The sequence below is a fragment of the Micromys minutus genome (genome assembly GCF_963924665.1).
Source record: "Micromys minutus genome assembly, chromosome: 14".
NCBI lineage: Eukaryota > Metazoa > Chordata > Mammalia > Rodentia > Muridae > Micromys > Micromys minutus.
The window spans coordinates 38,270,145-38,413,985 of NC_137983.1; the positions used below are offsets into that span (position 1 = coordinate 38,270,145).

A 143,841-nucleotide genomic window follows, 5' to 3' on the forward strand; every position below is an offset into this window, starting at 1 on the left:
AAGAATCTCACTGGGTACGCGGACCACACTTAACTGGCAGGCCCGTGTCCACAGTAGACAGCCAAAACAAACTGAACTCGAGCAAGGCCTTTGTATCACTGCATTAAGTGGTGGGCACTGACAAATAAGACACAGTTTATTTCTGAACTGGCGAGGCTAAATTTTAAGCCATTTTTTATGGTGATGAAGCATAGAAGCTTATCACTTTTCCCAGTTAAAATGTACAGGGCAGTGTCATTAAATAAATACACATTAGTGAACAGCACCACCGTCTGTCCACCTCCAGAATCTCTTCCCATGTTTCCATGCCCCGGGGCTTTCTGCCTTCCTCCTTAATGCTGTGCCAGGAAGGTTCTAGCACCTGAACATCTGGACTCAACTTATTGCAGATCATTATTTTGCCAATGTCTAGGGAAGCCATGCTGGTAATAGACTCTTCCAGTAATCTTGCCAGGACATCAGGTTTAAATAAGGACTCAGTGCTCCGGTGTCTACACGGTGTGTTATACACGTTTTCTATTTCTACTCTTTCCCAACAGCCTCAGAACCTAGTGTCATAAGCCTGTCCAGGGGCCTGCCCGTGCACATTAAGCAACTCCTTCCAGTCTCAGTAAATCGTTTCCTACTAGAGAAGAGCCTCGCCTCACCATCTACTAAGCCAACCTGTGTCTGTGACTGTGTTTCTAGAACCGGTGAGGATAAAGACCTGGAAAATAAACAAGCATCACTCTGCCAGGCAAGACCCAGAAGTGGTCAGGGTCTCCTAGCAGGCTTAGCCCGATGTCCTGGAACAGGAAAAACATGCCAGGTGACTCCACACTTTCAATTCTTCCCCCAGCTTGTTGGGCCTTGAAGTTTTCCTAGCAGGACCCTAGCTTAGGAAAAGGACACCTTGCTTTGGCTTTTCTGCCCGTCTCCTTCACGACTGTTACAGGATGGCTTGATTTTCTTGCACCTGCAAGAGATATGTTCCTTTCAGCATTGCCATGGAAACCTTTCAAGTCCCACAAGGTTGGGTTGTTAGTTAATGCACCTGACCGGCTCCTTTGCTTTTCTTGAGGACTCCCAGAGCAATTCACAAAACCAAGGAGTCCTCCATGGCTTAGGCTGTAGTAATCAGCACCACCATCTTATTTAACTACCATGCACCCTGGGGCTTCTTCCACTTTCACTTCATCCCTGTCCTCCACGGAGCCATCCTCATCAGAGAAGCTTCCTCTTGGAGGAGATGAGAACGAGCAGAAAGACCCACAACCTGATACTACTCAGAGAGTGAGCGACCTCGGCGCAGTCACTCAACCCTAAATGGGATGCCTTGCTTAAACCCCTCTTCTCAGAGCACAGATCTGTGTGGAAGAGGAGGCAGAGGTGATGAATGATGCCAAGGAAACCATCTTCTACACACAACTGAGCTTTCAAAATTCAGATACATTTAAGAAATGCAACCTTTTTTCACTGAATCAGACATTGCAGAACATGAATAAAATAATGCATGTATAATGCTGTAATAACATAGAAAATCATGCATTATGAAAATATGCTCAGAGGCAGGTTTGTATATGACTAGCACTATTTGGAGTTGTGGCCCGTGTTGGAGGAAGTGTGTCACTGTGGGCATGGGCTTTAAGACCCTCATCTCAGCTGCCTAGAAGTCAGTCTTCTAGCTGCCTTTGGAACAAGAGGTGGAACTCTCAGCTAGCCCCTGGCTGTTGCCATGCTCCTGACTTGATAATATTGGACTGAACCTCTGAATCTGTAAGCCAGCCCCAATAAATGTTGTCTTCTAAGAGTTGCTTTGGTCATGGTGTCTCTTCACAGCAGTAAACCCTAAGATGCAGAGGCGAGTGGACTTCTGTAAGTTTGCAGCCAGCCAAGGACAAAGAAACCCTGTCTTGAAAACAAGAGTTCAATCACATTTGAAACGAATTTGGCAGTTTCTCAGAAAACTTGGAATAATTCTACCTCAAGACCAGGTAACACACCAAGAAAACGTTGACTAATTCCGGGTTACATCCTGTTTTACATGTACTTTTTGCTCATTGTAACTAGTAAGACCTTAATGCAGAGTATCAAACCTTAAAAAAAAAAAAGTGAAAATCTGGTACCATAGAAGTGCTAATGTACACGTGATGTTGTAAATAATTGCATACTAACCAATAACATGATCTTTAAAGGTCAAAAAAAAAAAAGACCAGCTAAACCACTCCTGGGCATATACCCAAAAGGTGCTCCATCATCCCACAAAGAAACTTGCTTAGCTATGTTCATAGCAGCTTTATTTGTAATAGCCAGAAATGGGAAACAACTCAGATGCCCCTCAAGTGAAGAATGGGGGGGGGAATGTGGTACATCTACACCATGGAATACTATTCAGCCATTAAAAACAAATACATCATGAATTTTGCAAGCAAATGGATGGAACTTGAGAATATCATCTTGAGTGAAGTAGCCCAGTCCCAAAAGGACATGCATGGTATGTACTCACTTATAAGTGGATATTAGTCATAAAGTAAAGGATACCCATGCTACACACCACAGAGCCAAAGAAGCTAAACAAGAAGGAAAACACAAGCAAAGAAGACTGAATCTCATTTAGAAGGCATGGGGCAGAGAGAGGGAGGAAACGGGGTGTGTAAGAAGATGGGGACGGGAATGAGGGATTCAGGGACAGGTGTGGAGAGGGACAGGACAGGAGAGATGGCCAGATGGCCATGAGAATTAATGAAAATCTATAACTGATGGGGGTGGGGATGTGGGGGCATCTCCAGGAAGTGACTGATACCTGGGATAAAGTAGACACCCAAGAATCAACAAGGGTCACCGTAACTGTGACTCACAGCACTGGGGACAATGGAACCTGAAGAGGCCACCTCCTGTAGCCAGGCAGGAACCCCAGTGGAGCAATAGTGACACCAACCCGCCTATAAAACTTTCAACCCAATATTTATCCTGTCTTAAAAAAATGCAGGGACAGGGGATGGAGCAGAGACTGAGGGAATGGGCCAACCAATAACTGGCCCAATTGGAGACCCATCCCATGGGCAAGCACCAATCCCTGACATTATTAATGATACTCTGCTATGCTTTCAGACAGGAGTCTAACATCACTGTCCTTCATGAGGCTCCATCCAGATAACTCATACACATGCAGAGACCCACAGCCAAACAATGAATAGAGTTTAGGGACTCTTACGGAAGAATAGGGGGAAGAATTTCAGTCCCCAAAAGGAACAGGAACTCCATAGGAAGACCAACAGGATCAACTAACCTGCACCCTTGGGCCTCTCAGAGACTGATCTACCAACCAAAGAGCACACATGGGCTAGACTTAGGCCTCCCTGCACATATGTAGCAGATGTGATTGTTGGTCTTCATTTGGAGCAGGAGCTATCCCAAAAGCGGCTTGTCTGTGGGATATGTTCTTATAGCTGGGCTGCCTTTTCTGGCCTCGGTGGGAGAGGATACACCTAGCCTTGCAGAGACTTGATGTGCCAAGATAGGGAGATACCCAGGGGGACCTCCAGCTGCTTAGAGGGAAAGGGGAGGGGAGAGTGGGAAAGATTGTGGGAGGCAGTAACCGGGAGTGGGGTAATGAGAGGGATGAAAAGTGAAGAAGTAATAAAAAAAGAAAAGAAAAGAAAAGGGGAAAAAGAAAGAAAGAAGAAATACTAAAAAAAAAAAATAATAATAACAAAATAAACCGACACACTTTTTCTTGGAATTTTAGAGTCTCTATTCTTGCAGAGTAGAATTACAAAAACATACTTTTCTTTATTTCTGTACCATTAAGCTAATAAGTTCTCGAAGAATGCATTGAAAAGACTCTGTTGGAGAATGAGTTCAAAGCAAGAGATCAAGGATGGACAATCAAACTGCCAATTGAAGAGGACTCTTAGCCCTCTTATTTCAAAACCACTCCACAGCTGGGTGAAGGCTGACAGGCAGGCTTTGAAGTACTCTAAGGGAATTCAAGGCCTCTTAGCTAAGATCTCCCTGTGCTAAACCTAGAAAAGTATCCGTGAGAAATCCTCAGGGTCACTTGACTGAAAAGTGAAGCTCTTGGTAGCATCGTCCCCATCCCCCACTGTCTTCCATTTACCTTCAAGTAGTATCATCAGTCCCAAAGCAAATCTTTCTCTGGTGTTATCACTGGGATCCTTCCACTTCTCCGATCCAGAAGGACAGTCTAAGGTCCTTCTTAAAGACAAGGAAAAAAATAATGTATTGTTCTTTTCATTTCAAATAATAACATTCTAACAAGTCTTTTTGAAATATTCATTCAGCATTAATCAGAGTCACTAATACAAAAGCCAAAAACCAAACAAAACATGTATTCAACAAGACCCCTTTTGCCAGAATAGTTGCTATTTCTCCTTGGAAAGAATGTGCCCACTGATTCTGACTGACCAACAGATGTGACTTCCACTGCTCAGAGCAGGTGGCCCACTGGGACTGAGGCAGTTCCAGGTCTCATACACGGTGCCCAACCCTTCAGAAAACACACCCAAATTCAGTCAGCAGGATCTAGAAGCCTGTTAAAAGGCCAAGTGCTGCGTACTTAGGTACAGAAACCACACTGGGACTTGTGAATTAAATTAGACTAAACTGGATTTGGGGGATTGTGTTTTTTTGGTTGACAGGGTTTTACAGTTGTGGGAAACAAGGCTTAAAGAGAACAAGTTAATTATTTCAAAATACTTTAGCAGCCGAGCCTTGCTTTAGTGGTAAAGATCTATAACCCCAGTTATTCAGGAAGCCAAGGCAACAGGAATGGATGTTCAAGACCAGTCTGAACTACACGGCAAGTTACAAGTCAGCACTCAGTGCAACATGGTGAGACAATTTTCTGAGTGCTTGCATGTGCAGGCTGGGAACATAGCTTTGTCTTAGAGAACTGGCCTATCACACCTGAGGTCTCCCTCAATTCAATCTTCAGGAAACCCCCATCTGCTCCAAACTACTTCAAACACAACATTTTGGTCTACATGGACACTGTTGTAGGTGTTTTGGACAGCAAGAAAAGTGACATGGTAATCCTTTTCCATGTGACCAGGATTCCCATTTGGCTCTCCATTCTAAGTAATAGTATCAATCCCAGGCATGCTCCAATGTTTATGTGTCAGGCAATTCTGTTGAGCGTTTCATGAGGATCCTAGCATTGAGTGTTCACCTCTACTCTTAGAAGAAAGTTTTCTTACTGTCCCCATTTGACAGATGAGAAAAGTAAATGATAAAGAGGCTTAAAAAGGTTCCCTGGTCACTGTCTTTTTTACTTTTCCATTGCTATTACTATTCCATTCCACAGAACTGTAGTGTAGGATGGTTGAGAGAGACGGCAGGCTGGGAAGCGGCTGGAGCCGAGCTGAAGGCTGAGAGCCCCAGGCAGGAAATAGACAGAATGAACTGGGAATGGTATGTGGCTTTTGAAACCTCAAAAATCCACTCAAACTGTCAAAACCCGCTTCCCAGTTAGATCCCATTTCTCTTCTTAGCACCTATGTCTTACTGCCCCCCCCTCTACAGCGCTCTCTCCTCTCCCTGTCTCCATCCCTTTGACTTCTCTAGTTTCTGCTGTGACTTGGGGTTATGTACACACATCTAAAGATCCAGAGCTAGGATCCACAAATAAGAAGGAAGATGCAGTGTTTGTCCTTCTGTGTCTGGGTTACCTCACTCAATAGAATATATTCTAGTTCATTTACCTGCACAGTTTATGATTTCATTTTCTTTACAATGGAATATGATTCCATTGTACATATGAATAGGCCAAATATATCTATTATTCATCAGCTGAAGGACATTTAGGTTGCTTCTATGTCCTAGCTATTGTAAACACAGCAGTACCGACCATGGCTGAACAAGTATCTGTGGAGTAGAATGTTGAGTCCTCTGGGCACTGGCCAAGAAGTGGCACAGCTGGGACAGATGGTAAGATCTAGATTCAGCTTTTTGAGAACTCTCTACATTGATTTCCAGGGTGGCTATGCAAGTTTATACTTCCATCAGCAGTAAATTAGGGCTCCTCTCTCCCTGGCTTTAAAAGGCCATGTCCAGTGTCGATTTACAGAACGATTCTATCGGATCTTTGAGAAAGAACTATAACTGATGCTTTGCCACTTGTCCCACAAAATAGATATACAAAAAACACTTCCAAACTCTATCTATGAATCCAACACCAAAACCAGACAAAGATACAACAAAAGAGAAGTGTGTGCCAATATCCCTGATGTACAAAGATGTGAAAACTCTCAACAAAGTACTTACAAGCCAAATACAGACATACGAGGTAAAGATATTTCACATGATCAACTTGGCTTTATATCAGAGATGCAGGGATTGGTTAACATATACTAATTGACAAGGGTAATAAATCATATAAATGAACCCAAAGACATAAACCAAATAATCATATCAATGGAAGCAGTAAAGGCATTTGAGAAAACAGCAACATGCCTTCATGATAAAAATTTTTAGAGAGAATAGGACAGGAAGGGACATACCTCAACATCATAAAGGCTATATATGACAATTCTATAATCAACATCATCCAAAGTGTGGAAAGATTCAAAGCAATCATATTGAAATAAGAAACAAGACAGAGCTGTCCACTGTCCCCACCCCTATCCAGTATAGACTCAACATCATAGCCAGATCATAAGGCAAATAAAAGAAATATTCAGAACACAAGTAGGAAAACAAGTGAAAATACTGCTATATGCAGATGATATGCACTACATGAAGAAACAAAAGATCCAAAAGTCTACACAAGAACCCCTTGAGCAAGATAACACGTACAACAAATTAGAAGAATAAAAAAAAAATCAACGTGCAAAACCAATGACAAATACACTGAGAAGGAAATTATGGAAAAATTCCATTCACAATAGCACCCAAAATAAAATAAAATACCTCATTGTAAACCTGACCATGGAGGTGAAGACTCTCTATGACAAAAACTTCAAAGCTCTGAGGAAAGAAGTCCAGGAAGACAGTGAATGATGAGAAATCCTCCCATGCTCATGGACAAGTAGACTATTGGGAAAATGACCATCCTGCTGAAAGCAATCTAACACAAGCTTAAAATTCCCATGCCAGGAGTAGAAAAACAATCATAAAACTCAAATGGAAACACAAAATTCCTGAGATAGCCCAGGCAGTCCTAAGCTAAAAGAATAATGCTGTGGGTGTTTTCATACCTTTTAAAAATATAGATCACATCCGTGTATTTACTGTGGTGGGAGATGGAACACAGGCATGCCAAAGTGTATGTGTATGGACTTGGGGACGGGTGACAACGAACTGTGGGAGTCCGTACTTTCGTTCCATTGGTCCTGGGGATCAAACTCAGGTCATTAAAGTCTATGGCAATCATGTTTACCCACTGAGCCCTGGAATGGGATTCTCACCACTGGGTGAGTCAAGGAAGGAGCCATGTTAAGAAAAATCTGTGCATCAGGGAGCTGCAGTCAGGTTCTCAGGCCTGAAGGCTGTGGCTCACAAAAAGCTGGGATGACCACCTGCACTAAGACAATAATAAAAGGATCTCATAAAACTCAAAATTTTCTGTATGGCAAAGGATATGACGATTTAGGGAAAGTGGTAGGTCACAGAATGGCAAAAACTCTTTACCAATTACACATCTGATAGTGGGTTGATAAAATTTAAGAACCTGAAATCAAGAAAACTAACACAATTAAAAATGGGGTACAGAACTAAATAGAGAGCTTTCAATGGATAAAGAACACAAATGGCGGAGAAGCACTTAAATGTTCAATGTTTTTAGTCACCAGGGAAATGCAAATCAAAACTACTTCAAGATTTTATCTTACACTAGTCAGAATGGCCAAGAACAATAAAACAAATGGCAGCTCGTACTGTCAAAAATGTAGAATGAGGGGGTTGGAAAGATGGCTCAGTGGATAAGAGCACTGACTGCTCTTCCAAAGGTCCTGAGTTTAATTCCCAGCAACCACATGGTGGCTCACAATCATCTGTAATGTAATCAAATGCCCTCTTCTGGTCTCTCTGAAAACAGCCACAGTGTACTCATATTAAATAAATAAATCTTTGGGGGGAAAATGTAGAAATGCAAATTTGTTCAGCCACTATGGAAGTTGATGTGTCAGTTCCTCAGGTAGCTAGGATTAGATCTACCTCAAGATCCAGCTATGACAGTCTAAGGAATATACAGAAAGACTATATACCCTACTATAAAGACCCTTGCTCATCCATTTTCACTGCTGATCTATTCATAATAGAACTTGGAAACAGCCCAGATGTCCATCAAGAGATGAATAGATTTAAAAAATGTGGTACATTTACACAATGGAATACTGTTCATCTGGGTTTTTTATGTTTTTATTTTCTTTGTTATCAGCTATTTTATTAATTTACATTTCAAATGTTATCTCGATTTCCAGTTTCTGATCCACAAACTCCTAACCCTTCCCCCTTCTCGTTCCTTTATGAGGGTGTTCCCCCACCCATTCACTCACACCTACCTCAGTGCCCTAGCACTCCCCTACCCAGGGTCATTGATCTGCCACAGGACCATGGGGCACCCCTCCTACTGATGCCCAATAAGGCCATCCTCTGCTAAATATCCAGCTGGAGCCATGCGTTGTCCCATGTGTACTCTTTTGGTTGGTGATTTAGTCCCTGGGAGCTTTGTGGGGGTAGGAGTCTGGGTTGATATTGTTGTTCTTCCTATAGGGTTGCAAACCCCTTCTGCTCCTTCAGTCCTTGCCCTAACTTCTCCATTGGGGTCCATGTGCTATGCCCCAAATGCAAGTACACCCATTGAACCTCACACAATAATAGTAGGAGACTATAACACCCCACTCTCACCAATGGACAGATCATGGAAACAGAAACTAAACAGAGACACAGTGAACCTAACAGAGGTTATGAACCAGAGGAATTTAACTGATATCTACAGAACATTTCACCTTAAAACAAAAGAGTATACCCTTTTCTCAGCATCTCACAGTACTTTCTCTAAAACTGACTATATAATTGAACACAAAAACAAGCCTCAACCAATACAATAAGATTGAAATAATCCCATGCATCCTATCAGATCACCACGGACTATAACTGGTCTTCAACAACAACAAAAACGACAGAAATGTGTGTGTGTGTGTGTGTTGTGAATAAATATACCTACACTCTCTCTTTTTATAAACTCAAGGTTGATGGGTATTTATATCTTAAATTATTAAGGATATTCCTACTTATTATCAAGCAAAAACCTACAGAGTATCCTTAAGGAAAAAAAAATGTGACATTTTGAACTTTAGACTGTATCTATCAGTAGAGGCTCCTACCCTGACTTTATTGTGTGGATCTGCCTGCTTTTGTCTCTTTTACCTGCTGTGAGTTAGCTCAGATGCTATGCTGCTCCAGACCATGCTCCACACCTCTTTATCTACAGGGAGAGGTGTTTCCACCTTCCGCAGCAGCAGCCAAACTAAGGCTGCATTTTTTTTTTTTTTTCATACTATGGATGCAGAGCGTTAAATAATTAATCCAATGACAGGATTGGGCCTGTACCAAACTTGGGAGAACCTGAAGTGGCTTGCAGGTTGGTGTCAAGAAGATATATGATTGGACAGTAGAGAGTGGGGCGGGGACAAAGTTTTTGTAAGGTGGGAGAGGAGGAAGGAGGAGGAATCAAGATGGAGATGGCAGAGGAGAATGGTGAACTAGATCGATTTTATCTTGTCAAGGTGGGCGGTTTATATCTTTATTAATTGGCAGTGAATTTATTGTTTGGAGGTATTGTGGTTTGAGAATTTAACATATAATGTTGGGTGGCCCGCGGCTCTGAGGTAATACACTCGGAGTGATACTCGGGAACTGGCAGCAGCAGTAAAAATAAAAAATGGTGCTTTATAGAAGTATACTTTTCTCCTTAAAGGAGGTGGATGCCACCACCTTTTAAAATTATTCACAGCTCAATATTAGGGCTCACATTTGTAGTAGAGAAGGTGGGGAGGCCGGAGGATTGCTCACAGGTTGGGCTGCTATACAGCCTGTGTCATAGTGACATTCTGTCTCAAAAAGCAATTAGACCATCAGATATAACTCAAGACAGGGCTACAGGTGTCGCTCAACAGTAGAACTTCATCTAGCATGATTAAGGCACTGAGTTTCCTAAACCACACACACAAGGCCAACCACACTCTTGGTTGCACCTACACTCAGTTTGAAAGCTCTGAGGGAAGCAATACCATGCTGCCATATTCTACTACTGTTTGATCAGACATGCAATCTAGCCACTAGGATTTTTTAAAAGACGCCCCCCCCCCCGACACATTTACAGCAAAAATCAAGTACAAGGCTGCATATACTTTGGGTCCGGGTTCCTCCTGGTTTTATTTCCTAACTGATCTTTCCTCTTGCTCTCCGTTCTCTAGCCCACGCTTTCCCCCTTGCTCGTCTTCACTCCAAGCATCTCCTTAACTGTAGGACTCTACATTATTTGCCTTTTATCCTTCCTTCAAAGGCACACACGCCCTGATGCTCTGACTTACTGCATCACCTCATTGAGATTCTCTGTCTAGTTATCACTTCTACAGAACTCTCCCAAGAAACCTCGCTTAAAAAGCCGGCTTTGCTTTATCATCATTCCTATCGCCGTCATCAGCATCGAGACGTGGCCTCCCTATAATACTCAAGCTGGTCTCAAGCTCCTGAACAAACCTCCCCAACAGCTGACAGTGGTATGTAGGGTTCACAGCTGCCTCGTTGTTTTTACAACATTTGGCAGTACTTAAACATTACATTATACGGCATATGGTACAATTTTCTAAATCCCATTACTAAGTAAGGACCTTGAGGGTGTAGAACATTTTCCCTCTTTATTGTCCTATCTCTAGACACACTGGAACAGCGTCAAAATCACTTGAACTACTTAATGGCTTTCAGGCGGGAGAACCGGTGAAACAAAACCTCATTATTACTCCTGATGACCTTTTAAAAGCACTTTTCTCAGGCCTGGATAATGGCTCGGGAAGATCTGTAGCCTGGTAACCTGAATTTGATCCCTAGCACTCCTATAGAAGAAGCAAGGCAGGGACAGGAGAATCTGCCCGTTTTAGGGTCACACGCATACACGGTTTTTTCCTTTGCTTTTGTTGTTGTTTTATTTTAATGATAATACAGTGTGTATTTCAAAGTGAGAATGGAGAAGTTACCGCGGGCTGGTAAGAGCTGACAGCTTCTGGCCTTACAGGCTCGCAGCCACAGCACAGAAATGGGACGGCAATTAGCATTAAGTCCCCGCGCGTGCACAGTGGGGCCTCGGGAGCGCGCCTTCAGTTAGAGAGGAAACCCCACTTTTTAGAGGTTTGGAGCGAGTCCACATAAGTAGCCAGAGACATACCAAGCAGAACAAGGCACTATCTGAGCCTCTAGGGCAAATGATACAGGAGGGGAACTAGCCGCGAACCAGGCGAACGCGAAAGTGCGCACGCTCATTGGCGCCCTGAGACGTCACGGGCTTGTGGGAAAATTGCGACTTTCTCGCGATAGGTTAGCGGCTCTCCGGAAGTGGTTCCCCGGAAGAAGCGTGGTTGCTTTTCTGGGTCCTACCTAAGGCGGCGAGCAGACCGGCCGGCACCATGCAGTCGGATGACGTGAGTTCCCTCTCTTGCTCTGGCGCCCCGGGGTTTGTGCGGCTTTTCACTCAGTCCCGCACACTCAGCTGGCCCGTTTGTCTCCTGGTTTCTCGGCTTTACGAGACTTCCGGAGCCACAAAGTGGGTTCCCACGCGAGTTTAAAAAAACCAGGGCAGCCCACCGGATCGGCTTCCATGGTCCCTGGTGCTTAGCAGGAAAGCCCCTTGTGCCAGTTGCCATCTGAACGGCAGTTGTCTCGGGACTTGCAAGGCGGGAGAAATGGGATGTTTTAAATTCCATGTTTAAGGAACTCCTCCATGAGCGTTATTACTTTTCCTATGTTAGGCATTCTTTCCCTTGCTCTACTGTGCCCGAATAGTAATTTCCGAAGTAAAACCACCTTCTGTTTACAGGAGTTGTAAGAACATAGCAGGTATCTGACTGGTGTAGGCACCGTGTAATTGCTTGTTAACAGTTGGGCAAAAGACGGGAGGAAAAAACTTTCTGCTCTCAAGAGCCCCCTGGGAATGGAGAATAAATAGGCGAAGCATTTGCGTGGTAAACGGTACTATGAAAGAGGAGTAATGGAAAAAAGAGAGACCATTGCAGATAGACCAGTCACATTGGACTAAAGACCCAAAGATTGGGAATGGGAGATAAGAGAAGAGGGATATAGAGGGCACCAATGGGACTTGTTACAGGAATCAAAAGAATGAGAGAAATTTGTCATACTTGCCCGGGCAAGGTCACGTGGACTCTTGAAGGAAATGATTTCAGGTCGTTTTTAAGGGGAACCGGGGAGAATGTTATATTTTTTAGACGAGCGAAGAACTGTTGCAGTTGGGTGTGTTCACCCCTAGGATCCTTTTAGAGATGCTAAGTGGGATGCACAGATACATCTGGTGCTCAGTAAAAAAGGACCAAATGAGGTGTGAAAGCCATGAACCCGAACAATATCCCCACTTCGCTTCTTGTTTCCTACCCCCACGATCCCGCTGTTTAATCCCCACCGTGTGTGTTATTCTTTGGCCCTTCGTTTTTTGCCATTGACTGTCCTAGAGTCTTTCTCAGCTCTTCAGTGCAATTCCTCTAGAGACCTTTATGCTCTCACACACCCATATATGGCTCTCGGTGACTACAAAGTAATGCACTACTTACATATACTTTCCACCTCACTCGGTATCAAGTTTTAAGCACTACTTGCATCCAGAAAACACCCGAGTGTTTGTGATGTCAGGGCTTGGAGAGGGTAGTGCCATTACTTTAGAATACAGAACACATAAGTAGTTAAAGGTAATAAAGTTATGGTGGTTGTAGTAGTATATATAAGTATCTAGTACTGAGCTGATTTGGACAATGGATAATGAACACCTGCGAGAACAGTTACAATGTCAATGTGATGGGACTCATTTTGTTAACACTATATAAAAGGGCATGCTGCAGATGCTAGGATTGTACTATTGAAAAGAATTCTGGGAAAATAGTTACCAACTATTAATGAACTTCTGTTGTTGAGTAATAGGGTGTGGTTATCATATCTGCATTTAGGTTTTTCTCTTTGGTTTTGTTTACAAGAAAATATGAATACATCTTATGGCATAAAGGGAACAACTGAGACCTATTAAAAGATAGCTACTTCTTTTCATTCCCTAAAGACCCTCTCCTCACTGAGGCATGGCTGCAGTGTGCTCTGTCATGGTCCTCATCATCTTTCGTGTTTGTATTTTGGTGGTGGTGCTGGAGACGAAATTGAGGGCTTTGCACGTGCTGAGCAAGGATTCAGACTAAAGGGTGCCTTTGGGGCCAGAGCAAAAGGGCTTTCATTCTGTCTTGCAGGTTATCTGGAATACACTAGGAAACAAACAATTTTGTTCTTTCAAAATAAGGTGAGTATATTGCAGCCTAGCCCAAAATGTATTTAGTTGCCCTGTTGGTTGTAAACATTTCTTTCCTTTCATCCTAGAACCAAGACTCAGGGCTTTTGCAGAAATGAATATAGTCTGACTGGTCTGTGTAATCGGTCGTCCTGTCCCCTGGCAAATAGTCAGTATGCTACCATTAAAGAAGAGAAAGGTACGGAAATTACACAGTAGTTTATACAGGATGTTCCTGGTCTCTGTAAATACTAATGAAGCTGTTTACCTTCTCAGGACAGTGCTACCTGTACATGAAGGTTATAGAGCGAGCGGCTTTCCCTCGGCGTCTCTGGGAACGGGTAAGATTCAGTGAAGAAACTGAAGTGACCATTGGGCAAAAGCAAAAATGCCACGTAGGCCATCTCTGCACTTCAAAGCCACCCTCGTTAATCAGGGTGGACAGGGAAGACCTAATTTGGTTTGCCCTTCCCCATCATGTCCTTGTTTCTGTTCCACAGGTACGGCTTAGTAAAAACTATGAGAAAGCCTTAGAACAAATAGATGAAAATTTGATTTACTGGCCCCGCTTTATCCGACACAAATGTAAACAGAGGTTTACCAAGATCACCCAGTACCTGATTCGAATTAGAAAACTTACACTGAAGCGAAGGTAAGGCCGCCCGTGCCTTTGTTCAGTCTGTCTGTTACTTTTTCTGCACATGTCACAAGCCATGTTTCCTCCTAAATTCAGCTATGACTAATCTTTGATGATATGCCTAGAAAAGCTTTGGCGTGTCCAGTGGTCCTGCAGGATTTTAAAACAGAATATGTGATAACCAGCCTACCTGGAAATTCTGTGTGGTTCCCTAAGAAAAGCTAAAATTAAAAGATTTACAATGTGATTAACAGTATAAACTGCACTCAGTAATTGAAAAGAATTAATGATATGAAACCCACAGGGCTAATAGAACACTTTTTTTAAGGAGTGTAAGGATGAAGGCTTTTTTATTGAGACTAAATAAAAGAGATTGTTAAAGATGATGTGAATCCTTTTTTTGAAAATTCATTTTTTCTTTGTTCATTGAAGCATTGGTTTTACTATAGTGAACCTAAAGAAAACAAAAATGGCCACATTAAAATAATGTGTCAAAGGGCTAGAGAGATGGCTCAGTGGTTAAGGCCTGTAGCTGCTCTTCCAGAGGTCATGAGTTCAGTTCTTAGCAATTGATACAGATGATGGCTCATAACCATCTGGAACTGGGACCTGATACCCTACATAAAATAAGTAAGTCTTAAAAATATATATGTATTCAAATATCTGACTTTTGGTACAGGGTTAAGACAACATTTCACCCTGCAGTCAAGCTGGCCCGGAAATTACTATGTGGCTTTCAACTCAGTGATCCCTCTGCCTCACCCTCCATGCTGAATTACTGATGTGAGCTGCTACCCGGGTTGTAGAAAACTGTGTGGCCATCATGCAAATGCACATCTGAGACCAAACCTAGAGCCTGGCATGTGCGGGGCAAGGGTTCAGTCCCTGAGCTGTACAAGCAGCCTGAGGATCTAGGAACTTACATACAGTGTGGATCTGAGCTGAAATCAGTTCTGATTATCTTTAAAATGAACTTGAATTTTCTAATTTATTATTCTGCTAGGAAGAAGCTTGTTCCTTTGAGTAAGAAGGTTGAACGAAGGGAAAAACGAAGAGAGGTAACATGCTGTTCTGATATTTACATGGCTTCAATATTGTCATGTGAGAAAGTTGTTTCTTCCATGGATTCATAATAATGAGTCCCTAATGGGACAGTTGGTCTCTTTGTGTCTTCAGATGTTTAAGATTTTCACTGAAGGGTGAAAATTGGTACTCTGGGGTGTTTGTATATAATAAAAAGAGTGTCTTAGACAACTCTACCTAAAAGTCTTCAAATCAAAACATCTCATAATTTAGGTTTTTGACATTGCCTGTCTCATACTTACATTACCTTCAGCAGAGTTTAGACAATATCTAGCCTTATAGCTGTTTTGGTTATATTATTTAGAAAATTGAGGGGTTTGATTGTGAGATTGTTTTTGTTTGCTTTTAACAAAACAAAAAACTGGATACACTGATCGCAGATTAAGCTGCTCTGCAGTAGACTGGGTGGTTTGGTTTCTAGAGGACGGTGATGGTGCATGGTTACTAAAGGCGGTGGTATGCGGGAAGAGGATGCCCCCCACTTGTCCTTTTAAGGAGCACCTCTCAATCTCTGGCACTTTTATTTTCACTAATTACATGGAGCTTTGTCTCAAATTTACTATTTCATTGGTGTCCAGGACAGCCTCTTGCTGTGTGACCTAAGCTGCCCGGGGATTACAGGTGTGCGTCACCACACACAGCTCATGTGACTGGAGACTCCAGTGACTGTGAATTTTTTATTCTTTGATAATTATACACCCATTTTTATTCAAGTCCAGCTAGTAAGTTCCCGTATTCCCTAACTCTAAAACATTCTTGCAGACAATTTAGAGACCTTCTCCTCTCATATCTTTTTGAAATTCTTTTTTATTCACCTAATGTATTTCTTTTCTTTTTTTTTCACTTAATGTATTTCTTAGTGTGTATGCAATGCACAAAAGCTTGGATAGAGTACATATGAAAATCAGAAGACAGCTTTGGGTGAAAGTCTTCAGGTTCCTTCTTTCTGTTTGAGAGGAGATCTTTTACTGGCTGGAATCCTGTAGGCCAGGATCTCTTCTACAAGCCTCTAGGGATCCACCTACCTCTGCCTCCTCTCTGGCCATTGGCACAATTTCAGGTGTATGCCATCATGCCTGGTTTTCTACGTGTGTTCTGGGAGTTAAGACTCAGGTCCTCATATTTGCAAGTCAAGCATTTTACCCACTGAGCCATCTCCTTCTGTGCATCTGACATTCTTAAATGTGTCTGAGCAGATGTGTGTAGTATATCTACCAAGGGTTTGTTACAAATTCAGAGTGTTATTGTTAAAGTTGTAAGAATTATTTTTGTTTTATTTACTTGATACATTTTTGCAAATGATAGAAGAGAACTTGTAATTGGAAAGCTCCCAAGGGGCTTTGAAAGAGAAAGTAGAAGTAAATCTGCTAGAAAGGCTAGTCTTACTAGGAGCATAATCACATCATACCATTATTAAAAATAGGTAATTATATGTATACAGGTTGGAAAATGAATCCTAATGGAGTATCGGTTTGGTCTTTTTTTACAGGAAAAAGCATTAATAGCTGCCCAGCTGGACAATGCTATTGAGAAGGAATTACTGGAGAGACTGAAACAAGATACGGTGAGAAAGCAAGTAGTGTTAGGACAAGTGTTTTCTTGTAACCTAACCTGCTAGGAAATATGAAAAATGTATTATTTTTAAACACATCACAAATAGCCAGCCTTCCCACCCTAATCTGTCCACAGAATAAAGCAAGTCAATGTAGATCTATCTTCCTGATGAGACTTTTCCCTTGGCCTTTGTCTCTAGTTGGTGTTTCCAAGCTTAACAGTTCTGTATACAAGCATCATGACAGTCATAGGTTGTGGTTTTCTGGGGTTTTTTGTTTTGTTTTCCCCTGTCCATGCATAACCTCCAGGGACAGACCTGACTCAGGGCAGCAAGGGAATGAAAAGACAGGTAGATAGCTGAGTCTCTTGGAAGGTCGGCATTTTATTATACAGAGCTGACAACTCAGGGAAGCAGGTTATTGCATACAGCTGAGCAAGGGAGTGGTTTACTGTAGGTAACTAAGGAGGCAGGTTTAGTTAATTTCAGTGGCAGTATCTCTAGTGGGGATACTTCAGACTTCAGGGAATACTAGGGGAGGCTGAACTATGGCACATTTTCTGTACACCTTGTCAACATTTGCACACAGACCAGATGTTGGCTTTGCCATCCCTGGGAAGGAGGCTTTGCTGTTTGGAGTCTGGCTCTGGGGTCCTTGGCATAGACAGCCACTCAGCATCTCACTCATTTTGGAACCTCTCCCACTCCCTATGTTGTTGTTTTGAGACCATAACTAATGATATCCTAGACTGGCCTCAGATTCCAAAGATGTAGCAGAAGATGAGCTTGAATTCTTGATTGTCCTACCTCCAGCTATGCTGGATTTTAAGTGTCTGTCCCTGGGTCAGGTGTATATGCTGTTGGGGTTGGACCTGAGAATTCATATGTGTTGAGCTCCACCCCAATCTCAATACCTAGAGCTTTTGCTTCTGTGTATTTCTCTTTAAAATAAACAAGTCTCTTTTAAAAAAATGTTATAGTTGCTTCTCAGCTTAGATTGTTAATGTCAAAAACATTCTGTACCTAGGCTGGAAAACTGTATAGTAATATAGCTCATCACTGTTTTCTTACTTGGCTCCTGGTGATAAATAATGTTGTAGACCAGAGCAACTTGGGAAAGTGTGATACTCAAGCATAGTTAAAGGTGGTCTGTGTTTGTTCTTCAGTATGGCGACATCTACAACTTCCCCATCCATGCCTTCGACAAGGCCCTAGAGAAACAGGAAGCAGAAAGTGACTCTGAAGATGAAGAAGAGGAGGAGGAAGAGGAAGAAGAGGTGAGTATGAGTTGCCTTGTTTTGAAATGTAGTGACCTGCAGAACAGCACATTTTCTTGTAATTCAGGGGCAACATTATTTCTTCACCTTTTGTAGCTGTGTTGACTTTTACATACATCCCTAATTTTTCTTTTTAATTTATAAGTGTTCACCTTGAGAGTTCACCTTGAGGTTTTGGTCACTGTGTGTGTATTTTTTTCTAACCCAGTAACTGTTTCCTTCTAGGATATGGGGAAAAGAGAGTTTGTAGAGGATGATGAGGTAGAGGAGAGTGACCTGAGTGACTTTGAGGTGAGCCCTGTGGGACAAAGAATGGCTTGTGGCCTCAGCAGGGAGGGGAGGGATCTGAACATAGGAGCGGATGAACAGATGCGTGGTTATGAAGCAGCTGCGGAGTGATGGGTGCCGGAGAGGTTTGGCATTTTCCTGGTCTGACTTTCTGTTTCTACATACTAGGATATGGATAAACTGAATACTGACAGTGAGGAAGACCAGGATGATGGATCCTCCAATGAAGAAGAGGCTCATAAGGCTAAACACAAAGGCAAAGCACCCTTGAAAGGACCTTTGCGGAAAAAACGGGCCTATGTGGAAATAGAGTATGAACGGGAGACAGAGCCCATGGCCAAAGCCAAAACCACATGAGTTCCCACCGTACCTTTATCCTGAAACAGTCGACACGTGCAGCTGTGCTCTTTTTCTGTTTCCTAAAGTATTTATATTTATGTCACTTCAGTGGAGCAGCACTCTGGAGTGCATAGGAAGGAGTATTTTTATAACATGTGCTGTGACAGCCAGAGCTTAAGGATCCTAACAGATGAGTTCCTGGACTTGAATGGCACTGGCTGGAGATAGTTCTAAATTACAAATGCTGAATCCTCTCCTCCCAAGTTTTACTTAGAAATGTATTTTGATTGTTTTTTTTTTTATGTGAACAAACTGGAGGAGATAAAAATTTCAACTTACAATATTTTAATACAAAAATAGAATTTCCCCCCCATAACTCCATCCATACGATGGGACAAGAGCAGCTGGTTAGTTATGGCCAGTGCCATCGACAGGAGCATCTGCAGAGCCCTGCAGCACCTTCCTGACGCAGCTCACCACTGTGCTGTCTTCACAGGATAGGGCGACTTTAGCCAGAAGACTCTGAAACATGAGAGCAAACAGGCATTGTCTGTAAGACCCGTTTCCCCACAGCCTTTTTTATTCCATACTCAAAAGATGAGAGAATGCATGGCCTAGGGGAGAATGCCTCCACCAGAACAGATGTTACTTACAACTGTCCCATGCTTGTAGCCGGCTGGCTTGGAAGAACCTCCTCCATTCTAGCCAAAACAATTTCCATTGGATCTTTTGGCTAGAAAAGTGCCCGATACAGGAGCTGCGGTACAGTGGACAGATAGCGGGGAAGCAGCAGGCCATGCTCTGACTGCATATGTTGGGGTGTGGATTTCTTAAGAGACTTATAATTGTGGTAAAAATGAGAAATTAGTCTTTAAAATAAATGTAAATATACTCAGATACCACAGAACTATGGTCTTGAGAATTCTGTGGACTATGAAAGGAAAATCTCCTAGTACATGGAAAGTGGGAGATGGAGGTAGCTCAGTGGAATGAGCTTGAAGACCTGGGTTCAATCCAATGCTTTGTGTAATCGTGGAAAACCACGGGTAATCCCAGTTCAGGGGAGGGATGAACAAGCAGATCCTTAGGGTTTGCTGGGCCGGCCAGCCAAGCCTGCTTGCAGAGTTACATGTCCGTGAGAGATCCTGTCTCACGGAAAGGGAAAGTGGGGCTGTGCTTGAGGAATGACACCCTACATTGGCTTCACCTGTACAGCACTCATAATAAAAATGTGAACAAACTTGTAACAAGTGCCCCTCTCACCAGGGGGACGTTATGGTATCTCAATTACAATATTACTCCTTGGTAGGTGATAGCCTCATCATTTCTTTAGGCTTTGTTAGTAGTGGTTTTAACTCCGTCTAGAACAGAATTTGTCAGTCTCAGAACTTAATTTTATAAAATCTTTGTGGCTTTGGCTTGTTCTGATGCCCGTAACATCTGATCCTCTTTTTGCTGTAAATGGTTAAATAGCATTAAGAGCTCAGCACCAGACCTGGAGAACACTAAGGTAAGGACCTAACACCCTCTAAGCTCATGTCCAATTTAGGAGGGCATACAAGCAGTAAATTCCAATCACCAGCATTCCCTAGGACAATTAAGCCAATTGAAACTGGGTTGCAGGTGCTGCCTTACCTTCACCTGCCCCTGAGAACAGTGGTCCAGGAGAATCAGGCAGTCTGTAGCTTCCTGGAGCACCGCACTCTTAGCAGCCTCAGTTGTGGGGATCCTATCTCTCGATACATCACATATCAGTTTCAGGAGAGCCTTTAGTAAGACCACAACTCTGCAGGTAATTCTGGAATTTAGAAGAAAAACTTCATATTCCAAACTGAATGTTAAAATCTGGAAAACTTAAGTCAAATGTTTGCTATCACATTGCTGAAAACAAGACCAAACCACAGACTGCAGATTGTTTGCCTCAGAGTTCCTATTATTTCTACAACACTGCCTGTATACACATGTTGGGATGTTCAAAAATATTTGAACAGTCAATCTCTGCCAGTTTCAGAGCAGCCAGGGCTACAGTGAGACCCTGTCAACAACCAACAGTAACAGGAAACCTGATTCCTCCCAGCGTTTGATGTCACCAGCCTACAATCATGGACTTAGTGAGTCTGCAGGGAGTGAGTGGCATGTGCTTATGATCCCAGCAGTTAGCACACAGGCAGGAGGATCCAGAACTTGAACTTTGCTACAGAGCAAAACCTTGCCTTAAAAGAGAATGAGGATGACTTAAGTGTCAGTATTAGCTCATTCTTGGCTCTTTGCTTGTTTATTCTCTTAAGTTAATCCTTTTGATGAAATGGACAAGGTACACATTACATGACATTCTGACTACATCCTGCCATTAAGTCATAGGATTTAACTTGGTCCATTTTATAAACTAAATTTTAATGAAAGGTGGAAATAACATGTACTGTGGAAAATAAAAACAAACCATATTTCTGGCTAGAAATGACTATCAAAAACATTTCCATCATTTATCTCAAAACTGTTAAGTGGGGAGTGGAGAGATGATTTAGTGGTTAAGAACACTGGCTGCTCTTCCAGAGGTCCTGAGTTCAAATCCCAGCAACCACATGGTGGCTCACAACCATCTGTAATGGGATCCGATGTCCTCTTCTGGTGTGTCTGAAGACAGCTACAGTGGATTTAGTATATATATAAGTATACTAAATACGTAAATCTTTAATCCAGTTCAGTGTTTCCCTATTCCCATTCATTACAGTCTGCTGCATCTACCACTTCCTTTGCTTTGCCTTAACTTCCCTATATCCTTCCTTAGCATCTTTACCCAACATAAGATTAGCTTCACTCTGTCACTTATACATCTGTTCATCTCTGAATGCTAATGTGCCTAATAAGAGGTACTGAGTGCCTGTCAATCCTGTAGTGTAGTGGATGACAAAAGTAACAGGTGAGGAAATGCAATATAGTTACAAGTAGTTTGTCATTGGGGCAAATTTCTTGATGGCTGGTATATTTGCAAGAAAAAATACACTCCAAAACAGATTGTTAGGGCTCTGGCTTTTCTGGCTAACCTTTCCACTTCATGCAAGACAGCTGTTAGGTGACTAGACAATTGAGGCTCTAGTTTACTCCTGACACCTTCAGGCCACATACAGGATGTCTTCTCAACAAGCATATCCTAAGTTAGCAAGCTAATCACTGCTCTGGCAAATGTTGAATGGCTGCCTTGAAGCAGTTCATTCCCAATTAGACTGAAGACCTGTAAGATGAACATACACAAGCTTATTGAAGCACCTCGAAGTTGCCTTTCTAGGGAGGAGCAGTAATAATGTTCAAACCTGTACCGCGGTACATACTAGGCAAATGCTCTCACATACTACACCAGCCCTAATTTGCCTTTAGTATTTTGGTAGAGCTTATAATTACACTCTGCAAATACAGACCATCTGTGTAGCATGTTGAGCAAGAATGGACCCCATAGGCTCATCTTTGAGTACCTGGTCCTCAGATGATGGAACTGTTTGGAAAAGGTGTGACACTAGTGGTGAGTGTTAAGGTTTAACTGCCATTCCCAGTTAATTTTCTGTTCCTTCATTCTTTGTCTCAAGATGTGAGCTCTCAGCTACTGCCCCATGGCCACACCTGCTTATCTGCTGGCATGATAGTCATGGACTCAAAACTCTAAATCTGTAAGCCCAAAACAAACTTTCTGCTGTCAATTGCCTTCATTATAATATCTTACCACAGCAATAGAAAATTTGTAATGTTTTCCTACACATGACCATAAATTTGTTATTTTGTGATTTTCTTCCTCCCCTACCGTGTGCCTATCTCTGTCTATCTGTCTGTATGTATGTATCTATATCATACATCGGGATGACCTGAAACTCATTATATAGATTAAAGTTGATCTCAAACCTACTGAGATCTGCCTCCGTGATTTGTTTACAAACCCTAAAACTACTAGGGATAAAAAGGGTTCAAATGTAAACATCTCAAGTAGCTGTATATGCTAGAAATAAAGTGAAAAGGGTTCAGATACATTGTCCTTAATATTTATATCTCGGCAAATTCTGAATACAGAATTAGCTGAGGCATGCCCTTTCAGCACATCTGTCAGCTTGGATGCTGTACCTGGGCCAAGTATACTGCATGACAAGTTTCAGGGTTTCCAGTATCTTCAACCTAGTTTCATCTTCTGGTTCATCATAAACTTCCAAATAACCAAGGATAACCTGTTCCAGCCTCTTCAAGTGCCGGACAGTTAGGATCCCCAACCTACAAATAAAGAGAAAACGCCATGCTAAGAAGCTGAGTATGAGGAATATGACCAGAGCAGAAGCCCAGTGACTCACTTCTTCACAAAGGCTGGCAGGTTTCTGGCATAAGTCCTCCGGAGGACAAGGCGATGCTCTGGCTCCATGTGGGTGAGGATCAGGTGTAGCACCTCATGGCAGTGTGTAGTGGCTCGAGCTGTATCTCCCTTCCAGTGCACACCTTTCTCCAGGACAGGGAATAAGTCCAAGAGGCACAGGAGCACAGCCTGTGAGAAAAGGGTGAAACGAAGCCATGGCTCACTTAGTTGCATTCACAAAGCCCTGATTTTGCTAAGACCTTCACTAATGTACTGTCCCCAGGGCATGTCACAGAACTCTGAAAGATAGCCACAACTAAGTTCCCGTACACTGAGTGACACATACGAGTTATGGGCACTTTGCAGGAAACTGTTCCACAGAACCTAAGCTGGTCCAAACTGCTTTATCTGAAGTCACAGTGTCCAAACATCCCCTCTTAGCACTCTGGGAATCTCAGGCTTTTCTAGGTGTTTTGAGGATCTTAAAAATCTCCTTTTTCCAACATGTTAATAAAATTTCTATCGGAGAATAACTAGATTCTCAGTACCCAAAATATTAAGGGTACTAAAAGCACAAAAAGAAAAGAAGAAAGGGAGAACTGCTGGTTGTGGCGTTGTGCATCCACTATCCCAATACTGACTGTCCAGGATCAATAAGTTCCAGGGCAACCTGGGCTAGAATCAGACCCTGTCACAAAAACCAGACCAATGGGTAGGAGAGGCTCAGTATGCATTTGCCTTGCATATATCAACTGCAAAGAAAACCTATTGCTTAAAACTTTCAATAGCTTGTTTCTTCTCTTTCCACTGTTCTTCTCCCTCCTAAGAAAGTGCATTTTACACTTCATAAACGTGTCTCTCACCACTCCCACAGCTCCTAAAGCCACAATCAGCCTTTGTGTGTTGTACATACACAGATATATATGTACAGATATATATTCACATTAATGTCTTCCACGGAGTTTCAAGCCAGAAACACTTTCTCAGTCACTTATGCTTGGGGACCTACCACTGACACCTATTAGACATCAGTTAATGTCTGTTGGGAGAATGATACTAGGTATCGACATAGAAGGGATTTCAAATACTGTGTTCACATGGAGCAACACAGAGGAAGAACATTTAATAAAAATATGTCTACCCTCAAGTGGCATGTAGTTTACACGCATTCAGATAAAACCCAGGCTGTTCTGTGGCTGTACGGGAGGGTGGATGTCTGCCTGACACTCAGGTAGCACCTTTTCAGGTGCCCTAACTTTCCAAGAGGAAAAACAGCTCTAACCTGTTCCTGCTTACATAATACCTGTACTGACAGCAGAGCCCAGTCAGGACTCCATCTTCCCATACCTGAATGAGACGGTGCTCTGGCGTGTACAAGTGATTGAAAAGGGCGTGGTACAGGACCTGGGCTCTGCTATACTGCAGCAAGTCAGCAGCTGGCTGCAAACACAAACTAGGCAGTTAAAAGTTTCCCCAAAGGGACAAAATGTCAATCATCTTTAATTAGATATGAGATTCAGTAAACCACTCTTTACTTCTGCAAGGATTTTACAAGTTTCCAATTTAAAAAGTATCTTCAGTAACATTTTGTACATTTGCTATAAACTCTTTTGAATTGTTTTTTTTTTTTCCCTTGAAAGTTACTTGCTAATTTCTAAAGGTGCTTTTGTTTTTTTTTTATACATTTTTAAAAATAATGAAGCATGATCTTATTTCTTCATTAATTACCCTTTTATTTAGTATATTACTGGCACAATACTATTTCTACCAGGTTCAGGAAGAAAAAGATATATTTGGAAACAATATATAAATAAGCAAATTACATGACCTAACATGAAAAGAAAGCTACTTATAAAGACAAAAGTGTAAAGAAAAAAACAGATCGGAAATGAAGAGCAGCCACAGGTGAGTCAGCTGCCCATCGGTGCAGGCCGGAGCTGAGGCACTTACCACATTAATCACAATGTGATGGAGACACTGGACACCCAGCACTTTATTCTCAGTTTGATAATCATCTGAGATGAGCAAAGACGGGGGAAGAATCTTTTCTAGATGATGGCTCAGCCAGGGCTGAGGGACTTGTTGGAGAGTCCATGAGAAAACATGTTTGATGGCAGGATTCTTCTTCCAGGTTTCCCTGAAAGGACATATGAAAACCACACCAAGTCAATGACACAGCGTTAGCAAAAATAGTCAGTTGAAGCTTAACAAGAAGTTCTTCTCTTCCTCCTCCTCTTGTCTTTAACAGGTTTTATACATATACATGAAACCAATGTATGTTTATCTCCTATACAACTCTTGGTTTTTTCAAATACATTTTATGATTTGAATTCAAATAATCTACATATCTTATATACACTTGGCAGTTGCCCAAACTTTGGGTGACATAAGCTTATCCAATGAATAGTAGCCATTCTACGTTATGTAAAAGACCCGTGGGGTCAGTGGTGGTCATGTTGGTGGGAGACATGAAATGTGCTGAGAAGGGAGAGAGAAGAGTAAAGGTGTCTTACCACTACAATGTCAAATAGAGTTCATAAAAGGAGTTTGTACATCTGACTCGACCTTCTCCAAACAGTAACTGTATAACAGGTGTATCACCTTCAATTACAAATAATAATACAAGATTCATGGATGCTATCTGACCTGGTCCTATTCACAATACAAAGAGAACTAAACTGGGCATGGTGGTGCACCCTTGTAATCTCCGGTATATGTATCTGAGGAAGCTGAAGCAGGGGGATCTCTCACAGTTGAGGCCAACACAGATTACATAGGAAATACAAAGCCAGCCTATAAAGTAAGCATGTCTGAATAATAATTTAAAAAGAGGCACTAGTTTAAAAGCCCTTTAAGTCCAAGTTTATTTCACTTCATCATTCCGTAGCCAGAGGACTGGGGCTCTAGCTCAGTTGGTAAGGTGCTTCTCTTACGTGCACAAAACCCTGGGCTCAATCCATGGCAGTGCATGCACCAGGCATGTTGGGGCACTTGCCTGTAAGCCCAGCACTTGAAGCAGGATCAGAAATTCAGGGCCAACATCCTTGACTACATGAAAACCTGCCTCAAAACAGGGGCAGGTGTGGTGGCACATGCAGAAATCAGAGGCACAACAACCTCTGTTAGATCCATACCAGCCTGGTCTACATAAAAGTTTCAGGGCAGCCAAGGGTACTCAGTGAGACCCTATCTCAAAAATAAGTGAATAAAATATATAGATAAAATTAAGACCTGGCTGGGGGGGGCACACTGAAAGTAACAAATCAAAACTTACAGCAAGTACATTAACTGATAGCAATCTAATTCAATCCACTTACTACAAATCGTTTTCACTATTTTATCTCAAGTATCATTCCTTATAGAATAACCACCTTGTCCAATAATTATGAGCAAGTTTTAAGTCCCTGTATTTAAATTCACACTGAAAGACTGGGTCCTCTCTAAATACCCCTGAGTACTTAGCATAAGACACTTGATTCCATATAAATGGAACAGAATTTTCAATTTCCATGGCTATTGTCAGAATTTCCAGTTTCCCAAGGTGGAGAAAATGGAATCTGAAGACTTTAGTTCTAATCTTGAATTCTCTCCTGACTGCTTCATCTCTAGTGAGCCACAACTGCTCTGGTCCTTAAGAAATCTATATGTCAACACTCGGTCTGCCCGATAAAAGTGAAAAGTGCAATACTCACTTATTCAAATGGGATTTAAGAAGCCCCAAGACCAAAGCAAATCTCCCTCGATCGTCTTCAGTTTCTCCACACAGGAATCTCGCCACAGAACTGCACTCAGAAACTCTAAGCAGTAAAGACAGCACCTCATCAGCAACATGCTGAGATTTTGGACTGGTCCACGGCTGCTTTAATCTGTGTGTGACGGCAAAAATATACATGGGTCCCGACAAGTGGCGGAGGCCTGTTTTCCATGCAGGGCAGACGGGAGAACTCTTGGCGGTTTCAACCTTCCCCAACAGTTTAAGAAATAGTAAGCCAACTTCAGTTGCCCTCTCGGGCACTTCGGGATGCTCTTCGCCTCCATCCGCCTTCTCCTTGGGTGCTGCGAACTTCTCCAGGGCTTTCGCCACCTGTCCCAGGACCTCCGGCATCTCTCGGGGGGATCCACCACTCCCACTCCCCTCAAATAATTTGTCACATTCGGCGGCTTCTATTAAAACACTGAGGTCTTTAAGAGCGGCATTTCTTGCGCTGCCTTGTCCTGATGTCTCCTGGCGGCTGAGACAGTGCAGAGTCTTGGAGAAGGCTTGTTCGAGGGCGAGGGGAGACACCTCTGTAGGCAGGGAGCAGCCGACCCCCGACTTCTCTTCGGGGCTGTCAAGCTTCATTCCTAGTCACACCGGGTGGGCTGGGCTCCCCACGGGGACAGAGACCAAATCCAGGTGTCTGGAGTGTCAGAGGGAAGGTTGTCCGGGGCTGGGAGTCCCCCAACGAACAGATTTAACCTAAAACCATGCACAGTGACGCAAGGATCGAGTGTCAATCCACTCAGTTAAGTGGGTGTATAGAAGGGGCCTCGTAATGGTGAAAGCCTCAAGCTCCTAACCTGTGGCGAAATTTGTCTTTCTTAAGACTCAAAAACAAGTTAATTTTAAAGAAAAACCACTGAACCGTAACGCCCTAAAAGCTCCCGACATCTACAGCTTTTGCCCGTATATCATCCGTACCCAGCAACTTCCCGGCCCTGGATTACATTGTTGCCGTAAAGCAAAACTAACTTCCGGCGGTGGAGCCGCAACGCTCCTTTTTACGGCCAAAAAGCAACAGTCCGGCAGAGAAAGAGTAAAAAGGTGGAGCTATAAAGGATATATTTGCATAATTAAGCGTCCGCTCACTAAATTTGTTTCTGACATCATTTGCTAGGGTAGAAACAAGAGAATTCACGCAAAATCTCTGTAGAAGTTTCTAATTATACTAGATTTTGTATGCAGAAACTAAATAGATCTGTAGCATCTTAGTCACCCTCCCTGTAAAACTAGTCCAACTTATTTGATAGCTCTCAAGGTAAGAAGTAGGGCTGATCCTTTCTGGTTCATAAAGTATGATGATTGGGTGTTCACGCTACTGCGTGACATGTGCCACCCATCAAACCTTGTTACGACCTGGGCACATTACCCGTCTGACCTGAACTTAAAAGGATCCAAATATTATGTGTTATTCAAACCAGGATTGTGTTGTGCCTGGCATACTGCAGGTATACATTTTAAGTATCGCTAAGGGTTTGGCAGCTATACTGGAAGTAGAGTTGTGCTTCTTACATATGGCTTTGGTACATGCATCTTTTCCTAAGAAAGGTGTTTATTACTCCATTGTGTATAAATTCTTTGTCCACATGCATATCCGTGTAGTATGCTCTTAACTACTGAGTCACCCTTCAGCTCTGTGGCATGCGCTTCTTACTGTATTTGCAATTAAACTGCTAGCGATGCCTGTGTGACTTTCTTCTTTTCTCTGTGTAACCTCTTGCAAATGGCAATAGCTTGGATCTCTCTGTCTTAATTTCTGTATTGGCAAAAATGTAGATAGTAATAGTCCCCATCTCTTAGGACTGTGGGGACAATTTTTGATGCGCATAAATGCTGAGAACAGCATCTGATCAGCATAAAAGTCCCGCAGGTGTTAGCTCCAGCACCAGCGTTAATTTACATTTCTTCTTCCAAGGAAATCTGGAGATTTGAATTCTAACTCGGGACCTCTTTCTTTTGGCTTTCCCCACTCTGACCAACGGGTGGCACTCTGATCAATCACTGTTAACCACTTCCAAAGGAAACCTTCCCTTACAAAAGCAGCTCAATAAGAGGTTATTGTGTCTGTACTGTGTGGGACGTTTCTTCTCTATAACATGTGCCCTTTGTATCCAGTGGATCCAGACGTCCTTTTAGACTTGAGAAATGCTCTGTATTATTGAGATCTCTTGCTGAGTCTCCCAAAGCCAGAGACTGCTGGGCCTTTACTTCTAGTGCCTGGCACAATTTGGTCAAGGCAACAAATGTGTCCTGAATGCCCATGTCCACACACAGAGGACAGGCTGAACTGACCACGGTCCATCCACACAATGCAGCTCCTTGGAGCTGCGTTCACACAATGTAGCTGCATCGAGGAAAAAAAAGAGCAATCTCTGTTTAACACCGTGGAACTCTGGGATATATGTAGATCGCTGGAAAGAGCAGAGGAAAGGCAAGGCAGGGTAGATAGATGCTCTCTTTCTTGTAAGAAAGAAGGGCAAATAGAGAGCAAGATGTATGCATTTCTCTGTGTGTTAACAAAGTAGAAATGAAGGGTAAATAACAAATGAATAAAAAATTACGTGTCAGGAAATACAGAATGAAGGGCTGGAAGCAAGACCTCTCTATATGTACTTTCATAGTTTTGACTTTTGGATCATGTGAAGCCCTCACATAATTATTTCTTTAAAGATTTATTCATTTATTACATATAAGTACACTGTAGCTGTCTTCAGACACACCAGAAGAGGGCATCAGGTATCATTACAGATGGTTGTTGGGATTTGAACTCGAGACCTGTGGAAGAGTAGTCAGTGATCTTAACCATTGAACCATCTCTCCAGCCCACATAATTATTTTTAAGAGAAAATAAATCAGGTGTAATGGCAGTAATACTAACTTGAGAGAGGCTAAGGCAGGAAGATTCAGGCCAGCCTGGGCTAAATAGTAATCTCTCAGTTTTCCCAGCATGCACAAGGCAATGGACTAGAACCCCCAACAGCACAGGAGACTGGGGATGGTGCAGGATCAGAAGTTCAAGGCTAGTCTGGACCACATGAGACTCAGAACAAAAGAAAGAATGAATAAATGAATGAAATATGAAGCCGCCGCATTCACTAGGATGGCCAGAAAGAAAGGACACTGAAGAATTTTGGCGAGGATTTGGGAAAACAATACGAAATGCCCATATAGTGCCACATGAGGTGATGCAGAACAGTTCGACAGTTTCTCTGAGAATTAAACAGGGTCAACAGAGACTTGTCCAGGATCCAACAACCCTCTTTGTAGATGTATAGCCAAGAGAACTAAATTCTTACTGACACAAAAACTTCAACATGGGCGCTCACAGCCACAGTCTTCTTGGGCAGTAGAATCAGTTCAACAGGAAAAGAGACAAACGCTGTAGCTTACAGATTAAACATTATCCTAGGAGCCATCACAAAGGCTGGGTCCCTGGAGTCCCTGTTGGGAGATAGCCAAAACTGTGAGCCATGCAGGTTTTGCTCTCAGTCATGTATTGCCAAGACAAATACTTGAGACTATCCTTAAAAAGAGGGAAAGGTTATTTTAGCTCATGAGATGTTGGTGAGTGATGGTCTGAAGTTCAAGGCCAAGCTTATTCAAGACTGCATTCCTTTATCAAACCCATCTCCAAAAAATAAAAATCTAAAACAAACACTGAACTCATTTCAGCTGAGAACATCTTCATAAGGAAATGAAAACTGAAAGAAACTAAAAAATAACGATTCAGCTTCTTTGTTTTACTGAGAACAACCTCCCTTAAGGACTGTAATGGTTTGCATAGGCTTGGCCTAGGGAGTGGCACTATTAGAAGGTGTGGCCTTGTTGGAAGAAGTGTGTCACTCTGGTGCTGGGCTTGGAGACACTCCTTCTAGCTGCCTGAGGATGCTCAGTCTGATCCTGGCTTCCTTGGGATAAAGGTGTAGAACTCAGCTCCTCCTGCACCATGCCTGCCTGGATGCTGCCATGTTCTCACCTTGATGATAATGGACGGAACCTCTGAACCTGTAAGCCAGCCCCAATTAAATGTTGTCCTTATAAGACTTGCCTTGGTCATGGTGTCTGTTCACAGCAATAAAACCCTAACAAAGACAGGGACTGAAGAATAAAATTGTTCCTGCTTTGGCTGTTGAGGTCTCTGTCTTGGTCTGTAACAGATTTCAAAACACCATAAAACAACGACTGCAGGATAAATCCTCTGGCTTCACTTGCTCTGAGTTATTTGTCACTATCCCCAATTTTAGGTTCCTGATTTTGTACTGTTTGTGCAAAAGTATAATCCATTAGCTTTGCTGTGGGCATCAGCTGACATGCGAGTTATGATATTGGCAATTGCTTTTTTAGGAAATCAGAGGAAATTTACGTAGGCTGACAACAGGCAGCCTTCGCTTGTGCCAAAACTTCAACCTGAGAGAATTCATGCTACCAGGTTCCCAGCATGCATTCTGTGAAGAGCATACAGTGTAAGCATCCAGAGGCTGTGTTTTCTTCACTCCTTCCCATCACCTTGTAATGAGTTTCTTGGGCAGGGAAACAGAATTCATAGGCTTTCTGTCAGGCCCCAGCTTTTTTTTTTTTTTTTTTTTCCCTTTTTTTTTTCTTTTTAAATCAGAGATGGCACTAGACAAATAGTGAAAACTGCAAGTGAGGCCAATTCGGGACAAAAGGTCCCCACTTCTATGTCAACCGTACATATTAGATCCCATTCTCCTTCCTCTGCTCGCTTAATCTCTGGGCTATAAACCCACCTTTAAAAATAGTTTTTACTTATGTATGTGTGAGTGTTCTCTGTGCATATATGATGCACATCAGAAGAGGGCATCAGATCCCATTATAGGTGGTTGTGAGCCACCATGTCGTTGCTGGGAATTGAACTCGGGTTCTCTGGAAAAGCAGCAGTCCCTTTCTGGAAGAAATTCTTAACCATAGCTTGTTCTACTCATCAGATCACCCCATCTGTCTTTAAGTACCCCTAAATCTTATCACCAGGGAGGGGTATTTGAGTTTGGGGGTTCCTGTCTACTTGTTTGGGGCTGCCCATGGGTCATACTAGTTTCATGGACTGCTATGTGGTGTTGCTGGTGAAAAAAAGAACCTGGTCTGGTAACAGGACAAAACAACCCCTGTATCATTTTGCATATGGGACTGTAAACTCTTTAATGTTCTTAGTTAGGGTTTCTATTGCTGTGAAGAGATACCATGACCACAGCAACTCTTAAAAGGGAAAAATGTCTAATTACGGCTGGCTTACAGTTCAGAGGTTTAGCCCATCAACATCATGGAGGGCAGCACAGTAGTACAGAGGCAGACATAGTTCTGGAGAGGTAGCGGAAAGTTTTTTGTCTGGATGGGCAGGAGGGAGAAAGAGAGAGTGACCCTGAAACCGGATTGAGTATTTGAAACCTCAAAGCCCATCCCCACAGTGACACACTCCAACAAGGCCACACTTAATAATGGCACTCCCTGAGTCTATGGGGGCCAGTTTCATCCAAACCATCACAACCATTAATATTGTAAAATCTGCTTTGGGCTCAGTAGTTTTGAAGATCATACTAGTAGTCAGGAGATATGCTCTGTATATAATGTGTGGGGGTGGAATCCATAGCAAAAATAGCAAATTGGAAGTAAACTTGTATCCATGTGGCCCTCTGTCGGTCTCTATGGTGCATTTAAATAGGTAAGATGTTGCAGGACAAAGGTCAGAGTTCAAAGGAAAGCTAAGAATTGAAGTGGCAAGGTCTGGAGCCCCAAGGAAGATGTGGGTAAGAGGGCTAATACCCCAAAATGATAAGCAGGTAAGAGGGACAGAGCTTTGAGCTAGTGAAGGTTGGCCCACAAGACCACTTGAAGCCACTGAGGTAGATGTACAAGGTAGAAATCCTAGTTCATTTTTGAGACAGACTTTCACTATGTGATAGCCATGGTTGTACTAGAACTCCCTTTAAAGACCCGGCTATCCTCAAACTCACGGAGATTCATAGACTTCTGCCTCCCAGAGCTGGGATTAAAGGCACTCAACAGACCATACTCAGACCATCTGCCTTCTAATGCAGTTGATTGTAGCAAAGTGAAGACAGCTGTCAAAAACAAACAAACAAACAAACAAACAAACAAAAACAAAAAACAAAAAAAAAAAACCACTGCAGAGCATCCTATAAATAAATGGTTAACTAAGAATAACCGTAGTCACCTTTTGGTCACCATAAGGAACAAAGAGAGCTTAAAACAATTCACAGCACTTGACGCACTGGCAACATGGGGCAATACAGCAAGTGATGAGCAGAGAGCCGAGGCCAATAACTAACAGGGTTGGAGTCAAAGTGGAACAGGAGGAGACTTCCTCCCCTACCTTGGCGGACAGTGCATAAGCACTATATGAGTATCTCTCTAGCTGGGCCAGGATGTCATGCCTAGACTCCACCCAGGACATCCAGAGCTAATAAACCCTTATAGCCATGACCTCACTGCTGTGACTCCATACGAATTCTAGGCAAGGCATGACTTCTTCCTTTGTTTGGAGTTTCCCTGATTGTCCCTTACTGTCTCACTCTCCCTCAATGCTTCATTTTTTTTTTCTGGAATTCTCTTTAATACGTTTTCATTTTGCACACACTCACGGCAGCCCACAGGTTTCCTCTTCATCGGTGGAAAAGCAAAAACGAGAAACAGAACTCCGAGTCATGATCCCCGGCTGTTACTGGGTGACTATGTGTGTCGTGTCTGCCCGCTACATCCTCGGGGTGATACAGAACCAGAGTTGTGCTCTACTCGAAATCCCTTTATCACTAACCCCCTGTAGTTTGTGTTTGTCAAGTGTGTAGAAGAAGCGCATTAGAATCGGTGAAACAGAACCTGAGAAAGAATGCTGCTAACACGAAATGTCGTCCATCAAACTAAGCAAGGAGCCTCCGTGTTGGAATCCGGCTAACTCGGCTTTCTTCGTTTCAATGGAAGCAAGCTCATTCCAACTCCCATGTACCTCTCATCCTCGAGGCTGCAGGCTTTCCTGGATTCCTTTTAGCCCCGGGCGCCATATTTTGTTTTCTGCGTTAACATTTTTTTAGGGTAGGGCCTGATCTACCCAAAGCTTGTCCTTCCAAGGGCGCAGCTTCTGCCATCTGCTTCTATTGAGTAGCCTACTTGGGCTGTCTTCTCTTCGCCTCCCGATGACCAGCCATCTCCTTTATTGTACGTGGACATGATCTCCCTGGTGCCCTGTGCCCCCACCCCCAGCAATTTCGTTATTTATCTTCTCTACAAAATATCTTAAAAACCAGAACAAACTTTCCCACGGTGTACGCAGCTGGTTTTCCACCACCCATTCCCTATGACCAGGGTTCTCTTTAATTAGAGAAAGTTCAAAGTGGGTTATGTGTCACAAATATTTAAAACTTTACAATGGGGGCTGGAGAGGTAGCTCAGTAGTTAAGAGCACTGACTTCCAGAGGTCCTGAGTTCAGTTCCTCGCCACTACATGGTGGCTCACAACCATCTGCAATAAGATCTGATGCCCTCTTCTGGTGTGTCTGAAGACAGCTACAGTACAGTGCGCTCACATACATAAAATAAATAAATAAAGCTTTTTAAAAAAAAAAACTTTACAATGAATTATTTTGTCTTATTTTTGTAGCCTTATCTTCATGCTAGTGGAGTGATTTTTTTTTTTCACTTAGCTGTGCCTTCAACCATAATAATAGTTTTAAAATGCCATTTTGAGAGGTATACCTTAGTGATAGAGAGCTCAAGGTTAGCAAGCACAAAGAAAATAACCAGGACCATTTGTCCTCTAAAATGTCCAAGAGCTGCACTTAGCAGCTTGTTCGTATCTGTGTAAGCTCTGGGGATGCCAGGCCTCGCCCATGCACCCAATGACCTATGTCCTCTACCCATTTCTCTCATTTCGTATCATTTAATTTACTCCTCTACGTCCCCTTTCTCTGGGTTAGGGTGTAGCTTCTGAAAGGTCAATTTGTTATCAATCTCCCTATTTTCTTTACCCTGGTGACTTTAACAGAACCATCCAGTGATCATTGCTTAATTCCATCATTTTATTAAGATTATGAAATGACAATTCTCTAATTTTCTGTTCTTTGGCGTTCTTCTACTGGGAACTAACTACTCTTGAAGTAGGACTTTGCCTCTGCAGCTAGTTAGTTGAGCACCCTGAATACAGTGTGCATGGGGAAGGCAGGAAAAACGCTTGATTCTTTCCCTTCTGTTTACCGATGTCCACAGTAATGCACATACTAGTGCAACGGTGGCCTTCAACCAACACCCAGCATTTGCTCAGGACTCCCCCGTCAGTCTCAGCTGGTCTCAAGGAACTCTGTAGCTGTCACAGGTTTTCCCCAAAAGTTACACTCGGATTACCCAGACCATTGCCAATGGGAGTCTTTTCATTTTGGCCACTGTATCCCTACCACGTAATCTTGGAATGATTCCTGGATTTCCAGCAACGGCGAGATTACATCAGCTATTTCTCCAAAGAGTCCTAGTACTTTCTAAGAGGAATGTTATTTAAAAGCTACAGCTGAATATTGGAATGCCGTTTCTATGATTTCTTTCCTTGGCTTCACTAGCCAGTCTGTGGACACGTCTAGAAAATACACTCTTCTTATAAAGTAAAATATATGTATGTTTCCATATTGACATTTTCACTGTGTATGTGTGCATGTGTGTGCGCATGTGTGTGCTTGTATATGCATGTGTGTATGTATGTGTCTGTGTATATGTGTGTATTTTGTGTATATATGTGTATGTATGTGTGATATGTGTTTATGTGTATGTATGTGATGTGCTAGAAATTATCAGGACCTTGCTAATGATAGGCAACCATTGTGGTACTGAATTATCTCCTTAACTCTTCCAAAGTAATTTAGGTTTCCAAGCTTATGAATCTTTATCATGAGATTAATCTTTCTCTTTAGACAAGGTGCCTCATATCCTAGACTGACTTTGAACTTACTATGGTGTGGAAGGTAACCTCGAACTCTTGATCCTCCTGTCTCTACCTCCCAAGTCCTGGAACTGCAGGCATGTACCACCCACAACTGGTCTTTTCAAAGTTACTCTTGTAAGGTATGGTAAGAACAACAGAAACGGAACAGACTGCTTCTAGTTGACACCAGGTTACATTACTATAGCCTGTGTGTAAGGATTAAGGTGGCAAGACTTATTATCTTGTGTGTTTAGATTTACCTGCCGGGAATTTTTTTTACCTGATTTCTCCAATCCCAATCTTTCAGAAGATTAATACACATTTTGGTTTTGTCTGGGTGAGGTACAACTTTAGCATCAGTGACTCCATTTTGATATATGTCTTGGAGTTGGGGAACCCGTAGAAGCTTAGGGTCCCCCGCAAAGCCCCTATGACTTGCTCTGCACTTCACAGCTCTCTGGAGAACCCTGAAGATTATAACCCCTCTGGATTGAATTTACGGCTTCATCACATCCTAGGCAAGTGTTCTACCATGGAGCTATGACTGTTTTCCCCAAACTACTGAAGATTCAATCTGGGGTCTGATGAATGCCAGCTTGGGCTTTTCCACTCAGTCAGCAAAGAACATTTGACCTCTGACCTTGCTCCTTAGACTGTCCCCTGTGCTTGTGAGAACATTCTCCTCGCCTTCATCATGACTGCTCTTATGGCCCTCCGCTTCCGTATGGTGCCGATGGGACAGTTCATTGCCACTTGGCCTTGCTCTCTTCCCTCACCACCCAGTCTTCCCCTCTGAAGTGACTCTATGCTTCTGGGTTTTCAGAGCTATGGTCAGTGACTACTGCAGACTTCTAGCCCATCCGAATCGCCAGCCTCCACCCACTTTGCAGCCAAGTTCGACTGGTACTTCTGTACACCTCGGAAGTGAACTCAGTATCTCTGCACTGAAATCTTTCCTTTACCAGTCTTCCCATGCCTGCCAAATACTCCTTCTATGTGTCAGAAACCAACCTGAGTTTAATTCCTTCCCTTCACACATGCAACCTATCATGAAACTCTATTCATTTTTACCTCTAAAATAATATAACTTAAAATCTCTACATCTCCTCTTCCTCCACCACTCCATCCTGCACTTCCTCCTTCCCCACTCCTTCTCCTCCCTCTTCTCCTTTTCTTCTTCCAGTGCTATAGACTGAGTCCAGGACTTCTTCATACCGAATGACGCTTCTGCCATTAAGGCACAATTCAGTCCCCTCTCCCATTTGCTGCCATCCCTCTCTCATGACCAGCCCACACACCTGAACCACTTCAATAGCTTTCAAATAGATTTTCCCCCCACTCATGTTCACAATTTCACTTCTGCTATAAATCCAGACAGTACCACCTCTCTGTTTAGTCTCATTGCCATAACGGAAACTAACTCTTGAATATGGCCGCTCAGCCTTGCATGGCCTTTTCCATGACCCTTGGGTCTCGAATTGTACCTTCCTTCTCCCTGTCTTGCTCTGCTGCAGATTCGTGGAATTTGTACTCCTTCCCTCTAATCCCTGCTTGGCCTCCAAGTTCTTATAGCTCTGCTGCCTGGTCTCTTGTCTTCTTTCATCCCTCCCTCTGTTGTTAGAAACATCTCCTGCCTGGAAAGGCATTATGCCATCCCGAGCTCAGTTTAGCAGAGTCACTGCAGAGCTGACTGTGGTCATATACATGTGAATATGCGTGTTTGTTTAATACCCGTGTCTTTCAGGACCAAGTACTTTGGGGGTGGGATGGGGTTAAGAATCATGAAGATCTTGGTCAGTAGAACAACATTTGTGTCTAGAAGGCACACAGTTAATATGTGCTAGCTGGCGAATGCATTTGAAAATTTTGACAGAGTAAGCTTACCCATGTCAGCCTTCCCTACAAACGGCATATTCAGTGGATGCCAGCTACGTCCACCGAAGTCAGGAAAATCCTGACTGGAGCCCTTTGACACAGCCAGGGTCAGTGAGGAAAACAACGGCTGCTTTCATTCACTTAGCTATCTTGTTTATTTGATTGCTTTGTCTTTTCAGCCTGGGTCTCGCTGTATAGTCCTGGCTGGCCTGGAACTCACTATACAGACCAAGTTAGCCTCAAAGGTGCAGCAATCCTCCTGTCCCCGCCTCCTGACTGCTGGGAGTATCTACCCAGCTATGCTTTATGCTTTCCTTTCCCCCTCCTGTGTGGGTGAATGTATGTCAATGGGTGTACGCACGCGGAGGCCGGAGGTTGTCGTCAGGGCCTTTGTCAATCTCTCATTTTATAGATGGAGGCAGGGTCTCTTACTTGTACCTGGAGCTCATGAATTTTGCTAGTTCCCTAACTTCCCTCCTAAGTACTGGGATTACCCAGCAGGGTGGAACATCACACACATACACCCTGGCATTTACTTGGGTGTTGGGGATTGAAATTCTGGTCTTCACTTGTGTGTGACAAGCACTTTCCCCACAGTGCCACTACCCAGTCCATTTTAATCTATCTTATTCAGTCTCCTTGTTGGCTTCATATCTCGATATGACCTGAGATTAAAAAAAAATAGCTCATAACCGATAGGGCTTTGAGACTCTCATGTACGTGTTTGCACATGCTTAGCCCCATTCTGGGGCATTTCCTATTACCGCCATTTATAGATAAGGAAATACATGTCCAGCACAGCTTAGGACTTGACCTGACTGGGGTGAGGAGGAAGTCAAGGAAGGACAGACACATGTCTAGAAGAGCGGGGACCAGGCGAGCCTTGCTCACACCGATTCGATTCTACAGGTCTGCTCGGGACTTCACTCTCTCCTTACACACTCACTTGGGCATCCCTGACTCCCCACAAGGGAAAATTGAACTTAGAAAGATGGAGAAGCTAGCTGGCATGAGGACACACTTTTAAGGTCGTCACTGGATACATGATGAGCTAAGGGCTGGACTTGGGGCACATAAGACTGTTTCACACATCCACCCTTGAAAATAAATTCTTTGTAGAGAGAGAAAAAAAATGAGGAGTTAGACCAGGAGCTCCCAGTTCGTTCAAGGAAAGGCTGGCTTTAACCTCATGCTCTGGATTTCAGTTTGCGTTTTGTTTACTCCACTGCATCTCATAAAGAGGAGAGAAGAGTATCTGCATTTTCCTCAAACACAGCCACACAGCATCACTGATTCTTGGCAGTGAACTCTTTGTTTATAGACGATTGGGAACTCTCGGGTTGGAGAGATGGCTCAGCAGTTAAGAGAACTTGCTGTTCTTCTAGAAGGACCCAAGTTCAGTTCCTAGCCCCCCCCCCACACCCATAATAAAATACTTTTTATTTTAAAATTTTATTATTAAAAATAAAATGTTATAAATTAAAGAAAATTCACATATGGATATAAGGCAGACCCAGGGACTATATAACCCAATTAACTTCAGTACAATTGAAATAAAATATAAATAAAATACTGAGAACTTGTGTTTGCAAGTGAGGCAGGAGGGCCACCAATTCAAGGTTAGTGTGGACTACATGTAGTGTGATCCTGTCTCTAACAAGCAAACAAAGCTCATTTCTGCCTTCAGATCCCAGGAAATCAAGAAGAGCCCATGCACCCTAGGTAGTTTTGGGTTTCTGACAACCCCTTGCCTTCAGTGACAGGGAGGGAGGGCTGAGCTACTCGTGGGTGGAGTAAAGTCATCACCCACCTACAGGTGGTCAGCAGAGGGCCTTCTGTGGGAAAGGTGCATCTGAGATGACAGGCCCATGTAGTACACCAGGGGTCATGGTGCTTAGTGCCTAAGTTCAAAGACTCAGCCTTGCTGGGAAGAAATGGGGAGAGGGCTTTAAGAAGGTTTCACCATGCTGGAGAAATGGCTCAGGGCTTAAGAGCACTGACTGCTCTTCCAGAGGTCCTGAGTTCAATTCCCAGCAACCACATGGTGGGTGGCTCACAACCATCTATAATGGGGATCCATTTATACACTCTTCTGGTCTTTCTGAAGGTAGTGACGGTGTACTAACATACATGAAATAAATAGATAAACTAAAAAATAAAACCAAGAAGGTTTCACCATTACTGGGTATCTCTCCTTCCACAGTGACAGCTGAGCAAAAGATGGAACCGTGTGATCACTCCCTGGTTCTCTTCATAAGTAACACTTTAAGGAAAGTACTTGTAATTGTTCCACATGTGTGCCCCATGTCTTTTGTATGTAGATCTTAAACTTTCAATGTATGTAAATCCAAGAAGTCTTTGAACCCCACTTTAAGGTGTGCTTTAGGGTTAGGATGGAATTCAGGGGTACAATGCTCGCCCAGCATGGCGTAGGCTTTGACTCCCCAGCATGGTGTTGCTTTAGCTATCATGTAAGATCACTTTAAAGAATCAGTAAAACTCCCTGGCCCATAGACAGCATTATTCAACTCTCTTCCCAACTTGCAAAGTATGGAATCCACCGTCTGATGGGTCAGCCTGTTTCTCATGTGTTTCGATCTGAATGTGTATCTCTTTTGACTCTTATGAACCAGGAATAAGTTTTCTGGGTTTCTGCCTTTGTTGCGTTGTCAGCATATAAAAAGACTCTGCTCCTTGGCTGGATGGTCAAGTTAGGGATTGGCTTTTAAGCATGAGGAAACGCAGATATTTCCCCTCTTGTCGGCATTATTTTCAAAAGCTTGCTCAAAGTGGTGCTTAAAAGATAATTCCAGCTTGCTAAATTTAGGGTGTGGATCAAGTCCAAAGTGAGAATACTCCATTGGTAATTGTGCAAAAATGTTAATGTGTGCAGCAAGGGAGGTTGTCTCAAACTCCTAATGATCTCTCCCTCCCTGACACACAACATATAATTTAACAAGATTCAAAGTTAACTGAGTTGGTGACACACTCTCTAACACCCTGACTGAATTTTTAATATAAAATGAGGGGAGTCTTTTATATAAAATATGAATAAAGTATATGCTTAGTATGTGCAAAGTCTTGGCTTCAATTCCTAGCACTGTCAACAAAATAAATGATTTCATATTTGAGTTGTTCTTTTAAAAGCACCTTTAAGTCAGAGATATGTTCCAAATCAGCAAGTTATTGAGCTATTTTTGTGGTACCAGGGGGTCAGGTGCAGGGCATTGGGTATTCTATGGAGCCACCTAGAGCTCATCCTGATTCTCAGCCTCTGAGGTTTTGGTCCAGGATTTCATGATGTGGATCAGACTGGCCTTGAAATCAATCCTGATCCTCCTGCATGAGCCTCTCAGAATGCTGGCTCTACAAATGTACTTTACCATGCCTGGCTTGCTCGCCTTTGTCTTTAAGGTACAACAAGAAGTGTATCATTATCTGCAGCTTGCTTTGAAATTCATTAAAATCATAGCGATGATGGAAAGATGACGTGATAAAGTAGATGTAGCAAAGCCTTCCCGGAATAATTCGAGTGCTTCACTCTGCATTTCTTTTTTTCTGCCATAAAAGGAGGAAGGTGGCAGGTACCACACATATTTGAGCCAGCCTTTACTTCCCAGGAGAACTACAGAGCTGGTGCCAGACAGGGCAGCTATGGACCTAGAGATGCTCAGTTTTGGACATGGTATTCAACTCCACACCTTCCAACCTGGCCTCAGATGACAGGTTGGTGGTAGTAGCAAGGTATTTGGAGACTGCCCCACACTCACCCCCAAAATCATCCATGATGGTTAACAAGCACAGGAAGATGGAGCAGAGGATACTGACCAATGGTCCCCGCTACAGGTTTATGTGCTGGACACTTATTCCCCAGCTGGTACTGCTGTCTGTACAGGTTCTGGGACCTTTAGGTGGGGGCAGGGGACTCACTGGGTACATGGCTGAACTGGTAGGTGCTGAGCTTTTACAGTGTGGACCTGTCTCATCTCTGCTTCCGGACTGCAGCCTTAAGGTAGCCAGTTGACACCCACTCCCATGACCAAGCAGCCTTACAGCACCACATCTTCCCTATCAGGATGGACCGCATCTCCCCAAACCATGAGGCATGTGGTCATGTCTTGTCAGGCATCTGGTCACAATGAAAAAGTGGTAGCAATGCACAGAATGTGTACCCACTATCTCAGAAAGGAAATGGCATGACTTAAACAAAAGCAGCCGGCTAAAGGCCACCAATGTCTTGCTCTGTTCTTTGGCCTTTATTTCTCCTTTTACAATCAATCCTTTAGTTTCTTGCTCTCCCCATTTTGTTTGTTTGTTTAGGAGACAAACACTGGGGCCTTGTTCGAATAAGTCCACCTACCATAGGAGTTTTAAAGCTATCTCTGGCTTTCTGTTGACATAAAACGTGAGTCAAAAATAACCCAGCAGAGATTTAAATGTTTAAAGTAGCAAGAAAAAGATCCCCTGGCATGCTATAACTACTGAATTTTGGACTTGAGTTCCAATAGAGATTTTTTTTCTGGTCTTATATTGACTTTTTTTTTTTTTGCTACATTTCCTTAATGTTCCAGTCATCACAAATGATATCTTTGATATCAGTACCCTCTTGAAACTCAATAATTATTTGCTGAACATTTAGAACTCAGAGCCCTCATTCATGGTAACTGCAGCCTATCTGAAGAATTCTACAATACTATTGTATCTTAGTAATGTTCGAGAATAGGCATAGATGAAAAAAAATGGAGAAAAAGAGCAAAAATGTGCTTTGTAGGGAGTTATGACTGAGAACAACACTCAGTAGCCATCAAAAAAAAAAAAAAAAATGTCTTCCAGTATATCTCCTGGTGCTGATGTCCTCCTAGCCATTCCTCTACGGAGCACATAATGGTTTCTTGATGAGTGGTCACATAAGGAATGGATCAAAGCACAAAGGTGACATTTGATGTCTTCTCATCAGAAGGGAAATAAATGGGGCACGCTTTCTATTTTCTTGAAATGGATCAGTTAGAATGCTTATTAAGTGGGATAATAAATGGCTTAATATGTCCCATGAATTTGTAAAACAAAGGCTTTTGTCTCCAACTGGATCACATTTGCCCCTCTGAACCTGTGTGCGAGGCTTCAACTGAAGACTGAGCTTCCAGTGACAAGGGAGGGGTTAAGTCCGATGCTCAGTGAGATGGGTGATGTGATACAATGGAGCACAGACACAACTAAGGGACAATGACAACACGGAGGAATAAAGACTCTAGTAGAAATATGGGAAGTGCTGGTTGAGTAGAATATCAGGAAGAAAGGTGACCCTTCCCCAGAACTCATTCCCCCATAACTCTGGCTATCCTCACATTCAGAGATCCACCTGCCTCTGCCTCCCAGGTGTCAGGATTGAAGGTGTGCATGGCCCAATGTGGCTCGTTTTCAAATTCACCTACCATTATCCCAGTCTACCACTGAATTTCAAATTCTGCCTTAGAGGCTCTCCGAACTTCTCACTTCATTTACCCATTTTTAAATGGTGGCTCTATTTAAAACTTAAGCCATTTATTGTGGAGTTAAACACATACGACCCCAAATTAAACAAGTAATCAAGCAACAAAGATCATAAACTCCAAGATCCTGCCTTGTTCCGAACAATGGCTAGGGTGCAGATCACAGGACTATGAGGTTTTTGTCTTCCTGAGCTGCACCAGGCACTACCTACAGTACCTGGTACTTCAGCATCATCTACTTTCAAAACTGTGGAACAAGGAAGGTGACATTAAATTTGGATTCACAGTCCCCGGGGTTATGTGTTAGTTAGCTGACACTTAAGTGTTTAATTATGCAAGCACTGGTTGTTTTTAAAACTAATCCTAAATTCAGTGTATTCAGAGAAGAAAAATGTCTTTTGGGCAGGGGAGATCAAAACAAAAACCTTTTTTGCTGAAGCTTGCATGTACTGGTTACAACACAACTTCCTTTGATCTTTTGTCCCTCTCAGATACATTTAGGATATGCATTCTTTGTTGATTTGAATAGTTGTAGGTCTGTTGTAGCTGCCTATGGCTATGTAGGACCCAGGAGAGAATAATTATTTACATAAAAGTAAAAAAAAAAAAAAAAAAGAGCTAATTATTCAGGGTGCCTACTCTATCCAGTGCCGTCCCTGGCTTCCACAGTGTTTCCACCCCCATATCCCAACCTATTGTCTTTCTCCCGCCTTAGTCCATGCAGAATGGTTTGCACTCTGGTCCCCAACAGTCTGCTTAATCACAGCAAGTGTTCACATCACTATTCTCAAGATTGCACATCCTGTCCTGGCACAGTCAGACAGCCTGCTGCAGACAGCCAGTAAAGAAAGGTCTCTATTATATGTTTGCCTCTCCAAGCATAGCACTCACATCATTTCCACAAGGCAAGGACTTTGTCAAGTGGCTAAACCAGGTAGGTCTTCTAAAATGGCTAGTGACACAAGTGACTGAATTGGGGACAAAGTATCTAATCGTGCTTAGCTGCTGCCAATTGAGCTAAGCAGCATCATTCTCCGGTCTGTGTACGCTGCTGTAATATATACTGCTGTAGGCCAACATAACTGAATGGAAGCATTGGGAATAAAAGGTTGTTTCCTGCCCCATCGTTTTGACCTGGTGATACTGACTTGAATGCTGTGAAACTGGCACTTTTGTGCTAACATTTTTATCAGGATGCTGACACTGATAAACCCTGAGAAACAGCAAGGAGAGATGGTGAGGCAGGGGGTACAAAGCCTACCTGATTACTTTCTTCACCAGTGCACCCACTAGCAGCAGGACCTGGGGGTTGGGGGAATGGGCTAAAATAGCCCGAGAAAATACCTTAATTTCTCAATGCTCACAGACTAGCAGTGATGGAAGAGGATACAGTGACCCGGTGGAGAGATCTGTTCCTCTAAAGCTAGCAACAGCAAGCAGGGGTTACTTAATATGAAAGGTAAGGGCACCTTCCTGTGGAGGAATCCATAGTTGGGTACCAAAGTACACCTTGGTATTTGTCCAAGATGCGCATGACAATGGTTGGGCAAGACTATACCTACTCTTAGGCATCTGAGTGGCTAGCTTCATGCTCAGCACCCGAGGAATGCCGCCTGGGTCTGGTTACTTTATGCTTAAGAAAGGTGTTCCCAGCACCATCCCAAACTGGCCAAGCTAAGCTGGAGGTTATAGGTGGAAGATCTGGATGCACACAGGGTCACAGGGTACAGACACCTGGAATTCTAGATGTGTGTAGGAGGCTGGGATTGTCACGCATCAGTAAAGACAGGGATGCCAGGGCAGCTACGTGGGCCTCTGAGGTTGGCAAGTCACTGATGATCCACCTCCAGGTCAAGTCCGCTGAGTGAATGAAGTGCTTGAAATCACCAACTTTACATTTCTAAAACTTGATTGATTGATTGATCCCGGCTTCAGTCTTATTTCACACTGGTGTTCAACAAGTTATCCTCCCTGCCCCGCCTCCCATTTTTTTCCCCTCATTGTCAGAAATGGAGCCCAGGTCCTTCGGCATGTCAATCAAACACTCCATTGTTGACATACATGCCCAGGCCTCGGGTTTTATTAAGGGTCAGAAAGTTCAAGCCTATGTGTGTGGTCTGACTTGAGAAGGCAGGTGAAAAACTCTCTTCCCGCACCCGGCACAGGTCACAACCACAAGCCAAAATTTGATTAGAGAAACATGTTATTAAATTTAATTTTCTTTAAATACATAACCTTTTCCCACTCTCAGCCGCCCTGCTCAGAAGAGGAAGGGAACACTCCACCCCCTCCATCCTGGGGGGGCTGCATGTGTAAAGCCTGAGATGGTGAAGATGTAGTATAAAAATACTATTTACAGAGGGGGAAACAGACATCTGCACTACTGTTCCCTCCAGACCATCCCATCCCAAGGCCCGTTTTCCTTCTATAAAGGCCCCTGAAAACGGGCTTGAGGTTTAGAGCCCTTCCTATGGAGAAGGGTCTCTTCCAAACCAACTAGATGACTAGAAGGCTGAGACTAACCAGGGCCAGGGAGAGAATGAATAGCACCTCAGATCCTAACAGGGGAGGGTTGGTCCCATCACCCTGTGTTCGGCCAGAATGAGACTGGCCTTTGTTTCCGACAATCCCATGTAAACATTGACTTTTCCCTTTTTTAGGTCCCTGCTTTCCTTTTCTTCATGCAGAGCCTTTCATCTTGGTTTCTTAATCTTCCCTTTCCCATGGAAACCATACCATGGAAGGCTCTGGCAGGAGTGAGGGACTCGGGTGGGGCAGCAGGGTGAGCCTTTCAAGGCCAGAGTTGCTTGTTCTCCAAAGGGAAGCGCCCATGTTCATAGTCCTGGAGTTGACTCCTTCCCAGGGCAAAGATGAGGTGGGTGGATGAATAGTCAGTCCAGTACCAGGATAGAGTAGTCTACCTGGATGAGGCCATTGGAAATGGATAACGGAGAGAAGCCCTGGGAGGCAGAGACAAGTCTAGTATTGGTCCAGCTGATAGAAGCATAGTTCTGTCATCCTTGCCTTTAGGTGAGTGTAAATCTTGTTCATTGTGTAGAGGAACCCAGATGCCCAAAGTAAGCAGTCTTCTCCAGTGTCCATGTGCAAGGAGCGCTTACACCAGTTCGTCCAGCAGGATCCCAATGCTCTGCAAGGTCTCCGTGGGGCCAGCAATGGGCTTGTTGCACATGGGGCAGACACAACGCACTTCCAGCCACTTCACCAGACACCTGTGAACAAGAGGACTGTTATGTCCGAGGGGACACTCCAGATGGTGCCAGCTGTCTCTGAGCCCAGCTGCTTCTGAGAACAACGTGCCCCTGTGTCTGCCCCAAGCTAACCCCTCTGGTGTGCTGACCCTAGGGCTTCATTGTTGAACATCAAGGATGAGAAGATGCTCCGTAATCATTCCTCTTCTACAGGACCATCCATTCCACCCCATCCCACCCCACACCATTCTACCCCATTCCCCACGTACTTTCTGTGAAAGGCATGCTGGCATGGAAGCACGCCTAGTCCATCCTTCCCCTTGAAGTCTTCCAGACAAACTGCACAGGTCTGCTATGGGTTGAGGGGGAGAGGGACATCTGTGAGCTAGGAGTCAGGCTCCTCTTCACACACACCACCACGAATATCCATCCACCACCTCTTTCTCAGACAAGGAAAACAAGCCCTGTCTCCTGTCTCAGTCAGACCAACTTCAGCCATATTTCTAACACTGAGCTGACAAGATAGCAGCCAACGTGGCTGCTAAAACTGAAATCAACCACATGGAGAAATCGTACACATAGCCTCCCCCGTCTCAGAAGCACTAGCCACAAGTCTTCAAATGTTTATCCCAAATATGAAATGTGGACTGGGACTCGGGTCAGTGGTAGAGCACGTGTCTATCATCCATGAGACTCTGCATTGGATCTCAAAAGTGTTAGAGTATCTTGATGTTTGCTGTCTGGTGATACAGGACCGCCTGCCCGCTGAAAAGATTCAACAAGCTTTTTAACTGCAGCAACTTTAATACACGCTATTGGAGCTGAAATTAGCTCGACTGCTGGCACCAGACTTGCCCTCCAATGGAACCTTGTCAAAGGATTTAAAGTGGACTCATTCCAATTACAGGGCCGTATTGTTGTTTTTTGTTCCTACCTCCCTTCCCAGGTCAGGAGTGGGAATGTGACCTCTCTGCTCAACCTCCTGGTTTTACTTTTTGAGGACAAACTCTCACATAGTCCAAACAGGACTCAAACTCACTCTATAACCAAGGTTGGCCCCTTGAATTTCTCATTTTCCAGCCTCCTCCTCCCTAAGGTTTGGACAACAAACATGTGCTACCACGCCATTGTTGATAAGCATGCCGACTCTCCCATGATGCACTGCTTCTTCATGCTACCACCATCTCAGGCTGTCAGTTGCTGCCATCTTCTCCCAAGCACATATCTAACAACTCACAACATGATCAAAACCCCACATTCCTCCCTAGACATAAATGCGTTTCATGTCACTGATAACTCAAATTATAATGCTTTTTTGGCTCAGCAGCCTGCTCATGGCACCTACTTAGTGGGTGTAGGCTGCATTCATATAAATTTTTCATGCAATGTTTCACAGTTACCTATGGCTGATGGTTATTAGGTAGGAGAGAAGATTCCTACTGACACACAAGTTACTTGACACTGTTGGTCTCAAAAAGCATCCTCCTTTCTAGCCTACAGCATAGGCTAAGGAGGGACACAGTAATAAAAATTAAGGCAGTAGGGTAGATGTGATGTCCAATCTTGGTTTGCCAAGTTGTCTAGATCTGGAATTTACCAAAAACCCAAATGACAGGGCTCATTTTTTCTTCTTTCGTTGTTTGTTTGGGTCTTTTGTGGTTGTTCTATTTTTGAGACAGGTTTCTCTGTGTATCCTTGGCTGTCTTGAAACTCATTTTCTAGACAAGGCTGGGCTCAAACTCAAGGGTACACCCACCTGTGCCCTCTGAGTGCTGGGATTAAAAGCACACACCACTAGCACCCTGCTACAATCAGTTTTTTTCTAGACATCTGAAGTGGGAAGAACTACTTCTACTCTGGATCTTTGAGGTGAAAAACTATACCTTTAATCCAGGTTTCCTGAGGTGGGAAGAGCCACGGTTAATCTGGGCCATGGCTTCTGCTGGCCGCCTATGCAAAGGACACAGAAGGAGGCTTGGCCTCACTCTGACAAGTCTACTCTTTCATTGGTTTAGAGAGGACGTCTCTAGGGTTTCAGTATATATTGAAGACCAGCAGAGTCATTCAGCCTTGTGAACTGAACAACTACTGGGTTTCTTGAACCTTCTTTTGGTAGACAGTCATTGTTAGACTAGCTGGACCACAGCCTGGAAGCAATTCTAATAAAACACACACACACACACACACACACAATCTCTTTTTAGGTTCTATTCCTCTAAAGAACCCCTGGCTAATACAGATAGATATATGTGTTCAGTTAGTCACTGAATCCAGACTTGCACTTGTGAAACTCCAAGGTCTCAGCTGAACCATGCAGAAGGCACAGGAGTCTCTTGAGCTTATTTTTTTAAGAACCTGAGGTATAGCAGCAACATGAAAGAGTAAAATGAGGCCATGTCTACAAGTCTCCTGTTTGGTGATGCTGGAATCCTATTCATTTTCAGACAGCCACAAATAGCTCAGTCTCTGGTTAGGAGTGTCTGTGGTTATGGATGAAAGCCTTAGGAGATGAGTTAGGTAATCTCAAAGGCTGGAAGCACTGGTCAGGAAATGGCCATGTACTGGCTGGTTTTGTGTCAACTAAATACAAGAGTCAGAGAGGAGGAGCTTCAATTGAAGAAATACCTCCATGAGAGATGAAGCTGTAAAGCATTTTTTTTCAATTAGTGATTAACTGGGGAGGGCCCAGCCCATTATGAGTGGAGCCATCATAATGAACAAGCCAAGGGGAGCAAGCCAGTAAGTAGCACCCCTCCATGGCCTCTGTGTCAGCTCCTGCCTTATTTGAGTTCCTGTCCTGACTTCCTTCAGTGATGAACTATGAGCAATATGGAGGCATAAGGTCAACACCCCCTCCCCCCAGCTTGCTTTTTGATCATGGTGTTTTATCGCAGCCATAACCCTAAGACAAGGCCCATTAAAAGAGGAAGTGGAGGGAAAAAAGGGAAGGAGGAGTGACATAATTATATTTTAGTTCAAATGAAAAGAACAGAGTTGAGATCCCATGGAACTGGAAGGAGGAGGAGATACAAGCTGGAACCGCTAAAAGGGATACAAGTCACTGATCTCTTAGGACAATGTAATGTACATGAGTAAATGACCTCCTTTCCCTTAGTCACAGACCAGAGCATAGGTACCAAAGAGGGGAAGTTAACAGCACACTGCCTATGGCATAAAACCTGTGGCCACCAAAGTAAGATTCAATATAGCACACTGCCTATGGCAGAGTCTGTGACACTCATCTAGATTATATATAGCATACTTTTGGTGGCTTAGAGCCTGTGACCACGCTTACAGATAGATTCTGCACAGCACACTGCCTACGGCACGGAGCCATTCACACCTATAACAGATTCTGCATGATTCCTGTTCCCACTTCCCTTGGCCCTTCCGTGGCTCCTTTGTTTTCTGCCTGATCTGACTCTATAGACAAAAACGCACTACTATTTGGGATGAATTCCTTCTGCTTGCACATAGGTTCTCAGAAAGCGGGGACTAGAGTTTGGAAAAGGTCCAAGTGAAGAGTTGAAGATGCTCTAAAGCAGCATCCTTCCAAACACTTACCCCATAGAGCTGTAACTTCTTAGCATCACCTTTAAGCACCACCTGAGGAGCAAAGAGGCAGTTGACGTGTAAACGTACCAACCAGAGGCCAGGGGGGAATCACCCAATGATGCGTGCCTCTCCCTATCATCCCCCCAACCTCCACCCTGAAGGTGAACCGGCCAACCCAACATAAAGGCATTAACTGACGGGAGTGAAAGGCCTCTGGGATTCCCAGGAGCCTAGGGAATGCAGACTGTGGGAGCTTGGGCTGGCTCTCCCTATCAGGGCAAATAGTGGAGGCGGAGGCTCAACACAGGGAAATGGTTCTTTACCTCCTTGTAGCCATATCGCTCACTCTGTGCCTGGTTCCGGAGTTTGCTAGGTGGAGAAAGTAAAGAGGGCAGATTACCACGGTGTCAGGCAAACAAGGCAGTGACAGTATGCAGAGTTCACTGGCTGCTTGGATATTCTTCTGGAGGTGAGAATGATACTTGTTTCATAGATCCCAATGGGGCATGGCTCAGACGTATGCAGGCCAGCCAGAGTTGATGTCAGCAGTATTCTGGGTTGTTCTCTGGTGAGGTACCCTATTATCTGCTTTCTTTGGCCGTTCCCAATAGGTAAATCCCTCCAGATATTTAAACAACATAAATCAACAGTATGCTGACTATGTACAGAGGGAGTTTGGTTGTTGCCTGCACAAAGTCAGTCACAACAGTGGCAAAATATAAATCTAGTCTATGTTATGTGTCCCCTGGAGACTGACATTGTCTTGCTGAACCCAGACAACTCCAGGAGGGAGAAGATTTCCATGTTACAGATGAGAAAAAAAAAAAAAAGAACCCCAACAACAAGTTAAGCAATTTGCTCAAACTTTACAGAACTGACGGGTGGCAGTTCTTGGGTTAAAAGTCTGTGGTTATGGGTAGACTTGCCCTCTTTACCACAGAACCCAATCTATCCACCACCACCACCAGCAACGCCCCCAATAATTAGATGGATTTCATCGGAGTCCTGAGATCTTATTTGATCTTGAGATGCACTGCACACTTTATTAAGCTTTTGACTTTGAGTGACCTACTGTGCAGGTGGCTAGAACCATAATTATACGCTGACTCTGTGTTGTCTTACATCTGTGAGGGAAATCTTTACTATGAATTCTATGCATAGCTTTTTGATCTGTGGAGCCCACCCTGACTTCAAATCCATGATCTTCATGAAGGACTGTGGGATCATAGGCCTGTGCCCAGCTATAGGCACATATTGATGCCTCCAATATATGGACATAGAAAAACATCTACCTCTCTTGCTGAATTAACCCCTGTGCCCGAAAGCATGCTATAATGATCAAGTCAATTTGCTCAAGAAATTCTAGGTAAGTAAAGAATATCCCAGGGTATGTCTGTGATGTTCCCAGATAGTGTCATCATGAGAGTTTTGACCTGGTCTCTCAATGATCCATGGTACAATGGCATTATGGAAGGTTGTAGAAAGAGCTCTTGCCCTGTCCCCAACTTTTTCTCTCCTGTCTCTTGTCCAATTAGAAAGTGATGAATAGCTGATGTCACAAGCTCCCAGCCACCATGACTTTCGGTTTGAGATGGGAGTGGCCATGGAGGAAACCCTCCAAAACCACATTTCAAAACAAATGATAAAAGGAACTAATACACTTCTTCCTGCACACATGCCTCAGCCACTGAGCTGCACGCCCTACACTTCCTAACATAGGTCTGAGCGTCCACTACCTTTACTTACAGGGTAGACAAAGAACTGTTTTTATTCTTCACTGAGTAAAAAGAGGAGTAAAAAAAATAACATAATACAAAAACTATTTCGTGACCTTTAGGTCTGGGGTGTTCGTTAGCTTTAGGGCTGGGTGTATCTCAGTGGTAGAATATTTACTTCCCATGTATGAAGCCCTGGGTTTTATCCCCATCACCACAAAAGAAAAAGAAATGGAAGACGTCATCAACGTATCAATCTTTGTCAATAACTATCTTTGGCACAATTTGTTAGGTGGCTGTGGTGAGAAGGGCCTCAGTCCCTATCGTGGTGGAGAAGCAGGGGACACAAACACGCCTCAGGTGGGTCAGGACACAGAAGATCTGGCTACCCCCCTCCATCCTTCCTGACAGGAAGTCACATGGTCTGGCAAGGTTGATTGTTCCTGGAGCCTCTGGGAAAGTCCCAGCCAGGTGGACGCCTGCCAGAGTCTTACTGCCAGTCTCCCTCCGCCCCCCTTCTCTCTCAACATATGCTCTTTCTGTTCTCACATTCAGGGCCCAGTTCCCCAACTGCCCCATCCTTAATGTGCAGAACTCACTAGTCCTGAAAAGGGCTTTATATAAATGTCTTTTTCTCAGATTCCAACAGATGGGCAGGGGAAGATATACCATTTACCTGTGTTGTTTTCCTTTAGCATGAAACTTTTCTCCCCTATTTATGAGAGGCTAGCCTCAAACTGGCTCTGTAGCCAAGGATGACCTTGACCTGCTCTTCTTTCCCAGCCTCTGAGATGCCAGGATTCTGAGAACCCAGTACATGCTAGGCACTCAGCTATAACCCCAGCCCATCTGTACTTCTGAGCTCATTCTGGTCCAGTCCTGTAGGTCTAGACAAGCTCCTCAGTCACTGAGCTACGTTCCAACATATCTGGGAGTAGAAGCTTAAATGGGGGAATGCCACACATTTTTTAAAGGTTCAGTTGCCTACACCAATATTGATACACTTGTGCTGTGTGCGTTTGGCTTTATGACCACTGTCCCGATGTCCTCACTTATGGCAGGTTCCCTTTAATAGAGAGATCCAGAACCCTCACGGCTCCTTTAGCCTGCCTGAGTGGTTCAGCTCAGGAAGGATTAGGTCCTGAGATGGGGCTGGAAGGCTAGCAAAGAAAAGGGCAAAAAGCAAGACTCTGGGCTATCCCAGCTGGGGATGGGAGAGCCAGGAACTCTGGACAGGTGGCTTTCTCAGCTGTTGGCTGAGCAAAGCAACTAAAAATATCACAACGATGTCAATGAGACCATTCGCAAGCTACCGCCAGCAGGCTCTCCCTTCCCTCTTCTCCCTTTTAGAACAAACAATGCAGCCAGCTCCTGAAAATAATTGTTCCTTTCCTGTCTATTTGTAGTCCACTAGCCCCTCCATCCTGTGTAAGAAGTGGTCAGCTCTGAAGGGAAAGAGGAGAAACAAGGGGCGGCTGGCAGTAGAGATGTCCTTGGCTCATGAGCTCACCAGGTCAGGAGTAGCAGTCATGGCCCTATTTTGGCTGAGGTGGAAACTGAGAAGCAAGGAGAGGAAGTGGCTTATGTTTTTCTATATATAGACACATACACCACATACCACTGAACCTTTAGAAGCATGAGACTTAGGGGGGCAGCCTGCTCTGGACAGGCTAAGAGACACAGGGTAGGATGAAGGAACAGAATTCTGCGGACGAGACAGATGGCTGTTACTCCACAGTGGGGACACTTTTTAGCATCACATGATTGCTACTCTTCCTGTTCTTTTGCTACAATCAAAACAAAGCCACAGCCTTCTGTCCTTCAGCTCACTGTGGGTGGCCATGGAGGTCACATGTAAGGCGGAGCTGTCAGATTAACCCACCTCAGCATCTCCCTGGAGGTATGACCTTGAACAAATCCTTTACGGTCAAGACGTGTGTCTTTTATGGAGTTTGATAACCCTTACATAGGAAGGTTGGTCACTGAATTAAGTGAGCTAAATAGTTTACCAGAATGGGTGGAACAAGAAAGCCCTTAGCAAAGGCTAGCCCCAAACCTAAAGTCATGCCTACTAGTGACAAATTAGGCAACGAACCTCGATCATCTACTTGTTGGTCAGCATGTTAGCATCCGGGCTTTCTTTTGCTAATTGTCTTTGGTGACTGTGTGTGTGTGTGTGTGTGTGTGTGTGTGTGTGTGTGTAGAAACCAAATAGAGGTAGTTTTATAAATTTCCAACCATACCAAAATTAAATCTGTGATATTTGAACCTTCATCTTTACCCTTCAGGAGGATCAATTAATTGTTTAACAAAGGGTATGGGCGAAAAGATCAATGAATAGGAATAGTTTAGGGGAAGGAAATTACAGGGATCAGAAAACGGAAAAGGAAAATCTACCATCCAACCCCACATAGACCTGTCTGGGAAGGTTCTGAAGAGCCCTGCGGGAGCCATTGGCTGTGGGAGCCATGACTATCCCATGTATATCCAAGTATCTGCCTCCCATCAGAAGGCATCCCCCAGCAGGCAGTTCAAATAAGATAAAGATTCTTTTCTCTTAATTTTCCAAAATGATTTGATTAGACCCCAGCCCCTGCCTCTTCAGGAATTTAGTAATGTGTGTGGCAGGGTAGGGACAGACAGGTTGTGCTGACACATGCCCCTTAATCCCAGCACCTGAAGGCAGAGGCAGGTGTATCTCTGTAAGGTCAAGGCCAGCCTGGTCTACAGAGTAAGTTCCCGTAAAAGCAGGACTACCTAGAGAGACTCTTGACTTATAAACAAAACAAAAAAAAAAAAGACCCAAAACAAAGACTCCAATGTATTAACTTGTTCTACTGGCCAGATGTCATTCTTCCTATGTGCAGGGCAGACCCATGGGACAGAGAGCCATCAGCACCAACAGAAGACCCATTAGAACTCTGCTTTAAGTATCAAGCATGTCCAATACTTTGTCCCCCATGTGTGCATATGATGGGTGTGCATTCATGTTCCTATGTGCGTTTGTATCTAGGGGATTGCTACTGACTTCCTTCCTCGGTGCCTCCAGAGAGCTTCAGAGGCAGATTCTTTCTCTTGAACTCAGCTCACTGATCTGCTAATCTAGACAGCCAGCTCATCTCAGAAGATATCAGCCGATAGCTTGGCCTTGCAGGGCTGGAATTCCCTCGGGCTGCCGTTACTCTGCCTCACTCTGCATTAGCTGGTTCTGGGATGGAAATCCCACCCCTGAGATAAGCACTGATAGTCATCGAACCATCCCCAGCTTTTTAGCAGAAAACAGCCAGAAGCCCCGATGCCCTTCACCATAAGGAGCCATAGTTCCCAGAGCCTAGTTACCCCTGCCAAGCTCAAGTCCTTTCCTTTGGATCCCTAAGCAACTAAGAACTAAGTGCCATCTTTTCCACTCTTAAAATCTTAGAAGGCAGAACAAGGAATTTTCTAGCACAAGCTTGTTAACATCAGCAATGGGAGAATGGGGCAATTTCACACATGAGGTTTTGTTTATACCACTTATCCCTAACTGGATTGGCAAGTGGGAAGCCTCGTTCTAGACAACTTTAGAATAACTGGCTAAGAGGTAGGATGCAGGCCAACCACTGGTGACCTTAAGTGCTCTGGGGATAACTTGACAAGTTGATATAAATAGAAACACCAGTCCTCAGAGGTCCAGAAGTGGGGGCTAAGGTATATTCTCCCATCAGAGGCTCCAGCACAAGGCTCTGATGTATGTGGGGGTGTTGAGGCTGATGGGGGCAGGGTTGCCTTGCTCAATATCCTCTATGCCTTAGTCTCCTTGATCCCCACACACCCAAACCAGGCAGCAAGCAACCAACCTGATGAAGTAGCAGCAGAAGATGAGGCTGAGCATGAAGACAAAGATGCCTGTGCCGAAGATGACCATGTAGATGTTGAGGGGAAGGTCTTGGAAGCTGATTGGTGGCATTGAGCAGGACTTGTTGGTACTAACCAGTCCTAGGCCACAGAAACACCCTGCAAAGCAAGAGGTAAGTAATACTAAAGTTAGACAATTAACCACTGGGGCCAATGGCACATTAGCAGGACTGTCATGTTCTAGCTTAAGCTTGTATCTGGGCAAACTACAAGCTACATGATTCTGAGTAAACCTATCAAATGGACTGTTAGGCAAACTACTTAAATGGATTAGGATAGAAACCAGGTGGTAGCTGGTCCAGGCCTTTAATCCCATCACTCCAGAGGCAGAGGCAGGTGGTTCTCTTGAGAGTTTAACAGCCAGGGCTACACAGAGAAACTCGGTTTTGAAAAACAATTTTAGGGGAAGGGCAGAAAATAGAAGAAGGAAACAATAACAAAACTGTCTCTCCAAGTAGGAGACATTCTTGAACATAGTAGCAAAGAGAGTCTTCCGTGCTAAAATATATTGTTTGAGGCCGGACCCACCTCTCCTAAGCTATGTGATCCACCTTCAGGATGCTATTGCTCTAGAACCTATACTGTCCTAGCAAAACTAGTAAAAGAGGAATAGAAAGGGTTTAAGGAATAGGCTCCACAAACTGCAAAGAGCAGTTGCAAAGGTCATCTGTCACTACTAACCACCTGTTCCAGAAGACAAGCTGTGCCAAAACCAGAATAGATGTTATTCACTACAAGTCCTGGCCAGCATTCCAGAAGGTAGTGATGAAGACCGGAGTCAGGGAATCTCTTCCTGGAGTCACCTTCTTACCCACAACCTCAAGGTCCCTGTCCTTGAGTAAGTCCCTAAGAGCTTGTTAGAAACTTGCAGTCTTGGGTTTATACCACTACCAAATGAACTAGACTCATTGTTTAAGATGATGCTTGGAGATCCTCATGCATTGTGCTTATAGGCACTAGCTGGCCACTAGCTGCTTCCCTTCTCATTGGCCCTCCCGTGTGGCAATCATCTTCCCTTGCTAAAGCTTGGTGTCAAGGTGGGTGTGCATGCTCAGACTCTGGGCAGTAAACCAAAGAAAGTCTTCAGAAAGGGGAATGGATTTCCTTAGCTGGGCACAATGACACAACATTATAATCCCAGATGTCTATCTAAGACTGTCTACTCGGGAGACTTAGCACTAGACAATCATGAATTCCAGGCTAGCCTGAGTTATGCTGTGATAGGCCTGTACCACCCCCCTCCCCAAACAAACCCAAACAAAGAATCAAATTCCTTTAAGGAATTTTTTCTTATAGCACCCCAGACAGTTAGGAATGTATAACTAAGACACAGTTGGGAAGAGAATTTATTAAACAGTGATTCCTTGACCATGCTCTTGTGTTCTAACCACATTCTGTACTCCCAGCCAGTTTACTCTCCCAAGACCTGCCAGAATGCATCAGGGGCTCTTTCCTGGCTTGGTTAGGAGCCAGGAGTCTACCTGCTAATTACCACAATTGAGTGCTACCACAACTCTGAAGTAGACCAGCTACGAAGAAGCTGCATTCTGGTTTGAACTTGAAGCCTCTCTGCAGCAGGCTTAGATGTTGACCCCTCTTTCTCTGCTTCTCGGACCCCCATAGAGTAAAGTTCCATTTTCTCCTGCCCGAGAGATGGAAACCTTATATAAGCTAAATTTTTCTAAGTTACGTATGACTCTGATTCTGTTATGCTGAGGACAAAACTACTAAGTGTCCCACATGGTACATGTGTCATTCCACTGTGTCCCTTGTATCAGTTGATGACATAAGCCTTCATCTAAAAACCTAAGACCACGCCCATCCTACAGCCACATCCCTGTCTTACACACATTACCTACACCAGTCATTACTGATGTCACTGTTTCTAGTTTCTCTAATTATCCTACATGTCTGGCACATCTCCAACTCCACTTACCATGTAATTTCCAAACTGTCTGGTTTCAAGTCTACATGAACATGCACCCTGCCTTCCTGAAACATCCTATGAGTGTTATCCAGCTGGGCAAGTCTTAGTTCATCTCGCCCAACTATGTCCTTGTCTGTCTCCACACTCTTTGTCTACATAACCTTCTCTGCCTAGAATTCCTCTTCCTGATGCTGGGAATACCTTCTGTTACCCTGTTGTTGCTAGTATCAACTTCATTGGACCCATGTTGCACTCTGCATTGATTATATGATAAGCACCAAAGTTGACATTAAGGATAAAAGAGAAAAGAACGGGGTGTAGGAAAGACAAACACCATCACTAGCAACGTTCTATGTGATAGCAGAATTGAGTCTATAATTCTGAGAGCAAAGATAAAGACGAGTACATGTATTTTAGGCCTGGGGATACCAACTTGGACTCCTAAAACTTCTGCGTTGCCCCAAGCTAATGTTTGGTCTGTCTACATAGCTAGTCAACAGACAAATAACTCCCTGCTTTCTCAAAACAACCTAGCCTCCTTGGCAAAAGCTCCTACTGGGGAGACTGATGTTTGGGAAAACTGCCCAGAAACTGCCCTTGGCTAATAAATCACCAGTCAGCCAACAGGTATTGTTGTGGGTCTGCTTTATACACTGACCCAGACCATGTGGGGAAAACAGAAAGTGAAAGCGGTTCTTGTTCTGAAGGAATTTTCAATTAGGGGAAAATTAAAGAAGCAATTAGCTACTAGATGTTGCTATGCTCAATAGGATGGTTCTTGCTTCTGGCTTCTCTTGGAGAAGGGCTACAAAGAATGTCATTCTTGTCACTCACTCCCATTTGTGGATTTGCTCTCTGTGGGCCTTTCACAAAGCAGCTTCCTACAAAGGTACAGGGACCTGCTACAGCATCCTTCACCCTGAACCAGCAAAGGGCCTCAGAAACTCTTCCAAAGTGTACCTTCAGGACCAACAGGACCTTCTTCTACTGCCAGTAGCTTCCCTCATCCTGCCACAGAAATATCTGATGCTGAAAGAGGGCCAAAATCCTCTCCACATTTGCCATGGCTCTTCTGTGTACCTTACATAAGCAGGACCCTGGCACCTACTGGGTCCTAAAGAACCTCATGTTTCTAATCTGTAAAGATAGACCATTTTGTGGTAGTTACTCTTGCGGGAGGATAGATGCTTGTATCCTGTAGGTATTTTGGTTCTAGCAGTCCCAGATCAGTTTATCTCCATCTCCTAAAAGATTTCCTTGGGAGCTCTAGCAGTGAGTTAGTGAATTCGGTTTTCTATGGAATAAGGCAGCTTCAAGCCTTTGTTGTGTAAGTTTCCTCTGATATTTAAAATTTCATCCTGCAGGAAGCTCGTTAGGCAGAAAGGTAAACGACTCAGAGAGCTTCAGGAAGTCCCTGAAACTCAGATTCACTAGATCCTTCACAACCAAAGGAAGCAACAGCAGCAAAAACTGAGAATCTGCTCTCAGGAAGGAAGCTGAGCTGCAAAGCACTCTTAAGACCAGACCAGCCGCCTAGAAGCAGAAACAAGCTGAGTTGCCTAGAAGAGGGTTAGACCAACTGAGGTTTCCAACCTGCTGAGATGCCCGCAGGCTGTACCATGTTTCCCAGCTTTCCCCGCGCTGGAGCAGGGCCTTGATGACACAGCCATGAGTCATTTCTAGTGGGATCCCTGTCTGCGGTGAATAGACATTGCATTTTCCCATGAAAAGTTGTATCACAGAAAGGCATGATGTCATAGCAGCTTACGTCTATGATCGCAGCAGTCTGAGGGACCTAAGAGCAGCATGGGCGACAATAAAAACCCATCTCAAAGCAAGAGATCTGCTTCTATTGCAGTGTGATTCCCTTTCATCCTATACTCAACACGACAGAACTGATCTGGATTTTTTTAAATTTCAGACTATTTGTATAGTGTGGTGTGATGTGTCTCCAGAATACAGCTCAAGTCTAGACATGAATTGATCCTGTTTCATATACACCTCATTCACACAGCCTGAAGATAACTTTACACATTCTAGATATTTTGTGCATGAAGCAAAGTTTAATGGTACAAAATTTTCTCTTGTGACATGTTACAGACTTCTGTAAATGTTGAACTTTACAGGATTTTATTGTCCAGGTTGGACAGTAAAGTTTTTCCTTAGAACTTTAAGATCAAAGAATGCTCATCCCAGGATATGGGGGTCTCTAGAGGTCCTACAAAGGATCAAAAATGTGGTTACATCACCTTTGGAGTCAAAAGTCAGGATCTGCCAATTACTTTAATAAGTGCAAGATAAAGGGTGTAGTGTAGTCAGTGATTGATCGAGTATGCGTAATAGGAGCAAGCTCTGGGTTCCAACCCCATGAGGGTGGGGCAAGATAAAACTTCTTCCAAAGGATGCTGCCCAGAAAGGTCGGGGTTACCAACAGCTTAGCCTTAGCTAAATCTCTGGTCTATTGTCTTCGACCTGACACCAGAAAGTCTCATTTCAGATGGCAGGCTGCAAGCTGGAATGACGTCAGAGTGGGGCTGGCCAAGACCAGCGGATCTGGGAACTGCTTCTTTCCAGCCAAAGGAATCTTTCCCAGATGCTGGGATACACCGTCAGGGCTCAACCCCCATTCCCGCCCCTCCTCTCCATTACTGGCCTATCACACACAGCTTGGTTTATTTTCAGGAAATTAGATCCGAGTAGCAAAAGGAGGAAGGAGGGGGGATGGGGGCCACTCACACACATGCGGCCCAAACCCTGCTTTAAAACAAAAGACTCTTGAAATAATTAGTCCAAGATCTTGCAGAAGTCTACTTAAGAATGGATTTTCCACAACTAATCAAACTGCCACCCCACCCCCCAAAAGTTAGCTGCGTTCCACCTCGTCCAATTTTTCTAGCTTAGAAAAAGTGGTCACAAGATTCTGGGTACTCCTGGGGGAAGGGTGGGTGGTATTAACATCTAAGGCTTACGTGACTGGCTCAGAAAGATCCAACAGGTAGCTTAGACAGGAAATCCAGACCCGCTTTCTAACCTGTAACACCTGAGCTGCCCCAAAGCCTCAGATGAACTGATTTAGCATCATCACGCGATGGGGTGTGGGAAGCGGTTGGTGGCGGTGCCGAGGTGCCATCACCACCGAAGCTGAAAGCAGACCCTACAGTCTGGCCTTATTGCCAGAAAGCAAAGCTCGTGCCAAGCCAGCCCTGCGCTGGGGGCCCAGCTTTCTGCAAGGCTTTATCTATTCCGCAAAGCGACGCTCTTTTTAATCCAGCGTCTGGCCCCTAGGAGCCAGTGGAAACCAACAAAGAGAAAGTCACCCTGTCCCGCACGCTGCACTGTATACATATTTAAAATAGCCTGCAAAGTTTCAGAACCGGAACTTGAGCTCCCTCTAGGAGATCCTAGCCCGAGCGCGGATTTAATTCTCCAACCACCACAACAAAGAACAGAGTTTGAGAGCGCACAAAGGCAGGCGAAGGGGTAAAAGAGACGGACAGCCACACAAAGGCCGGGAAGACTCGGCTCACACGCCCCTGGCCCTCCACTCGCTTCCACACCTCCTTTATCCCCATCACTGTGAATGGGACCTTTCTAACTGCACGCGGTGCAAAGCCCCGCAGGATGCCAGGACACCTTCTGGGCCGTCCCAGACACCGGGGAACTTGGCTCAGGACTAGACCTGCGCGATCCCCACTCACCCACCGGTCCAGGGACTCACCGTTACACCACTGGAATGGGTGCATCAATGAAGTCAAGGTCGGCTTCCCGGAGCGAACGGAGTCCAGACGTTGGAGCTGGCGGAGCTGTGCACGGAGACCGCCGGGATGAAGATGCAACTCCCGGAGGAGTTAAGTCAAGGGTTGCAGAGAGGCCGGTTTGCAGAGCAACAAAGAGGGCAGAGGATGAAGCAAAGTCTTTCGGAGCTAAGCCCTGCCGAGGAAAACAGTGGAGGGCCCGGGCCAGGAGGGCAGCAAAGAGCCGGGATGCCCGGCCGAGAAAGCAGCAGCGGGGACACGAAGCTGGGCTTGGTGGGTCCCACCGCTCTGAGCAGTGCGCGCTGGGATTCCGAAAACTGACACCGTGCGGCTCACACCCCCTCCTTAAGACTGCTCCCTCCCGGGAGCCCGCCCCCTTTTCGTCACCTGCCCTCCGGCCAATGGGAGCCTTTCTCCTGCCCCGGGGTATTATTTACAAGACAGTTCACCCTCTGGACCCGGGAGCTTCTTTTTTGGCTGGGTGGATACCTACCCCGCCTTCTAGCCAGTCCTGGGGAGTCCCTGGTCTGCAGAGAGGCGTGAGGGGCGACGCCCGCAGGAGGGCGGAGATCGCCGCCTCCCGGGACCCGGGCGGGGAAGGCTATAGTGGGGGAAATGACGAGACGATTAGTGCCACTTTTGTTTTCCGCCCACAGATCCGTGCCTGTCTCGAATTTCTATAGCTTTGTAGAAGCCAGTCGTGGGGGTTGGTTCCACTTGTCCTTTGCCTTGAGACCTGGTTATGCGTGGCAGTTAGCGCATTCCCCAGAGCCACCGCGAAAGGAGGGAACTGAGGCAAGAGAGCAAAGTAGATGAAACTCAAAACTCGGATCATCAAAGAGCTATTGTTCTTGACAGAGCCTTCTTTTACAAACAAGAATTTTAAGGCCTAAAGCTGAAGGCCATACTTTGCCAGGATTCCAGTCTCCTGGACTGTGACTTAAAACCAGGAACTGGCCTTGTCAATGTCCGGGGCAGGGGTCTTGCTTCAGTGTTGAATAAGCAGAAAATGAAGAGGAAAAAAAAAATCTAAACTCCCCGTGTAGTATTATTTATTTTGCATGACGTTACATAGTTTTATGTTTATTATTTATTTTGTTGATGGAAAGCTATTTGGTCCTAACTGGTCTCCAACTCAAGAGATCTATGCCCTCCTCTGCCTCCAGGGTATAGGGATTAAAGGCCTGTGCCACCACACCCAGCTTGTTTCTGTATGCTTTTGTTTATCTTTTCACTTGAAAGAAAGTATTACCTCCAAATGTAATAATCTAGCAACATTCAAAGCACCAGGGTACAAGGAGCCACAGCGTGGTCAGAATCAGTTTTCGAGGAGACTTACAAATAAACAAGCAAAATGGCCTGCTCTTCCTTTGACGCTATTTATCCCTCTATTGATCTGGTGGAACTGAGTTTCTGGCCCCTAAGTAACCTAATGCATGTGAGTGAAAGCTTTGCCATTTCAAAGTACAGTCGAGAAAGGATCAAATATCCTGACCAGCATCTCAGGGCTGCTGGAACAAATGCAAGTCTCAGTCGCGTCTCTGGGGATGGTCAGATAGTCTCCGAATCCAGAAGGACAGCGACTGTGCTGTTTGCATAGAAACCATACTTCTCTAAACATCAAGTCGCACCCCCACCCCCGATATTTGTGTAATTTGACAATATGGAAGGTTCACTGTATTCATCACTTCGTTGGGTGGTGGGGGGAGTGTCAAGTACCTATCAAATTTCTTTTTTTTTTTTTTTCTGTTGTTGTTGTTTTGGAGACAGGGTTTAATTATGTAGCCAGGCTAACCTCAAACACAGAGGTTTGGACTCCCTCTGCCTCCTGAAAGGTAGGATTAAAGTCGTCTGACACCACTGCCTGGCTGTCTTAATGGGATCACTGGAAAAGTTTTCTAAAGGCCTTCTCTGATCCTCCCCTAAGCCCCATCCCCCTTCAGAGCCACAGCAAGAGTTGGGATTAAAGGAGGGGTGGGGGGCACCATGTCTGTGTAAATTAAACAGTTGTAATGCATCTATCATTTTGGTGGGGGTTATTGATAATGGGTGATGTTGTGCATGAGTTAGGGCAGGAAGTATATGGGAATTTTCTGATACTTCCTGTCTGTTTTGCTGTGACCTAAGACTTCTAAGGGGGAGGGTAATTCTGACTGAAAAACAAACTCCAAGTGTGCACAGCATTTCCTAGAGAGAGGGTAATTTGTATTCACCATCCAGGTCAAGTGTTAAGCCTAGTTTTCTTATGTTGTGAAGGAGGAAGAACCTTTGAAGAGGAAAGGTGGCAGGAAGGGAGAAATTCCTTCACAACCTAGTTCTCTTCAGGCTAAAATGAGCCTCCTTGCAGACAGCCGTCAACTGAGTGGTGAATACCTCAGGTCGTACTCACAACACTGTGTTGCAGTGGGGACCCCGTGTTCTATAATTTATACTTTCTTTCTTTTCTTTTTCCCAGACTGGGTTTCTGTGTGTAGCTCTGGCTCTTCTAGAACCCACTCTGTAGAGCAGGCTGGTCTCCACCTCAGAGATCTGCTTGCCTCTGCCTCCTGAGTACTGGGATTACAGAAACTCAACATGAATCAAAGATCTAATTATTAAGCCTGAAATCCCAAACTGGGTGTGGTAAGTCACACCATAAATCCTGCAGTGAAGTACCAGGCCAGCCTGGGCCACTGTCAAACAAACAAACAAAACCAAACAACAAAGCAAAAAAACCCACAACACAACAAAAATTCCAGGACTATAATCCGACTTTTGGAAAACACCTGGGAAAGACTTGAAGACATTGGTGGAGGAGGGGCTTCTTTAGATAAAACTCCGAAGGCCACGGAAGCAAAAACAAACAAACAAACAAAAAACCACACACACACACACACACACACACACACACCTATGGATTAAATCAAATTAAGGGACTTTTGCATAATAAAGGATAAGACAGATTTAAAAGACAGCCTAGTCAAAAAAGTGAGTTCTAGCATAGTCAGGCACTACAGTGAAAGACAGTCTCCAAGCAAAAACAAAAACAAAAAACAGAACACACACAGACCCCGAAATCCACAACAACAACAAGGTCATCTGCCTCCAGTCTCTGGGATATAAACCGCCTTACCTATGTTCTAATATCTTCCCCAGAACTATGAGATCCCTGGTCCCTTGATCCTCAAAGTCCCCATTAGCAGACCCTTTCCGGATTTTCTCCTAATGTCAGTCTACCCTTGCTGTTTCTTGGTTTGTGGGCAGTGGTTTGTAACCTTTGCTATAACCTGGGGTTTCCCCTCTCATTTGACAGCCAAATCTCCAAGCAAATTCCCTGTCAGCATCTGGAGCCAACTGGGAGAAAGTGGCTGGCACTGTGAGGTTCTCCCGCAGAAAGCTTGGAGAGCAGCCCAGCCCTATCCCAGGGAAGCAGGGAGGGTTTCTCAGCTCCCAGGACAGTCTGGTGTTTTGCAGACAGTAAGGCAGGAGCCTTCGCCCTGCCCAGGTTCCCTTCTCTGCATCTATTAACAGATTAAATCCATCCCTTCCTCCTTGACTCATAGAGTTTACTCACAAACTGGGTCAAAGCTAGGCGAGTCCACAATCTCAGCCTGGAGAGAGAGAGTACAGTTCCGTTCTAGAATGTCCAAGTCCAGGCAAGGAACATCCTGCCAGAGATGTAAAGACACTGACGGACACCATCCTTTAACCTTATGCCACAGAGAGGAGGAATCCGCCCTTTTACTAGAGTTAAAGACAGGCAAGTGCCAAGATTTGTCACCCAAGGAATAGGAGGAAGTGACTGGAAGCTGGACACACAAGCAGAGGCTCATTCCATGTTCATTTGGTAATACCTGCCTGTACAAAAAGTCTCCCAGCTGCCAAGCCACAAGAGGCTCGGCTGGTTCACACAGGTGAACAATCACAACCTCAAAACCAGCACAGCGGGAAGGAAGCCAGGAGAAAGTCAAGGTCAATGACTCTCCCCTCCCCCCTTTTCTTTCTTTCTCAGATCTTAGCAGGAGACGCCCCGCTTCATTAAGGATTCTACCAAAAGTTTGGCAACAATTTTAAAACACATCTGTAAACGTTATATGCGTCTCCCCCTTCTCAGCTGGCAGCACTTTTTAAAAAAGACAATACCAGAAAACAACCATCTGGAAGCAGCCTTAGTTCACGATCTGTACATATCTGACTGCAAGATGGACGGACCCACTCGTTAAAGCATGTGATCGTTCTAGGCAGCAGATAACTTCCGGCGCCAGAAGTTATGCTCTCGGATGAGGCAGGGTATGCTGTGGATAATTACATCTGCTCTTTCTCAAGACATTTTTATTGTTTTGATGTGTGTGTGTGTGTGTGTGTGTGTGTGTGTGTGTGTGTGTGTGTGTAAACGTGTATCCATATGTGCCTGTGGAGACCGGAAAAGAGTACCAGATACCCAGGAGCTGGAGTTGGTGGTGGTTGTGAACAACCTGCCCTGAGTGCTGGGAACCAAACCAGGATCCTTTGCTAAAGCAGCAGGAGAGATAACTGGAGTGCTCTCTCTCCAGCTCCAAATCTGTTCCTTCCTATATTCATGGCACCAGGGATTCAGAAGAAAACAATGTTTCTGCATATATGTCATGTAGATATTAGCCGCTTGAGTATTTACATACTTGTAAGAAGTATGCTTTGAAGAGAGGAGAGATGTTCGGAGATGGTAAGTCACTGGTCCTGTTTTCCTTTGTTGAGCCAGGGAGAGAACCGGGGAACAGGCACAGGGGAGGCAAGTGTGGTACCGGGAAGCGGCATCCTCAACCTGAACCCTAGTATTTCAAATAGATTTTACTGGGAGAACAGGTAAGGGAGCCCACTATGATTTAAAGAAATAGTTGCATTGTTTTGTCTTACGAGTGCAGGTTTTGTTTGGGTCTTTTTACTACAAGAGATTGGAAACTCGTGCGTGTTGAGGATACACATTTCTGCTGAGGCGTGTCAGCTCTTGCTATTCACTTCCAAACACAACATTTAGTGCTAAAGATGAACTTGTAAACTAGCAACTATATTAGCCCTTCATGTTAGAATAAGAAGAAATAAGTGACCAGGAGATAAAGAGACACTACTACATAAAACTAGACGTGGGGCAGGCAAGATGGTATAGTGGGAGAGTCCTACATACACATGGACCTGGCAATCTTAGTCCAACCTTAGGATTCAACAGACAACCAACTCCCAAGACTTATACACACACACACACACACACACACACACACAATTTTTAAAAAGCCATGTATGTTATCCCAATACTTGGGAGGTGAAGGCAAGATCAGGAGTTCAAGGCTACCCTTAGCTACGTAGTGAGTTCTAGGCCATCTTGGTGTATATGAAACTCTATCAATAAAATGGAGTTAGGAGGAAAGAATAAAAGTAGGGATGGAGGGAGGGAGGAATGAAGAGAGGAAGAATAAATACAACCCAAACTAAGGCTCAGGTATGAGCATTGTCAGGTACCGGTGGCATCTGTGGCCCCATCGTCCTCGTATTGATGAATGGCCCTGAGCTTAAACCACATTGCTGTGCTCCCTGTCATCTTGAAGAGAAATGTAACCATGGGTCAAAGTTCACACCAGCAGAAGGCAGATGGGGGTAAGGCTCTGCTGCTTCCAAGGAAAAGGCTGTCCCTTCCCTCTTGGGTGCCTTTCCCTTGGGTTGGAACACAGGACACGTGACTGGTAAGGACCGATTGCAACAACCCAAAAACACCTGTGCAAGAAAGAGGGAAAGGCCGAGGCCACAGCGGAAGAACAGGGGATCTGTCTCTCCCGGCAGCTTCACGAAGCAAGACCACCTCTGTGCTCTCCTTTGAGATATCTAGGAGGGAAAAATAAAATGAGTTGTCTGAGCTCCCTAACAGTCCCATGTGTCTGTGCTATGGTGGCCGCGTTATTTAGTTATCTCTAATAGAAAATGACTCCAGTGGCTTAGAACAAGTAGTTGAAGCTACTGAGAAGCTCAGTGAATAAGGGCCCTTGTGGCCAAGCCTGATGCCCTGAATTTGATCCCTGGAGCCCTACGGTGGGAGGAAAATACAGAATACACTATGTGTCTTCTGACCTACTGGCCCCATCCACAATACAATAAATGATAAAAATCGATCAACAGATAGATTCATTAATAAACAAACAAACAAACAAACAAACAAATAAATAAACAAATAAATAAATTTTAAGTGCTAATGGAGGCCGTAACTGGATTGTAAGAGCCTGTCTCAAAAACCACTTGTTTTTGTCTCCATGATTTCCATGGGTCACCTGCAGAGCACGTCTCCTTGACAGCCTCAGGATCTCTCGGGAGGTGGCAGCCAGCACTATGGTCAGCAACATCCAGTTTCAGGCTCTCTCTCAGGCTGCTGTACAAGAGACAAGCCTAGCTCCTCACCAGGTGGCGCGGTACTGACTTCCCCAAGAGCAAATCAGAGTGACCAAGAATTAGACTTATTAGACATTTTTTTTTAAAGACAGGGTTTCTATGTGTGTCTTTGGCTGGTCTCAAACTCAGAGATCCACCTGCCTCTACCTCGTGAGTGCTGGGATTAAAGGCGTGCACCACTCTACCTGGTTTAAAACCTTCTGTTTTGTCATTGTTGTTGTTGCTGTTTGAGGCTGGGTCTCTCTGTGTAGGTGTGGCTCTCCTGCATCTCATTAGGCAGCCCAGTCTGGTCTTGACCTCACAGAGACCTGCTTGCCTCCCAAATCTGGGATTAATCCTGAGTGCTGGGATTAAAGGCAGGAGCTAAGCAGATGGTCTTAAGCGACCTGGAAAAGGGGGAGATGAAGGGGGAGAGCTCTCTTTGTGGAAGATCCTCACATAGCTGTCACAAGCACAAGTGGGCTTACCTTTTTCAAACTGTTTGACGGAACTGGAAGCCCAGATGTTATAAAACGCTAGTCACTGAACTATAGAGCAATAGATAAAACACCCCCGGTTCACACTCCATATCTGGCTCTTCCCTTTTCCTGTCTCTGCCTGGTGAAATTTGTTGTTTGGGGTTTTTGTTTGTTGTTTTGTTTTCAAGACATGACTTCTCTGTGTAGCCTTGGCTATCTGGGAACTCACTCTGTAGATGTCAGAGATCTGCCTGTCTTCTTTTCCAGAGCCCTGGGATTAAAGGTGTGTGCCACCAGCGCCCGGTTTATTTCTGTCCTATGCGTCTGTATCCCCACCTTTCCTGTACATGTCAGAGATCAGTCGGGTGATTATTTCTTTTCGTCATTATTTTATATTATGAGTGTTTTGCCTGCACGTATGTCTGTGCACCATGTGTGTGCCTGGTACCCAAGGAGCTCAGAAGAGGGCATTGGATCCCCTGGAACTGGAGTTACAAATGGTTGGAAGATTACATGTGGGTTCTGGGAAGTTGAACCCAGGTCCTCGGGAAGAGCAGCCATTGCTCTTAATAGCTGAGCCATTTCTCTAGCCTCTGGCTTTTGTTTTTGAGCCAAGGTCTCTCCACCTAAGACAAGTTGCCTTTAATTCAAGATCTTTCTGCCTCAGTCTTCAAAATACTAGTATATGCATTTACCACCACACCTAGCTAGACTTTTTTTAAACATATCTATTCTGGGTTTATTAGTTTTCTTCCCCGTACTTTCATACATGTATATGAAACATTTTGGTTTCTCCTACACCCACCCTGTGATTGCACCTTGCTCCTTGAAGTTCTTTTGTCACATGCATGTCTTTGTTAGGTGCCTCCTGATCTACCTGTTGGAATCTTGAGGCTCACCCTGGAGTATGTAAGAAAAACCCACCAGCATCCAATAGTTAAGCAGAGATGAGTATATGATTCTAGCATTTTTTAACCGATCTTCTGTCTCTTACATTCTTTCTATCCTCTCTTCCTCCATGTCCTCTGACCTTAGAGAAGTGGTACAGGTGCCCCGTTTGGGGCTAACCACTGAGCTTCAACTTAATCTCAGTACCTTGAGCAACCACTGTGAAGCCGGGTGGAGACTGGGTGTAGCGTTTGCCTATGGCTATAAATATAAATATTTAAAAGGCAGGTTGGCATCGTGTGTTTAGCTTAAAAGCTGTGGTAAGTTCCCTCCTAGGGTCTTTCCCAGTCTGATTTATTTTATTCAGGGGTGGGGGGTTGGTTTTTAGCTCTGTTCATTTTCCCACAAATGTTACAACTTCATTTTTCTTTATGGCTGGAAAAAAATCCCATTGTGTATTCCTACCGGTGCTGTCCTTTAGAGTGTGGGAGACATGGTGAGTCCAAAGGCTTATATTAATATCAACACTATAAAGTTACCATGATCTTGATAGATTAACACTAGTACACATGGATTGTTTTACAGCTACAAGAGTCTCCGGTCTGACAGATCTCATTGGACCTGTTTCTAGTAGGAACCCATGGGTGCAGCATGTGGGGCCCTCTGGGGGCCAGCATAATTGTAGGGTAGTTACCCGTCTTGTTCCAGATGCCTCTGCCTCCTTGGGCTCCCAAGCAGCAGTTTGCTCGGAGCTGTGCAGCCCTGGCACCTCCCAGCTGGGATTAGTTACAGGGGTGAAGAATTGGGCAAACATTCCTCCCCTTCCCCAGAGACAGCTAAGTCTCCCAGGGCAGCTTCAAGGGCTTGAGTCAATACTGCAAAGGAGGAGGTTGGAGACAAGAGAAGGAATGGATGACTAGACAGACTGGAATCAGAGGGTTCCAGAGGGTTCCAGAGGGCTGCGGCTCAGTCAGCTGAAGGCACAGGCTGCTGCATCTAACACGGTTGTCTGAAGTCCAAAGTTCAACTGCCCAAGGAGAGGGAAGAGGAAACTAGATATTGAACCTGTTTTTTTGTAAGTAGGAGCCAGATCAGGTGTCACATACATGTTTGGAGGATGGGGCTGTGTGATAATTAGTCTGTGGGCTCCTCTTGTCCCCTTTGAACCAGACAGAGTTATAATCCTTAGAAAAGAGAGTGGCTCCTCAACCCATGGCTACCTCAGAAATGCAACCAAGTCAGTAAGAGGGGGCTGCTGGTTCTTAAACACTGAGGTAGTTTTTCCATAGCAACTCTTCCTCTTACACCTGACCCCCACACACACATGCACACACGCACGCACGTCAGGAGGCCGGATGTGGATTGAAGGCCAAGCATGGAGATATGAGTTGTTAAATGCAAAGACTTTAGAGCAGTGGTTCTCAACCTTCCTAATGCTGCTACCCCCTAATACAGTTCCTTATGTTGTGGTGACCTCCACACCATAAAATGATTTTCATTGCTACTTTATAACTATAATTTCACACGTGTTACGAACAATGATGTGAACATCTGTGTTTTCTGATGGTCTTAGGCCACCTCCTGTGAAGAGATAGATCATTTGACTCCAAAGGGGTCGCGACCCAGGCGCCAGAGAACACAGACTTAAATCATAGTTCTTCCATTTTGTTTTTGGATGATCTTGCGCACGCTAGTTAGCCTCAGCTTCCCTGTGACTAAGCATTGGCCTACATTTACTTCACAAAGGTTAGTGTAAATACAGATGTATGCTTTGTCTTTAAGAACTTTACTGGATACTTTACAAAAAAATACTCATTTGTGGGTCTGTGTGTGTTTGCATGTGTACACATGCTGGAGGAGGTTACAGTGATGTCAGATCCCTGGCAGCTAGACTTACATATAATTGTTAATTGCCTGTTGTGGGGAACAGGAATCAAACTCATGTCATATGCTAGAACAATATACACCCTTAACTGCTGAGCTGTCTCTCCAGCCCTGTGTTAGCTTTAACTGCTTATTTGACGCAACCTACGATCATTCAGAAGATCGTCTTAATGAAGAATTTTATGATAATTAGCCAAATTACTTTGAGAAAAAAGAAAAAAAAAAAAAAAAAAACATCAGATAAGGAACTCTCAAAAGGGTTTTGGTACAGCTGAAGTTGAGTTACTAATGAGAAATTATTTAGACCAGATTGGTCTGTGAACAAATCTGGGCTGGGAGCTGAGTGTTTTTTCATTGACAGGGAGACCCAGTCCATTATGAGAGGCACCATTCCCTATGCTGGGCCCTGAACCATGAAAGATTACAGAAGGCCTGGACTGAGAACTAGAGTGAAGAAACAACAGTTTATATATTTATTCTCCCTCTGCCTTTGACGGTGGACATGATGCTTGAGGTTCCTACCTTACTCAGGAAATAGTGGGCTGTGGCCTGGAATGGCCAAAAAGCCCCCTCTTCCCTAACAAGCCTTTGGTCAAGATGTTTTATCAAATCAACAGAAGTAAAATTAACTAATAACGATATATAATCTATCCTGGAAGATAATCTTGAAATGTGCTCTTTAGAAGTGAGAGTCAAATTCTCAAGCTACTCATCATGAAAAGAAACATAGTCCACAGTCAGACTGAACAGATATGCTGGTGGCCACTGGAAGGAACATGCCACTAGTAATATGCATTTTAGACTTTAAAGAAAGATGACCATTCTATTGCACACTATACTGCTGGAACCATAGTTACAGGGAGTTACATCTATGAGCTTAGATTATTAATAGTCATCATCATCGTCGTCGTCATCTGTGCTGATGGGGACTGAATATAGGCTCTCTTATAAAAAAATGAGGCAAGTGTTCTACCACTAATGCATATTTCATCTGTTATTCTTAATTATGTTTAATCCTTTTGACACTTGAAAAAAATATTGATTGTGACAAGTTCTGTGTAAAGATGCACTGTCTCAATGTCTTAATGCCCCAGACTCCACTCTCCAAGTACTGGGATTATACACATGTGCTACCATACCTGGCTTTGGCTCATGGCCCTAGTAGGGAACCAATCCATTTTGATTAGAATCAGCATTGCTGATGAAGGCGTCTCTCTGTCCCTTTGATAAATGGGTCTCAGAGGAAACCACACTTTGAACCCTCAGCTGATGAGCCTGCTTTCATCTCATCTCGCAGGCCTCCTTGGAGTCAGGATCTGTACATTCTGAGATGAGAATTCTGCTTCCTGCAAGTGTGGGGGATGCCAGTATTGGCAAGGCCTGTAGGTTAAGTAGAAATATGACAAATGCAGATGACTAGGAACAAACAGCTCTTGGTCTGAAAGGACCAGGTCAGAGGAGAACCATGCGAGCTAGGTTCAAACCAGAGAACTCCCTCCCTCTTTGTCTCAAGAGATGGAGTAAGTTTGATAAAAGATGGAGCTCGATAGAACCCATGGCCATGTAGATGCTAAATTACCTGTAAAATGACCACAATCGTACCAAGGAAGTAGCCAGAATCACTGTCTGTAAACAGGACTTAGAGATGGTGAGTCCCAGTGGGATGATGTGTTGGTTCTCATTGGCCGAGATGCTCAAGCAAGAGCTTGGAACTGCACAGGGAAGGCGAGGAGACATCTGTGCCTCTTGGACAACAGTGATGCAACCTGTGAAGATGCCTCACAGCTTCAGATGAAGTAAAACACAGAAATAGAGCAGGACATGAACTAATAGCAATGTAGAATCCACTCTGGAAGATAAACTTGAAACGCACTTATTCATAGAAACTCTAGAAGCCACACTTTCCTGCTAGAGGAGAGTCACTTCCAATGTCTGCGCTCTGGTGTGGTTATACGCTTCATATATAAGTGACTGGAAATTTTAGTACATACATTTGTGAGAGTCTGGGTGAGAGAGAGAGAGAGAGAGAGAGAGAGAGAGAGAGAGAGAGAGAGAGAGAGAGAAAGAGAGAGAGAGAGAGAGAGTCTGTATGTGTCTGTGTGAGAGTCTGTGTGTGAGAGACAGTGTGTGTCTGTGTGTTGTGATTGTGTGTGTCTGTGTGTGTGAGAGTCTATGTGTATGAGAGTCTGTATGTGTGTTTGTGTGAAAGAGAGATTATATGTCTCTGTGTGTCTGTGTGGTGTGATTGTGTGTGTGTGTTACAGCGTGCACCTATCTTGCTGGCCCATTTTTTCCCCCTGAATTTTTTTTTTTTACTTTCACCCGCTCTATCCTCTTTTCCCATTCTGACAGATAGTATCAGAATAAAAGAGAACACAATTACTTTTCCCCTAGAGTTGTGGTGGCTGCCTGGTAATTGTAGACAACATATTCTTCCTGATTGTCTACAATGCTAATGTTACATTCCTCTGAGGGGAATCTGGAAGGATTTGAAGAGAAAGCAACTTTCCCTTAATTCTTTGGAGCCTAAAGTAAAACACTTAGGACCGATCTTGATTAAAGATTAATATTCTGTTTTTTCGTCATCCTGAGGAGACACACACCTATCCTCGGAAGATGGAAGCTATCTCTTTTCTGGACAGTACCTCCAAATAGCTGCAGATATCAAAATTTCGGTCCTCTGCTGCCTCCTTGTGGATACCTTGGAAATAACAGCTCAAGCTTTTATAACGCCGTGTAAGAACTGGTGGAGGGTTAGGAAGCTAGAACGCCGGTCTGGGGTTCCCAGAAGAGAGGAGTCAAACTGTTAATGACGCCAAGACGCTTTCTTCTTTTTTCCACTTATTTATTTTTACTCCAGACGCATGGTTTTCAGTGAGAATATGACCACCTAAAGACTCCAAGTCATTTGACCCTGAGCAGTTCCCGTAGGGTGTCAGGTCAGTCCTCACACACCTCCTCTTCCTGGAGTTGCACAGCGGTAGGTCTCTCCCTCTGCGTTGGTGGCTTTCGCACCACTCCATCACCGGCTGACTCTGCTGTTTTCTGCAGCTTGTACGGCCTTCCTTCACATCCCTGTTGCTGCATCCCTAACATCCCCACGGTTCAGGTACTGCAGGGCAGTGGTCCTTTTGTTTGGAAAGTGAGAGAGGGGGACACTTGAACACAACGAGGGGAAGAGATTCGGAGACGTTTGGGCACACCCTGCTGGAACCCGGGGATATCCCAGTCAGAGAGCCAACCTCTTCTTCCAGCTACTTCCTTCCCCGGTCCGCAGCCCCCACAGACCACAATGCCCAACGTGGCTCTCCATCTTCATCCGCAAAGAGCCACAGTGGTCTTGGGACTGTTCACTCTCCTGCTGCCGGGGGGAGATGGGTTGTCTGGCCTTTCTACCACCTGCCTCCTGGGTTTTCTCTTCCCAGCTGGGAGCCAGGAGATCCCCCAGGGACCCGATCTAGTTCCCTTTAGCTCATGCCTCTAGACCCTGCCGCAGCCTACGGTCCAGGGCTAGGAGCTGCCTCAAGAAGCCCCGGTTGGGGATGATGCCTCGGTGGTCCTTGACTTTCTTGATGGCCTCTACGAGCGTGAAACGGTGGTACAGCATGAGGTAGGCCAGCACGAGGGTGGCAGATCGGCTCACTCCCACTGCACAGTGCACCAGGATCTTCCCTGGGAAGAGGAAGACAGACATCGGAAACACTGCTGTCTGGAGGCCCAGGAGAGGCTAGGGAGAGGTCAGCACAGCCCACGTGGCTCTAAGCGGTGGCACGTGGAGACAGGACTGGGCAAGGAAGAGTGGTGAGGAGAATTTAGATCCCGGGCTGGTGAGATGGTCCAGCGGGTAAGGGCATTTTCTACACAAGCCTAATGACCCGAGCGTTATCCCCAGAAACCATGTAAAGGTAGGAGAGATCTGGTTCCAAAAAAATTGTCCTCTGACTTCTGAAGCATGGCACTTATATATGCAACACACACACACACACACACACACACACACACACAGAGGCCTGAAAAGAATAGAATAGAAATGGAGAGGTATTCTGAGGCCTCTTTTCTTTGCCTCCCTGGTGCTAGATGACAGTGCCCTTGCCTGATAAGTGTTTTACAGACTGAGCCATCCCCTCAGACCCTTCTTAACTCTCCTTTTGTTGTTTGAATTTTTTTGGTATCTGAGACTGGGTCTTAGTACATTGCTCAGGCTCAGGGTTAAATGGGCGGCTGCCTTAGTCTCTGAGTAGCTGGGACGATGGGCCATGACTCTACACCCTTCCATCTTGCTGTTTCCCTCAACTACTGAATATATTCTTATCTACGTGTGCAATTGTTTCTTGATATTCTGAGGGGATTGATTCCAGGACAACCTCCCTGTCACCGACACGCACGAAGGCTCAACTCCCACACAGAAAATGACATAGCATTTGTATAAGACCTACACGGCCCTCTCGTATACTCTTGGTCATCTCTAGATGACTTATGTGTACTAACAAGATGCACATTCTCTGTGAGTAGTTGTCACAAGACACTATCCATGGGATGATGAAAGAAAATGAAGACGTCTAAATGTTCTGTCAGTCCTTCTGTCCCCAAATATTCTCAGTCGGTTGGCTGAATCCAGCGATGCAGAACTCAGCCATACAGAGGGCTAACAGCTTTTCCCCGGACAACCAAGAATTTAAGAACCATGTTTAAGGTTCAAAATGACAGGAAAACATGGAAATACGTCTTTAAAAAAGTATTGATGGCCCTAAAGGATGCTCTCATTGCTTTTAAATGTACTGCCTTGAAAGGATAGTTGAGAGGATGTTTTTTTTTTCCTTAGTGCTAGGTCCTGTGCCTTTTGTCTTATTGTCAAACTCCTTCTCCATCCTTGAACCCCTGGAGCCCCTAAACACCACACCCACTGTTCCTTTCTCCTCTGTTTCCTCTCCTACCTCCTGGCTGGCTCAGTGCCCGGTGGATGAAGTCTGCAGCAGTCTGAAAATGGACGCTCATGTCAAAGGCTGGTGAGTCATGGGCTTCGACACCCAGGTAGCGGATGCCCAGTCCCTCGTAGGCCTCAGGGGTGCCTCGCCACCTGCTGTGCGAGGCGTTGAGGACGTGGGTGATGCCCAGACGACGAAGCTCACGGCGGTTGTTGGCCATGTCCCTGTGTTAAATAAAAGTTAGAAGGGGGGTAGGGAAACTTGGCTAGGTGCTGTGGTTGGCTATATACCCCGGCTGAACTTACTAATGCCCTTGAAGAGAGGAAGATGGCTAGTGACTCGGGTCAGGGGAAAAATGGCTGTAGTCAAATATTGGGAAGTGGAATTTTCCTTGGTCTGTTGGGTTGAAAAGGGCGGAACTAGGATCAAGGGATTCAAGATTTGGAAAACCGGTTTCGATTTCACGCAGGGGAAGTGCACATTCAAGAGTGAGCTCTAGCTGACCAGAGGCTAGAACACCCAAGAGTGATTTTCCCTACACCAGGATGTTCAAACAGGAAGAAGTCCTCAGGGGACCCACCTGGGGCACTGTGGAGGGAGGTGTGCATCAGGGGCTTTGCTAAGTCGGCTCTGCTCGTATTTCACGCCATTGCTGTGGCTGTAATTTCATGGTAGGGTGTGTGCTTAGCCTGTGCAGCACCCCAGATTCAGTCCCCAGAACTAATAAATGAATGCAGGGCCTGGGAAGGTGAAATGCAGTCCCATGGGATCCAAATCCAATGATGTATGTATGGATACATACATACCTGCAGGCAAAAAACCCCGTGTGTGTGTGTGTGTGTGTGTGTGTGTGTGTGTGTGTGTGTGTGTATGATGTATATATTATAAAAATAATAAATACATTCCTAACAATCTGGATTATGTGGGTCTGACAATCATCCCTAGCCCTTTATTGCCTTATGCTCTCCCTGACACCTGGGAAACTCTTCTGTTTGCTTACCAGATGCTCTGGGGCTCTTCTGTTAACCTACTGTCACCTTCATTCCTCTGGCCCATACTGTAGCAGCAGTTGTCATCCCTCAGACAAGATGGCAGACATCAGCACAGACAGGACACCTAGTGGAAACTCCCTATCTAGAAAGGCCACTGAGCCCGATCCAAAACTCCTGGCGCTTCTGCTTCTAGCCTGTGTGACCTTGATCCAGTCACAACTTTCCCAAGCTCCCTTTCCTCATCTGCCACCCAGGGAGAGTGACCTCCTACTTCACAAAGCTGTGCTGAAGGTTAAAGTAAAAAAAAATCCATATGCAAAAGAGAAAAGAAATTCTCACATAGTAGAGACAAGAAGGGGATGTTCTGCATTTGATGACTCTCCCTTCCTGACCCTTAACTGTGGTGGCTTTGCTTGGTCTCCCTTTCAACTTCCTGCCTCCTGTTTTCTGTCTCAGTGGCTACGTCTTCCCAAAGCCGTGGTACAATAGCTGGAAGCTCAGAACAACGTGCCTGGTCTGCAGCATTGGCACACGATATGGGAGCTTTTCCAAATGAGTAACAGAGTTTCTCTGTCCAGAGTTGAGTACTTCAACAATTCCCTCCAAATCCCTCAAACCCTCACGGTTCTGTTTGTCCACGTATCTGTTCCCTTTCATCTTCATCCTGGAATCCATAAGGGAACTCTGTGTCTGCCTGCCACCCTCCTCTTTTTCTCCTCACACACCCATGCACACTCAGGCATGCTTCTCGGCCATCCATCACTTACTGGTCTCCGAGGTAGAGGCCCGGCCAGACCTCGTCAGCATGGTTACAGGCTGTCTTGCCTGTGTACAGAAGCCTTTCCAACTCAAAGACGTTGAGGAAGGGATGGTGTACAGTGGGCATCTCCTCCAGGCTCCCTCGGGTACGGACAGGGGACCTTGAGCTGCTTCGGGAGAAGCGGGCCATAAAAGTCATGGAGGCCCAGAGCCAGTTACCAGGGCACATCTTCAAGGTGGCGGAAACTGTGGCCAATGTGGAGTGGTTTCGACGATGCTGGGCTCCGTCACCAGGTAGCTGTTGCTGAAAGCAAAAGGGTGTCAGACACACTGAGTGAGTCCTGAGCAGCTGTTTCCTTTCTTCCCCACAGGTCTGGGTCCTGAGGAGTAGGCTCTTAGCTGAGAGAAGGCAAGGCTAGTCCAGGAGCTCAAGCGCCTCCTTTCTGAAGCTGCTGTGGGTCCCTCCATTAAGCTCTGGCTCTGCTATACAAGGAGGTGGGAGTCACATGTCCTTGTTTACGGGAAGAGAGAGCTAACTGCCCAGATGCTGGGCTTCTCCTCTATTACCTACCCCCACCGCCAACAAACACAGACACTTTGGTGCTGCTACGCGCTGCCCAGACAACTGTCAGCCCAAATCTGGGGCTCATCTGCCTGGGGTTAGAAGGCAGAGAGTCTAGGGAGCTCAGATGGGGATGGAAAGGGCTGTATAGCCATCCGGAGAGAATCATCAGGATAACAGCAGCTGGGACCGTGACATATGCCAGTGATGCCTCCTGGGTGACAGAGAGATGAAGCCCTTTAACCCATGCCTACCCCACATGTCTCAAAAAAAGGACAAGCTTGTCACGGGGAAGGGCACTGGGAGGGTGAGAGGGAGGGATGAGCAAATGAGGAAAGATCGAGTTTGGGAGAATCCTTGCTGAAGGAAAGAGCTGAGGGACAGGCAAGGGCTGGAATCTTATGCACACAAGCCTGTGAGTGGGAGGAGCCCCTCCTTTGACTACACCTCATCCCTAGGGAGAGAATTCTGAGTCAAAGCAGGGTTGGAGCTTTCTGTCTGTGTCTGGTGGGGGTGGGGCAAAAGTGGGAAAAGCAAGGGGAGAAGGTGGGGTGGGGGATCAGGGGAATCCTGCAGCTCCAGGGGGCAGCTGGGAGGTTCAGAATGACCATCTTTGTTGCACAAGGAGCAGCATCAGTCATAAGGGGCCTAGCAGGTGTGTCTCAGTACCTGTGGAGAGCAGGGGCTTGGGAAGGTGGGCTCCTGCTTTGAGCCTTACAGACTGCCTTTGAGGCTTGCCCTAGGACATATGGGCAGAGAGACATATGGAACACCTCCATCACCTCTTTCCGCTATGGATATGCATGTTAAGTGGGCTAACCTGCAGCATCCCTCCCCCCCCCCCATTCCCTGAGCTACCGTCAGCCTTAGGGGCCTCAGTTGGATGTCCAGCAATAAGAAGCCATCTTGGCCCACGGCCGCACAGTGAGCCCTTCACACACTCCCAGCCTGGCCTAGCTTTCTCTACTTCCAAGGCTCAGAAGACACCAGTCTCTCAGAGCACACCACAGACACGGGCAGCGGGATCACGGCGAATAAAGGATGGGTCTATAGTCAGGAGTTCAGGGACAGATAGGTTGTCAATGGTTTGTTTAGAAGAAACCCCAAAATCCAGTACTGCCATCGACACCACCCCCACCCCAGAGCACCTACCTCCACTCCTGGGGCTCAAAGACCCATCCTTTTCTTCCAACAACCTCTCTCAGAATAGATTCTGTTGCCTAAGTGATGGCGAAAGGCACAGACTGGCTGGAGAGCAGAAGCAGGTAGTCGCTGTCCTCAGGACCGTTCCTCCTGGTGTAGAGGAGCCCAGCTCAGGCTGGAATACACCCCTGGGTCTTTTCCAATCTCATTAACCCGCCACCAGAGGCCCTGACCGCTGTCCCCCTCCCTCCGTCTGCTGTCGCGGTAGTAACAGGTTCGTGGCTGTCGCCTTAGCCCTGTGCCAACCCAGACAGCCTGGCGCAGCGGGGGAAACAGGACCCAGCGAGGCGCGCGGAGATGCCTCTATGTTCCCGCCCGGCCCCGACTCCGTCTCTACCTCCTGGTCGCCAAGGGTCTCAGATCCGGAGGTGGCCTGCGGGCTCCCGCAGTCCGGTGCCCATGGCTCCCTTGCAGCCCCCGCCGCTGCGCCGCCGCCCCTGCGCGCAGGTGGATCGCAGCTATTTTTAAGCCATGACACGTACATCGAGGCAGGTTCCTCTCGGTGTGCGCGCTGGTGACATCCAGGGACACCGTGTCACGCAGCGGTGGGAGCCGCCACACCGCAGCGACACAGCCCGCCCCTGTTTACAGCCAGCCCCGCGCAGGCCCACAGCCCCGCCTCGCGTGCACGCCAGGACTGCTGCCCCACAGACCAATGGCGAAGCCTTGTTGCAAGCCTTTTCAGACAGGGTCTTCACACTGCTCGCTCTTCCCAGACAGAATTAATGAATTACAGACGGCCTGCTCCACTCTTTTCTACACTCTAGAGAACAATCCTCAGCCACCCTTGCTATTAATAGCATATTAATATAATTACCATATGCTAGACACTTCACCTGTCTTAGGGAGTTTTATACTCACCAGAGATGTATTAGACAGGTGTCTTCAACTGCACTTTATGAAGGGATGATACTGAAGTACAGAGAGGGTAAGCCCAAGTCACCAGCTAAGTATTGACAGAGCTGAGCTTCAGAAGATGGTAGTGAGCCTCTGAAGTTCATGCTATGATTTTCCAACTGTGCTCCCCGTGCAAGGGAGTATGTGTATGCCCCTTGCACCTCATTCAGAAAGCTATTTCTACATTTTCAGCCATACACTGTCCACTCCACCCATCCCTGAAGAAATAAATCATCAATTGTTTCTTATATGCTGTGGTTTAGTGGTATTTGCCATCACATGCTTCTCTGTGGTCAGCGTCAAGATCCTCAAGTACTCAGAGTATTCAAGAGTCAAGGTTAGTGTTGCCTTTCCTAAGCGCCTCTTTCATTGCTTGTCTTTGTTAGGGTTTCTATTGCTGTGATGGAGGGAGAGAGAGAGGAAAAAGAAAAAAGTTGAGGAGGTTTATTTGGCTACCACATTCATATTACTATTCGTCATTGAAGGAAATCAGGATAGGAACTCAATCAGGGCAAGAACCTGGAGACAGGAGCTGATGCAGAGGCCATGGAGGGATGTTGCTTACTAGCTTGCTCATCACGGCTTGCTCAGCCTGCTTTCTTATAGAACCCAGGTCTGCCAGCCCAGGGATGGCACCATCCACAATGGGCTGGGCCCTCCCCCATCAATCATTAATTAAGACAATATCTTACAGGCTTATCTACAGCTTGATCTTTTGGAAGCATTTTCTCAACTGAGATTCCCTCCTCTCTGATGACTTTAGTCTGTGTCAATTTGACACAAAACCACCCAGCACACTGAATGGAGAGACCCAGGATGGGGAATCCAAATGAATATGATCAGATAGTGCTGTTGAGAAGCAGGCAGAGTTCAAGCTATAGGAAGGAAGGCAGGAGACAGGTAAACAGAGGCAGGGTAGTTAGGATATGAAGGTGGTGTCGACTGTGGTTGAGATTGAGAGGGGGCAATGTGAGGTCTGAGAATAGAACAGGCTGTAGTCTATGGACCAAGGGAAGCATCATGAGCCAGAGTACCAACTACCCCAGTGTTGAAGATTGTCAAGCGCCTCCATAGGCTGCCTGCTGGCCCAGCAGTCGGTTTACCCACTGGCCTTTTCCTCTCCAAAGGAAGCAGGCTTCCATTTCAACTCTCTCCATCTCTCCTCATTCCTTTTCAGCATGGCACTTTCCCTAGGGAAGAATTCCTCATTGTCTGAAATAATTGACCTAAGAAGTCTGAGATTTTGATTATTAGATCTTCTAGGAAAACCCTCCAACAATTATCATGAAAGAAGTTGTGAAAGGGCACTTTGGTAGACGGAGACAAGATCAAGAGGAGTTCAAGGCCAGCCTCAGTCACGTCGTGATTTTGACATCGGCCTGAGCTACACCAGACCTTGCCTTAAAAACAAAAGGAAACAAGAAAACAAAACAAAACAAAAAACTCAGAAGATCTATGGATGTAGCTCAAGTAGGAGACTGTTTGGCTGGCATACATGTAACCCAAGCATTCAGACGTCTTTTGGCTTCATAGGAAGTTAGAGGGTAATAGGCAGAGACAATGTTGCAAATAAAGATGTTCTCATTTTTTTTCTATTGTTCTTATACAGGCTCTTGCTTTTTAGCTTAGGATGCCCCAGAAACCTTCAAGCTTCCAGTCCATCCTTCTAAAAGCTGGAATTACAAGTGGTGTACCACCATGCTCAGCTCCCTCTGGGCACCCCCCCCCCCCGCCGACCCGTTTTTTTATTTCTTTGTTTTACAAGATTTCTGTTTCACCGATGCACCTAATTTTGAAGCACATTTTCTCTAAATTATGCTTTAACTTGCATTACAGATAATCTGGGATCAGGGGTTCTAAGTCACCAGAGAAGCTCTTCATGGGCTGGCATCTCAGGTCCATGACTCATGATTTTCATGAGTCAACCAAGATGGGTTGATGGTTGTCTAATTAGACAGTCTGTGATGCTCGCAGGTAACACCGAACTGTACACAGAGTGGAGAGGAGAAAGGAAATGGGGGTGGGACGGGGGCGTACTTGAGGAAAGATGCTGGAGAAGATGGGATTAGGGAAGAGAAAGGGCATGAGTCATATGTCAGTTCTTTGGGCTCCACAGGCATCAGCTCCTTCCATCCCCCCCCCATTTTAAGATTTTGTTAATGCTCAGTGAACACTCCAGGAGATTGACATTTACTGTACTCAGTAACCCATTCACAGATAGTTGGTGCCAGAACACAGTTCCAAAACCACAAACATCTTCTTCAAAGCTACACTTTGGTATTAGAAGAACCAATGGGGGTGGGGTAATGCTTTTCTGGATCAGCCATATTCATGAGTTCCTTAGTTCCTATATATTTAAGGACCTAGGTTTAGTGTGCTTAAGTCCCTGCTGCTTGTAGGGGAGGTGATGAATGAACATACAAACAGAATAGAAGTGAAATTGAGGCTATTGAAAAAGGGGTAGGGGCTGCTGTTGGCTCAGCCAGGAGTGATGGCACCAGGAGGTGGAATCCGGAGGCTTAGATATTTGTCATGGTTTGAATATGCTTGTCCCAGGGAGTGGCACTATTTGGAGTAGGTGTGGCCTTGTTGGAGTAGGTGTGTCACTGTGGGTATGGGTTATAAGACGCTCATCCTAGCTGTCTGGAAGTCAGTCTTCCAAATTCTCGAAAACTGATTCCAAGAACACATCAAAATGATCATCCATCAAAATCAAGTAGGCTTCATTCCAGGGATGCAGGGATGGTTCAATATACCATCCATCAGTGTAAACAAATTCAATATAAACAAATTCAAAGAAAAAAACTATATGATCATCTCACTAAACAATTTCATATAAACAAACTCAAAGGAAAAAAACTATATGATCATCTCACTAGATGCTGAGAAAGTATTTGGCAAAATTTAACACCCCTTCATGTTAAAAGTCTTGGAAAGAACAGAAATCCAAGGCCCATACCTAAACATAATAAAAGCAATAGAATAATCTGGTTAGAGCAATTAGACAGCAACAGGAGGTTAAATGGATATAAATTGGAAAGGAAGAAGTCAAAATGTCACTATTTGCAGATGATATGATACTATACTTAAGTGACCCCAAAAATTCCACAAGAGAACTTTTACAGCAGATAAACAACTTCAGCAAAGTGGCTGGATATAAAATTAACTCAAACAAATCAGTAGCTTTCCTCTATTCAAAGGATAAACAGGCTAAGAACAAAATTAGGGAAACAACACCCTTCATAATAGTCAAAATAATAGAAAATATCTTGGTGTGACTCTAACCAAGCTAGTGAAAGATCTGTATGACAAGAACTTCAAATCTCTGAAGAAAGAAATTGAAAAAGATCTCAGAAGATGGAAAGATCTCCCATGTTCATGGATTGGAAAGATTAATATAGTAAAAATGGCCATCTTGCCAAAACCAATGTACAGACTCAATGCAATCCCCATCAAAATTCCAACTCAATTCTTCATAGAGTTAGAGAGAGCAATTTGCAATTTCATTTGGAATAACAAAAAACCCAGGATAGTGACAACTACTCTCAAAAATAAAAGAACTTCTGGGGGAATCACCATCCCTGACCTCAAGCTGTATTACAGAGCAATAGTGATAAAAAAAACTGTATAAGTATTGGTACAGAGGCAGGCAGGTAGATCAATGGAACAGAATTGAAAACCCAGAAATGAACCCACACACTGATCTATGGTCACTTCATCTTTGACAAAGGAGCTAAATCCATCCAGTGGAAAAATGACAGCCTCTTCAACAAATGGTGCTGGTTCAACTGACCATCAGCATGCAAAAGAATGCAATCCATTTTTATCACCCTGTATAAAGCTCAAGTCCGAGTGGATCAGTGCCTCCACATAAAACCAGATATACTGAAACTAATAGAAGAGGAAGTGGGGAAGAGCCTTCAACACATGGGAACTGGGAACAATTTCCTGAACAGACCATCAATGGCTTATGTTCTAATACCAAGAATCAACAAATGGTACCTAATAAAACTGTCAAGCTTCTGTAAGGCAAAGGACAAAATGGCAACCAACAAACTGGGAAAAGGTCTTGTCAATCCTATATCTGATAGAAGGCTAATATCTAATATATAGAGAGTACTCAAGAACTTAGTCTCCAGAGAATCAAATAACCCTATTAAAATTTGGGGGACAGAGTTAAACAAAGGATTCTCAATTGAGGAATAACAAATGGCTGAGAAGCACCTAAAGGAACATTCAGCATCCTTAGTCATCAGGGAATTGCAAATCAAAACAACTTTGAGATTCCACCTCACACCAGTCAGAATGGCTAAAATAAAAACTGGCAAGGATGTGGAGAAAGAACATTCCTTCATTGTTGGTGGAATTGAAACTGGTACAACCACTCTGGAACAATCAGTCTGGAGGTTCCTCAGAAAACTGGACATAGTACTACCTGAGAATCCAGCTATTTCACTCCTGGGCATATACCCAAAAGATGCTCTAACATATAACAAGGACACATGCTCCACTATGTTCATAGAAGTCTTATTTATAATAGCTAGAAGCTGGAAAAAAAAAACCCAGATATCCTTCAATAGAGGAATGAATACAGAAAATGTGGTACATTTACACAATATAATTCAGCTATTAAAAACAATGACTTCATGAAATTTTAGGCAAATGGATGGAACTAGAAAATATCATCCTGAGTTAGGTAACCTAATCACAGAAAAACACACGTTATGCACTTACTGATAAGTAGGTATTGCCCAAAGCTCAGATTACCCAAGATACAATTCACAGATCACATGAAGCTCACGAAGAAGGAAGTCCAAAGTATGGATGCTTCAGTCTTTCTTTGAAGGGGGTACAAAAATATTCACAAGAACAAATATAGAGACAATGTGTGGAGCAGAGACTGAAGAAAAGGCCATCTAGAGACTACCCCATTTGGGAACCCGGTCCTGTTGGGGACAGCATATCATGACAGAGACTTCCAGCAGTAGGCTGGGATCTAGACATCTCAAAAGCCTTAGGCAGCTAGCTCCTTATAAAAATGTTTGGTGTCTGGGACCCCGAGAAGCAGAGGACACACCCTTTCAGGGGACCCACCATCTGAAATAAGGGACTGCCTGCAGTAGGCCGGGATGGAGGCATCGCAGTAGCCCACTGCAGCTCTTTGTAAAAAACAGTTGTTCCCGTCTCCTAACCTTAGCCCTGGACAATGGCTGTATAGATTTCATTTGTGTGTGACTGCTTTTCAGTTGGCCTTGGTGTGCATAATTATTCTATTACATCTGACTTTCCTATTTCTATCTCCTTCTGCTCTGGTGAGTTCAGTGAAACTAGGTGTTCCTTTGTGTAATGATCTTACATTACATTGGGACCCCAAGAAAGAAAAGAATGTTATTGAAGTCATGAAATAAGTTTTGCACATTTGAGAGTGGTTCCTGGATAAGAAAGTGTAGAATGCATACAGTTATGTAGTAGTAAAACTAAGTCAGAATACTGGAATTCTTAGGAGAGTCATTGTGTGTAATGTGCAGAAGCAGAAAGCTATTGGAACTACTGAGTTAAGGGTTAACTTGGTTCTTTCTGGCCACTGCCTGGCAGCTTTGCCCATGTCATTCATCATTAGAGCTTCACAGGAAAATGCAGGTAGCTAACCTCAGAGCTCAGAGCTCTGAAGTATAATAAGTCAAAAGTTAAAGTTTAAATAATGACAAGTTTCCAATTATTATTATTTTGGCCACAGGCCTAGGAATAGGGGAAGCTTGAAACTTTGGCATACAATTGTAATTCTTAATTCTTAATGGTATGTGTATGTGTGTGTGTGTGTGTGTGTGTGTGTGTGTGTGTGTGTGAGAGAGAGAGAGAGAGAGAGAGAGAGAGAGAGAGAGAGAGAGAGAGAGAGAAACTTTAAGTTTTAAAAAATTACCTATTAGTCTGTACCCAAAAAGTAGTCTATTTATTATGCGTCTTCCAGATATCCCTGCTTCCAGTTAAGAACTCTGATTCTGATTTCTCTGAACTACAATCCCAAAATTCAGCCCACATTCTGTAGTCAGTTTTAATCGTGAGTGTTATGAAATGGTTTGAGGCTGCCTTATAGCTTCGAATGAAGCCAAATTCTACAAATGAGTCATACATGCTTGAAAAAAAATATGTGCATATACACACATAAAATATAATCGACTTGGGATTTCTATTATATCTCATTTCTGTATAGGACTTCAATATGCTATGAATCTTTTTATTTTTGTTTGGATGTGTGTCACCACCAAGAGGCCTTGGCTTTTTCTGCCAATTAAGTAATCAAAAGGCAGGAAATATCTCAGACACAGCAATTAGCCAGCAGTTCTCAACTTGTGGGTTGTGACCCCTGGGGGGGGGGTGGACCAACTTTTCACAGGGGTCACCTAAGATGGTCAGAAATATCAGAAATCTACATTATAATTTATAACAGTAGCACAATTACAGTTATGAAGTAGCAACAAAATGATTTTATAGTTGGAGGTCATCACAACAGAAGGAACTGGATTAAAGGGTCGAAGCATTAGGAAGGTTGAGAAGTGTTGCAATAAATTATGTTAATAGTGAAGAAGCTCAGAGAGAAAGGAGGGAAGAGACAGAGACAGATAGAGAGGGAGACAGAGTGAGAGAGGAGAGACAGATAGAGAGGGAGACAGAGTGAGAGAAATACACAGCACAAGAGAGAGGGGATACATCTATCCCCTCGCTCTAGGGAAACCTGGCTTTGCTAACAGGACAGCCACCAAGACCTTGATCAGATCACATCCAGAAGTTTCTTCATAAGACTCCAGAACAGCGAGGATAAGGATTTGAACAGTCTCCTTCCAGGGAGGTCAGCCACTGACACCCTAGCCATCCAGTCACACAGCATAACATTTCCATCCCAGGAGGCTCGCAAGGAAGAGGGTACAAGCCCCAAATCATTTTGCTTTTCATGTTAAGAACACATCGAAAGACCTGGCAGTGTTAGGAAGCTGCAAGTTAGAGACTACCCGATACACATCATTTCAGGATCCCCACCTGGCTATTTTATCACAGATGGTTGTGAGCCACCATGTAGTTGCTGGGATTTGAACTCAGGACCTCTGGAAGAGCAGTCAGTGCTCTTAACCATTGAGCCATCTCTCGAGCCCCTCTCACAGATTCTTGACTTGTATCTCAGCCCTTTTGGTTGGATCAAGATTGCACACAGAGTAACCATGAAGCTTCCAGTTCAACAAATGTGACTTCACTGTTCTTGAGAGACCTTGTGGTATGGCTAAAGTGAACTTAGCCTCCCTTCTAACCCAGAGACAAATTCTAGTCCCCAAGTGTTATGTTAATGGAAGAGCGAGAAAACATAGTCCCACTATGGTATTTAGAAGTAGGGCCTTTAAGATGTGGTTATAAGGCCACCAGGGTAGGGCTACCGTGACTGGATTCTGGAGGCTTTCTAAAGAAAAAGGGAGGGATACAGAAACAGAGATATACATTTTCTAACATGATGCTATGCAGCCAACAGGGCCTCCTTACCAAAGGAGGGCCTGTGGCATGGTGTTCGAATCCACTTCCAGAATTGTGCACAAGAAGAAATCTTACTTTTTTATGATTTATTTGCTTGTGTATTTGAGTGATTTATTTGCAAATATGCTTCCACAACAGAAGAGGACTTCAGATCTCATTACAGGTGGTTGTGAGCCACAGCGTGGTTACTGGGAATTGAACTCAGTACCTTTCTGGAAGAGCAGCCAGTTATCTTAACCACTAAGAAATTTCTCAACCTCAAATATGCCCCTACCCCCATCCTCTGGTATTTTATTATAGCAAGAGAAAGCTGCTGACCAATACACTTAATATTTACTTATGCACTAAATTCAATTTTAGTTTAGTTACAGATTGTGATGTTATAGCTGAAATTTTGTATCTGGTAATCTTGGAGCCATCACCGATGAGATTAGGTTAAGATGAAGAGTTTGAGCTGACCTGGAAACAGCACTTCATCGTGGCCCCTGGAGGGCTTTACAGCTGACTGTGGAGTCTCACACAATGCTGGACCCTGACTCGGCACTGAGCTCCCTAAATGCACTAATTATATTTTTCTCCTTTAAGAGAACCCGGTTGCATTGTCTGGCATCAATGGGAGGAGAGGCCCTTGGTCCTGTGAAGGCTCAATGCTTCAGTGCAGGGGGACACCAGGGCAGTGAGGTGGTGAGTTGGGAGTGGGTGGGTTGGAGAAGGGGGAATGGGAGAGGGGTTTGTAGAGGGGAAACCACAAAATGGGATAACATTTGAAATGTAAATACATAAACTAAACAATAAAAAAAAAAGAGAGAACCTGGTTGCTTATAGAACTAGATTTTTAAAAGGAATTACTTGTTTGAACAACCCAGGTGTGATAGTTATTCAATCCCAGTACCTAAGAAGCACAGGCAGATGGTTCTCCGTGAGTTTGAGGCTGGTCTAATCTATACAGTGAGTTCCAGTACAGCCAGGACTATGTAGAAAGACTATGTCTCAAAAAAAAAAAAAAAAAAAAAAAAAAAAAAAAAAAAAAAAAAACCAAAACAGAACAAATTTGTGTGTGTGTGTGTGTGTGTTTGTGTTGTATGTGTGTGCATATGACTGCTTCGACTGCATGTTTGTATGTACACTATGTGTGCTCTGGGCCCTGGGTATTAAGTGCATCCTAGAAAGTAAACCTTGATTGTCTACAAGAGCAGCAAGTGTTCACTGAGCTGTTTCACTAGCCTCTAGAATTAGTCTAACGTTGTGTATGTGTATGTATATGTTTTGCCTTTATGGATGTTTGTATACAATGTTCATTCCTGGTGCCAGTGGAGGCCAAAAGGAGAGGAAACAATTCCATTATGATATGCAGAGGTAGGGCCTTTAAGAAGTGATTATAAAGCCACCAGGGTAGAGCTACTGTGACTGGATTCCCTGGAACCCTGGAACTGAAATGATGCTGCTGAGGACAATGATGACAATGTGGTGGTGGTGATGATGGCAACGGTGATGACAGTGGTTGTGAATCAGCATGGAAAGAACAGTCAGAAAGATGCTGAGGGAGAAGATGAAGAGATTTAGGGAGTGATGATCACAAGAGATCCTTTTATGCTTACAAAGGTACACAGATTCCTGAGTTCAGGGTGGGCCTGGGACGTGCCTGGTAGAAATGGTAATTTCAGGGCTGGGTCCCACCCAGCTAGTTTATCTGTGCTTTACAGAGGCAGCCAGACCTCTGAATTCTTTTGCAAGAATTAAACAAAAGTTAAAACAAACAAACAAAAATAGGATTTTTTGTCTCCTAAGAATCAAAGGATTGGGCCATGTGATGCTAATTTATAGGATAATCAAAAGGGAACCTGGATTAAATGACTGAATTAATATGTAAAATAAAGACTGGGTTTATGATATGCTAGAGAAGAGCTATGGAGAGAATTTTTTTTTTTTTTTTTTTTTTTTTTTTTTTTTTTTTTTTAGAACAGCAAGAGAGAAATATTTGGAGAACTGTCCCCAGTAGAAAATGGAGAGAGTGGTCTGGAGATGTCCAGTGAAAGCAATCTGGAAAGCTATCTTGAGCAGAACAAGGCCTCCATCTTGGACCCATGGTTTGACTTCAAGTCTGTTTGTGTTCTCTGCTCCCAGACACCCCTTCTCTTAGAACCCCCGTCCAAGCAGAGACTGGTCTTTATTTTACTACCATTGTCCTGCATCCTGTATTCTTCAGATTTCATCTGTCCTGGTTTCTAATCTTGTTCCCTTTCCCTCCTGTATGGACAGAAACCCTCAAAGATCAATTGCTCTTAAAATTAAACTGCTCCTTCAATAAGGAAAAGTCCTTATAGCTGACTTTAAGCTCTTATCTCACTCTTAGCTGAGAGCTGGTGTCAAAAGCTTTAGAGAATCTACACAGAATAGAGAGAAATTTTCAGAGGGGAAAAAAAAAAAGCTTGCTTGAAATGGTGTTTCTAATATGGGAAATTACAACCCTTCTTTCCAGTGTCAGGGACACTCATTTTTATTGGGACTCATATTAAAGATCTTTTCAGAGCCTGTAATACTTAGGTACTCAGTGTCTAATATTCAGAAGTATGAAATTCAAAGCAGCAACATTCTTTGAGACTCTAGCTTCTATGACCTGTGGTGTTGGTTTTAATAATAAGATAACCACTGCTATGGCTTACTGACTTTGAGCATGAGTTAATAATTGGCTGGCACACAGGTCTAGAATTACCACCTCTAAGCCTAGACGTTCCTCTTTCAATGTGAGAGTGAAGGGGCTAAAGAGATGGCTCAGTGGTTAAGAACACTGACTGCTCTTCCAGAGGTCCTGAGTTCAAATCCCAGTGACCACATCGTGGCTCACAACCATCTGTAATGGGATCCAATGCTCTCCTGAGAATAACAGTGTACTCACACACATAAAATAAATAAATAAATTTTAGAGGGGGGGGGGGAGAATGAAGGACCCTAAGGGCTTTTGCCTGCTTTACACTCACTGCCTCAGGTCAAGGCGAGGCCAAGTTCCATTCTCCACTCACAGTTCTCAGGAAGAGCAGGAACATTCTTGAGAACTGCAGAATGTACTGACTGATAGTCACCTGACCCTCTGGTCCCAGATAGAGTTTGAATTCATGTTATATGCTTGTTAGGCAGTAAATTTAAAGGTTAATATGCTTAGCCAATACATTTATTCTATAACCTTGCTGATGTAACCTGTACCCCTAAAAAGTATAAAAAATGCTTGTTACAGCCATTCAGGGTTACCTTCTAGTCACACAAGGGACTGATTGGGGGTTGGCCCTGAAGTGCTGGAAAAATAAACCTCTTGCGTTTGCATCTAACTCCTTTCTCATGTCTCACTTGGGGGTCTCCTGGTAGTTAAGACTCACTTTGAGTCTTACTAGAGGACAAAATGTTTTATGAGACTTCTGTGACTGTACTCAGTCTTTCATCAATAGGTAAAAGTAGCCTTTCTACAGGATCTTTCTAAACAACAACTGTATGATTCTGGAAACCTCTTCTTTTAGAAGTAGCTGCCCAATAGCCTTGAAGCTGTGATGAACAACACAACAAGCACATTCGCATTAATGCCACAGTGACACTGTAATGGCAGGTGTGACGGTTAATGCAGATTGTCCGTCTGAGAAGAGGCAAGCCCCTGGGCACAGCTGTGAGAGATGATAGCCTAGATCAGGATAGGCCCTGGGTACAGCAGTGGGAAATGGCCAGCATCAGGTTAGCCCCTGGGCATGTCTGTGAGGAATTTTCTCGATACTTTAATTAAAATGGGAAGACCCACCCTAAATGTGGACTCCACCTTCCTGCTTCAGCCCAGCTAGTGGGAAGCTGCACAGGGAACTGTTTTGGTTTTTATCTGCTGGCCTTTGAGTGAGTTCATCTACCTTGTTCCGGAAACTGACACCACCACCACCCTTCCCCGCCCTGCTGTCATCTTTTACTGACCCAAACTGTATAGCCTTCCCATGTAGACTGAAGACTGGTAGCCCTCCAGGGATTCTTTATGCCTTCAGCATCATCCAACTTCATATACTGACCAACCACTGATTTCTCGTGGTCATTTGGGGGCTGGTGGGTGGTTAAGGACACCCTGGTTCTCGGTCCAGGTAAGTGAAGTCCCGGGAACAATAAGTAAGACAGTAGGAAGCTTCCTAGTCTCCCGAGAATCAGGAATCTTCACGCTGCCATAAGCACCGCACTGCCCCTTGGGGCATCAGCCATGCTCCATGTTTCTCCTTCTCAGGTGAGGTCGGCTCAGTCAGGCCCCACGTCCCTTCTCCACAGGTAAGAGGTGACCACAGGTCATGTAAGCTCCAGGCAGAAGCAGGACCACCCCCAAATATGTAAGGAACGTCTTCCCAAGCCTTCAGGCCAAGCCAATAGGAAGTTGGCCTGTTGTCAGACTCCGAACCATTTAAAAACCATTTAAAAACTGTATATATGGGGTGTTTGCTCAAGAGAAAAGGGGGTGTGCAAGAATCATTCCATCATCTGGGAACCTTTAAGAGCAGTTAACACCGCCACTTGGGAAGAGATTTTCTCCCCTGAAGCTTCTTGCACACCATGCTAGAGCCTTTAGCTGGCTCGGTTTAGTCTGGTCCGGTGCCTTGTGGCAGTGGCAGAAATTGGGGCAAGATGGACCCAACAGCGGAAGCAGTGGAACTGATTCCCCTTTCCCTGCTCGCCTTAATCCACGCACCCAGCCCGACCCAGCAGAGGAGGCAGCAGAAGCCACTCCCATCTCTGGCCAGAGATCTGTGTGGAACTTCTGGCCAAAAGTCCCACAGTCATTGTATTTATTGAATTTATGATACAAAAAAAAATTTCCAAAATTAGTGACCATTCCCCTTAACTTGAACACGAACATACTATGTATATAATCTGTTACCATTTTCAGAAGAGTTTTGGCCTCTTGCTTTCTTTGCTATGGGAAAGAGATCACTAGATGATTTAAGTCAAGTACAAGAGAAAGTGAGCCTTCACTCTGTTTTAAAATTTCTATCTTACTCAGATAGTGGCAGAGGGCTTTAATCCTAGCACTTGGGAGGCAGAGGTGGACAGCCTAGTCTACACAAAGAAACTCAAAAAACAAAACAAAACAAACAAACAAACAAACAAACAAACAAACAAAAAAAACAAACCAAGACTCCCTATCTTACTTGAGGAGAATTATGGCTTTCTTTTTGTCTTCTTCAAATGCTTTTTAAGAGTTCTGGGTGGTAAAGAATCCCTAGGAGGCAGTAGCCTAGTTAGCTCACGCCCACAAGTTGTGGAACTCTCCTTTGGGAGGGGGCAGGGACTTGGGCAGAGTGCTATAGCATGCAATACCTTGGGTTTAATGTCCTCTCCTTCTCAAGAGATCCTTTTCAAAGGGAAGACTATGAGCTCACATTCTTGCAGACTTCTAGAAAACACTCAGAAAGAGATCTGAGAGGTAAATAAAGACATAGAAAATCAGATAAGTCAGCTAGGAACACGGAATTTGGTTTTGTAGACTGTTCAGATTAGCAAGACGACCTAGGCTTTGATTTAGTTTCAATGTACTTGATTTCTATGTAAGAGGTGGACTGCAGCCATAAACATGTTTCTTTTGTAGTATTTGTCTGCATTGCAATGTGCAGATGGTAAAGCCACACAACTCTAGCATCAGGGGCTGGAGAGATGCCTCAGTGGGGGCTCATGTATGCTAGACAAGTGCTCTACTACTGAGCTATATCCTCAGCTTCTCTCCTGGTTTTAAAAAATGCTTATTTTTGAGCCCTGGGGCTAATGAAATTGCCCACACTAGGCTCAAGCTTACCTTGTAGCCCAGGTAGCCTTGAACTTGCACCAGCCAACTGTGTAGTTGGCATTACTTCTCTGTGCCCATAAGCCAGGCTCTGGGAACTTGATAAATGACTGTGATAGCTCAACTAGCAGCAAAGATCTGTATGTGTGACCCTTGTTTTAGTTAGGGTTTTACTGCTGTGAACAGACCTCATGACCAAGACAAGTCTTATAAGGACAACATTTAATTGGGGCTGGCTTACAGGTTCTGAGGTTTTGTCCATTATCATCTAAGTGGGAACACGGCAGCTTCCAGGCAGGCATGGTACAGGAGGAGCTGAGAGTTCTACACCTTCATTTGAAGGTTGCTAGCAAAATGCTGCTTCCAGGCAGCTAGAATGAAGAGCCTTACAGCCCACACCCATAGGGACACACCTACTCCAACAAGGTCATACCTTCACATAGTACCACTCCCTGGGCCTAGTATATTCAAACTGGGGCGACCTGAATATTAACTGTTTGTCCTTAGTTCAGGTAAAAACTAATCTGACGGGAACAAGAGAGCTCAAAGCTGCTTTCTCTTCAGCTTCCTGTGCATCCACAGTCCATCCCCTGTAGCATGACTTCACAAGCCAGAGGCTTGGCCAGGAAGGTAACACTTCCCTATAGCTTCATCGTTTAGTTTAGGAACAAAGACCCAGTAACTCTCCAACACATTTCTTCACACCTTATGTCTCTTTGAATGTCCTTACCTTACCTTTCCACAAAACTTACACCATTCTATCATGAAGACCTCTGGATTCTAATCAAGTACTTGCATCAATCCACTAGAACCAAATTTGAGAGTCTCAGTAAGTTCGGCCCTGACTACTGTTTTGGGCACATTGTCAGCCACGTTAGTGTTTGCTGGCACTGAGCAAGGAATAAACTGAGCCTTCTGATTCCATGATTTTTTTTTTTTTTTTTTTTTTTTTTTTTTTTTTTGCCTGATGACATCTGGGAGGCAGAATTCTATAAGAACTAAGAAGAAAAAGTCAAGGAAGAGAGAAAGCAGATTTCATTTAAAAAAAAGTGGAAAAAAACTGCTCAGCAAAATCAGTGCTAAAAGACAATGAGATGATATCTTTCATGTTCTGAAGTAACTTAATTGGGAACCCAAATTTTCTAAATTCAGGCAAAATGTCATTTACAAGTCAAGGAAAATTATAATTTTTTTTATAAAGACACCCAAACACTTTGAAAATTTCTACTAATAGTCTCTTCCAAAAAGAACTCCTAAATAAGTGGGGGGGGGGGGGGGAGGAACCTCAGAGGAAAGTAACAGAAAAAAGAAGCAACAGTATGCAAAAAGATTGTTTAACGAAGCTGGTAAATTTAAATAAATATTGAGTGTAAAAATTAGAATAGCAATCGCTTTCATATGTTTAAAAAAACAGCTGGCATGCTCAAAGATAGTAGATTAAAAATAAGCATTTTTATGCTACTTCTTTCCAAAACACTACAAAAAATGAGTCTAGATGGAAACAGAATAAAACCTAAGACTTGCCAGATGAACAGTACCAGAAACGCTCTTAATGGTAACAAAAACCGTTGGATACTAAAAAGCAGGAGGCAAGTCAATTTGGACACATTTGCAATTTGATTCTCTCCACAGAACATCCAAAAGGCCAGAGAAATGGCCACCCAGGACACCCCTGAGATTAAGCAAGAGAATGACTGGAAGTCAGCTCAAGTTACACCCTGAGCCTTCCCATCAGCACTCCTCCTTCCCACACAGCATCTCCTCTGAAGAGGACATCTCGACTGGGGCAAAGCCGGGGGATATTTGAGCACCTCGTGTCATTCTAAAAATAGAGCATGTTAGTCAGACTTTCCCATTGCTGTGACCAACTACCTGAATAAACAACTTGGGGTGGGAAGATTTCATCCCGGCTTGCTGATTCGGAGACAACAGTTCATAGTTCCTGCTTGCACTTACTTTCAGATTTTATTTTATTTGAGCTGGAGCAATGAAGGGAAACTGCTTCTCTCACAGAAGACCTGGGTTTCATGCACAGCACCAAAAGGCAGCTACCAACCATTGGTAGTCCATATCTCCAAAGGATATGACTCTCTCTTCTGGGCAAACAAACCTGACTACAATTTTTCTGACCACTGTGAGCACTGTATGCCTATGGTACAGAGACATACATGCAGACAAAACACCCACACGTATAGAATAAAAACTAGAGATGATGATGTGTGTAAGGTGTGTAACGGTGCCACAGTGCTTAAGTGAAGGCTGGCGGAGGTCTGTGGTCTCAGTTCCCTCCTTCTACCAGGACCAAACTCACATAGTCAGGCTTGCTTGCAAGTGCTTTTACTCACTCAGCCATCTGCCTGGTCCAGCTTGCAGACAAAACAAAAGCAAATCCTCAGGTTTTATCTTTTTTAAAAAATGCTTATTTTCATTTTTTTGGTGCATGTATGTATATATGTATGTATGTATGTATGTATGTATGTTTGTTTGTGTCCCTGTGCATGCCTTTATCTATGGAAGTTATGAGAGGGGTCACCTGGAGCTGGACATACAGGAGGTCCTGATTCATTGATTGTGAGTGCCAGGGACTGAACTCCTACCCTCTACCAGAGAGCAGTAAGTGCTTTAACCACTGGGCTATCTCTCCAGTTCCCATCCTTGCTTCTAAAAGCTCAGTGTAAGGTGAGAAATTAACAGGGTTTACAAGTGAAAAATCAAGAAAGAGCAATATGATCATGTGGAGAGATAGGCTACTAAATAAATATGAGAAGGACACCCATAGTTCATCAGTATGTCTTCTGCTGGGTGGTGAGAAGCCGGGAAAGGAGGCAGAAGACTGCTCTTTAATACAGTGACGGTTGCAGCATCTACTTCCGCTTTCAACTGTGTGTGTCATGTGCCACGTGTAAGAGTGTTTATGTTGTATGCAAATTTCTTATAATCATAAATAATAGTCATTGTTGGTATCAGGAACCAGCTTTTGCCTCCAAACCCAGTGGTGACGTCATCCATAAGTGGCAAGGACCCATGGATCTGTGAGTGTGTGGGGGGGGGGGGGCGGGGAGCACCGCTTTTATAGTGTCAGGCATACCTGGCTGTTGCCAGGTAACTGTGGGGTGGAGCTTAGACAGAATGCTAACAGTAATAATAAAAGACATACTAAGCCTTGTGTATTCTTTTGCCTGCTTAAAACAATGGGGCCTAGCCTGGTACATCTGGAAAGGCAGCCTTTTTGAAAGCAGAGGCAAAAGGATTATGCATTGGAAGCCAGCTGTGGCTACGTAGCAAAATCCCAAATCAAAAACAAGTTCAGAACAAAAGCCAGAAATGAAAATCCTTGTCTTGTTCAGAAAGAGTAAAAATGCCACTTAGATTTAGACTTTAACTTTCAAATCAGCAGAGCTTAATGGTGGGAATAAAGAATACTAGATAAATTCTACCAAAGAAAGAGGATAGTGTATAAATAGAAAAGATAAAATGAGATAGAATAAGGTATTTATTTGTAAGATGTATTGTATATACCATATATACATAGACTAAATGTATAACATACTAAAAAGTCTTTGTAATGGTTGTGTTCCTTACCAGTAACCCTGGGACACTGTGCCTCGTAAACCCATTTGGGATACTAGCCAGAGTTAGTGCAAAGTCAGAGGACATAGGGAGATGCTTGCAATTTGTCCATGAATTTGAAACTATTTCAACAAAGATAAAAATAAAGCCTCTGGTGCCCTGGGGCACTGAACCCAACCCACAGAGCACATTTTTATCCGGATGCCACCTTCAGATTATTGTTTCTCTAATTTCCTTATCAGAACATTTTTCACTGTTTAGCAGCTATCCCAACGTGATTGACTCATTCTTTTCCATCTCTAGGAGATGAAATCGGAAGTCTGGAGCAATGATGCTTAGCAGCCTAACATTTAGTAACTGAAGGAGCAGGAGAAGGGAATGACTGAAAAACTAGAAAGAAGACATCTTGAATTCTAAATACCTCAGGATGCCCCAGGCATTACTGTTCTATAGTGTTGCAAAATAACGAATTCTCGGCTCAATGCTGGTTAATGCATGTATGCATTACGTGTGTAAAGCAATTGGGATGAGACAAATGTTTTCTTGTAGGTTTAGCATTCTGTTCAAAGGGTAAATCTGGCTCCATTATTCCCAGGAAGAGAGGATAGTTTATATTAGGTTTGGTGAACTGTATGCATAAGTCGGATGCCTCTCTGTATCCATGAGAGACGCAGATGCAGCTGCCTCTTGCTCCACACCCTTTGAGTTGAATTGTTGATACTTTTGGGGTGTGCTCTTGTTTAAAGTCGGTAGTCATACATTGACTATCTCAGATGCTTTATAGACAACTGAGGGAGCTAGAGGAGATAAAAGGGGGAATCCACAATGATGAATGATTGCTACGCTATCAATGAAACACTGTCTTAAAGTCCAGCTGGTGTCCAGGGCTTCCTTCTGATCATGGGGAAAAGAAAAGCTGCATTTCTGGCAAAGACTCAACAGAAACCAACAAAGTAGGAGTAAATAAAGGAACACTCAGTTTGTGGTTTGTGTGTGTGTATGTGTGTGTGTGTGTGTTTCTAGATCAGTCCTATGTGCTGACTGTGACAAACCCCTAAGTACACTGAGCCTATTTTCTTCTACAAAAGGATTAACATTCTATCCTGCCTTGACTTCACAGGACTGTTATGAGACTCATAGAATGTACAGTCATGCGTGCATACGTACTCACACACACATACACCACAAGTACCACACACACACACACACAACATACACACCTCCCACCACAACCTCACCCCCATCCTCACCCAGCCCACACACCTACCACCACACCACGCATGCACAAGCTTGTCCTTCCAAGTGCTATGCAATTAGAGTAGTTATTTTGGAGCTAGCTGAGTGGTGTGGCTCCAGGAAGCTTTTGTAGGATCCTACAGTCTCTCAGAGGGCATGTGTGCCACTAAAGCATGGGCTTTTGGAGTTAGACACCAGAATGTGATTGCTGGTTGTTTGTTTGAATGTCTCTAAATCTTAATTTGCTCATCTACATTGCGATGTGATTTTCTTCTTCTGTGAGGAATGAAGATAAGGCAGGCAAATCCAGTCACAGCGTCTGCTTCCTAGGGAGGCTGTGTCATGGCCCTTTGCATAAAGATTTGCATACTAGCTTCCCATGAAACATTCTATTCATTCATCCCTGTGCATTCCGTGTGCTTTTACATGCTGTTTTCAATTCTTACACCCCCCCCCACCTTTTCTCTCTCTCTTTCTGTTGGATACTAAACCCACACTTTCATGCCTACAAAGCAGACATTTCCCCACTGAACTGCACCCGGCCCTGCATAGAATTTGAGTTTTTGCTCCTCCAAGTTGGTACAAAAGAACCCAGAGAAGTCACGGATAATTTGAAGATATCCTGGATGCTGGCTACATTTTCTGAAACAAGAATCAGAATGTATGTTGTAAGAAAGGCAGACGTGTATAAACTGGGCCACCGGGACAGGGCATTTGACGTGGAGCTGCCTCAGAAAAATCTCTGCCTTGTGAGGGGGGGTGGGGAGGATGAGCAGTGAAATGCTGACTGTGGGTTAGGGGAGGGAAAAGACTTCGAGAGGGAATTCACTTTGTAGCCACTGGAGGTTGCTCTGGTTTTTCATATAAGAGGCTGTACACAGCAAGTTAGCTTTATCAGACACAGAGTCTGTGATGTAGAGAAGGGACACCACAGTGTGGTCCTGGCAGGACAGGGATGAGACAGGAAGAGGCTTCCTGGAAAACAAACTGCTATTTCTGGATGGAGCGGTAGGTGGGATTCTCCTGAACTTTCTAGAAGTTCATTTTATTTCTAATTAATGAGCATAAAGGGAAGGCGAATGCCTCTGGGGAAGACCTATCAACTTCACACTGAGGTGCAAATGACTATCACCGGCCTCTCTCCCGAGAAGAAACTTTGACAGGGGCAGAGGAAGGAAATGAATCTGCTTCCACCTGGAAACCTATTTCCAATTATTCACATTTCTATTAAAAGAGAAATGTAAAAGATTATGGAGAAAATATATTACTCTAATTCCTATAATCCAAAGATGAATTCTGCCAAACTGGTGCACTTACTTTCCATTTTACCGGGAGCGTCGAATAAATTTCTTTCTGCTTGACACTGCGAATGCAGAATAAATTCATAAGACAAAATATTTGGAAACAATATTAATTTTTAAACGCTAGTCTATCAAATATTTATTGTTAAGACCTTAACAGATGTGTAAAAATGGCAAGCAAAGGTACTTCACTATTTTACCTTCCAGAGTCTATAAATATGCATTTTAAGCACTTGTTAAAAATTCTTGTTGTCCATTTCAAAACAACTATAACTCATAATCTTCCTTATGGAAACTATGTTAAAATACAAAACCTTGAATCATCAGAAAATTTTGGAAAGTGATTAGTTCACTGATTTCTCTATACTATCTTGATTCTTCATATTTCTGATGATATGAGTCGTCCCTGGTCCTGTAAGAAATCTCTCACCCCATGCTATTGTAAATGAAGTCCTTTTATATTTTTGCTTGCATGCATGTGTGTAACACACATCTGTGCCTGGTTTTCGGAGAGCTCAGAGAGGCCACTGGAGTTTCCGACTGTGGAGTTACAAATGACTCTGAACCATCATTTAGGGGCTGTGATGGTCAGTAAGTGGTCAGTTAAGTGCTTCTAACTACAGAACCATTTCTCCAGCCACGCCCACACATTTTTAAAAGGAAGATTAAGATCCAGTTAAGATTAAGTCCACTGTGTTTTGTCCCTTGTCTGTTTTTTTTTTTTTTTTTTTTTTTTTTTTTTTTTTTTTTTTGCCTAGGGCTGTTTTCACAACTAGCTTTTCATTCTCTAAATACTTTTGATCATTTTAAACTGTTGCAAATTAGTTTGATACCATGTATTACCATGTAACCACATAGAAAAGGATTATCTCAAACTGAAGGAATGGGAAGGGTTTGTACAATTTCATCTGTTGTTACAAAGTTTGCTGAGCAAACAGGCCGCAGTGTTTCCACCAAGTCAAACAAGAGATAACTAACCAAAGCAAAACACAAAATAACAGTTGAAGGAAAACGAAAGTGCAACAGGATCTTAGAATTGTTTCACGAGAAGTCTGTACTTTAGTCTTTTGTTAATTTAAATTAGTTGCTGACTAATGGTCCCAAACCAATGAGAAATTTTTATATTAGCATCTGTCTCATAACCGCTCAGACTCAGCACCTCTACCTGGGAGCAGATAAATGCTGTGTGCTGGCTGCTCCTCCTGCTGTTCCCATCCTCTTAGGATCTGGGCTTCCTTTCTTCCTCTGACTTTTCTTTTCAGTCTGTGTGATTAGCCCAAGCTTGCTTTGAATTCTTGATCTTCCTGGTCTTTACCCTCTAAACAGTGCCACACCCTATTGAGTTTCCCAGTCCTGAAGCTTAAATTTGAGCCCCCCTCTGTTTCTTCCTTCCCCCGGTGTTCTGGTGACACTACAATTACTCTTTCAGGCCCCTTTTCTTCTCTGACATCATTATTGCTTCTTGGGAGAGTCCTCTTCATTTCATTATTCTGGTTGTCGAACTAATGCCTTTGTACCTGCTAGACAGGCGCCCCTCAGGGATGTCTCGTTTTCTTTTCCTTTTTTTTTTTTTTTTTTTTTTTTGGTTTGTTTGTTTGTTTGTTTGTACAAGACAGAGTTTTCCTGTGCAGCCCTGGCTGTCATGGAACTCTTTAGACCAGGTTGCCTTCAAACTCAGAGATCCACCTGCCTCTGCTTCCCAAGTACTGAGGTTAAAGGTGTGGGTCACCACAGCCTGGTGAGTCTGGTTATTTTTCATGTGAATTATCCTAGAGACTTCCACACTGGACTCTTACCCAATTTCCCATTTATTCCCATATACATTAAAAAAAATTAACAAGCTATAACCTTTGGAAAGTTTGCGTCTGTCCCATTGCTTAAAGTATTCTGATGGCTCCCCGCTGTCTTTAGAGAAAACAGAAACTGTGTGGCCCTGGATATCTCCATTCCCAGCTACTCCTCATCCTGGATGCTGCTCCTTGTCACTTCTAGGACATAATGCACAAATACATGCTCTTCCTCATCTTCTCACCTCCTCTTTGAGGCCAGGCTGGCTTAACCCTGTTTTCTTCTGTTTGCTTGTCTGTTTTTGTTTTGTTTTGTTGGAACTATTTTTCTTTCTTTAATTTTTAATTAAAAAAATTTTTTTCAAGACAATGAAAGAGAACTAGGTAGGCCTGGCTGTCCTGGAACTTGCTCTGTAGACTAGGCTGACCTTGAACTCAGAGATCCTCCTGGGTGCTGGAACTAAGGCATGAGCCATCACTATCCCTAGACTTCTTTATTGGTGTAAACCTACCCATAATTTTAACCTAATTTCTAAAGTTCTTTCTGGGTATTTCCCTTCTTCCCATCTCTAGCCTAGCACAGTTACTCTGTGGAAGTAACACAGAGGAAGACTCACTCTGAATCCTATGAGCTAGGTTTTTGAACTGGACTGAAGAAATGGAAAAATAAACAAATAACCAGGCAACAGAATTTACTTCCCTCTGCCTTCTGACTGTGGATGACATGTGTCTCCCCACTTCATGCTTTCGCTATCCTCCTTGCCACAATCGACAACCCAGGAGACAAAATAAGTATTCTCATCTTTAAGTTGCTTTTTTCAGGTATTTTCTTTCTTTCTTTCTTTCTTTCTTTCTTTCTTTCTTTCTTTCTTTCTTTCTTTCTTTTTTGTTTGTTAATATGGTACCATCACTGGTCCCCCTGGAGATCCTGGAGGGCAGGCAGCTGCCTCAGAATTGGCAGAGAGGAGATGTCAGGGAAAGTGTTCAGGATGGAGACTTCTGTGATAAATCCTGAAGGATGAGCAGACATTAGCTAGATGAATGCTGCCGGAGGTAGTGCTCAGGCAGAAGAAACATTATTTCAAGTATATGGGACAACTGCCAGCCTCGGGAGACCCAGTCTCGGGCCTGGCTGGTGGGCAGAATGACAGGTGTGGATGAACAAGAGAGGCTAAGGGAACCGGGAAAGGAAGGAACCAGACTGAAGACCACTCACAGCCGATATAAAGTCAAATTCGATGACACGTGTGCTCGTCCTTTTGGAGGAAAGCGTGCTCCCTTTCCTCCTGCAGGGCGTCCCGGGTACCGCTGCTGCTCTGCAGGCTGGAAGGATGAGATGGGGTCTGCCAAAATCCTGGTCAAGCTGGGAGTGAGTATGGGGGTGGGCGGTGGGGTTGGGATTTTCGTGTTATAGCCCTTTTAGATGACACTCAGTGAAACAGCTCTCTTAGCTAGATATTTGTTAAAACGGCTTGTGAGAATACATTTTACTGGAGGTGAACAAAGGCTATATATGAACCTTGGGGAGTGGGGAGGGTTTTCAGGGTAAATGTAAATCACTGGCTAGAGTTTAAAGTACTGGGAGTGCCTCATTTGCATGGAGAGGCATTCTAGGAATCACAGGTACTTGCTGGGCCGGTTGTTATGGAGGCAGGGTTGGGGGGGGAATGATGGGAGAAGATGAACTGAAGGTTTGCCAAGGACATTCCTGAGGAAGTGGAATCAGGTGTTCAGCTCCTCAGATTGGGCAGAGAAGAGGAAACCCTGCTGGAAAAGGGAGTTCTCTATTTTGCAGCTCAGAAGAGCCATCTGGATGTGGTAGACTACATCCCCAGGATCGAGTTGCAACAGACATGTAGGGTGTATACCTGTTACCAGTCCTTTCTCCTTTACTCTAGTGCAATGAGAAAGAAAGACATTCTGCAGTTGTTGGGAGCTCTTTATAGTAAAGCATTCTTCTTTTTCTTTTCTCTTTCTCTCTTTTGAGACAGCATTTTCTGTGTAGCCCTAGCTTTCCTGGAACTCTATCTATAGACCTGTCTGGCTTCAAACTAAGACTTCTGACTGCCTCTGCCTCCCAAGTTCTGAGATTAAAGATGTGTACCAACACTGCCCAGCCTGGCTAAGCTAAGGGTTCTGAACAAAGACAACTCCTTACCCTTGGAAGGACACAGGACCAGTGTTGGTACCCTGTGTTTGCTTGTTGAGTGAATCCAGGAAAACACTGGTCTTGATGTTTTCAGGATGCCTTCTTTCCAACAGCCTCCTTTTGTTCCCACTGTCCTTTAGAGTCTCTCTGTCAGTGTGTTTTTGTTATGGATTTGCATAGTGATGTGTGGGTACTTTGGGCAGGAGTAGGCGCTGGTAACAGCTGAGATTACAGTAAATAAAGAAAATCAAAAGTAGTGGTTTGTAAAGAAAAATACTTGGCAAAAATACTGGCTGTCAGATTTGACAAAGCTTGGGCAGGCACGAGCACGGTAGATAAGCCCCTAAGCTCATGGGTGACAGTGACAGTGGGCACTGGCGAAGGATGAAAGGGAAGGGTGAAGGCTTTGCCCAGTACATCCTCATAATATACTAACCGGGGTGCAAGAAGTGGAGTTAGTTCTGCATATCTGTGGGGCTCCCCATGTCTGAGGTGTGTGCCAATGTCCAAATCGTCTGATTTGAACAGCCGCAGATCAAACATATTTGGAAAAAAGCATGCATCTGTACTAAACACATGCGGACCTTCTTTTGTCTCATGTTCTCTAAACAATATGGTGTGATTGCTATTTAGATGGTATTAGCATTGTCTTTGTCTATTTTAAGGAGTCTTGACATTGGAAATAGGTAGACAGTAGGGGAGTGTTGTGTTGAGTGAGTTACACCAAATTCAGAAAGACAAATGCCAGATGTTTTCTTTCTACAGGAAATTTAGATTAAAAAGAAAAGGACAGGCTGGGGGAGGGGGGGGGATAGTTCTGTTTATGAAACATCTGCCGCACAAGCATGAGGCCCGGAATTCAATCTCCAGAACTCATATACAAACCGGGCACAGTGGCATGCACCTGTACCACAATGCCACAGACGGGGCCCGCTATAAACAACAAAACCTGCTTTTCCGGTTCCAGACTTTGAGAAGCTCAAGGTCAAGGTGCAGGTGTATTTGGTATCTGGTGAGAGCTAGTTTTTTCCAGGTTTGCTGAGGGTCACTGTGTTGTATCTTCCTGAAGCAGAGAGAGCTCTGGTTTCCTTCCTTTCTTTTTCTTTTTTCTTATACAGGAATTCATTCTATTGTGAGAATTCTAACCTATCGATCTCATCAAAACTTAGTTAATTTCTGTTCTAGTTTGCTGCTGTCAGTGGCTATGATGACCGAAACCAGCTTAGAAGCAGGGAAAAGGTTCTTCTGTGTTAGGATTCCTATCGTAGTCCATCACTGAGGGAATTCAAGGCAAGAACTCAAGGTGGGGACCTGGAGGCAGGAACTGAAGCAGGGACCATGGAGAGACATTGCCAGAAGTTCTAGAACAAGTCAAGTGGAGACTTCTAGTTTCTCTGGAAAGTTAGTTAGGTTGAATGATGTTTTCCTGAAGCAGACACAGGTGGAAAGATGTTTTGCTGGAGCAGACATGGTAAAGGATGTTTTCCTGAAGCAGACACAGGTGGAAAGATGTTTTGCTGGAGCAGACATGGTAAAGGATGTTTTCCTGAAGCAGACACAGGTGGAAAGATGTTTTGCTGGAGCAGACATGGTAAAGGATGTTTTCCTGAAGCAGACATAGGTGATAGGAAGCTTTGATAGAGCAAACACGTTAAAGGACCTAGGATGAAGAAGTATTAATATGACCTCATGGACAGGGGGAGCGGAGCACTGAGCATTGGTTTGGTTTGCTCCGCCTCGCTATTCTTTGACCATGACACACGTGTATTGTTTCACCTTACATAGCATTGTTGAGCTCAACTTGTGTTAATGGCACCATTTTCTCACCTGACAACTGCTAAGATTCCTTGCCAATTCCCACCGAGGTCGCAGCCTCAGGTTGGTTGGTGAGCTTTGCAGTTTCTTCAAGATTGAACTACAGCTACTGGTTAGACCCTGGTGTATGCCTGCCTAGAGGACTGGTCTGTAGCTGCTACTGTCATATTTGGTCTTTGCTATGGGACTGAACTGCCACCAAAGAAGACCAAGCACTCTCCAAAAAGAACTATTGCTGAGCAGGTCCACTTTCCCCATATCCTAATAACTTTTCTCTTCCACTACTTCTCTCTTCGAGGAGAGGTTGAACCCTTATTAAAAGTAGGTTGGAAAAAAAATGTATGTCTACAGACCATTGCCAGGAGACCAGTGTGCTGCAAATGGGGGGCTGATCTTCCTATCTCGAAGCCACAGCTCAGGGAACAGAGCCTCTGCAGCAGAGCTGACTATGTGGTCATGCAGTGAAAAGAGATATCTTGCTCTCAGGATGCTGGGATTGCAGGCTTCCGGCTAACTGTATAATTAAGTGGACATGCAGGAAGAGTAGGAAGGGAGCCAGCTCCTTTGTGTCATGGCTGTCATTAGGGCAAGAATGATAGAGGTGGGTGCTGGAGAGGTGGTTCAGTGGTTAAGATCACTGACTGCTCTTCCAGAGGTCCTGAGTTCAAATCCCAGCAACCACATGGTGGCTCACAAACATTGGTAATGAGATCTAATGCCCTCTTCTGGTGTGTCTGAAGACAGCTACAGTGTACATATATATAATAAATTTAAACAATGATAGAGGTGTTGTGAGTGAATTTTTAGGAAACAGCACATGAGGTGAACCAGAGGAATGCTCTGAAGGAAGGGAAGCCATTTTGGTCAATGATGTTTTACACGAGCGAACTTCATAATCAGAGGAAAATGAAGGCGTTATTGACAAGGGAAAGAGGGGAAAGTATGAAAGAGAATGCTTTCTATAAAAAGAACTTTAGGTGGCCAGGTGCTGTGCACGCCTTGGAGGGATTTGGATTTAATCCTGACCTCTCTGGGGATCTAATGAAGAGTTTTAAGTGGATGTGATGGGGTCAGATTTAGATTTGAGACTGGAGAGAACGGTTGATCATGTAGGTGGTAGGATGTATGGGAAAGCTTTCTTTGGGCGCCCTCAAGGAAGCAGGGAGAGCGTCTGCCTGGGAAGGATCCTTAGTAAATTGTTTTGCAAAAGTGTTCTGGGCCCACAGCTCCAAAGGTAGTGGCAGTATTTTCTACCAAAAAATACCTAGACTGGTAGCAGAATATTTTTACCCTTTTAAACGGGAGCAACGTGAACTCTTCCAAGTGTATTTTAAACAAGTGCCTTGCAGTTTTCCAGTGGAGGAATTGCCACACAGCTGAGCGCCATTAGCTGCTATGGTGATCTTTATAAACGTGGGATTTTTTTTTTACTGTTAATGATGCTCTAATATCTTCATATAATGGGCCACCTGTTGGAGGAGGGAGGTGTAACGGGTACAGATGTTTAAACATAGCTGGTTAGGATATGTTAAGACTGAAAATTCATGACAACTAGGTGTCTATTCAGTTGGCGTAAGTGATCTGCCAAACGTTTCTGGTCAGAGAGAGAAAAATTGAGGTTGTTAAACTTGTCTCCTCTTGATTACATGGAAGTAAATTCTATTCACATCGCAGTGTGTATTTGCAGAGACTCATTTGCAAATACCAGCTTGAACTCTCTCTCCTTGTCTATTAAACATGCAGCATTAAGCATCAAAAGAAGCCATTTATATTTAAAATACAACGCTTTACTATAAAACATAGGCACTCTGAGGTTTAGGCATGAAAGGTAGGCTTTACTTAGACTTACTGACTGAATGGGTTAGGTTTGACCTGATACATGTTTTGACATAAATTCTGAGTTCGAATGGTATGTTATATGACTTTGGAATTTATTCCAAACCAAAAAATGTTTTTTATGTATATGCAGAACATTAAAATATAACTCCCTGATAAAAATGATAAATTATATTTATACAGTAAATAAGTATCAACAGTCAACACAAATCTAAAACTAACTCCTAGCCCTGGGGTTGAGAACCAGCTGAGTGACTTCGTTCAGGGAAGGGGAGGAGCATGGTGACATGTGGGGGAGGAGCATGGTGGCACGTGTGCAGCACATGTGGCAGTGACCCATGGCTTCATGGTCAGTGTAGCAGGCAACAGGGACATAAGCTGAATAGCCTATGGAAGGAGGCTCTTAGGGTAGGGCCTCAGTCAGCAGGGCTCTTGTCTTCTGCAGCAGAATAGCTACCCCCAATATATAACTTATTAAATGTGCCTATATAATATTTCAATGTTAAAATAATTTTATGAAAACCTTTTTTGTTTGGGGGTGGGGAGGAGACAGGATACTTCACTATGTAAGCCTAGCTGGTCTGAAACTTGTTATGCAGACCGCGCCAGCCTCAGACTCAAAGATCTCTGCTTGCCTCTGGCTTCTGAATGCTGGGATTAAAAGCATGTGCCACCATGCCTAGCAATTTTAGGATCCCTTAAGAAAGCTTATGGAGTTTCATTTGGGTGTGGAGGTACCGAGGATGAAGTCTCATTCATCCCGGACACTAAATGCTCCACCACTGACCTACATCCCCAGCTCTGAGGTTCCGGATTATTACTTAAGGGGGCAAAGGCCATAGGACACTGTGGTTTTGGATGCTTTGAGCTACAGGATGCTGAAATGATAATGTCTGCTGGGGGCTTCAGATCATTGCCTGGGCCCCTATGGTGAGATGAGAAGGCATCAAAGACAGATGTGTCAGGAGACACACCTGAAAGGGGATTCTCAAACGCTTGATGCAGGAACTTCCTGGCGGTGGGTTTGGATGAAGGTTCTGCACTGTAAAAGGAGACTCATATTACATTGTTTTGATAAAACAGTATGACCAGAGCAACTTATACAAGAAGGCATTTCCCCGGGTTTACAGTTTAGAGGGATAACAGCCGATCATCGCAGGGAACTGTGGCACATGGTGGTAGGAACTCATGTGAGATTCTGCTGCAGCCATGGCAGAACCATAGCATCCCGTCGTGCTGGGAAAAGTCTTAGTGTGGGAAGGTGTGGGGAGCCGAATGCGGACGCCATTACAAGATGGCGCTGGCTCCCTCACGGTTTGAGGTAAACAACTCCTTATATAGTAATGTTCCTGTCAGCTAAGGCGCTGCACCCTGCTCATGCGCAGTACGTAACCTATCTCCAGCCAGTCCCGAGGCCTCTGGTGTCAGCAGACTGGTGACAACCAATCATGGCAAGCCCGTATGCGCTTCTCCCTATATAAGCGGACAGCTAGGGTAGTTCAGGGCCCCTCGCTTCCTGCTCTCCCCTTCAACCAAGAGGCTCCCACAATAAAGCATGATCTGAGAAGAATCCTCTGGTGGTGGTCGTCTTTCCTCGGTGGTTGAGGAGCGCGCCGCATCTGGTGCGGAAACCCGGGACCTCGAGAGGGGCCGAAGAGGATCCAGAACTCAACACGCAGGAGCGGCGATGTCGGTAAGTCAAGTTTTCCCAGGTATGTTGCTTGCGGGTCTCGACCCCCTGGTTCTCTGTGCTGTGTTTGTGATTTCGGTGATTGTTGTCCTTGCCTGCTGCTTTTGGTTGCCGTGTAGGGAAGGATGCAGAGTGTTAACCAGGTACCAGGATAGTTTGTCAGAGACCTCAGAAGCTGAATTAAAAGGGGAAAACTTGGGTAGGCCTAAGAAAAAAGGAAAACAAAGACAAAGTAGTGCCTTCAGGTGAAAAAGAAAACCAAAAGGAACAAGAAAGTAAGGGTACCTTGTATCCCGTACTTGAGTTCGCTAGGCTGGAATTAACAGATGATGAGCTAGACCAGCAAGAAGAAGAAGACCTAGAGGAAGCCGCAGCGAACTATGAAAGTGACAGGTATGGGGGTTATCGGCCTCCTGCCTATAATTTTTCAGCGGAGACGGATGAAGGGCCTAGGCGTCTGCCGGGCCCCTGGCCTCCGCCCTCTGTACCCCCTGCCTACGCTCAGGCGAGTGAAGGTTGTCATTTTATTAAACGGGAGACTTGGAGATGTCTAGCGTCTGCTTTCCCAGTTTTTGAGGACCCCCAAACTCATCAGAGACTGTACCTTACAAACAGCTCAAGGATTTGGTAGAGTCGGTTAGAAATTATGGGGTCACTGCTAATTATACCATCATTCTCCTCCGCCGGCTCTGCACCTCAGCCTTGACCCCCACAGATTGGTTTGAGGTGGCCCGGGCATGTTTGACTTTAGGACAATTTCTAGATTTTAAATCCATAGTCACTGACAAGGCCCAAGCCCAAGCCCAAATTAACTTACAAAACGGGCATCCTGACTGGACAGTCGACATGTTGATGGAACAAGGACAGTGGGCCATAAACCAGACCGGCTACTCATATGAGGTCTACCAGCAAGTTAGTGATATTTTCTATAAAGCATGGAAAGCCCTCCCCAACAAAGGGGCAGTGGCCGGTAACCTCAGAAAAATCATCCAGGGACCTAATGAACCTTTTTCTGACTTTGTAGCTAGAATGACTGAGGCGGCGGGAAAGATTGTTGAGAATCTAGAGACAGCCATGCCTTTCGTCCAGCAGATAATTTATGAGCAAAGTACAAAGGAATGTCAGAGGGCTATAGCCCCTGTTAGAAACAAAGGGCTAGAGACATGGATAAAGGCATGCCGAGAAATCGGTGGACCACTAACTAATGCGGGTCTGGCTGCAGCTATGCTTTCCGCCACAAAACTGGCCCGAGAGCAAAAGAAAAAGGGCTGTTTTAAATGCGGCCGTCCAGGACATTTTAAGCAGCAGTGCCCCTTTAAGGGTAAACGAGTGCCCAGGGGACAGACCCCCCTGGCTGCCCCGAGACAGCCAGGCACATGCCCAAGATGCAAAAAGGGGAGACACTGGGCTAATGAATGCAGGTCAGTTAAAGACATTAATGGACAGCCTATCCCTCAATTATCTCCTTCAGAACAAAAAAAAAACGGGGTGAGGGACCCTCGTCCCCAGGGCCCAAAAATATTTGGGGCATTCCAGAGCCCGGTTCCAGTCTGGAGCCTCGCCCGCCCCTCCCAGTCCGATGGGCCAGGGCAGGCTCCGAAGGGTTGGACCTCTGTGACACCTCCGGAGCAGTATTGACCCCGGACATGGGAGTGCAAGTTATAGACACAGATATGACTGGCCGGCTAGAACAGGGTACCGTGGGCATCGTCCTGGGGCGGTCCTCATCCACCATGAAGGGGCTTGTTGTTTTCCCTGGAGTCATCGATTCAGATTACGTGGGGACCTTTAAGATTCTTTGCCACTCCCCCTATGGGGTTATTTCTATCTCCCCGTGAGACAGAATAGCCCAGCTCTTAATTTTGACCTCCCACCATGAGCGTTTTTCTGTACATCCTGTGAAAAGGGGGGAGGCAGCCCTGGGGTCCTCAGGAATTGATCTTGCCTGTCTTTCTTTACAACTTGAACAAAGACCCGTTTTAGAATTGGAAATTGAAGGGACGGGTTTTCTCTGGCTTGGTGGATACTGGAGCTGACCGGAGTATAGTTCAAGCACAGGCCTGGCCAAAACGTTGGCCCCTTCAGCGGTCCTCACAGTCCCTACAGGGACTTGGTTACGCTCACACTCCGTACATCAGCGCCAGAGAGCTTACCTGGAGAGCTGATGGCCAAAAGGGCATAGTGCAGCCTTTTGTGGTCCAGGTCCCCATAAACTTATGGGGCCGAGATATCCAACAACAACTTAGGCTCAGACTCACTAATGATTATTCACAAGCCAGTAAAAACATGATGGTATAACAGGGCTATGTCCCTTCTCGAGGACTTGGAAAGCATCTGCAGGGGAGAAGGGATCCAGTAGAACCAGTCCCAAAAACAGACAGGGGTGGATTGGGTTTTACATAGGGGCTGCTGAAACAAAGGCTTCCATGGGAGAATCGGTACCCATTCCCTGGTTAACCCAGAAGGCGGTTTGGGTACCCCAGTGGCCCCTTTCTCAAGAAAAGTTGGAAGCCGCTAGACAGCTAGTAATAGAACAGTTGCACTTGGGTCACATCGAACCCTGTATCTCCATGGAATACCCCTATTGTCATTAAAAAGGCCTCAGGAAGGTGGAGATTGCTTCACGATTTGAGAGCAGTCAACGCTCAGATGCAGGTTATGGGACCAATACAAAAGGGTCTTCCACTTCTCTCTGCATTACCGCGTGACTGGCCTGCTGTGGCTTTAGACATTAGACTGCTTCTTCTCCATCCCTCTCAGCCCACAAGACAGGGAATGTTTTGCCTTTACGTTGCCCTCTGTTAATCATGAACAACCTGATGCTCGCTATCAGTGGAGGGTTCTCCCTCAGGGCATGGCCAGTAGCCTACCATGTGCCAACTGTTTGTTGACTCGGCCATAGAGTCAGTAAGAGTGAAATTCCCTATGGTTAGAATGATCCATTATATGGATGACGTTTTACTGGCCGCCTTGTCTCGAGAAAAGCTTCTCCAGGCCTTCCAAAAAACCACCTCGGTATTGAGGGCTTACAATTGCCCCTGATAAGGTTCAGCAATTTACAGTTGTAAAATTTTTGGGGGCTGTTGTAACCCCTCAGGCAGTTAGACCTCAAAAGATTCTTATTCGCACAAATCATCTAAACACTCTTAATGATTTTCAGCAGCTGCTGGGAGACATTAATTGGGTCCGAGGATTCCTAAATATCCAGTGGGCAGAACTGCTGCCCTTATTCTCCATTTTGGAAGGCAATCCTGATGGAAGTTTGACCCCAGCTGCTTTGTGCTCCTTAAAAAAGATCGAAAAGGCCATGGCTGGTGCTCAATTGAGCCGATTTGACCCGGCACAACCACTCCTTTTTTGTATCCTAAAAACAAAAAATTACCCTACTGGTGTCCTCTGGCAAGACGGGCCGCTATGGTGGGTCCATGGTAACTCCTTGGGAGTGAGAACTGTCCAGTACTACCCCAATTTAGTGGCCACTCAGGCTTTACAAGGACTTAAATACTGCCTGGCCCATTTTGCAAAAATGCCTGAAAAATTGATTATCCCCTACACTAGGGAACAGGTTGAGACCTTAGCAGCCACAGTGGATGAGTGGGCAGTTAGGCTCAGAAATTATAGACAATCATTATCCCAAACACCTCCTTCTTAGTTTTGTTGAAAGAAATTTGGTCTCTTTTCCTAAGATAACTTCCAGGGACCCCCCTAGTAGGAGCCCTGACCATTTTTACAGATGGCTCAAAGACAGGAAGAGGTGTGATGGTGGTAGGAGATCAAGCACCCATTGTACTTACCTTTAGACTAGATTCACCTCAAATAACAGAATGCCTTACAGTATTAGAAGTTTCTCAGAGATACACTGAGCCATTTAATTTATTTTCAGATTCACAATATGTTGTCAACGCGGTGGCCTCCCTAGAAGTGGCCGCCTCTGTTAGACTAGTACAGTTTCTAATGTTCTGCTTAAGATTCAAGATTGCATCCTAAAGAGAGATCACTCTTTCTACATTGGCCATAGCCGAGCTTACATTAATAATAAGCCGAGCTTATTATTACCAGGACCAATGTCTAAGGCCAATGCACTTGTAGACCCTGCCACCCGAAATGTGGCACTTTTAGCTACTGATCCCATTGAGTCTGCAAAGGAGTTCCACAGATTATATCATATCTCAGCCAATACTTTAAGGCAAAAGTTCGCCATCTCCAGACACATGGCCCGAGACATTTTCAAAGCTTGCTCATCTTGTGTGACCTTTTTTCATCCTCCTAACGTTGGAGTTAACCCCAGAGGCTTAAAACCCAATTCCCTCTGGCAGATGGATGTGACCCATTTAAACGAGTTTGGTAAACTAAAATATCTGCATGTCTCAGTAGACACCTTTACCGGGATCATTCATGCCACGCAATTGGTGGGTGAACGGGTGTCTCATGTAAAGACCCATTGCTTAGAGGCTTGGGCAGCCTGGGGAAAACCCCTGCTCTGAAAACAGGCAATGGCCCAGCCTATGCATCCAAGGGCTTCCATGCATTCTGTGAGCAATTACAAGTAAACCATACACTAGGATTTCCCTATAATCCTCAAGGCCAAGGCATTGTTGAAAGGGTCAATAGAAATCTTAAAGAATGTTTAAAAAAACAAAAAGGGGGTATAGCAGAAGGAGCTGCCCCCTGGGAAAGAGTCTCTCTTGCACTCTTTACCCTTAATTTTTTGCATCTAAATGATGATGGAAAATCAGCCACAGACAGGCATGCCTCCGAGGGACCACCAGATGAGGAGAGGCTAATTATGTGAAAAGATGTGCTGGATAATAAATAGTATGGACCGGATCCGGTTATATCGAGATCCAGGGGAGCTGTTTGTGTTTTCCCCCAGGGAAAGGAAACACCTCATTGGTTCCCAGCCCGGCTGACTCGCCCCGCTGACTCGCCCCGTCAAGAATGAGTCGACCTCGGTGGAAGATGTACAAGTGCTAAATTTCACTGAAGCCTGCTGGACCTTAAAATCCTGTGGTCAAGACTAAAAATTACTCTGCCACTCCCGAAATTGGTCCGAAAATTTCAATGACAACCTTGACGAACTAAAAAGAGCAGTGACTGCCATCAATGCTACTCGTGTAGATCCTGGATTTGCTGAGGGACTTACCACTTGGCTCTCCTCTGCTGTGTCCTACTTTAAAGAATGGGTGGGGGTGGGGTTGTTTACAGCTTGCTGTCTGGGAGGTTGCATACTTTGTCCATGGTTGGTGTGCCGGCTGTGTGCCCAGAATCAGCGAGATAAGGTTGCTATTACCCAGGCATTCGCTGCATTGGAGGATGGTGCCTCACCCCAAATTTGGCTCTCAGCCTTAAAGAGCACTTAAGTTGGGTTACACATGCTGCCTTTGCACCCCCATGAGACCACGATGTCTCATTGCACTGGGGAAGGCGAGTGTAAAACCCGGTCTTTGGCGTAGCCTTTGCAGCTCCCTGGGCTAGTTCCCATTGCACGGGAGAAGGTGCGCCTTGGTGGGGACTTGTACGGGAGTAAGTCTGGTGTTGCTTGTGCTCAAGTTAAAACAGAAGGGGGAACTGTGGGGAGCCGAATGCGGATGCCATTACAAGATGGCGCTGGCTCCCTCACGGTTTGAGGTAAACAACTCCATATATAGCAATGCTCTTGTCAGCTAAGGTGCTGCACCCTGCTCATGCACAGTACATAACCTATCTCCAACCAATCCCGAGGCCTCTGGTGTCAGCAGACTGGTGACAACCAATCATGGCAAGCCCGTATGCGCTTCTCCCTATATAAGCGGACAGCTAGGGTAGTTCGGGGCCCCTCACTTCCTTCTCTCCCCTTCAATCAAGAGGTTCCCACAATAAAGCGTGATCTGAGAAGAATCCTCTGGTGGTGGTTGTCTTTCCTCGCTGGTCTAGGAGCGCGCTGCAGGAGGGGATCTGCATTTGCCTTCTGCTTTGAGGCAGAGATTGGAGTGTTGTAGTTCATCACTTCTAATGGAAGCACAAAGCTCTTCATAGTGTCTGTCCCTCTCCCACCTCCACTGAATAGCTGGGCCTTTATAGGTGAGAGATGAGTAAGTATGAGGGGTTGGGAAGAGGCAGGGGGTGGGTAGCAGATAGGAGAAGGGCAGGATTTTTAAAGCAAATGAAAAGAATTAAGAGGATGGGAAAGGAGGCGGGGCTACAGCAAAGGTTCATCACATCTACAGAACAATGAGACTTTACCTTAGGGAAGGGCAGGGAGGTGTCAGCTGCTACCTAACACTGTCTGACTGTGAAAGGAGTAACCTTTTTAGGAGCAAGGGATTTGACACAGGGAAGAGTAGGCAAGCCATTGCTCTTTGCAGGCTCAGAAAAAATGTCACTTTTATTAAAATAAGAAAGGTCGAAAGAGGCAGGTGTTGGAAAGTGGGCAGAGTTCTAATGGAGTCGGTTGTGAGGTTCCAAGGAAGAGGTATTTTCTCTGTGGTGGCTGCTAAAGCTTTTGCAACTGCCTGTGGGTGAGGCCTGGCTGGCTGTGGATGCTCTGCACCGGACTGCAGATCTTTTCCCTGATCCATCATTTTGCCCCCCCAATTAGACATCATTGTTTGGGATAAAAACTGTGTCTGTATTGTAGCCTGATCATACAGACCTAGAATATCTTTGGATGTGATCAGAGCAGCCATGTTGCTAGATTACAATTCTTCTATACACTGGGAGGTAGCAGAAACTCCAGGAGTCCAGCGGGAGAAGTGGGAGAGGCAACTCCTGGAGTCATGGCCTGGAAGGGCATATCTTGTTCTTCATTATAAAACTTGTTCCATTTCTTTGTTTCCTGGCTACCATGAGGTGAGCAGCTTCTTCTGTCACACTCTCCTACCACTGTGGCATCCTGCTTCAACTCAAGTCCAAAGCAAGGGAACCAGCCAACCTTGAATCGAAACCTCTGAAACCGTGAGCCCAAATAAATTTCCTCCTTATTGTATTTGCTTCAGGTATTTAATCACAGTGAAGAAAAATTAGTACAATTATCTTTGTTATTTGTCATCATGACAACTTGTGATGGTTTAGATATGCTTGGCCCAGGAAGTGGCACCAGTAGGAGATGTGGCCTTGTTGGAGGAAGTATGTGACTGTGAACATAGACTTTGAGACCCTCCTCTTCCTTCTAGCTTCCTGAAAGTAGTCTTTTCCTAGCAACCTTCAGATGAAGATATAGACCTCTCAGTTTCTCTTGTACCATGTCTTCCTGGATGCTGCCATGCTCCCACCTTGATGATAATGGACTGAACCTCTGAACCTGTAAGCCAGCCCCAATTAAATGTTGTCCTTTTTATAAGAGTTTCCTTGGTTACAGTGTCTGTTCACACCACTAAAACCCCAACTAAGACACAAGCTAACTAAAGTGTCCCTATATCTGTCTCACAATGTGACCTAATTTGGAAGCCATCATTGCCAGTGCAATTAGATGTCATACTGGAGCTGGACCATAGCATCATACTATTTGAACTTGTGTTTAAAGGTAATGTTTGGGGCCCAGATATGTGCACAAGAAGAATGCCATGTGAACATCTAGAGGTCACCGACAAGTCCAGAAGTGATGTCCGGAGGATACTGCCCTAGGCCCTTTAGAGGGACAAAGTATTTATCCTCTTAGACTTCTAGCCTCTGGGTCTATGAGATAGTTCTTCTGTAGCTGAAGCTGCCTTGGATGTGGTACTTGGTCATGGCAGTCCTGGCAAATGAAAAGTGACCACTCTAAGGAGAGAGAAAATAGACATGTGGACATTGGAAAGGTAATTAAAAAAGTCCAGAGTTTGGAAAGCTTCTTTCTTCTTTGTCACGAACTGCTGGCTTTAGAATGTTCCCTGACTCATGCAGTTTTAATTACATCTTCATCCCAACAATCTAGCATACCTCATCCGGAATTATCCAGAGTCATCATATTACATGTCACATAATGAAATGTGTTGTTTATTCAAATCAGTTTTTTTTTTTTCTTATCCTGGATTACTACTGACTTTGAATCTGGAACCTGTGATTTTTGGACGGTGGAATATAGGGTGACTATAACAAACATGTAACATGCAGAAGCTTTGAATGTCTTGTCTGTAAGTGCTCTACTCTTGATGGCAAACATCTATCTAAGACTTGTGAAACACAGCCCAGCAGAATCAAAGAAAACATGGGTTAAAAAATAGTAGTGGTTCATTTATTATTACAATGTAAAAGCATGTGATAGAGTGTCAGATTCTGTGGTAGGCATTTTCATGTATTGATTTACATGGGTGGGACCACCACATCTCTATCTATACTGAGGAAATGAAATTGGAGAGCTTAAATAAGCTCTAATTTTCCTTGGACTAGAAGTAATGGAGCCAGAAAATGGACTCCAATCTTGTTGACTCTAAAATCAGTGTTCATCCCTGAATTAGGAGCCGACGGTCACCTGTCATTTCTGTTTTTCTGCCTCTAGCTGAGGAATCACCTCTGTGTTCCTCTACATTTGTTAAAAGTGGGCTCTCTGATGCCTAGCTGGTGTCCAGAGCTGGAGTGCACTTCTGGAGTGGGATCCAGCCTCCTTATGTGTCCTTCCTCTGGCTCTCAATCAAGCTTTCCTCCCATGGTTCTTTCACCCCTTCTCTTCTCACATCTTCTACCTGCCATCTCCAGTCTTAGCCAGTTTACCACCTGGCAGTTTATCTTTAAGTGAATCTTAAAGCATAGCAGGTATGAGACTCACACAGAGGACAGTTCTGTTGAACACAGTGCTGGACTTTACTAATCTCAGGAGACCTAGGATGATGGTGCCATGGACCAACTTTTGAGTTGAGTGAGTTCTGTGGCACAGCAGATGTTGTGGCCATAGGGAAGGGCATCATTAGGAGGTGTAGCCTTTATTGGAGGAAGGGGTGGCCTTTATTGGAGGTGGTGTGGCCTTGTTGGAAGAAGCATGTCGCTGTGTAGGCAGGCTTTGAGGCTCCTATATACAGGCTCTGTCCAGTGCAGAAGAGACCCTCCTCCTGGCTTTCTGCAGAACTGGATCTCCCACTGGTTGCCTTCGGATCAAGCTGTAGACCTCTCAGCTCCTCCAGCACCATATCTGTCTGCATACTGCCATGCTTCCCACCATGATGATAATGGACTGAACCTCTGAAACTGTAAACCAGCCCCAATTAAATATTTTTCTTAATAAGAGTTGCCTTGCTCATGGTGTGTTTTCACAGGAATGGAAACCCTAAGGAGCAGATGATGTTCTTCTGGGGCCAGCACTTGGAAGTCCTGCTTCAGGAAGAATGGCCCCTATGGAAAGGTGATGTGCTCAAATTTGTCTTGGTTACTCTTGCATTTCATCTCCTCACACTGACATCTTTCTTCCTGCAAGAGTAAGAACTACCTTTGATACTACTTTTGACTGGGGTCTCAATTCTTTTTATCCATACAGCAGTGATCAAATAATTTTCTGCCTCCCTCCCCCATTTCAATATGTTTCTTTATCGACTTTCCTTCTAAGTATGCACATGGACTTCCAGTTTGTTTGTACAAAAAACAGCTTTCTCTCCTGAACTAACCATTCTTTGATAACTCACTCTCAGAAGTTTCTTGAACACTTAAAGACCATTTCTCAAAAGAAGTATTATACTTTTTGTTACTGGCTATGACTGGGAGTCTTACAAGGTGCCAGTTCTAAGATTCCTGCTTTCTAGTGTCTCAGACAAACACTAATGTGAACACTGGTGTGAAGAAATTTGCAGTTGGAACTAAGGTGACTAGTCATCTGAATTTAACATGGGGAGATTAAATTGGAGTATCTGACTCATTTGTTATGATCAGTTGAGCCCTTAAAAACAGAGTAAGACAACAGAAGGCCAGGAAGATTTGAAAAGGCTCAACCTGGGCTTAGGATATAGCGTCATGGTAGAATACTTGCCTTTCATATGTCAGATTATGGGTTTGATCCCCAGCACAGAAAAAAAACAAAATGGCTAATCTGCTACTCTGGGCCTTGAACGTAGCTTCTAGATACTCAAAACAGTCCCCAGATGCAGTCATCGAGGAGATGTGGGATTTGCACCCAACAACCACATGGAGCAGAATTCAGCGAACAGCAGACAGGATTCTTCCACAGGGTGTGTAGATGACAGCCCAGAGAGCCTGAAGCAGCCTCTTGATTCCTGAACTACAAAACCGTGGACCATCCAACATGGGCTATCCTAAGCCTGCAAGTTGGTAGTGATTTGTTGTGTGAGCAGCAGCAATGCCCTAGCCTGCTCCCTCCTGCTCTCACTGACTCTTGCTGACTATTTTGAGCTTTCCCCTTTATTGCTTTTGAAAACGACTAGGATTACAGCTATATCCTTTGTCTTAGCCAACATTCTATTGCTATGAAGAGACACCATGACTGTGGTGACTCTTATAAAGGAAAACATTTTATAGGGCTTGGCTTACAGTTCTGGGGTTTAGTTCTTTTATCATCATGGTGGGAAGCATGGGCCATGGAGGCACTCATGGTGCTGGAGAGCTCACTGAGAGTTCTTCATCTGGATCCACAGGCAGCAGGAAGGGAGAGAGAGACACTGGGCCTGGCTTGGGCTTCTGAAACCCCATAGTTCTTCCCCCTGGTCGGGGAGAAAGGTACCATATGAAAGAAAACTATGTCCATCTTTTTATATGGAAACAGAAGGGCAAAAAAAATTTTTTTTCTGTATCAGTGATCTTTAGTTGTCCTTGTTAAAATGATGCTTTGGTCAAAGCCACACACATCAGATGGTCCCTGCAAACCTCTTCTGAGACTTGACCTCATATCCCTATAACTGTCATGTCTCAACATATGCTCTCTAGCCGAACCCACAGATCCTGTTTTGTTTTTACAAAACTCCCCACATGCTCCCAGCTGGCCTGAACTTGTGATTCTGAATCCTCATTACCCTGAGCAAGTCGTTATTGACACAGACATTCATTACTACCTCACTACACGGATGTCATTCTTTCTCTCACCTTCACCATTAGATTTTCTTTTGCTGCTGCTGCTGCTTTTGTGAACGGCATCGCCTCCACCCTGTGTTATTTAAGATTAGAGTTATTATACCTCAAATGATAAGTTTAAATATACCTTCTATTCTCACATAAATGAAATTCAGACAAAGCAACAAGTACAGGAAACCAGCTGGGTGGCTTCCTACTTACCAAGCACGTAGACTTCTACCATCCTGCTACAATACTGTCGTGCACAGTGTCTGTCTAAGACAGCTGCCAGGGACTCTTCTGCTGTTCTGGATTCCAGGCAGCTGGACCGAGGACATGACACAGGTCAGCTGGGGCTGCCTGAGAGATGAGCATTACTGGAAGATGTTTTTATTATATTATTAGGGAAGAAGGCAGGAGGATGGGAGGATGGACAATATGTTATTGATGATCTGCAATTGCTACAACCACCACTTCTCCCACCCCTGGTCCAAAGTCAGGCCTCTGGGATCACCTTCAGTCCTATACCCTTGCTTCTTACATATCTTCATTCAAATTTCCCCCCTTTGGACTGTGACATATATAAAAAAAATATTTAAACACTCACTGAGATGTCTCAATGTGTCAAGTGGTTCCAGATACTTTACATGAGTTTTCTCATTTTGAACTCATTACAACTCTTGACCAGTACTCTTTGTTCTTCTCACTGTCAGGGTCCTGGTCACTAAACCCAGGGCGAGCACTGTACTCCTGAACTAGACCCCACCCCAAAGGTACTGTTATTAAAGCCATGGGCCAAATTATAAGATCAAATTTTAGGAACTTGAGAAAGTAACTCAGAGGTCAACCAGGGGGTAGCATACTGTGGTTTGAATAGATGTTTCTGGTAAACTCTACTACCAATAGCTTGCGTAGTGGCTGATAGGCTTTTGGGAATTCTTTGGTTCCTGAGGGCTCTGACCTAATTCATGGGTTACTCATTTGGTGGATTCATAACAAAATGACATTATGGGAAGGTTGTGAAATGTAGGTGGCAGGTTCTAGTTGGCAGACGTAGGGAGTGTTCTTCGAGGCTGTATCATGCCCTGGCTCTTCCTGCATTTCTTTTCAGCTGCTCCATCATGCCTTCCCTGCCATGGTAGATAGAACCCCTGTAATCCAGGGTCCAAAATAAGCCTTTTCTCCATCACATGTTTTATATCAGGTGTTTTGATTACAGTGATAGAAAATGTAACCACTATGGAGAGCTTGCAGGAGTTATCAGTCTTTCTACCCTGTACTTGTGCCTCATATCACCTTCTGTAGGGATAATTTCTTATGTACTGTGTGGAAAGATCAGATGATTAATACAAATCTGACGGCCAATAAGCTGAGGCAGGATTATAAGGTGGAACATCCAGCAGAGAGGGAGAGAGAGAAAGGGAGGGAGGGGGAGGGAGAAGAGAGACAGAGACAGAGACAGAGAAACAGAGAGAGAGAGAAAAACAGAAACACACAGAGAAACAGGGAAACAGAGATACAGACAGAGAGACATAGACAGAGGGATGGAGAGAGACACAGAGAGACAGACAAATAGACAGACAGAGAGACAGAGACAGAAACTCTGGGAAATTGTGAGGCAGGAAGCTTCCCTGCCTGGATGCAGAGGAAGAGGAAATAGGCCATATAAAACCGAGAAGCAGTAACTAGCCACGTGTCAGACTCCAAATAGTTTAAATGGGTTAATATAAGCTACAAGCTAGTCGGGGACCAAACCTAGCTTATGGCCTAGGCATTTATTCATAAGTAATAAGCCTTCAAGTCATTGTTGGGGAACTGTGGTATAGGTGGAAAAGATTGCAGTTATAAGCTTCATATAGAAAGATACTTAGAATGAACGGGAAGGGATTAGAGGATTCCATCCCTAAACTCTGCTGGCTTTCAGAAATGGCTTCCTCAAGGCCAACTCTTTAGTGAGTGATCTCTAAGTGATCTTTCTCAATTGCAAATCTGATCTTGCTTTTTCTTTGATTCACAGCTTCAATGGTACTCTGTATCATCCAGAATACATCTGAAGCCTCTGACTGCTCTGTACCCCCAAGCCCTTGAGCCCTTGATGGTTTCCTAGAAACAAGCGCTACTGAAACCACACGGCCATGCTAATTTTCCCAGCATGCAGTGCAGTGCCTCCAGGTTGCAGACCCTCTGTCTGGCAGGCGGTCTCTGTTCCCCCACCCACTTTATCTGGACTCTGTTCTTACATTACTTCTTCCAAAAAAATACTTTACAACTTCTTCACTCAGGTTAGACACTTTCTCTCCCTCTGTGCTCCACTGGCAAGCTGAATAGACTTCTAAACTAAATAGCACTAAGCACACTGCCTCCTAATCCGTCTCTCTTCCTGTTTTCCTCAGTAGCCCCGAGCTCTTGGAGGGAATGGACCAAGTCTTAATTGTCTTTGCATGTGTCCAAGACTGAACAGAATGTCTGGCTTTTAGAATGTTTCTTGACTTAGTGTTGCATGTCCAGAATCAAGGGAAATTCTGGTGTCAGTTTTGTTATGATGAAATCACATTTGCAAGAACGTTTTCAAAATGTTAAGAAATGTAGGAATTGAACATAAAGCCAAGTCTTGATAGTAAGATCAATACGATATGTCTCTGGGGTACTTGGGAAGAATGGGAGAAAGGAGACAGTTTAAATAATTAGACTATAAAGATAAAGTAGGGTAAAGTGGAACATAGAAGAAAACCAACTTCCAGCCCCACATTCATTTCTTCCTCTCTCTTTATTTCCTTTCTGTCCTTCCTTCTTTTCCATCTTAGACAGAATGGAGAAATCCAAACACAATGGTGGGAGTCGGTGAGAGATGGAATCTTTGTCCTGTTGCTGGTGGTAGTTGCATTTTTAAATTTTTATTTTTAAAGATTTACTTATTGTATTTACATGAGCTATCTTCAAACACACCAGAAGAGGGCCTCAGATCCCTTTACAGATGATTGTGAGCCACCATGTGGTTGCTGGGAATTGAACTCAGGACCTTTGGAAGAGTAGTCAGTGTTCTTAACCACTGAGCCATCTCTCCAGCTTCCCAGTAGTTCCTTTTGAATCATACACATTCTTTTCATTTGATCCTTGTGTGACATTTCTTTGGTTCAATCTCAGCCTTTCACATAGTTCTGTGCACAGCGTTTATTCATTCTAGAAGTATACACAGAGCCCCATAGTTTCTTTTCTTTGTTGTTTTCAAAGGTCCTGTGGAAAGAAATAGCCCTGTGATGGACAGAACAGACAAGTTCTGGGCTGAGACTGCAGCTGCTGACCCGGGCAGTCCAGATGAGCTTCAGCCATCGGCTTGGCTAGCCCTTGATTGGCTGGACACGAAATGGAAACCAATCAAGATCAATGACCTTTAGTGGAAGGAAACAATTTGCAGGCAGCTGCCAGAACCTTGAGACCTCAGGAAGAGAAGCAGATTCACCAAGCTTTTATGTTAGATTCACATCAAACTTCTTAATGTCAATAAGAAAGAAATTGAGCTGGTCTTTGTTGTGAAGCTAATGAGGCCTTTGCTGGTTGCACTAAATTTCTCTCTTTGATTTCCCTCTTTGCCCTTTTCTGTTTTCCGTTCATTTTCTTTCCCTCTTGCCAATAGCTCTTTTCACTAATTTCAAATGAGGGAGGGAGGAGAGGAAAGCGAGAGAGCTTATAGACCAAGAAGAACTTTAAAACGAGTTGTTAGCCTTTCTCTGTAGTGATATAATTTGATTTTTCCAAATTCAAGTCCAAGGAAACTCTGTTCTGGATTGATTGGCTGTGAGGGGTCGGGGAGGTATCTGCAGTCTGTGGATCAGCATTGCTGTCAGAGGGGGGCTGGCTTCTTCCTTTTTTCTCTACATTTCTAATCAAGGTAAAGTCTGTTTGAATGGAAGGTTATTAAAGCTTCTAATTTGTGCTCCCCCCTTCCCCTCCCTCTCCCCCCCCTTCCCGTCTACCCTCCTTCTCCCCTCCCCCTCTCTCTCTTCCTCCCTCTTCCCCTCTCTCTCTTCCTCCCTTTCCCCCTCCCTCTCCCCTCCCTCTTCCCTCCCTCTTCCCCTCCCTCTCCCCTCCCTCTCTCCCTCCTCCCCCTTCCTCTCCCCCTTTTACTGGAGGTGCCACAGGGCTTTAAGGTTCAGAAACTCAAGTCAGGTCCAGTGGCCCACGTTCTCTTTCTGCCCTTTGCAGATCTAGTTATAGAACTCTCAGCTTTTTCTCTAGCCCCGGCCTGCATGCTGCCATGCTTCCTGCCATGAGCCGATAATGGGCTAGCCCTCTGACCTGTAAGCCAGCCGTCATTAAATGCTTTCCTTTATAAGAGTTGCTGTGCCTCTTCACAGCAATAGAACACTGACTAAGACATAGCCTATAACTTTTTTTTCTTATTGTATCTGACTTAGGATCTAGGTAATGCCAATATTAATTTTTTAGTTTGGTTAACTTTTTTTTTTCCTCCAAATGTTTGGTGTAATTTAACAATGATATCATCTGTCTTAGGTTTTTGCATTATAGGTTTCTGGTCAACTTCTACATGAGTTTTAGGTATATTGAGACTTCCTGGTTTTTCATGGGTTAGCCTTTGCAAGCAGCATGCATCTAGGATTTAGTTTTCTCCTTTAGTTCATCAAGTCTGTTGGCATTGACAATTCATTTTTACTTTAGACTATGATTCTTACAGGAATTTTTGGTTCTTCCCAAAAGCTGACAGAATAGTTTTCTTCATTTCTTTAAAATATTTATTTTTGCTTCACTAGTTGGAAGGGAAAAAAATCTGGATCAGTCAGATCCATAGTCAGAGTGTATTTTGAGTAAAGATCTGGCTAAAAAGTAAAACAATATCAGTGAAAGACACATGGCAGGGTATTTTATGATTTCATAATCGACAGGACAAACTGGGGATTTATTTTCAATAAAGACTACCATGGACAGGGTTTGAAGACTGATTAAAAAAAAAAAAACAGAAAAAGATATTTACAATGTCTGAAATCTACCATGGAATATTTTCAGTAATACACAAATTTATAAATGAATATCAGAAACACCAATAAAGAGAATGGGGAAAGAAAAATGCCGTTTGCAGGGTGTTGATTTTTTTTAAAGGCCAGCAAGTATAGGAACAGACATTAGTATCAGAGACACATGACTTAGAAATAACCACCATGGGACAGGAGAGACGGCTCAGTTGCTAAGAGCTCTGGCTGTTCTCCCAGAAGACACCCAATCCTCAGCACCCACACTGTGGCTCACAGCTGTCTGCAACTCTAGTCCCCAAGGAACTGATAGCCCCTCCTGGAATCACTGGGCACCAGGTACACAGGTGGTACTCAAATATACATGCAGGCAAAACACTCATGCACATAAAGTAAATGCATTTTAAAAATAATCACTATGTGCTTGCATTGTTAGAAGAGTGGAAAGCTGGGAGTTCAAGTGTTTATGGTTATTTAAAGGTCAAATGCCAGCTCTTATAGACAGGAACTCTTAGTAGAACACTCAAGAGGTGATTGCTGAAGTCCCAAATTTACCCTGGGACCTAGCAAGCATATACGCTCAAATTTTAAGTCAATAAAAGTTCATACATGGGGATATTTGGGTGGTATTGTTTGGGGAGGTTGGCTATTAAATCAGTGTCCAATCAGAAAAGAGCAAAGCAATACAAACTTGAATGGGAAAAATGTATATAAAGACTATCAGTTATAACAGGGCACTGAAGAAATATACTTTTGGTGAATGGAAATTGAGGACATGGGAGAATATGGGCATAGCAGGATTAGAGAATTGTCATCACACAACTTCTGAGATAGAGAAGCCACGGATGAGCCCTTTTATTCCTAGGTCCCATGTCCTCGATATTTTGGGGAGAGGACTCTGTGGAAAACAGGTCCGTTTGGATCATGTAAGTGTATCCTGCTAAAAATCCATGAACTGGCTGGAGTGGTAAGGCAAGCTGTCCATCAGGATGTGTCTCCATGGATACGCTACCACAGGATGGCATGAAGGACAAATGCTAGAGACAACTTGTGAGTAGTCTCAGATGCTGTGCCCAAAGGAACCAGAAAGTGGGGAACCCATGGGTGATATTGCTGCAGAGCTCCCCCCTCCCCCAGTTTGAATAGAGTAGTTGACCATTGGCTGCTGCTGGATGCTGTGGGGTAGCTGTCTGTTCTGAAGCCTAAGGATGTACCAACCCAGAGCTAAGGAAGAGAGATACCTTCTTCCGTCTCTTTTCACCCTATTCTAGAATATTAACATTGGGGCTGGAGAGGAGGCTCAGCAGTTAAGAGCACTGGTTGCTCTTCCAAAGGTCATGGTTCAGCTCCCTGCAACCACATGGTGGCTCACAACCATCTGTAATTGTATCTAATTCCCTCTTCTATTGTGTCAAGGACAGTGCTGTCATATACATACACAAATACATCTTTAGCATATTAACACTGCATCAACTGGTAAAACAAATATACTTAAAAGGGCTCAGACTTATTTTTATAGATCAGGCAGTGAAAGATGCATTTGGAGTTGAAAGGCAAAAAACTGATAACCAAAACATCTGGGGAGTTGAAGGTAACTTGTGTGTGTGTTACAGTAACAATGAGTTACAGTAACAACGGGTTGGTTAAATGCCAAGGATGTGCAAGTCTTGAAGCAAAGGCTACACAAACAAGATGTGTCTAAGGCCATATGTATCCGTACAGATGGGATTCTAAATTATGTGTTGGGTGTGGAAGGGTAGAATCACAATGAGCACTTGGGCCTGTGTTTTGTAAACAAACATGCACACATTAGCAGTTAGCAGTTCCTCTAGGCTCCACCCAACAGTTACCTAGCAACATCTTGAGTAGGCATAGATGCTAAGCAACGTGGCTTATAAGAAGAGCTGCTTGGCATCCCCCCACCTCCCCTCTCACACACACAGAAACACACAAAACACACTCACACATATCCTACACATACACAAACACACACATACACACACATAAACACACACACACACAGAGACACACACACCACAACAGACACAACATACAGATGTGTCCTGGCTGGCCTCTTTCCGTCTTCCTCTCTCCCTCAGGGGCATCCCTTGGCCAGCCTGCTGAGGTTCTCCCTCTCACTGCATTATAAAAACACAACACACATTCCTTGCTTTAATATATGAACGCAAGGGTATCCTAGTCTTTTCGGAGAGAAGGTTGACAAGTTTTGGGTGATAGAGGATGTCAGCCAGCAATACAAAGTCTGTAAGGTCACAGAAACTGACCTTGTTGTCACAAGGTTGGTGACTAAAGCAAGTGTCTTTGATAAAAATAACTTTCCTGAACAACTTAGTTTACTATAGAAATACTTTAATAAATGTCATTTCTTACATCAGACACCATCAGATTAGAACTCGATCCTTGTCGGGTCTATGAAAATAAATCTTTCAGTATTACAGGAAAGTGGTTTGCCCACCCTGGTAAACATTCTCAGACAGAAGCAAAGCTTTATAGTGACAACAGACAAAATAAGTGCACATTTCACTTAAGTGTTATGGCGAGTTGCGCGTGAAGGTTCAATAAACTCTCTACGGTGGGAACAAGATGGATTGTCTAGGAGAATACTTTGTCTTCCCCAGCAGTATCCCTCCATCCTCTTTGGGGCTTCCATTCCATTTCTAACTAGCTCTTGTAACCATCCTGTTCAGTTGAGCTTTCCAGTCAAAGCTGACTGTGAAACCGTGGGCTTCTCTGAAGGAACATGACTTCCATGGAGGGCCAATAACTTGGGATTGTGACCTGAAGCCCTAGAAGTTTACACTTCAGCTGGGTAGGGGACTGAGGAAAAATATTACCACACACCAAATCTGACTGCTTAGCCTACAGACTTTTGCCACATTTCTTCCTTACATGAAATACGCATAAACAATACACAGAACACATTGAAATTGAACCCCTGCCTTCCCTGTACCCACTGGAGTACCAAAGAGGGTACTCTAGAGATGGTAGTGGCTACTCTCATGCTCTTATTTTGGGCTAATCATCAGAAATGGTTTAAATAGGTATGGCCCATAGATTCATGAGTCTGATGCTTTGATCATAGCAAGTGGCACTATTAGGAGATATACCCTCGATGGAGTCGGCGTGACCTTGTTGGAGGCAGCGTGTCACTGTTCGGAACAGACTTTGAGATTTTCAATGTTCAATCTCTGCCCAGTATGGTACCCAGGGTCCTGCTGCCTTTGGATGAAGATGTAGAACTCTTGACTGCTCCAGCACCATGTCTGCCAGGACACTGACTTGCTTCTTACCACGATGATACTGGACTGGACCTCTGAAACTGTAAGCCAGTCCCAGTTACGTGTTGTCCTTTATAAGAGTTGCTTTGGTCATGGTGTCTGTTCATAGCAATGAAAACGTCACCTAAGACAACGTGTTTTCTGTACAGACAGCTCTTCTCCTAAATATGCTTTGCCTTTATTGGTTGGTGTTTTTGAGGTGGGGTCTTCCTGTGAAGTCTAGGTGTTACAGATGGGCAGCCTAGTATTACTGGTGTATAGTCTCAGTGTAACTGTTGTGTAGTGTACGTGTGGCTGGTATTACCAAGGAAAACCAGGACTCCTTTCTGGGTTCTTAGTCTCGTTACTCAATAAGTTAAAAACCAGACTTGGACAGAGGCTAGGGAATAATTGAATTCATTTGTGAGAAATCCACCATTGTAGGGAAACTGGCACATCTGGCTGCAATCAGGAAGGAATTGTATAAAATGCCATGCTTTTTACTTCCGGCCTGGAGGTCCGGGTAATAGTGAGAAAGGCCAGGGGGTGTCAAGGAAGCATGCCTAGGCTTTAGGCTATCACCCACAGGGGAGAAATTAAAGGGACAGGACAGGTACACTTCTTGCTGGGCCATGGATCCGAACTGAGAGGGGTACTTGATTCAGGTTCTTGTGTCCCAGGGCAAAGGATTGGACCAGGGACGCATGAGTAGAAATAGAAACAGAGACAAGTTATTAATAAAGGAAAAACATTCCTAAAAACGAGAGTGAGGTAGTAAGCTAAGGAAGGATTGCCCAAGCTTCAGGCTGTGAGATAGATGGTGCTTTCATTAAAGGCTCTGTAATATGACCAGCCTTATACATCCACACATCCCCCTTGTATTTGTGTTTTGTATTCTTGATCCTTCAATGAAGCCTAGGAGAGAAAGGGTTTCTAGTCTTCCTCTGTAAACCATCTTCTTTCATATGCTAATAATAATATTTGTGTCTCCAGTTTCTGTTCAATCACACAGGCCGGTCTCAGGTTTGGGGTCTTCTTTCTCCTGTCTCAGCCTTAAGTGCTGGCATTGTGGATGTGTGCCACCTTAAGTGCTGGCATTGTGCATGTGTACCACCTTGCAGGGCTGTCTCGAGCGTTTCTTCCCATAAACGATATGCATGCTCAGAGCACACAATTTTATTTATTTACTACATAACAAACCTTTTATGAGTCCTGTCCTTATATATTCCAAGTTGGTGAGCAAACAGGAGTCTGACTGCCAGGGGAAGATATTAAGGGATAATGTGTCTGTCAGCTTAGGGATATAGATTCTGAATTACTTATATGATTTTGATAGAAAATACCATTTTTTTTTCTTTTGGATCAGTGACAGAGCTGCAGGGAAATATCACCTAAGAACAGATCCAGCTACCTGGTTCTCCACTATACTTTGGATTTCTTTTCCTATATGAGTTGCTTCGGCTGGATCGAATGGCTTTCAAACAGTGCCACGGTGATATATAGGACCAGTTTCCTCTCAACAAGGAACCTCTGAGAAAAGGTTATAGAACATTAACCCAGGGGGATGAAAGTGCTCACCTGATGTGTTATGCCATGAATAAACTAGGTAGGCTCTAAAGCCCATCTTCTGGTTACCTGAACTACTGTGTATATGAAGTCACTGCAGATGCCTAGAAAGCACCCACGGCCTGTCACTGCTTCCGCTTCAGGTCTTTTCTCTGCTTCCAAGTTCTCAGTGCCTAGAGGGGTTTTCGTTTTGCATTTATAGGAAGAGGGCTTCTCTGTCCTTTTAAGTGGCTTTGTGTATGTAGTAGTTGTGTGTGTGTGTGTGTGTGTGTGTGTGTGTGTGTGTGTGTGTGTAGGAATTCCTAACACACAGGTAAGAGCAGAGAACTAACTACCCTCTGTATGATTTAAGGGCTGGCTCTGAAGGTGTTTTCTTATCTGATCATTTAATGAGATTCCCTAACGGCTTTGTTAATATTCAAGATACTTACAATTCTGCCAGTTAGTCATGCTTGTAATTGAGTTATGGCTGACAGAGGCTTCCGTCAACAAGCAAGTCTTTGAGAGTAGTTCCTATATTAAATCATTACTCATGTAACATGATGTCCAGTCCAATTGATTTGCCATAAACAATCTGCTGCTGTTTAAGAGAAGAAAGAGTAGGAGGACTTTGGGCATGTGGTGGGTGGTGGCCAGGAAGGAGCCAAGAGCATCTCCAGTCTGGAAGGTCCTAGGTCTTTGGTCTGCTGCAGGAAGTATTGCAAAGGGATAAGCTGGACAATTAAGTCTTGCAAAAAGGTTTGGACATGGAAAGGAAGAGAGAAGGGAAACAAACCTGAATGCTAATGATCAAAAGTGTTTATTTCATGAACTTCCTAGAATTTAGCTGTCCTAAAAAACAAACACACAAGGACAACAACCAAAACCTCAATTATGCTTAAGGGAGTATCATCCTGGGTATAAGAGGGTCTGGACTTATATATGTACTTAACTAAGTACTTTTTATATCTACTTAAAAGAAATCTCCTTGTCAATATGCTGTGTGTATGCACATGTGTGTACATGTGTGTGTGTGAATGTGTGCCTGTGTGTATGTGTATGCATGTGCAAGTATGTATATGTGTGTATGGGCAAGTGTGTATATGTGTGTATATGTGCAAGTGTGTGTATGTGTGTGAATGTATGTATATATGCATGTGTGTATGTCTGTGAATGTGTGTGTATGTGTGTGTATGAGTATATGTGTGCATGTGTGTATGTGTGTGTGTGTATGTGCGGGTGCATATGTGTGTGCACATACATGTACACACATTTGAGAGGTGATAGGTGACACACATTTGTGTTCCCAGAAGAAGAAGGGATTTGCTATTCATTAACCCATGCTCCCATGGACTGGCTGCCTTATAAAATCAGACACTGGAAGTGGTGACTGACCACTGAGTAATTCACCTTCAATGAACGAAATGAAAGACAACCGCAAGCCACATTGCTCCTCTGATGATTTATCTTGACTGCCAACTTGACAGGATTTGCATCGTTTAGGAGACAGTCCTCTGTGAACGTCTGGAGGGGTGTTTCTGGGTTTTAACTTCACTGGGAGGCCCTACCCCCTGAATATAGGTGTCCCATTCCATTTAGGACCAAACCCCAAACGAGAAGAAACAGTGAGAAGGGAAATGAAGGAAATGAATGCAGGAGCAGAATTCCTGCCTGCTTCCTGACTGGGTCACTATGACAACTGCCTTACCCTTTCATCCCTAAATCTCTTCATCATGATAGACGGCATCCATTTCCAAGCTGTGTACTGGCTGGTTTTATGTCAAATTGACGGTAGCTGGAGGCATCGGAGAGGAAGGAGCATCAGCAGAGAAAATTCCTCCAAAAGATCAGGCTGTAGGCAAGCCTGTGGACATTTTGTTTACTAATGATGACAAGTCACTAGTTATTGATTTGGGAAGCTCAGCTCATTGTGGGTGGGACTACCCCTTGGTGGTCCTGTGTTCTGTAAGAAAGCAGGCTGAGCAAAGCTGAGGAGGAAGTCAGTAACAGTACCCTTCCATGGCCTCTGCATCAGCTTCCGTCCCCAGGTTCCTACTTGTGTTCCTGTCCCGACTTCCTTCAGACATGGACTGGAATATGGAAATGTAAGCTGAATAAACCCTCTCCTTCCCAAGGTGCTTTTGGTCATGGTGTTCCATCTCAGCAACAGGAACCCTAAGACAGTCACAGGTGCCAGCGTAGTGCTGTTTTGTTGTGACAGACCTGTGCATGTTTTGGGGGAGGATTGTGGAAGGACTTTGGAACTTTCCATGAGAAAAATCACTGAGTGTCCAGAGCTCAGAGGGATTGTTTTGTCAGAGCTTTGAAGATAAGAATATTGAGTAACACAGACGATGGAGGTCTGGCTTGTGAAGTTTCAGAGGGAAGTTCAAAGAGTCTATGGGGCCGTTTGCTAATTTTGAATTAAGAGTCTATCATTCTGGTCAGCTGGGGCTGAAGGGTCAGCTGGGGCTGAAGGGTCAGCTGGGGCTGAAGGGTCAGCTGGGGCTGAAGGGTCAGCTGGGGCTCAAGGGTCAGCTGGGGCTGAAGGGTCAGCTGGGGCTGAAGGGTCAGCTGGGGCTGAAGGGTCAGCTGGGGCTGAAGGGTCAGCTGCGATTAACACGAATCCAGCTCCACTGACATGAAACCTTTGCTTTACTGGGACAATTGATGCTGGTCAGGTGGAGCTAAGAAATGAGCAGTGACTAAGAGAGGCCAGTATCACTGAGGTGAACTTTCCTGGGAAGTTATTCCTCATAGTCGGGCAGATAGAAACTGTTCTCTAGAGGTTGTCAAGGTTAGTTGAACCTTGTGCAGGCAACCGAACTTGGTAATGTGTCAGAGTCACCAGGAAGGCCTAGTGGTACCAGTTTTGAAGGCATGGAGGTGTCACAAAAGCAGCGAGGCCACTGCATCAGCTCCTGTTTCTGCCCTGACTTCCTCCAATGATGGCCAGATAAACCCTTTCCTCCCCAGACTGCTTTTGGTCAAAGTTTCATGGCAGCAATAGTAACCCTAACAAAGACAAACAGTGAGCCAAACAAACCCTTCCTTCCCTAAGTTGCTTTTATCATATATTTTGACAAAGCAAGAACAAGTTAACTAAAATACCATGTAAGTGGGTAAGAGAGAGAAATTGTTAGTAACAAGGTAAGTCTAGTGAAACAAACAGTGAGTTTAGCTAGATATAAGAGGAGCCTACTACAACAATGCACAGCGCTTTTAGGATAATGGATCTATTTATCCAAACAGGGCAGCACCGATTTGTCAAGGCAATTGATTTATATTTATATAAATCCTTTGCCTCAGAGGGATGCGATTCCACTTTCTCTCAGCAGGCGGCGCTGTTACCACCGTAATCCTGCTCAGCCACGGTTGGCTGCATTTGTGTGGTGAATGCCAAGGCAGACAAGCTTGTTTGTATTACAGGAGTCTGTTGCTTTTCAGAATTTCATTAAGGAGAGAAAGGCTATTCTTATTGCTATTACAATCACTTTACATTTCCAATGTGCCTCTAGTACCGGCAAAGACAGGCAGCACTGTCAAAGGGCCTGGCTGGGTTTTTCCCCCCGAAAACAGAAGCAGGATTTGCTGAGTTCTTGCCTGCAGTGAAATAAATCTTTTAATTTGTATTTACAGATGAACATTTGTAGTAAATCTTGACGAGAGACGCTTTGGAAATATTTATTATATTGGCCGTATCTGAACTGTTTTTTTTTTATATGAAGTTATTACTTTGTGTATTTCATTGTCTCTGTTGTTTCATATCTGTTAAAAATGACTTATTTAGATGATCAGTATTTGGTAAGTTTTCTTTTCTCTTCTTTTATTTTTTTAAACCATGTTCCTAGTTACGCACAGAGCATATAAATCCTAGAACTATGAGGTCCGTGAGAGTAGCCATTGGCTCTTAATTTCCTTAATTGGTCTTCATCCTGATAGAAAATTTGGTGAAATAAAGATGTTGAGTGCTTCCTACCGCCAGCCGTTTTGGCGAGATGGGAATTGTATTCCTCGGAGTGTTAGGCATATTATTCTTGAAAAGCTGATACAAAGCAACCTTCATATATTTGAAACGTCTTATTTTCTCATTATGCAAATTGTGCATGTTTCCCCTGGGGGGGGGGAGGGGGCCTCCAGAGTGTCAATTCCTAAACACAGGATGCAGAACGGTGGCCAGCAGGGCTTCGGGGGACAGGGAGTGGGAAGCTGTTTACAGAGTAGGGTTCCTGTTTTGCTTGCTCAGTAGACTCTGGAGAAATCTCCCAAATCTGTGTGAATAATACTCAACGCTCAGCTGTGCACCGGGAAGCGGTTGAGATGGTACAGCTTTTTGTTAGCATCTCTGGCATAATTAAGAACGTAAAACAGAGGTTTTGGACAGTGGCAGTGGCCTATGGTTGGCATCCCGAAGGCTCAGGCTGACTCGTAGTTCAGTGCAGTGGCCTAGGCTACGGCAGGACACGCATGCCAGTGGATGAGAGTCAGGTCCCCCCCACTACTGTGCCGCTCTGAGGTCTTGGGGGGAGGCAGGCTTCATCCCATAATCTCCCGGCACCGGAAGCTGCTGATGCTCTCCTCAGTTGCTAGGCTCTGCCTTTGCAGCTGAGATGCTGTGTCAGCTTCAGATCCTGGAAGCCACTGTTGGGGCTTCTTCCACCCAGCTCCGCAGGGAACACCCTCTTTCGATCTGTAAAAGGAGTACCCACGTCAGAATCCTGCACCAGCTTGACCTGCCCCTCCCACCTGTTCTTACTCTCAATTCTCTTGACCCAGCGGCTGCCTGTCTTTGCAGGCTTCTCGTCCTTCTGAGTAGGCCCTTCTTAGCTTGGCCTTCTTGAGCCTCCTGCTCCCCGGGGTAGGACCTGAGCTCGGTGTCCTCTATTGCATAGGAAGGCCTGTATCGGTCTCCTCCTCCCACATGGTTTCCTTGTCCACGGTGGGCCCAGCCTAAGTGGGGACTTGTGCTGAAGTAACTTGTGTTACTCTGGTGAAACACTAGGTGGCGGTGTGGCAGACGCTGTCTCTTGGCTCTGTGCTGAGCGGCTTGCCTTGGTCACCTTCAGCGAAGTCTCCAAGACTGCGACCAGAGAACATGCTGGAATAGCCAGTTTGAGTCAAACTCTGATAATTGACTCCAGTGGCTGCTTTTTTTTTACCTTCAGGCAAAAATAAACCTTCAGCAAGAAAGAAGACCTTGGCCACTATGAAACCCTCCTGCCTTCTGGACTCTTCTTCCCTCTGAGGGTCCCATGATTCACCTAAGCAAATGTGAAATACTCATTGCAGAATGTGAAATAACTCTCTCCTACCACCTCACCCCCCCCAAACAAAATAAGGAAACACTACCCTCAAACAACAAAACACCCACACACCCCTACTTGTTCCCCTAACCCCAACAAATAACTAAGAAAGAAACTTGGCCAAGAGAAAGACACATTCATTATGTGACTTAAACACGTAATGAATACAGTTTGTAGTTAAGTAAGATTTTATGGAGACTCTTAGCACACTTAAATCATATTTGTTGAGCCAACATACAGTGATATGTTTGCTTATATTTTCAATTATGTTCCTAACTAAATGTGTGTGTATGAAAGTATGTGTGTATATGTGTATGTGAGAGAGTGTATATATGTGTGTGTGTATGTATGTATGTGTGTGTTTGTGCATTTGAGGGTGTGTGTGTATGTATGTGTGGGTGTTTGGTGTATGAGTCTATGTGGTGTGTGCGTATGTGTGTATATTAATGTATGTGGTGTGTGTGTATGTGTAAGGAAAAGATGACGGGGCACCAATGAAAGGAAAAGTCACAGGGCACCAATGTTGTGAAAGGATAACGATCCAAGTCATGGCACCAATGTTAGGGGAAGGATGAAGAGAGTGGGGGGCATATGGCCCATGGAGGTGCGGCGAGGCCTGAGGGCAAGGGAGATGCCTCTGTGGGGTCCATGTTGGGAATCCCTTCCCTGAGGGACCAGCCACACAACAGTATAGTACGGAATAGAGTTTATTCAGGTCATGGGAGAGTTAAGAGGGTGGTAGAAGCAGAGAGAGAAGTAGAGGAGTAGAGGCCGGCCATGAGCAGGTGGGAGAGGGGGGAAGGGAAGGGAAGAGGGAGGCTGCAAGAGCACAAGGGCAGGAGAGGCCAAGAGAGAGAGGAGGGGTCAAGCAGCTCCTTTTATAGTGTCAGGTCACTGGGGCGGAGCATACCTGGCCACTGCTGGGTAATTGAGGGGTGGGGTATACCTGGCTGTTGCTAGGTAACTGAGGGGTGGGGTTTACAGAATCCCAACAGTATGTGTGTATATTAATGTATGTGGTGTTTGTGTATGTGTGTATATTAATGCATGTGGGGTGTGTGTATGTGTGTATATGTGTATGTGAGAGTGTGTGTATATATATGTGTGTGTGTGTGTTTGTGCATTTCAGGGTGTGTGCGTATGTATGAGTGGGTATTTGGTATATGAGTCTTTGTGGTGTGTGTGTGTGTATGTATGTATATTAATGTATGTGGGGTGTGTGTATATTAATGTATGTGGTGTGTGTGTGTGTTTATGAGGTCTTACTGTATGCTTTAGGCCACTCTGAGATTCACTATGTGGCCAATGTGGTCCTCACCGTCTTGGTTCCCTGCCCTTATCTTCTGCTGCTGCGATTACAGGCCCTAGCTACCATACATACCCAGGAACGGTTTTTAAATGGCAGGACAACTATTAATACAAAGAAAATGCCCTCTCCTCTCCTGTTGGTAAAAGTTTACAGCAATCATGGAACCGTAGGAAGAGTCTTGGCTTTCAAATAAAGGACTTGGATTTAAGTAATTACTGTGTTCCAAGACCTCATGGGAGCCACCCCACATCTCAAAGGCCTGGCTTACTCCTCACTCATAAGTAGGACAAGCGTCCTTGTTTCTCCCAGAGTTGTTGGATGAACCCGGTGAGTTGATCCCTGTGATGCTTTGAATATGAATGGACGCCATGAGCTCATATATTGGAATGCTTAGTCACCAGGGAGTGGAACTCTGTGATAGGATTAGAAGGATTAGGACTTGTGGCCTGTTGGAAGAAGCCTGTGTGCCTGTGTGTGTGTGTGTGTGTGTGTGTGTGTGTGTGTGTGTATGTGTGTGCATGTGTTGGCAGGAGGGGGTGTCTAGTGGTGGGGTGGATTTTGAGCTTACCCCACACCCAGTGTCAATTCCTTCTCAGCCTGTGGACTAGGTCTCTCTCCTTTCTGCGGGGATCAGACTTGCTGTGGGTGTACCTAATATGTCTCCTAAATGCTTCTGGGTTGCAGTGGCTCCCCACTGTGGTGTTTTTGGGAGACAGTGGAACCAGCAAGAGCTGGGACCTGGTGGGAAGAGTTCAGGAGAGAGGAGCCTCACTGCTGAAGGGGGATATCACAGTACTGGAAGCCCTTTCTCTTTTGTTACCCTCTGCCTGAGAGCTGAATGATTTGCCACATGCTTCTGCGATTAGATGCTGCCTTGCCTCGGGCTCTGAAGCAATCACGAACTGAATCCTTCGTGATCAAACCTCTCACAGTTAAGTTACATATCATGTGTAATTTTGTATGCTAGCCTTTAACTTAAAACCACGTGTAGATATTTGCCCATGTTTTAACTTTCCATAAATCATAGGAGTAGATGTAGAGTATACATTGGGTGTATTCTAATTGACTCAGCCAGTTCCTTGACATTACCCATTTTTTAAAAACAGAAATAGCAAGATTTTGTTCCCTTCTCTGATCTAGACCCAATTCTCAATTATTGTTGGGAGAGCAAGGAATAACTCGTAACCACGAGTTACGGTTCCTTTGAGTTTTAGTCAGCACAGATTTGCAAAGAAGAGGTGGGGGTCCCTATGAGATTTGAAATCACGGTAACCATATTAGCCCTCCTGGCAAATTTCTTTCGTGATGGATGGAAGAGCCTGTGGTACCCTGTTTCCTTTCTACAGTCACTGCTGACCTGCAGCTTCCCAGGTATCATAACAAATGAAAGGCCCCTCTGAGTCAATAGTAATTATAGGAATTTATCACAATTGCCAATCAAGGTGTTCTGAAGAGACTCATCTTTCTTGTTAAATTAGCTTTCACTGCACACAAACAGTGAGTTATCTTTAGGAAATCAACCGCAGGGAAATTGCAGCTTTCATGGAACGCTATAACCTTGCCAGCCATCTTGTTACACATAATTCCTCTAGCAAGAAATTCTGTTGGGCTTCACATGACTTTATTTTTCGGGGTTATATTTCAATGAAGCAAACGTGGAAAAGCTGACTAACTTCTCAATGTCTAAGAAGAAAGCAGAGCTCAGGACCTTGGAAATATTGTAAGATATTGCAGCCAATTAAGTGATCAGCCTAAAAGTGGTCAGTAGGCTAAGGCTTGTCATTTCAGAAGACTTTGATTCAATGGATTTGAGAATAGGTGTCCCCAGTGGGAAATTCTACTTGCCTTTTTTTTTTTTTTTTTTTTTTTTTTTGTACTCACAGTAGGAAGAACTGTAGTTGGGAAAGATTTTGAGTAATTTAGAAAAAGCAGTTACACAGAATTACTATTGTTACTCAGAGGGCTTGGTGAGATGGAGTGGTCAGGGATCCATCATTCATGGATACAGCTGGAGAAGGGGCATTTCAGGACTTGATCTCAGCAGTAGGCTCCCCCCATTGGATGAATGGCTGATCAATGTTGTAAGATAGTAATTAATATGCAATTAACTATTATGTGGCTTTAAATGAGATTTCATATTTATTGGCTGTACTCTATGAGTCTGTTCTTCCTGGAACATTTACAGATGTGCTAGGTGATGCCAACTATGGGAAGTGAGATAGAAACCTGGACTCTTTTTTTGTATGACCTGCCTGGGTACAGCTTGTGACAAAGCACTGGGAGTCATCATCAGGAGAACTTCCAAATGAGCCTTCCAGTCTTCCATACACCATGCTGCCATGAGTTACCTGGCTTGATCCCCTTCTACTCATTTTCCCCACTTTACAGATCACAAAAATAAACTTTTACCCAAGGTTCCAAGGCTAGGAGATAACGGAAGAGGAATCTAGATTAAGATGATGGGCTCTTGAACCATCTCTCAACCTATGCTCTCTAGCACGACCAAACAATGGCATGTCTCCATAGCCAGTGCCTTGAAGTCTTGAGAAGTCTTCTTTCTCTGTTGATTGGATGTCACTGTTTTGACAACACCAGGAAGAGTTTCCCCATGCAGTAGTTCCATCCTCCTATGGTTAAGTGGTTGACTGCAGGCAGTTTCTAGTTGGTGTTGATGGCAAGAAGTAAACCCTCTTCTTCTTCTTTTTTTCTTTTTGTACAAAAATGCATTGTCTTTATTTCAGACTCTCTAGGTTTCTATAAAATAATCATAAAGTGGGCTAGTGAGAAGGCTCAGTGGGTATTGCTACTTTAAGCAAGAGTTTGATTTCTGGAACCCATGTGGTTGAAAGAGAGAACAGACTCCCACCAGTTGTCTTCAGACTTTCACAGACAGACAGACAGACAGACAGACACACACACACACACACACACACACACACCATTACATGTATACTCTCACACACGTATGCAAATACATACACAAAAATGTATATGATATAAGATATAATATACAATTAACATATATATCATACACTGAGAGACTTAGCAATAATAGAAATGAGCTCTTTATGCTGTGAGGTCCGAGCTCAAGATGGTAGTATGTTTAGGGTTCTGCTTAGGAGTTTCTTGCAGTCTGCAGCTTCCAGACATTTTCTGTACATTCACAGGACAGAAAGGGTGAGCTCTGGTCTTCTTAGCCTCTTATAATGGACACTAGTCCCTTTTATCAGGTCTTTATCCCCAGGACCCAATCCTTCTCCAAATCTCCCTTGATGGGAATCAGGTTTCAGCACATACATTTTTAGTGATGTGAAAGGTCAGTCCATACAGTGACTTAAGATTTCTGTCCTCCATTGCTTGGTTCTTTTTAAATGATTCAATTGGAGCAGCCAGAGGCTATGATCCCTTTCAGATAGCAGATTTATCATTCTGTGGAATGAATTATTTTGTACACATGTATGCATTATCTCTTCTACAGTTTCAAGGCTTTAGAACATAGTTTAAGAATTAGAAATTTAAATAGATCGGGATTGGAATGCATGATGATATTATTATCAAAGGGCCAAGAAGGCCAGAAGACCCCCAAGTAAAGGACTTGGGGTTACAAACAAGGGTAGCCAATGAGGTAGCATGTGATAGTGGCTGTCAGGGAGCAGCTGGCATTTGTCAAGAGTCAAAAACAGATCAGAAGAGGAAGAAGTTACTGAGTATCTTGCAAAAGGAGCCATTATTGACTTACTCTGAGATCTAAAAGGGAAATCTGGTCTGAATGTTATAGGAGGCATAGGGCAGGGTATAAGTGTCCCCTGACCTTTAGTGAAAAAATAACAGAAAACACTAGATCTTTCTATGTTGAAAGAGAGTTTAAGGCAGGTCTATGTGCTATGTAGGCATAGGACAGGCAGGCTAGCTAGGATGGCTTTCCCTGTTTGTTTTTGTGTGTTTATGATGTGTGTGCGTCCAGGCATTGCATACTACTGTTTTTAGACCCCCACACTCCATCCTAGGAAAGGCGACACCCCAAATCACTCACGAGAAGCGGTCTTGATGCAAACTACAAGAGGATTTTTATTCCAAGTGCTCCAGGGCCCACAGGGGTAGAGACTGGGGACCCAGAGTGCAGGATCGGGACAGCTTTTATAGGGTTCACAAGGCCCTCGGATCACAAACCAATCAATTTAAATTATCTAAGCCCACGCTTTATGGACTAATCAATGTTAAACTATCTAAGCCTGCGCTCCATGGACCAATCAGTTCCCTAGTCTCGAAGGTCTGTGTTTGTACAGTCTCCTGGGTGGGAGTGACAATGGCTCTCAGAATAAGTCACTAGGGCTCGGTGGGGGGGGGGCGGTGGGGCAGGGCGGTTTCTGCTTGCAGAAGCCAGATAAACCATTAAGTTAGCTTATCTCCTGTTAACTTACTAGGCCCTGCTCGAGTATCCAAGGGCCTATCCTACACCCTTTCACCCAGTTTTATACAAAAAGCGGCTCTGGAACAGCAAGGTGTGTTTAGTGAAAGTAATAGTGAAAGGATTAAAAAATATAGCCTAACCCCTCCAAGGACCCCAAGCTAAAGGTCCTTAGAAGGGGTTAGGCTATATTTTTTAATCCTTTCACTATCAGAGGATGTGATGGTTTGTATATGCTTAGCCCAGGGAGTTGCACTATTAGAAGGTGAAGCCTTGTTGGAGTAGGTGTGTCCCTGTGGGTGTGGGTTTTAAGACTCTCATCCTAGCTGCCTGGAAGCAGTATTCTGCTAGCAGCCTTCAGATGAAGATGTAGAGCTCTCAGATCCTTCTGTACCATGCCTGCTGGAAGCTGCCATGCTCCTGCCTTGATGATAATGGACTGAACCTCTGAACCTGGAAGCCAGCCCCAATAGCTGTTGTCTTATAAGAGTTGCCTTGGTCATGGTGTCTGTTCACAGCAGTAAAACCCTAAGACAGCGGCCAACTTTGGTCCCTCATCTTTGCATTCTCCCTTGTGGAAGCAGAGTCTCTGTGTTGATCACGGCTGTGTATACCAGTCTACCAGGGACTCTCCTGCCTCCGTGCCCCAGTTCATCTCACCAGAGGATCTCTGTGGTGACAGCCACACCCTACTACTAAGCACAGGTTAACCTGAGTTCTGGGAATTTGAACTTTTAGATCTTAGACTTTTTGTGGCAAGTGCTTTGTCCATTTCCCTGGTCTACTGCTGCTGATATTTTATATGAATCAGATACCTTCACCGTGTGTCACTCTTTTTGTCGATGACATGATGTCATGTGTGTCTAGCTCATGGCTTCAGAGCCCATACTCCTTGGATCTGCTGACTTTGGTCTGCTGCAAAATATCACGGCAGAGGGAGCATGTGGTGGAGGCAACTTTCCTCATATTGGACAGGAAGCAGGGAGAGAAGAGAAAGGGAGATCTATGCCTTTTAATTAGCGCATCTCTACTTCTCACGGCTTACTTCCTCCAGCAAGGCCTGGCCTCCTATAACTTCTACCATTTCTCAAGAAGGTTATTTCGATTTTGGATCCATCAATGGATCTTACGATCCACCTATCTCTGGAAGCGCTCTAAGGGAAACAGTGCTTTACTCACCTCCCAGGATTGACCGCTGCAGACCTGCCTCTTGGTGGTGTGACGGGGGTGGGGTGGGGGGGCAATATCGTGATCTTGATGAGACTGTAATTCCACTTGGCCAGTGGTTTTTAACCTGCCTAATGCTGTGACCCCCAACCAAAAATCATTTCTGTTTGCGACTTCATGACTAATATCTATGTCTTCCAACGGTCTCAGGTGACTCCTGTGCAAGAGTCCTTTGATCCCCAAAGGGGTCGTGACCCATACGTTGAGACCTGCTGTGCTTGACAGTTGCTTCTATGCTCCCCTGAGTGGGTAGTTGGACATTTGTTTCCTGCTGTCCTTGGTTTCCTGCCGTCCTAAGGTGACTTTCTTCTTAAACATCCGCACTGTGTACACAGTATCTCCACTTTGGGAACAGAGGTCCTGGTGCTACAGGTGAAAGCCTCTGGGTGAAAAGCACAGTTTTTTAGTTAACAGCTAAACAGTTTTCTCTGCCTGTAAGAGGGGCCTTCTAGATGCACAGTGAGATTGAGATGTCTCTATGATTCTTTTTTTTTTTTTTTTTTTTTTTAGGCTGCAGCCTCTGATGTATGTCAGGGGTGTTAACACTTGTTGGTTCTACAGGTTGATGGACTGGAGAGATAGCAGGTAGGCATAAAATCAACCTGCCACTCCTACTTTTTCTCTGTGATCTAGTTATGAGCTTAGCTGCCCAAATAGTTTATGACCCATTCCTGTCTGGGAAGGCTGATGGGGAAGCCCTGCTTTGAGGAATAATGTCCTTGTACCAATTCTGTGTATCTCAGGCAATCAAAACAGGGCTTGCAAGTACTTGTGGGAGTCAGTGCTTTGTCTTTCAGAACCGGAAGGGCAGGGGCCTTAGAGGCTTCAGCCTTTGAATCAGAGCCCAGGGCCAAACACAATTTGGTGACTTTTCTTGTGCCCTCAAGGGTCCTCTGGAGTCCAGAGTCACAAATCTATAGAAGATAGCTGCTCTTTGCCCTGAAGGGTCCTTAGAGCATCCTCCAGATGTTCAGTGTAAACTTCTGTCATTGCTAGAAGCATATTCTGCCCTCTGCACCCAAGGGCCTCTGGGTACGAGCCGCAGTGGGAAGGGAATGTATTTGTTCAGTTAAGAAACCATGAGATAAACACATAAGAAGGGAGAATTCTCTCCTTCTTGTCCTGATTCATTGTACAAAAAAATAACAAAACAACACAAAATGAAATTAAAAAGAGAAAAATGTGGCCCACTGTCACCCATCACTACGGAGCAGAGGTGTTCGGTTCTGAATATTGACTTTCAGCTCCTGTTCTTGTACCTGTGTATTTACATAGCTATAAATCAGGCTGTGGCTTATAATGTGTTCAGTGAAGGAAGCAGAATGTTAAATGCCTTCTCATGCATCTTATTCTCCTGTTTCTCAAATTTATTTTATTCTTATTTCTTAGTTTTCTTTTTAAACATTTTTTTTTTACTGGTCATTTCATTTGTTCACATTTCAAATGTTATCCTCCCTCCCCATTTCCCCTCCACAAGCTCTCTATCCCTCTCCCTTGCTTCTCAGTTTTAAAGAATGGATAATACTCACACACCAGGATAATTCAACATTTTGCTCTTTGACTTTTAGTCCTTGTTTACCTTTATTTCTTTCCTGTTCATGGGATGGGAGAGAGAAGCTTATCATGTTTATACTGATATGAGATGTAAGGGACTTGTCAGCTTTGCAACTGAAATGCCTTTTATTTATTTATTTATTTATTTATTTATTTATTTATTTATTTTGTTGCTTTGATAGAATACTTTGCCCAAAAGCAACTTGGGGAAGGAAAGAGTTTACCTCATCTTGCACTTTCTGCTCACAGTCTACTGTGGAGCGAAGTCGAGGCAGGAACCCAACGCAGGACACTGAATCAGAAACGATGGCAGCATGGTGGCCACTGGCTTTATTTCTGGCTTGTAGCTAGTTTAGCTAGTTTTCTTATTATAGCCTAGGATTGCCTGTCTAGGGATGGTGCTGCCTATGGTGGGCTGGGCCCTCCTGAGTAAACTAGCAATTGAAACAGTCCTCCAGAGATACATCAACAGGCCAGTATAATCTAGGCAGTTCTTCAGCTGAAGTTCCTACTTCCCACGTGACT

At 44.3% G+C, this 143,841-nt stretch overlaps 4 protein-coding genes across 10 annotated transcripts; 1 reads left to right on the forward strand and 3 right to left on the reverse strand.

Annotated features, from left to right (window-relative positions):
* Positions 1–11,554: 11,554 nt before the first annotated feature.
* Positions 11,555–19,042, forward strand: MAK16 (MAK16 homolog). The gene is made up of 10 exons (XM_080928523.1): positions 11,555–11,639; positions 13,458–13,507; positions 13,585–13,694; positions 13,772–13,836; positions 13,996–14,147; positions 15,136–15,190; positions 16,705–16,779; positions 17,934–18,044; positions 18,270–18,335; positions 18,501–19,042. Exons 1-10 carry the CDS (start codon positions 11,625–11,627, stop codon positions 18,687–18,689), a joined length of 888 nt encoding a protein of 295 aa, XP_080784649.1. The 5' UTR covers positions 11,555–11,624; the 3' UTR covers positions 18,690–19,042.
* TTI2 (TELO2 interacting protein 2) lies at positions 17,896–27,684 on the reverse strand (the record flags this gene model as incomplete). 3 transcript variants are annotated; one of them, XM_080928522.1, is made up of 8 exons in its annotated part: positions 26,691–27,684; positions 24,949–25,135; positions 24,346–24,438; positions 23,000–23,187; positions 22,779–22,922; positions 20,307–20,469; positions 19,088–19,193; positions 17,896–17,978 (listed from the first exon to the last, which is right to left on the reverse strand). In XM_080928522.1, the coding sequence occupies exons 1-8, from the start codon at positions 27,338–27,340 to the stop codon at positions 17,896–17,898; spliced, it is 1,614 nt and encodes a 537-aa protein (XP_080784648.1). In that variant the 5' UTR covers positions 27,341–27,684. The 3 variants fall into 3 exon arrangements, with proteins under 3 accessions (XP_080784648.1, XP_080784646.1, XP_080784647.1); XM_080928520.1 differs by lacking the exon at positions 17,896–17,978 and adding an exon at positions 19,325–19,404 and having other exon boundaries at positions 19,052–19,193; XM_080928521.1 differs by lacking the exon at positions 17,896–17,978 and having other exon boundaries at positions 19,052–19,193.
* Positions 27,685–45,335: 17,651 nt separating this feature from the next.
* On the reverse strand, positions 45,336–61,491 carry RNF122 (ring finger protein 122). 2 transcript variants are annotated; one of them, XM_080928918.1, is made up of 6 exons: positions 61,079–61,491; positions 55,376–55,532; positions 50,148–50,193; positions 49,834–49,875; positions 46,539–46,618; positions 45,336–46,290 (listed from the first exon to the last, which is right to left on the reverse strand). In XM_080928918.1, the coding sequence occupies exons 1-6, from the start codon at positions 61,101–61,103 to the stop codon at positions 46,176–46,178; spliced, it is 465 nt and encodes a 154-aa protein (XP_080785044.1). In that variant the 5' UTR covers positions 61,104–61,491; the 3' UTR covers positions 45,336–46,175. The 2 variants fall into 2 exon arrangements, with proteins under 2 accessions (XP_080785044.1, XP_080785043.1); XM_080928917.1 differs by having other exon boundaries at positions 46,539–46,621.
* Positions 61,492–73,597: 12,106 nt separating this feature from the next.
* Positions 73,598–79,718, reverse strand: DUSP26 (dual specificity phosphatase 26). Of its 4 annotated transcripts, none has more exons than XM_080928936.1 (5): positions 79,514–79,630; positions 79,126–79,266; positions 77,420–77,715; positions 75,670–75,884; positions 73,598–74,407 (listed from the first exon to the last, which is right to left on the reverse strand). In XM_080928936.1, the coding sequence occupies exons 3-5, from the start codon at positions 77,638–77,640 to the stop codon at positions 74,208–74,210; spliced, it is 636 nt and encodes a 211-aa protein (XP_080785062.1). In that variant the 5' UTR covers positions 77,641–77,715; positions 79,126–79,266; positions 79,514–79,630; the 3' UTR covers positions 73,598–74,207. The 4 variants fall into 4 exon arrangements, with proteins under 4 accessions (XP_080785062.1, XP_080785064.1, XP_080785061.1 ...); XM_080928938.1 differs by having other exon boundaries at positions 79,126–79,193; positions 79,514–79,607; XM_080928935.1 differs by lacking the exon at positions 79,126–79,266 and having other exon boundaries at positions 79,514–79,718.
* Between the last annotated feature and the right edge of the window lie 64,123 nt (positions 79,719–143,841).

Bases quoted from the DNA above. Each gene is read 5' to 3' on its own strand.
- MAK16 (XM_080928523.1), top strand. The intron at 13,695-13,771 runs GTACGGAAATTA...TTACCTTCTCAG, and splicing joins TACCATTAAAGAAGAGAAAG to GACAGTGCTACCTGTACATG. The intron at 15,191-16,704 runs GTAACATGCTGT...CTTTTTTTACAG, and splicing joins GAAGGGAAAAACGAAGAGAG to GAAAAAGCATTAATAGCTGC.
- DUSP26 (XM_080928935.1), bottom strand. From the start codon at position 79,660: ATGTACGTGTCATGGCTTAAAAATAGCTGCGATCCACCTGCGCGCAGG. The intron at 77,716-79,513 runs GTAGAGACGGAG...TTTTGCTTTCAG, and splicing joins AGACCCTTGGCGACCAGGAG to CAACAGCTACCTGGTGACGG. The intron at 75,885-77,419 runs GTAAGTGATGGA...TATTTAACACAG, and splicing joins GGCCTCTACCTCGGAGACCA to GGACATGGCCAACAACCGCC.
- RNF122 (XM_080928917.1), bottom strand. From the start codon at position 61,103: ATGCACCCATTCCAGTGGTGTAACG. The intron at 50,194-55,375 runs GTTGGTTGCTTG...TTCTCCACCTAG, and splicing joins TTCTGCTGCTACTTCATCAG to CAAACTCCGGAACCAGGCAC. The intron at 46,622-49,833 runs GTAAGTGTTTGG...CTCAACCCATAG, and splicing joins AGAAGTTACAGCTCTATGGG to CAGACCTGTGCAGTTTGTCT.